The 144,179-nt window shown below is 39.0% G+C and overlaps 1 protein-coding gene across 3 annotated transcripts; it reads right to left on the bottom strand.

Annotated features, from left to right (window-relative positions):
* Positions 1 to 27,642: 27,642 nt before the first annotated feature.
* Positions 27,643 to 92,126, bottom strand: DDHD1 (DDHD domain containing 1). 3 transcript variants are annotated; one of them, XM_068965469.1, is made up of 13 exons: positions 91,277 to 92,126; positions 76,217 to 76,390; positions 75,548 to 75,568; positions 66,603 to 66,731; positions 65,409 to 65,556; positions 59,463 to 59,569; positions 57,172 to 57,278; positions 47,209 to 47,471; positions 45,519 to 45,594; positions 40,598 to 40,747; positions 37,374 to 37,626; positions 36,174 to 36,365; positions 27,643 to 28,518 (listed from the first exon to the last, which is right to left on the bottom strand). In XM_068965469.1, exons 1-13 carry the CDS (start codon positions 92,124 to 92,126, stop codon positions 28,337 to 28,339), a joined length of 2,652 nt encoding a protein of 883 aa, XP_068821570.1. In that variant the 3' UTR covers positions 27,643 to 28,336. The 3 variants fall into 3 exon arrangements, with proteins under 3 accessions (XP_068821570.1, XP_068821567.1, XP_068821568.1); XM_068965466.1 differs by lacking the exon at positions 75,548 to 75,568 and adding an exon at positions 33,520 to 33,603; XM_068965467.1 differs by lacking the exon at positions 75,548 to 75,568.
* Positions 92,127 to 144,179: the final 52,053 nt, after the last annotated feature.

Raw genomic sequence — 144,179 nt, 5'->3', positions numbered from 1 at the left:
CTGATATGAAACAGTTTTCTAAGGTTATTAAAAACAAAGAACGGGGGAGGGTGGTGGTGAGGGGTTCAGGATAGGGAACACATGTACAACTGTGGCTGATTCATGTCAATGTATGGCAAAAACCACTACAATATTGTAAAGTAATTAGCCTCCAGTTAAAATAAATAAGTTTAAAAAAAACAAAACAAAGAACAGAATGTTGTGTGATGTATGCTATTTGTACAAAAATATACATATACCAGACATGCTTGTACATGCAAAAAACACTTCAGGAAAAATTACCCAAGGAACAAATAACAATGTTAACTTCCAGGATGTGGAACTAGGAGGCTGGGGTGGGCAGAAGTGGGGCTCTTACTTCTTATTTTATAGTTTTTCAGATATTTTGGATGAATATTATGAACATTTTCTCTATTCATAGTGACGAATAAAAACATTGAAAAGAGGGTAATATTTTGACACCAAATGCTCTTTCCAGGACTTAAAAGGGAGGAGTGTCTTCAGGCAGGAAGAGCCAGTGAATGCCCCCTCTGTTGGTGTAAAAGGAAAGAACGCCCACTGCATTTTTAAAGAGTGTCTTAAAATAGTGTACTGACTGCAAAGCTCAGTGGGCTCAGCTCCTTCTGGTTGTTGGTTACAGGACTGTCAGGATCATTTCCTCCAGCTAACTTGCAGCCCTCTACAGTCCAGGTTGCTTTTCCCCTGGGAAAATGTATGGGGCTTAGAGGATGAGGTTAGAAGAGCCGGCAGCTCCATCCATGCGGAGCAGGTGATGTTTCAGAGGAGTGGTCCCTGTACAGATCTTTCCTGGTGGTTTTCTTTCCTCCTTTCAGCCAGTGTTGCCACTCCTCTTTCCTGGTCCAGCCCTTGACACAAGCTCTGCAGCTGCCATCCCGACCCCTCCTCCCTCGTTCCCTCTCTCAGTCTGGAACAGCCCTCGCTGGCACCTCTGCAGCTGTGACTCATTGCAAATGCTTTGCATTCCGGGATGTTCTGCAGGGTTTTGGGTCTCCCCTGTGGCTCGAAGCATAAGGCAAGTTGAAAGAGAGGAGAAAAAGAGGCCCTGCAGCTGCCAAAACATTGCAAGGATGAAGGAAAAAATTGTTAGGGAAACTGAAAACGTTTTGTGCGGGCAGAACCCCAGCCAGCCGCTCCCTGGTGTGGGCCTGCTGGTAATTTGAGCAGGGCTGGGGGATGCAGTGGAGGTTGAGTGGGGGGGGGGCGGGATGTGGAGGGGGTTGTCCAAGCCCCAGTGAGGCCCAGTCATGTATCCAGAAGCACCACAGGCCATCTGGAGACCATCTCCATCTGTCCAGGAAGGACCTGGGCTGAAGCCACGCTGGAAAGCAGGAATGCGTGTCTCATCCAGAAATGTTTGCTTCAAATATGTTTACTTTTAATTCACTAGAATTACTTTGTTAGCTCATTTCTCTTACCCACCACGTACAGTCATACACAATTTTTTTTTATATTCAGGTCAACTGATATCTATTAATACTTTTAAAACAGTAGTGTCTTTTTTTCCCCTTCCTTAAAGCTATGGAATCCTGTGTTGAAGTATGTGTAAAAGAAATAAATGCCAAACTGCCCAGGTTAATTAAATAGATATGGGTGGGAACTGGAGGAGAAGAAAGCCCTGTCCACTGACATTTCATCCCTGATGCTCTAGATAGGCTCCAATGGGACATAATCGAAACAAATCACTTAAATACACCTTCTTAACTAAATTTATACACAATAAAATATACCCATTTTAAGTGTACAATTTAATTTAGAGTTTTGGCAAATTGTGTATAGCCATGAAAGGTATAATTTGAAATCACTAACTTTGTTGATATGAACACAATGAAATAAATGTACATTTTTATGAGTAATCTTAAACATTTGTTTAATTTTATTTTTTATTTATGGCTGTGCTGGGTCTTCCTTGCTATGTGAGGGCTTTTTCTAGCTGCAGCGAGTGGGGGACTGCTCTTTGTCGCAGTGCATGGGCTTCTCATTGCTGTGGCTTCTCTTGTGGAGCACAGGCTTTAGTAGTTGTGCCTCTTGGGTTCAGTAGTTGTGGCTCGCTGGCTCAGTGGTTGTGAAGCATGGGTTTAACTGTCCCTCTGCATGTGGTATCCTCCTGGATCAGGGGTCAAACCCATATTCCCTGCACTGGCAGGTGGACTCTTAAACCACCGAACCATTAGGGAAACCCAAAATGTACATTTTTTAAAGGGGGGAATCAATAGTATTTAACATTCTCCTGTATTGCCCTAATCCCAGGGATGTAACATCGTATTAAGGCTCCTTTACAATCAACAAAAATAATAGCAGTTGATTTAATTTCACTTGAATTTCAAAAAAAATTGAAGTGGGAAGAATTGCTAAAACTCCAATAACTTTTTCTTCTTTCAAGAAATACTAGTCCCTAAACAATCTCTTTAAGATTGAGAAGAAAGGGTGGGATGAATTGGGACTGACATACATACATTCAGTTCAGTTCAGTTCAGTTCAGTTGCTCAGTTGTGTCTGACTCTTTGCGACCCCATGAACCGCAGCACACCAGGCCTCCCTGTCCATCACCAACTCCTGGAGTTCACTCAAACTCATGTCCATTGAGTTGGTGATGCCATCCAGGCATCTCATCCTCTGTCATCCCCTTCTCCTCCTGCCCCCAATCCCTTCCAGCATCAGAGTCTTCTCCAATGAGTCAACTCTTCGCATGAGGTGACCAAAGTACTGGAGTTTCAGCTTTAGCATCAGTCCTTCCAATGAACACCCAGGACTGATCTCCTTTAGAATGGACTGGTTGGATGTCCTTGCAGTCCAAGGGACTCTCAAGAGTCTTTTCCAACACCACAGTTCAAAAGCATCAATTCTTCGGCACTCAGCCTTCTTCACAGTCCAACTCTCACATCCATACATGACCACTGGAAAAACCATAGCCTTGACTAGACGGACCTTTGTTGGCAAACTAATATATCTGCTTTTTAATATGCTATCTAGGAAGCAACAGAACTGGACATGGAACAACAGACTGGTTCCAAATAGGAAAAGGAGTACGTCAAGGCTGTATATTGTCACCCTGCTTATTTAACTTATATGTAGACTACATCATGAGAAATGCTGAGCTGGAAGAAGCACAAGCTGGAATCAAGATTGCCAGGAGAAATATCAATAACCTCAGATATGGAGATGACACCACCCTTATGGCAGAAAGTGAAGAGGAACTAAAAAGCCTCTTGATGAAAGTGAAAGAGGAGAGTGAAAAAGTTGACTTAAAGCTCAACATTGAGAAAACTAAGATCACGGCATCTGGTCCCGTCACTTCATGGGAAATAGATGAGTAAACAGTGGAAACAGTGGCTCAGTTTATTTTTTGGGGCTCCAAAATCAGTGCAGATGGTGACTGCAGCCATGAAATTAAAAGACGCTTACTTCTTGGAAGGAAAGTTATGACATATATACACGACTATGTATAAACTAGGTAACTAATGAGAACCTACTGTATAGCATGAGGAACTCTGCTCAGTGCTCTGTGGTGACCTAAATGAGGAGGAAATCTAAGAAAGAGGGGATATATCTACACATATGACTGATTCACTTTGCTGGAGAGCAAGAAACTAACATAACATTGTAAAGCCACTATACTCCAATAAAAGTTAAAGACAAAAAAAGATCAAGAAGAGATTTTGGAAGTCACTAAGCGTGTTTAGTCGTTTCAATTTCATACATGGATTGACCCCTTCTGTGAAAGGGGGATGAATTGCATACATGGTCTCCCACCTCACATCCTCTCTTCCTGGCTTTTATAGTACTCTTTATATTTGTTAACAATCTCTTCAGGAACATTAACATTCTCTTCAGTGACAGTCCAGCAGTTTTTACTGGTCTGCGTTTATGTGGATTTGGGGTTCACTGAAAGTCCTCTATATGCTTCTTTGTTCCTTTTTTCCCCTTAAATTTGTCCATTAAATGCCAGGATATCACCAAGTAGTTTTTTGAGAGACGCTCATGGGCATTATGTTTCCTGATTTTTTTGTATGTTTAGAAAAGTCCATTTTGCCTATGTACAGGACTGACAACTTATTTGGGTAAGCCACTCTTTGGTTGCGTTACTTTAGTCATTGTTCCTATTTTTTGTCATTGAATTCTTAGTCAGTTTGTCTCCTGCAAATAATTTGATATTGTTTGCCTGAATGTTTGAAGAAGTCTTACTTTTGAATTTCAATAGGTTAAGTTTAAGTCATGATCTATCTCAGTACTTAATGTTTACATGGTGAGGTTTTCTGAAACAGTGCGTTTTTTAATTGTGCAAATTCCTTCTCCTTTGTGTCAGGGGTATTCTGTTGAATATTTTTTGTTTAATTGGATGGGTTTACTATTTCTGGGACATCGTTTATGATTATATTATGCTTCAAACCTTTGCTCTGTTAGTAATTCAAAATTTTTTTTAGCAATCTCTACTCTGTTCCTTGCTGCTTTTACTTTTATTAATTTTGTAATTATGTTGTTTGGTCCTCCTTTCAGCTCATTCTGCTTTTTTTCTTTTATCACAGTGTATTTGAGCTCTTGTTTTATTTAACTCATGTTCTTAAAATGACTTGAGGTCAAAAGCATTAGTACTCAACTCCCTTGTTTCTAGGATTCTCCTAAATTAGGACCTTTATCATGTTTATGCTATTTTCCTTTCTTTGAATGTTGGAAAAGCAAGTGTTTGTTAAATCACTTTGCAATTTTTTTTTCATCCTGCTCACATTTTATCTAGAGTGTCTACATTCTATTTGCTTTGAATCAAGATTCTTTTTCCTCTATAAACTTCAGAACCCAGTTAGTTCTACTTGGTTTTCCTCTCCATATCATGGTTTGAGGGCTGGAAATTTTGTGTCTGCACACTTTTCTGTCTGTGACTTGAAGTTGATGATAGTGGGTAGAGAAGATAGACATCAACTGAAGCAATTCTCAGCCTTAGAATGCTTGAGTTCTGCTTTTCTGAAATACCAGCTTTCTTTCACCCAGTTGGAGGTTGTATTCTCTTCTTGGGGGTGTTAGGAGGAACACATTTCCTGAAGATTAATATGTGGTCTTCAAGTCAGAGGGATGCCTGATCACGATGTTTACTTTTGAGGCTTTCCTGTGCAGTCCTTTGACTGAGTCTGGAGAAACACAAAGAAAGTGTGTAGAAAGTGTGTAGTAGCATAAACCTGGGAATGAAAGCTAATTGAATAACAGCATCATTACTTGAAAGATACTAGTACCAAGCATTGAACCCAAATTCACAAAATGAAAATTTACATATAGTATTTATAATCTGGGTTGCCCACTGTTGAAAAGCTTTTCCTATTTGGGAGAAGCCCTAAGATCAGTTCCCATGGTGCAGTGGTAAAGAATTTGTGTGCAATGCAGGAGACATGGTTCAACCTCTGGGTTGGGAAGATCTCTTGGAGAAGGAAATGGCAACCCACTCCAGTATTCTTGCCTGGAGAATCCCATGGAGAGAGGAGCCTGGAGGGCTATAGTCCATGGGGTTTCAGAGCCAGACACAACGGAGTACACACACACACATACACAGTAAGATCATAATAGGGAAAACAACCCCTCCACTCTGGAGGCCCAAAAGGCAATTATCCCCCCAACGAACAAAGACAAGATCAAGCACAGCCAATCAAATGCTGCCACGTGGACTGTATATCTTGAGAGGAAGACAACACAGCTTGGGTCAGTTAGGAATGCCTCCTGGTGGCTGTGCAGGGAGGAGAGTCTGGAAGGGCAAAGTGCATGTCCAGTGACAATGGAACCCAGCACAAGGATGGTAGGTACCCAGTGGTGCAGGTGCCAGTCTTGGGGCACCAAATTCCCTGTCAGTAAGTGGCATGTCCTGAGCAGCCTGGTGCTATGGTGAGTATCTGGTCCATTTCTGCTTTTTTTGTTTGTTTGTTTCTACGTGTCACCAGATACCCAGTCAATTCCATTTCCACTTAAGGAATTGAAGTCAGTTTTTGTTATTTATAATCAGAACCTTGACAAGTATGAAATATTTTGGGTTCAGGATTCAAAAATCAAGTGAGAAGAACTGGGTACTTGGCAATCCATGTGAAAAAGACCTAGGAATTTTTTTTAAAAGACTTAAAAAAATATTTAATTTTATTTGATTTTTGGCTGAGCTGGGTCTTCATTGGTGCACACCGGCTTTCGATAGTGAGCGAGGTCTACTCTTTGTTGCAATTTGTAGGTTTCTCATTGAGGTGGCTTCTCTTGTTGCAGAGCACAGGCTCTAGGCAAACAGGCTTCAGTATTTGCGGCTCTTGGGCTCCAGGGGTGGGCTCAGTAGTTGTGGCACACGGGATTTAGTTGCTCTGGAGCATGTGGAATCTTCCTGGACCATGCATTGAACCTGCGTCCGCTGCATTGGCAGGTGGATTCTTAACAACTGGAACACCAGGGATGTCCAAAACTCACGCATTATCGTGCACCATGATATAACGAGTTTTAATAATAGAGTGGTGTGCCTGCCAGAGGCTACAGTGGGCAGGACAAACAAGGTCAGAGGCGTGCTTCCTCATCCTTCTGCTCTTGTTAGCTACAACTAGTGTATTTTCCTGTTTTAAGCATTTTATTTTAATGCAGATAGGGACAAATTAAAATATGCCCAGTAGGAGAGTGATTAGGAAGGTGATAAGTCTTTATATGAAGAAATGGAGAAAATTTTTTAGAAAAGCCACAAGGAAGACAGTCTATGATTCTGTTAAATTATGTTACCACTGAGATAACTGTATAAAAATGTAATGGTACAAAGACAGATGAAATATGTCTTTGAAAATAAAACAACATCCCCTCCACACAGATATTGATCTGAGGAGATATTACAAAACGTGAGAGAAAATGGGAGATGAAACTTTTCAGATGAGGCTATGAGATGAGACAACATGAGGAATGTGTGTTGTTTGAACAACTAACTTCTATCACTAGCAGAGTGAGCCTGGAGGAACCATTTCCTGGGTTCCAAACAGTTTTCTTTTGGGGCCCTTGTTCATGGAATGCAAATATCTTCCTCCCAGGAAATGTTCCTAAATAACTAAATAGCTGGAGTCCAGAGGCTCCGAATAATTCACCTTTACCGTCATAAAAGAAATACAAGATCTAAATTTACTGAAATTATACTGAAAAAGGTATACGACTATATACTATCATATTCTCATGTTGCCTTCTGGTTTCTAGCATGTTCAAGTGAGTAATAAGCCCCAAATCTTGTTCTTTCCTTGTAACTTCATAATAAATCTAAGGCCACTTCCATCATCAGAGTGTCCCTGAGGAAAATGTTGATTATTGTTATTACTTTTAAACTTGTGTTGCTCTAAGCCACTAAATTTGTTTTAATTTTTTTTTCCCCACTGTGAGGCATGTGGGATCTTAGTTCCCTGACCAGAAACTAAACCATGCCCCATGCAATGGAAGCACGGAGTCTTAAAGACTGGACTGCCGGAGAAGACCTAATGTTGATTATTTTGAATTAACTGTTTTAAATAAGAAATGATAAATGTACCTTAGATATACATGTATTACTTGCATATTTCTTCTTTTATGTGAAATGTAAGAATTGAGTTAATTGAAGTTAGTTTACACTTGCAAGAAATAAAAATCTCTGAAGGTAATTAAACTCTTTGGCTAGCTCATATATGAACTGGTTCTACCACTCTCAGGATCCTGAGTAGATCAAGAATGGAGAAAAGCTGTGGGGAAACGAAGGCCTCCTCACCTTCACTCTCCTTGGCAAAGCATAGAGGACCAAGGCTTTTCCAGGGAAAACACAGTCTAGGGATTCAATACCCTCAGAATTTAGAGAGTCAAACAAGAGCTTCATTCAGGCTTGTGAGGGCTGCTACAAGCAATTTGCTGTGAGGATCCTTCTGACTACTGAGCATGCATATTAACCAGCTTAACTTTTGTTTCTTGCTTTTACAGTTATGGAAATGATCTGAGTTAAGCGATCTCCTCTTCTCCTTGTCCTGTCTTGTGACGGGTATTTTGGCAAAGTCTGATTAAGGCTTAAAGAACAATCTGTACCAACAGAACAGATGGGGAAGCGTGGCGAGATGGTGGCTTGGCTTAGTTTTCTCTCTCCTGCACCTGAGGACAGTGGCAAGCAGGTGGTAAAGGATGATTAGACTGAATTGAGCTAAAAGAAGTGAAACTAACTGACCCATAATATCAAAACCACAGACAAACAAGGGATACTTGGTAGGTAGCCAAACAATTAAATTAATAGATAAAGCAATGTTTTGGCAGGGAGAGAAGCTGGAAGTATATTTTTTCTTGATCTTCATATTATAGTTTGACCCATCGTATAATAATTTATTAAGACACAAGGGAACAGAAGAAGGACACTTTAAAGAAAGCCGAAAAGAACAGCATATTTTTTACTCCTATTGTCGTATTAGGTTTGTTGCTTAGGAGAAATTGTCAACAATTCCAAAATAAAAAAAATCACAGGACAGTTAAATTTACATTTACCTGAAACAAAGGAAAAAATTAAGGACTTTATTCCATTTCTCCTCACTAAAATTTAATTCTCTCTCTTTAAAAAAATTCTCATATGGAGGGCAATAGAAATGACATACTATTTTTTATTTGTTTAAACAATTTCCAAAATGCTGTTAGACATGAACTGCCGTTATTACATCTAGTATAGCAAAAGGAAAGAATGCAAAAAGATAAAAGTAGACATTAAAGAATTAGAAAACAGAAAAATGGCAATACTTGTAAATAAATCCAAAACCCAACAAAACTGATAATTAATTACATTAAAAAATTATTTATTTATTTGGCTGTGCTGGGTTGCTGGGTCTTAGTTGCGGCATGAGGGATCTAATTCCCTGACCAGGGATCAAACCTTGGCCCTGAGTCTTAGTCACTGGACCACTAGGGAAGTCCCTTTTTAACTATATTTTTTAAATGGAGAAAGTATACATACTAAAAATAGAAACTGAAAGTTAGTTAAAAACCACAGACAGACATAAGGGATGAAAAGCCTTCTAAAAGCTGGTTTTGCTCAGCTGTATGAAAATACATTTTTTAAATGAAGAAAATAGATTATTTCCTAGTAAAATATTAATTGCCAAGTTGTCCTCAGAAGAGATAACAATCAAAACATAGCAATTACTATGAAAGAAATGTGAAAAGTTGTCAAATTTCCTACTCAAAATAAACAAATAAATAATACCCTACTCACAAGTGATTTTACTAGTAAATTCTACCAACTTTTAAATAACAAATAACATCAAACATCCTTGAGTATGTAGAAAAGACGAAAATCTTCCAGATTCTCATCATGAAGCCAAACTAAAACTGATACCAAAACCTGACAAAGGTAACATGAAATAAAAATCACAGACTAAAAGCACTCATGAGTATCAATTCTAAGACTCCAAAGAATGTATTAGCAAATGGATTCAACAACACATTAAGAAGAATAGCTTAACTTAGCAAAGCATGATTCATATAAGACATGCAAAGATGCTTCCATCCGAAAAAATATGTATCTACATAATTCACCCTATTAGCATTAAAAAGAGAAAAATCATATGGCCATCTTCATAAATTATTTTAGAAAGCATTTTTAAAATTTCAACAATTCTTGATTAAAATACTTAGTAAAATAGGAATAATCATGTTATATCATTCATATATATATCCCAACCAGAAAGACTATGCTGTATAGGGATATACTAGAATGTCTACCCTCACCATTATAACTATCATCAGTCTGGAGGTAATAGCCTGCATAATTAGACAACAAAAATAAATAAGAGGAACAAAAATTGAATCACAAAGATAGAATTAAGATTAATCCCTATTAATAGATAATATGATTACATGTCTGAAAAACTCAAGAAAGAAAATCACTTGAAATTAGGAACAAAGTAATGGACATGAATTTGAGCAATCTCCAGGAGATAGTGATGGACAGGGATACCGAAGTCCACGAGGTTGCAAAATCAGATGCGACTTAGCGAATGAACACAATATTATTAGCCTTCCTATTAGGAAATCTATATGAAATTGCCAATATTAACTTTTTTAGACTCATAAATGTGACAATACCACATGGCCTAACCTAATACACACAAATAGCAACCACTGAGAAAACATAATGGATAAGAAGCCATTTACAATGATCACACAAAAAAATACTTTGGTACAGCATAAAATAAAGAAATGTTCACAATCCAAACAAAGAAAACTTAAAAATTTCTTTAAAGAACACAAAATCAAACTTGAGTGGAAAAACACATCCTTTTCTAAGATAGGAGGCTTCAGTGTTAATAAGATGTCTGCTTCATCCAGATTAATTTAGAATATTAACACAATCTCAATGAAAAAACCAAAAGAAAAAAATTTTAAGTAGAAAAACTGATTTTAAAGTTCTTACTGGAAAAAAAAAAAGCCAAGGATCTTACATTAAAAAAGAATAATGAAAGAAGGCCATCCTAACAAGATAGCATAACATTATAAAACTGCAGTAATCTAAACAGTGTGTGCTTTGTGAATGAAGTCAATGGAATAGATTCCAGAATACAGAAGTAGACTTATATGTGAAGACTTTTGGCATGATGAGTAATATTTTAATTAAATAGGGAAAGGATTGATTTTGCAATTAAAAACTCTTAGACTCTCTTGCAGAAGAAACCACTAGAACTATTTTCTTATCTTTCCAAGTACTTCATACTCCCAAACCCCCTTCACCATAGATTACATTCTATATATACAGGTCTGCATTTTGGTTTTCACTTAACCGTGTAGGCTGAGGATTGTTTTATACCTGTACATCCAGGACTGCCTTATCTTATCATTTTTTAAATCTTTAAGCTACACACCATTCCAATTTATGGAGGTACCATCATTTATTTAACCAATCCCAATCAATGAACATTTACACTGATGCTAATCTTTTGCTGTCACTAGCATTTCTGCAGTGAATTACTTCATATGTAGCTCATTTTGCACATATGAGGACATTTGAAGGATGCATTTGTAGAAGCAGAATTGCTGAGTAAAAGGAGATGGGCATTTTAATTTTGATGTGTGTGTGTGCTCACTCATGTATAACTCTTTGTGACCCCATGATCTGTAGGCTGTCAGGTTCCAGTTAAGGATATTGGAGTGGGTTGCCATTTCCTACTCCAGGGGATCTTACCAATGCATGGATTAAACCCACATCTCTTGCTTGGCAGATGGATTTTTCACCACTGCACCACCTGGGAAGCAGTCATCACCAAATTGCCCACCAAAGAGGTTGTCCCTATTCATGTTAACACTGGCAAATATTTGAGAATATCTGTTTCCTAGGACGGAGGAGCCTGGTAGGCTGCAGTCCATGGGGCCGCTAGGAGTCAGACATGACTGAGTGACTTCACTTTCACTTTTCACTTTCCTGCATTGGAGAGGTGCCGGGGTCCAGCCCCGGTGGATCCAGGGAATTCGAAGGGTGGATGGCGTTGGCGTGGAAAGACTTGTTTATTTATTAATATAAGATTAGATTAAGAAACTATAGTGTAGTAGGAAGATTAAGTGGAGGAAGAGGGCTGAATAGCTTGGTTTACGCGGAAGACCAATAAAATTCCAGACAAGGAATTTGCACCATCTACGTTGGGCCACCGGCGCCCGCTTGAATATCTAAGGGTGCCTCGCCTTAGGCTCCCTTTCACGCGGGTCTTAATAACCAGGGCAAATAAGTAGACCTGGCGAGCCTCCGCGCCCCAGATGGAAATTCAGCCTGAAATTAAAGTAAAGAGCAGAGAGAGGGAAAGGGAGAGAAAATGAGAGAGAGAGAGACACGGGGGGAGCCAGATTCCCAAGAAACCAGGCCGAGACTAGTCCGAGAAACTGGTCCGAGAATCTGGTCCCAACCTTTATTGTTCAGAAGGCCTTTTATACTTTTGATAAAACATGGAGATCAATGGGTAACACAAAGTTATGCAGCGTTAGCAGTCCAGACTCTTATCAAAACCAGGCTTTTTTCTCTGCATACCTAATTGTATACACAAGTCTTAGGTAATTTACATCATCTTCCAGCCAAAAGGGCCAATTAACATTTTACAGCCTTTTTTCTGATAAGGGTTTGTCAACCACAAGACTTATTTGTGTTGATCTTCCCAAGGTCTGGTGCCACTCTCAGAAAGCACTAAATAAAGTTACATTCTTACACAGCAAGGATACAGCAACTTATAACAAGTAGAGGGAGTACAGTGATTTACAGCAAAAGAGAAGCAATTAACTCAAAAGTCTAGTGTTGCTAACATCAAAAACTACTATGTATCTTTTTCTACATCCTGCTTACATTAACATCCTTCCAGGTGCCTAAAAGATAAAGAATATGGAGGCCTGGCAGCAATCCTTGAGTCAACAGTGAAAACCCTCTACCAATATAATTTTTAACTCTTTAGAAAAGGCTCTGTATCTTTAAGATGCTTTTAAGCTTTGTGCCTCCCGCGGTTGGGGGGCTGTAAGCAATTCACAAGCTGCAAGAGGTCTGGGGAACCTGTTAGGCAGGCTAGAGAGCTATCAGGGGGGTTTAACTGAAACATCCCTTTCAAATGCAGAAGACTAAAACCCTGAATTGACTTTTTTCCAGAGAATATCAGAAAAGTGGAAAAGCAGAGCACAAAAGCCGGCAGATTTTTGTTGGGGTACATGCTTAGGAATTTCCAGAGGGGTCCCTGAAGTCTGAGCACGCCTTGCGTATGTCAGCTTCCTTCCTCGTGACCTTGTCACAGGCGGGATTCCTCACACTGGCTCCCGGCAGAGAGGGAAATGGCAACCCACTCCAGTGTTCTTGCCTGGAGAATCCCAGGGACGGGGGAGCCTGGTGGGCTGCCGTCTATGGGGTTGCAGAGTCGGACACGACTGAAGCAATTTACCAGCAGCAGCAGCAGCAGACCTAAGCAAGAGAGCATGCTATCAAGCTTTTTGAACGTTGTCAACCTTACAGGAGAAAAGTAGGATCTCATACTTTTAATTTAGATTCTTCTCACTGGGTGATTTAAAATGTCAACTTTATCACAGACTAAATTTATCTATTTGATGCCTTTCTGGGCTTTTTAGTTTATTCTGTTGGTCTCCCTTGTCTTTTCATACACTATAGAGTTCTCATCATAGTGGTTTTATACTATGTTTTACTCTACAGTAGGTCTAATTATCCTTCTTTCCTCTAAGAAATTACTGGTTATTCTTGTTTATTTTTCCAATATAAGTTTGAAAAATAGTTTGTCAAATAAAATCCTGCTGCATTTTTACTGAGGTTGCAATCAAATCAATAGATTACTTAGGGATATCACTACTCACTTGTTAAAGCTTACATTGAATGCTTACTATTTCTTGTCCATATCTTTTGAGTAACATCTTCCTTGTGCTTATAACAATGTTTTAAATAAAATATTTTCTTGTTCATTCTTCACAGCATCTTTGGAAACAGGCCAGGAAGATAGAAGATATGGGATTAGTCTAAGATATATGATAGAAAATCTTAGCCCAGTTTTGTATCTACTCTTTGGTAATGCCTCCCAGTAGATTTTAAGAAAATTCAAAAACCAAACAAACTTTTGTACCCACAATTAAATGTTCCTATTGCAAAAACTGAACATTATGAAAGCACAATTCTACAGGGTGTCTCTTGTGTGGTGATCTGTGGCCAAGCACTGTGGAATGCATTCCCATCATGGAGTAACAATCTCAAAAGAATTTTGAAACCAGAGTTGGCTTGAATGCTATACAAATGACACCCAGGGTCTTGGCTTACTTCCCAGATTTTCCCTTTTTGGTTTTCTAGCAAGTTTGGTCATGCCTGGGAATTTGCTGAATCTGGTGCTTGGATCAGGGACTTCCTGAATGCTACCTTGGGATCAGTGACATGTGTTTGCCCAAGGGGGTTTGGAGTAAAATTTTTAGATAAACCGCTGTTGTTAAGTAAGTTCTTTACTGAGCTTGTTCTCAGAAAACCCTGGCATGAGGGTGTGAACAGGAAGGGCAGCTTGTGAATTGTTAATGGAAGGCAAAGATCTTGTGAGAGAGTATTGTACTGTGAAGAGTATTAAGTTGCATACTGAGCACACTGGTGTTCCAGCTGGAGGGTCGTCAAGTTTTTAAATAAATATCTAATGTATTTCAGAGCTCTCTTTAATGCTATCCTTGACAAATGCCACTTGCTAAAGGTCAGCCAAGACTTGATAAACAGGTGCTTATCTGTGGTAAACTGGGCAATGCCTACCATCATCCTAGTTCAGGTAACATGGAAAGAGCTGAGAAAGCACCTACATTAGTTACTGAATTACTTAGGACACAAATATGTGTTGACATATAGCTGAGTATATTTCTGGATTACATTTTCAAAATAAGTACGGTTTTCATAATTTTGTTTTAGTCAACACTTTTCTCCTCAATGTTAGGTATAATTAAGAGCTGACTCAGGTAAAATATTTTTAAAAAGTACAGCAGTGTAATACACTTACCTAGGTAACCTCTGAGGCTTTTTACCACCACTCGCATAAATAAGAACATTCTTTAGCTGGTCCCTCTGCAACAAAAAGCTACTGTGTTCTAAACTAGAATGTTATGTGAGAATCTGAATAGCGTACAGTTTACTGAATGCTCAGCCTGTTTAGTGACATACCAAAAAGTAGGACAAAGGCTTAAAGCAAAAACGTGGGGCAAGTTTTCAGCAATGACGTTAAAGGCATATGGATGGTGAAATGTTTAATTATCAATGCAGAGACCAGGTTGCAAAATATAGCTAAAATAAAAGTATAAAGATGGGCTGTGAATGGGATAGCTGCTTGATTCAGTGATCTCATAGTTTGCTGAGCATTAAGAGTGTTGCCAGAATTGTGAAATTAGACCACTCTGAACAGAGAATGGTGATGGTGAGATGGTGGCTTATATCACTTGTCTTTTATTCCCACTGTGATGGTAATTCCTTAGATTATAAATATTAACTATTTATACATGAGAAATTAATGGAAGGTGAGGCAAAATGGGCTTCAAAAGTAAATTGTTACAGTAAATTAGGTAAAGGTCATATAAAGTTAGGAGAGCATTTTCAAATCTAAGAAAACAGCATAACACAAATATCATGATTCTCTTTATACTAACAGAGCTCGTGTCAAACAAGTCCTATGAGGAAAACATTTTACAAACATGACTGTGCTCCCAAGTCTTGAAATTTGCCTTAAGTATTCCTAAATTCTGTGGTTATAGGACTAAAGAAATCTCATATAAGTGGAAATCTGGGTCTGACAAACCTTTTAGAGAAATGTAAAATGTGAATTAAACTAAAGGGAATTCTAGTTTCTTTTGATGACATTTTTTCATTTAGGATTTATGGATTCCTGAGGGACCTCTGTACAGCTGAGAACCTGATTGCCTTTATGTAGATGTGGCATGCTAGAGAATTGTCTGAAAGATTTCAGAATGTGAATTCTGCAATAGACTTCACACCATTAAAAATGTGGTTCCAGGATAATCATGACAGATGACAAAATGGAATATTTTTCAGCCTTTCAAAACCTAGGGGAATGTGAATTAACACATTCTTGAGATTATTTTATTCCTGGGTGATAATATTTAGGTTCTTTATGTACTCAGAGGAGTATAGGTAAGATTATATCCATTGGTCAAGACATCAGCCATTCTGCTCCTAACTCTGAAGGAGACAAGGCAGGATGTGATCACCTTGATTTGTGCTTTTCATGAAATAGCCTTATTTCTATCCTGCTTGCGAGCACCGTGGTTACTTTTACCAGCAATCGAGAACGCAAGCAGGGGAGTGAGCTAAGAGTTGTGACTGAGTTACCGTCCTCAGACTTTTGCCTACGGTTAGGGAGGTGGAGTCTGGCCTGAAGCCCCACGTGGACTGCTTCCCTCACTTGCACTGGGAGAGGCTGCACGGCACAGGTTTGAGCATCATATGCTGCAGCTCCACCGTCACGTTGTAGCTGTGTGGTGGTTACCTCAATCTTTCTATGTCCTGGTTTCCTTGTAGAAAAATAAGGCCTGACAACAGTGTTTGCCTCAGGAGGGCACTGCAAACATGAGGCGAGGGATTCATCTAGAGCATCTAGAACAGTGCCAGTAAATGTTAACAGTGATTTCTATAAAAGTCACATGATTGAGGATTTAATATATCTGGCAAGCTAGTAAGCTCCCCCTCCCCATCCATGCACAGAGACATATCCTTGAATGTGAACAACGAGGAGAGAATCTCTCAGACAGGTAGTGGCAGCAAATCTTCACAACCACAGATCTAGTTGAGATTAATTTCCCAGCTTCCAGGGTCCAGCCCCAGTGGATTCAGGGAATTCGAAGTGGGGATGGAGTCGGCGAGGAAAGACTTATTTACTCAGAGATATAAAGAGAGATTAGGAAAGAATAGTGTAGTAGGAAAATTAGTGGAGAAAAGAGGCTGAATAACTTGGTTTACGTGGAGAACCAATAAACCTCTGAGACAAGGAGTTTGCACTGTCTATGTAGGCCACCGGCGCCTGCTTGAATAGTGGAGGGTGCCACGCCTTGGGCTCCCTCTCGCGAGGGTCTTAGAAGCCAGGGCAAATAAGTAGACATGGTGAGCCTCCATGCTTCAGATGGGAATTCAGCCAGAAAAGGGAGAAAAGAACGACATGGGGGAGCCAAGCATCAGTGCCAGACCCACAATTTTATTTTCAAAAGCAGCTTATATACCCCAAGTTGTACATTAAGAAATAATGGAATATGCAGAGTTATTCAGGGGCAGCAGTCCTGACCCTTTTTGAGACCAGGCTTCCCTCTTGCATACCTTCCCATATACAAAAGGTCTTAGGTGGTTTTACATCATCTTCTGGCCAGGGTGCCTGTTAACATTTTTATGGCTCTTTTCCTAGATAAATGTCTATCAACCAGAAAACTCATTTTACCTTGAAGTGTTTTTTCTTAATCTGCATCACCCTCAAAGTACTAAATAAAGTTACATTCCTGTAGAACAAAGGGCAGTGGGTTATAACAAAGAAAATACTTAACTCAAAGATCTAATGTTGCTAATACCAGGGCTACTACCTGGTTTTTCTACATACCAACTATATCTACAAATAAAAGATATGAAAACTTGGCAGCAAGTATTGGCTCAACAAATGAAACCCTTAATCAGTCCTATTCTAATGATTTTGACTCCTCAGAAGCCCCTACATTCCTAGGATGTTTTAATCTTCCTGTGCCTCTTGTGGTTGGGAGGCCGCAAACAATCACATGTGCAGCTGTAAGAGTCTGGCAGGCAGGCTAGAAAGCCATCAGAGGGGTTTTTGGATTGAAACACTCTTATTATGCCCAGGAGATTTATTATCTAAAAGCTCTAAATTAACTTTTACCAGAAAAAGGTGGTGGGGGGACAGCCCCCTGCTAATGTCAGAAGAGTAGGTGGAAAGCATAACACAGTAAAGCAGGCAGACTCTGGTTTTGGGGCAGATGCATGAGCAGATCCAGTGAGGCTCCCTTAAGGCCCGACTTGCCTTTGCCTGTCGGGCCCCTTAACCTCATGACCTTTGCCACGGTTGGACTCCTCGTGCTGGCTCCCGGCACCCAGCTTTGATGAGTCAAACTGAGTGTCCTTCAACTTGGGGTTATGACAAGGAGCCAGTTAGACAGCCTCACTGGCTGGGTCACTTTCCACTGTCACTGATTGTGGGAGCAGTCCTTCCCCTGCCTCATGCTATGGCATCCTTTCCCCACACAGGTCATCTTTAGTACTGCACACGGTCAGTCAACCATCAGAGGCAAAAGTTTTGTGTAACAACTGACACAAAACTTTGTGCGTTTATGTCCATGTACAAACTGGGGTCCTTACCCTCCAAAAATATTGTGATCCTAAAGCTGACAGCTGTTCACATGAAACTTGGAATATATTCACTTCTTTATAAACAAAACACAACAGAACATTATAATGTCTTCCACAAATGCAAATTAATTGACTAACTACAATTTCCCACGAACCCCACCTTTTCCTCCTTTGCTTGTTTTCTCTTTCTTTATGTTTCAGTTGCAGAGAGGGTAAATCATTAATTACTGCCTGGTATAGAGAGAAACTATTCGGCATCTGGAAGGAATTGGGAAAGCACTGGGAATTTTTTTTTCTAATCATGAATGCAGTGATTGCCAACTTCAAAATAAGGTTTTCAGTACATGGGAAAGAAGCAGAACACACTCTAGGGTGAGAGGACAGTGAGTGCAAAGGTAGAGAGAAGTGAACATGCACTGTTGTGTTTAGGGAACAGTATACAGCAAGAAAGAAATCTCTTTGATCCCTGTAGGAAACACCACTGAGTTACTATGGAGCACAAGTTGGGGAGTAACTGTGAACACCTAGTTAGACATTTTTGTTCTGCACAGGTAAATACAATGGTCTTTTAATAGAATAGAAAACAAAATCCAAGTTCTATTTTCAAGTTCACCCTGACATGTACTTCCTACTTATTTTTTGCTACATCCCAGAAGCTACTAATTTTGCTTTCTTTGGTTGTGGAAAAAGCAAGATCCCTTCTTCCCGAGCCTCTTGTTTCCAGGTAGGGTTTGCCTCTTCTCAAGGCTTCTTCCAGTTTAGCAATTCCCATGAATTTTGGTCAAATAATTTTCCTACTAGAAAATATACTCCATGAAAGCATGGATTTTCATATTTTTAAATTCATGGTTATTCCTAGTACTTAACACACTACCAGTCTAGATATAATTCAATAAATTTAAGACCCTACAATGTAGTGCCCTATGGAGAGTCCACTGATGCTCCCTAAAATGTGGACCATTTTAAAAGTCTTTATTGAATTTGTTACAATAATGCTTCTGCTTTATATCTTGGTTTTTTGGCTGTGAGGTTTGTGGGGTCTTAGCTCCCTGGTCAAGGATCATATCTACACCCATGGCATTGGAAGGCAAAGTCTTAACAACTGGACACCAGGGAAGTCCCTCCCTACCTTTAAGAAGCCTGTCAACAAGTGAAAAAGAGACTGGTGATCAAACCCCAAATCAAGGCAAAATGAAACCAGTGCAACAAACATATTGTTAATAGGGGATGCTAAGGACTGAATGTCTCCCCTAGTCATGTGTTGAGACCTAATCCCCAGTGTTAAAGTGTTTCAAGGTGGGTCTTTGAGAGGTGATTAGGCCATGTGGGTAGAGACTTTATGAATGGGATTAGTGAGCCCAGAGAAATCCCTTGTCCCTCTGTCATGCAAGATTGCAGTAAGATGGCAATCAATGAGGAAGTGGTCTCTCACCAGACATTGAGTCTGTGGTGCTGTGATCTTGGATTGCCCAGTCTCCAGAGTGGAGAGGAGTGTTTATTGTTTACAAGCCACCCAGTTTATGGTATTTTTTGCTATGTAGCCAAAATGGACTGTGACAGGGACTCACAAGTAGTTATTAATTTCGGAGAATTGAGGGAGGTCTTCAGAAGACAGAATTTCTATTAGGGAGGAGGAGCTTATTTTTGGTTAAATTATTATTAATTTGAACTCTTCTGGACCCAAGGAAAATAGCTTAAGTAAATTCAAGTGGAATCAGGAAAACCAGGGGTAGCATTTGCTTCAGTTCTCCACTTGCTTCTCTCCCATAGCATATGGACATAACCCATGTTGTAGGAGGGAGACGTGGAGTCTGACTACAGGTGGCTCCATGTTCACATCATGCCATGCCCACCAGACTACTGAATTGCCACAGAAGGCCTGCAATACAGGCCAGCAATTCGATATGATAGAAAGCCTCTTTTCAGTCATTTGGGGGTATGTGCCTAACTCTGGGATAATCAGCATGGCTTATGAGATGGGAAGTACAGTCTTACCTGAGACATATACCGATCACCTGGCATGGTTACGGTCAGTGCTTTGATTAAGCTGTTTTAATAATAGGGATTCAGGCGAAACAGAAAATAATTTTAACCAAGGGTGGGAAAGGTTGCAATACTTTACTAGGATTAGCCACTTAGAACCACAGAGTGTGCTGGCTTAGGGCAGTAATTCATAGAGAGATGGGGAAGAGAGGACCTTGTCGACTTACAAAAATGTATAACATGAGAGTTGCAAGTCGTTTTATTTGGGGTAAAATGAGGACTGCAGCCCAGGAGATAGCTCTAAGAAACTGCTTCAAAGAGGGAGGGGAGAAGGCCAGTATATATGTGATTTTGGTGAAGGGAGCATACATACACTCAAACATGTATTTTTCCAGAAGGTTTCTGCTAGTTTTGTGAAGCATTTGCTAGTCACAAGGAATAGGTATCACCATGAAGGATTTTAGTGTTTTCTAGATCTAAGAAGATACGAGAATTGGGCTCATAAAATTACCTCCTGAAAATATCTTTCTAAAGATCTGTCCTGCCAGTTTTTCCTGGAGCACAGAATGCTTCGTTTCTGCTCTCCACCCTGAACTCTTTCAGGGGGTGCTGAAAACCAGCAGCTGTAGCAGCACGTGATTTAATCCTTGTAGAGATAGACGACAAGTGCCCACCCCAAAGGAGGAGAAATAGGATGTTGGGTAGATCAAAACACCAAGTAACCACTACAATAACTAAAACACATGCATTCTTAGGTGAATGCTATATAGTTGCTGTGACAGAAATGCTGCTAAAGATAGAACTCAGGAAGGAGATGCAGCTTGAGCTAGGTCACAGGGAGCCTCCAAAGATAAATGGAGCCAGCAAAGGTCTTCAGTTCAAGAAATGTTGTGATCAGATCCATGCCACTGTATCATGCACCTTTCTCAGAAAATGAAATGTCTAAGCTGTCAAGACTATTTTGACCAGGCATCAAGTAGCTTTCTTTCCCCACATTTGCTTTTTCTTCAGTTTGAACACTGTCCCATCTCGATTCTATTAATATACGTAGTCCATTCATCTTGGCCCTTTTATTTCCCAATCTAAGGTTAATACCACTCGAGGGAATTACTTCTGTCTAGCACGGAAATTCCTGGATTCTTATACCTCAAACCCTATTTTTCAATCAGTCTGGCATGAACTAAAGTGTGAGGAAATGGGAAGTTAACTGGAAATGTTGTAGTGGTTGATCCCAATCTGCATGGCTTCTTGGCATTAATCTTCTATCAGTTATCACATATTCAGGTCAGCCCAAAAGCTTGAGAACTATGGTCATCTTTTGACCCTGGATTGAGAAGCTGTGAACAGATTTTACAGGATCAAAACAAACCAACTTTTCCCTCTCATGTTTGAGGGAGCCAGTGTGCCATAGTGGCTATTAACCCTCCTAGTAAGAGGTGGGGTGGTGGCCATTGTTCACCAACAGATTTTTTTTTTTTACTATATATTCCCTGACATTGTTTGTCATAAATCATTTCATGAGTAGGTAGATTTTAATATTTGCACTCTTTATGAACTTTCTGGATTACCATAAACAAAGATGAGGAAGACCATGTTCCCAAGAATGCTTAGAACAGCCTACTCTTTGAGGTTGTCTAATAGAGGGCACAATGACTTGTGCTTGGTGAATGAGATAATGAATACATCAATTCATCTAGAGAAAAAGTATAATCCAGGGGAGAGTTCTACTACTTACCTCTCACTTCCTTGAAATTATCAAAGGTGAATGCACAAGTTCCAAATGAGAAAAATCTAGACTGGAAAAATTCTAAAATGAAAGTTATGTACTTTTTGCCATCCGAACTGGCACTGCTCAGATCAAACAAGAAAAATGCTTCAGTAAAACTGAACACTGAGAAAACTAACCTGCCTTGACTACTGAAAATGAGAGGCAATGAAGAAAAGAAAATGAAAAAGCCCACCTTCTGTGAGTTGTTACTGCAGTCACTGACAGCACTGAGGGAGGGTGAACACAAGAAGAGTCACAGAAGCTGAAAGGCAACAACCTAAGAGTTCCAAGGGTCATAGTGTTACCTCCCATTGAGAAATGTGAAAGTCGCTCAGTCGGGTGTGACTCTTTGTAACTCCATGGACTATACATTCCATTGAATTCTCCAGGCCAGGATACTGGAGTGGGTAGCCATTCCCTTCTCTAGGAGATCTTCCCAATCCAGAGATCAAACCCAGGTCTCCCACATTGCAGGCAGATTCTTTACCAGCTGAGCCACCAGGGAATGCCTAGTGGCAAAAGTAAAAAAAAAAAACAAAAAAAACCAAACCCAGATTCTTGTTGGCAGAGTTTGGATTTATTATGATAGCCTTAGACCCCCAAAATGGTTATATTTTTGTTTATCACAAAGCTCACAGGGAATCAAATATTTTTGGAGATCAGAGACAGTAGTGTGGGGTGTTGTCAAGGGAAGATGAATGATGCATATAGATATTTGATGTCTTCTAGGAGAAAGGATTAAAGGTCAGGTATTAACATACTTGTTTTTTATCTTACTCCAGCAGAAGACCAGATGTAATCTCCCTAAAGAATAGCTTCCCAACATAGCCTGACAACGGTAGGATGGGAAGGAAGCAAGTTGCCCCCTGTGACACATAAATGAAAAACCATAAGGCAATGGACAATACTAAGTGCACTTCCACTTGTAATCCAACACAAAGGCCAAGGAAAAGTACATGCTAACTACCTGCCAAGAAGACTATTTTGGGGGAAAAGACACACATACCAGAAACTCATCTCCTAGTCTCCCAAAATATAATACTTGAATTTAAAAATTTCTATTAGTTAACCTACGATGGGGCAGTTTTAGAAGGGCTCTACTTGATATATCGACTTGATAAAAGGTCAATATATGCAGTTTGAAAAAGACACAAAAGCAATATTAAATATTATTTAACAGTGTGCAACTTGTTTCCCTACCAAGTTGGCATTTATCACCAGAATGTAAAAAACTATGTTTCCTGGGCATTTTTTTCCCTTAATTTTTTCATTATTTTGCTTTTTATTTTTTTCCTGGGTATTTTGAATCTGACACATGAAAGGAAGTATATCCAGCCCAGGTAAGGCACTCTTTCACAAGAGCCTGGGAACAAAGGAGACCAACTGGTGAACTCAAGCCTATAGTCCTCCATAGAGAGCTTGCAGTTCCTAAAGTATCAGCATCAGGTTACAGCTGGAGCTGGGGGAGGGGATGAGGAAGAGGCATCCTCCCCCCCCCCCCCACCTCCGCTCAGCCCAGGGGGTTGGGTAGGTGGGAGGATTCTGCCCTTTAGGGGCTCCTGATGAATTATGGGAAGGAAACAGGTGCTGACTCTTATCACTGGCTGGCCATCTGATCTTAGAGTCTCCCTTGTCAAACAAAAGGATACATCTCTGTAGGAATTAAGTGTGACAGCATTTTCCTAAGTATATTCATATAAATGCTGTGCTGAATATTAAGTTGCTTCAGTCATGTCTGACTCTGTGTGACCCTGTGGACTGTAGCCTGCCAGGCTCCTCTGTCCATGGAATTCTCCAGGCAAGAATACTGGAATGGGTTGCCATTAACTATGGTTAAGTAAGTTTGGAAAAACTTCCCTTCTCCACCCCTCAGCACCAGATTCATATTGCATTTAGTACACTGAAGCTTCTGAAGTCCTGCTGTAAAAGTTTTCTAAACCTGGCATTTCCCAAACTTATTTTCTGAACCAACATCTATTAAAGTCTGCATAACATATTTTGGAAAATGATGGTTTCTACACCCCTTCTGGCTTCAGAATTCCACTATGGTCAATGACATTTTTCTGTAGAGAGACCATAACCTCCCTCCTCTACTGCCAAGTATTTAGTCTTTCAATGTCTTTGGGCTGAACCTAGCATGCTGTCCCTCACCTTTATTTTTCAAGACCTTTATGCTATTTAAATGCTCACATCAAACTAAAACATGATTGGATAAGATGACCTCTAAAACCTGTATAAACACTGAAATTTTAAGATCCTCTGAAAATTACTGCAAATATCCAATGACGACTAAAACAGGATGCATATAATCAAGGCTGTTATCACGTCAGTACTAACATTTACTAAATGAGAGCTTCGAGATGAAATTTTATATCCTGCCATCCTGTACACTGCTCCAAGCTCAGTACTACAAATATTTCCTTGGCAACTTTCTTTCCCCTTGACTAATGAAAATGGAGACAGCGTGGGTTGCAAGGTTCTTAGACCCATCCTAGAATTAACAGAAGGAAATGGCAACCCACTCCAGTGTTCTTGCCTGGAGAATCCCAGGGACGGGGGAGCCTGGTGGGCTGCCTTCTAAGGGGTCGCACAGAGTCGGACACGACTGAAGGGACTTAGCAGAAGCAGCAGAATTAACAGAGTTAAGAGTTCAGTGGGGGTGTTTCCTGCCAAATCTGCTGTAGATACAGCAAAAGGTTTTCTATGTAGTAAGTTATTATAAAATGTCAGGAAACAGTATGTATTGCCCATACCTAGCCAACGAAGGTCTGTCTAGTCAAGGCTATGGTTTTTCCAGTGGTCATGTATGGATGTGAGAGTTGGACTGTGAAGAAGGGTGAGCGCCAAAGAATTGATGCTTTTGAAGTGTGGTGTTGGAGAAGACTCTTGAGAGTCCCTTGGACTGCAAGGAGATCCAACCAGTCCATTCTGAAGGAGATCAGCCCTGGGATTTCTTTGGAGGGAATGATGCTAAAGCTGAAACTCCAGTATTTTGGCCACCTCATTCTAAGAGTTGACTCATTGGAAAAGGCTCTGATGCTGGGAGGGATTGGAGGCAGGAGGAGAAGGGGACGACAGAGGATGAGATGGCTGGATGGCATCACTGATTTGATGGACGTGAGTCTGAGTGAACTCTGGGAGTTGGTGATGGACAGGGAGGCCTGGAGTGCTGCGATTCATGGGGTCGCAAAGAGTCAGACACGACTGAGCGACTGAACTGAACTGAGCCATAAAAATACTTAATGCTTTTTTTTTTTTGGTGGCAATCTTAATCAAACCCACACCACTGCATTGGAAGCATGGAGCCTTAACCACTGGACTGCCAGGGAAGTCCCTGCATGTGTTTCAAATTCAGAGGACCAGCAGATTGCTGGCAGAGGCCTGAGGCAGAAGTATTCAAGCAGGATGACAAGCAGAATCTGGATAAAAGAAACCTGAGAATAACCACAGAAGTCAACTATCCAACACTCAGACTTGTCTGGTCAAGTTCTAGTTCTTTCTCCAGTGAAGGACTGCTATATCCTCTTTATAGCTCTGCCTTGATCCTTCTTTAATATCATATATCTTCCTTAGCCTCATTTCCAAGCTAACAAAAGATTATTCAAACAGTTCTAAGACATGCACTCAAATTAGTTTTCTCAATTGTCCAAATGCCCTACTCACTGTGGCTGAGAAGACAGAAATATTAACCACCTAGTTAGTCAGAAAGCAACGCTATTATTTTTTCTCTACTGTAGGCGTTACAGCAAACTCTCTAGGTTTGGTCTAGTTCTACCTTAAGGGGCTCAAAATGTCATCACTGGAAGGAGTCGTGGAATTGGCTGTGACATTCCACTGATGGTTTCTTTTCCTGTTTAGTCTTTATGGGAAGGCAAAGCCAGAATAAGATCAGAATACTTCAGCCCCAATGAGGAAACAGAGAAAATGAGATGAAAGTTTACATGTCACCATCTTGAGACCTTCTAAAGAACATGTTCAGTGTGAGAATTCCCAATGGCTGACAGATGCTATCTAACAGAAGTAAAATAAAAGATTCCTAAGGCTTACTTCCGGAGTATAAATTAGTTACCAGGAAACCGAGAATATTTTGTAATAAGTGCTAATATACTGTAACACTGGATTATAACACAAGTATAATTACTGTCAAAAATAAAGTTATGAACTAACAAAACATCCTCCTTATTCTAAGTGTAAATAATTCTTGGGGGTCTAACTGGATTAACATTGTTTGAATGGTCTGACCAGTACTCAGAAGAATCATCATAGCAGGTACACAAAGTAGAGAATAAAATTTTAATGTATCAAAAACAGAACTTTTTGGCCAATTTAGTACTTGCAGGAATAAAGTTGCAAAATGTTACTCAGTAACTGACTTAGCTTCTAAATCAAGCTAGAATTACACATACTCTGTATATTACTTGAGTATATACAAGTACATTCCATGATAACATGCAGAGACATGGAAACAAGAAGAGTACTGTGAAATAAAAATTGCCATGTTTATGAAATAATGAATTGAAAACAAAACACCTGTCCAATAATCCAGAATATCTCATTTCGAAAAGGTGGTTTTGAATATTGCTCTTTTCAAGAATTCAAATAATTTCCATGTGGCTAAATTGGATTTTTTTCCCTAACATGAAAAAATGGAAGCTGATATATTCCTATAGCTATGGGAGTATACTTTTCCTTTTACTGAATATCAAATTTAAAGGTTTGATAGGTTTTCACTCCCCGCAGGTGAAAGGGGCTCTTAACATTCTAGTGGTTAAGAATGAATCCCTTAAAGCTCTGAGGCATTTGAATGTCTTAAGACCCAAAGGCTCATGTACCGTTAATGAAACAGTATATGAGATGGAAGTTAATTCTCCTGAAAACTAAATAGAACTATGAAATAAACAGGGTACGAGAATGACCTGAGTTCACAGGAATCTCTAAATTTGAAAGACATTGCTTCAGCTTTGCTAAGAGAGCATCAAAAGCCTTTTATAGCAAGAGTTTCTTAGTGAGTCACATATTTGGCCATGGAGCCTTAGGATCTTTTTAAGCACTAAGAAGTGCTTTATGCTGTGCAAATTCAATGAAAGGCCAACCAAGTAAAGCCTACAAGTAAGCCAAAGATTCTATATCCTCTAAAGAAAGAAGGTGAGATGTATAACTGACCAACTTTGCTCCTAGTTTGACAATGATTTCTGTGAAGCTAAGATAAGCAAAGACAGCACCTTAAGGAGAACCCAGTGGAAGCCTCTCAAAAGTGAGGGTTGGCTGTGGCAGAAATGGCTACTGATTCCTTCTAAGTAACTCCTCCTTTGTCCGTGAGAACCCAAAAATGTATACAACCAGTAGGGTGAAGGACTGGTTTCAGTCATTTCTCCACATTATGAATTGCAACTTCTGTTATTATTTGCAAAATAAGAGGTCATGTGTGAATTATTAGTCAATGAACAGCACATAAAAGAATATGGCCTGTCTTCAATCTGAGCTCTCCTGGTTTGCTCTGTCATCTAATTCAAGGCACTTTATATATTTTGGTGCCTTAGTGTGTTAACATGTAACATGAGAATAACACTCATTCACTTACCTCAAGGAGCTTCTACATAGACTATTGAATCGCAAAGCACTTTGAGCTCCTCAGATGAAAAGCACTGTGGAAAAAATGACAGCCAAGGGAACTCTTTCAACGCCTCAGAATCCTGAACTATTGTGTCTATGTTGCAACTACAATTCCTCAAAACACCTAAAAAAATTTGTTAGGGCACTCTGTCTCCTTTTTATATGTTAATTGTTTGGCACACAGATGCTTATATACTTAATTAAAATAGTTATACTCCCTACTCCAAAGAAGTTGACTAATTTTCCAATAAAGTTTACTAAACGTACCTATTCTGGAGTATTCTGTGTCAAGTAGAAAACAGTTTTCTACTTTGCATGTGACATAATAAAAAGTTCACTTTCTTTTTCAAAATAATTGAACTAGTGTTATTTGTGTGAAACTACAAGTTTTTAATGGAAAAAATACTGAAATTATGCCACAGTGTCTATATATTCATCTGAAGAGTACAAAGATGGAGTTCTGAGAAAAAAGGGTCTTAACACTATAGAAAATAAATGTGGTTCTTAAATTGTTCAAAGAAATTTTTAAAAAATGTAATGTTTCATACATTGACATAAAGCAATTAGTCAGAGGTAATAAACTATAAATACAGTAGTTCAAATGTTTCTCTCAGCATTAGGTTTTCTAAACAAGTTAAATTCAAAACATTTTAAACTTGTTATACTCATGTTTCAAAGAAATTGTGGAAATGGAAGTTTTCATACAAATCTAAAACAATGATACCACCTTGTGATCTTTACATAGAGTATCCTGGACCTTAATCATTTTAGATTTATAACATACTTTGGTTAATACATTAGATTCAACCCATTAATATGCCTTTATATTTGGGAGAAATTAGATTGTGATTTATAAACTTGCAGGTTACCCTAATCTTCCTCAATCCCAGGTCTTCCTTGATTCTCTGCAGGGGGTTCTGTCAGATTCATAATTAAAATGATGAGAATTATATAAACTTCTTTCGAACTGAACATTTGTTTTGCTTTTTTAAATAAAATAAAGTGCTTTCAAATTCAAATATTTCTTGCCCTAAACAAAACTGAAACATACTTAAACCTGAAACTTTCATATCTTGACACACATATTTAACAAGAAAAAAATCAGTTTTGGGCCATTAATGTCCTTCAAGGGTTCAGACTGGATCTAAACTTGGTTTCACATTATTATCGTGCTCATGTTTGTACATGAAGGTTAACAGGAAGAGGGCAACATCCAAGGATGACCAATAGGCAGTATGCGACGTGACAGCTGACCAATAGCGGCTCTCCACAAGGCCTTCTCTGAGTTCAAAGTCAATTCTGTGATCCAGTTCCACTAAAAAGAAGTCAAACAAATCAGTAAGTTTAACAGTAAGATTGTTTCTACACAGACTTACTAGATTTGGAGAATAAAAATTTACCAAACAGAAGTGACTCTCCTAATTATTATTACTATTTTTTAAAAAGTGATTTTCCGCTCTCATCTTATGGGAAGAAGACACTCAAGAGCCTCAGTAGCTCACAATTCTGTCTGGTGAACCCTCTCCTTTGTATGCTCAGGTCAGTATGGAATAATAAAGTAAGAAAACAAAAATCTCACTTGGTACCATACAGTATATTTGGAATAAAGAAACTGGCCTCAAATCCTGGCTTTCCTATTTATAACCTGTGCCTAACCTGAAAGATACAGCAAATAGTCTTCTTGCAGAATGATGGGTCAGCCTTACATGCAATAATGTCAGCAGGAGTGCAACAGTGCACTCAAAGGCTCCTTCACAGGGGAGGCTCTTTACATCAACTGGCTCAGAGAACATGTTGGAAGATAACATCTACTACAGTCCTACAGTGTTTTCTTCCCCACTATGCTGAATTCCTCAAAGGGCCACAACTTACTCTAGTATCTATCCTGTCAGCTGGGCCAAACATGCACCTAGGACATACCCGTGCTCAAGAATCCACTGGCTGGGAAAGTGAAATTGGGAGGAACAGTGGTAACCCTTGAGAGGAAGGACTTCATTTACAACAGTGCTGTCCTCAAATAGTTCAGTAAATTCAATTAAGTTTTTTTCTAAAACACACAGAAAGTCCTTGTAACATGTGAGAAAAATCACCTTATCAAATCCAAGGCTATAAGACTGTAATTGGTTTATCTAACAAATCCTTAGGAGATAAAACACTTAGACAAATGATAATTTCATCTTCAGGAATTTCTCAAAAGCTGTCAATAAGCCATACAGTATTTTGAAGGGTCTGTCTTAAAACTAAAAATCACTACCATTCAGACTCAAAATCTGCTCTTTTGTTCAGCGTGCTAGCAGGTATAAAAAGTAAAAACTGGCAAAAATTAGGGAGGTTGGAGAAAAAGTGGGGTTTTGCTTTACCCAGGAAGTTTGGAAATCACATAGAGGAAATCACATCATTTTAGAGCATGATTTCATATACCCGTTTAGCTAATGTTTAAACAATACCATTTGGTGATTCAAAAATGCATTTATAGTTATTTTTCTCAATTGTGCTTTTCTGACAAAGAATGTCCATGGATCTTATCTAAAAATTTTTATATAAGGTTTATTTACACTTAAACAGTATAAATACCCAATCAGGTTATAAAGCACTATGAAATATATTGACATAGACCTTCCACAAAACTGCTATTTTTCTCACTTAAATTATAAGCTAGTCCATAAGAAGTCAGAAATAGTTGAAATCCACATGTTGAACTGCGGGATAGGAATGTTAATCTTTTATCTTTCATATTCCATGGGACATCTGTGTTAAAATTCGTAGGTACATTCTGGCACAACAGACAAGAAGATGAAAAGAAGAAATGAATTCTCAAACACAATGAAGAGGAGTCAAGGTGAAGTCAGTTATGAAAAGGAGAAGTAAGAGGAAAAATGAAGAGATGGGAAACATACATTAAAACTGGTGAAGCCCATACCATGTTATTTCTAAGAATTCCTTTTAAAGGCCACTGTAGAATGCCTTCCTAGTCCAACAGTCTTAAACAACTGTTATTCTAAAGTTAAAGGGAGATTTTTCCTGTTACAACGAGTGTTACTCGGCTCCACTTTGATTTCATGTCCCTGAAATGTACTCTTAATGTGCTATCACTGTGCAACACCGCCTTTCATATACTACAAACTCAATGATGAATTTATTGCCCCATTATGTGTCCCTGTCCTTATCACCTAGGGGATTTTTAATAAGTGTCATTAACTAGATTGGCTTACCCTATCCCCTCCCTTTCTATTTATCTGTAGGTTGTCACCATCAAAATGGAAATTAGGTAACCAGCTTGTACTTGATGAACCTATTTTACAGTCTCATCTTCCTTAAAAGGTTTACCCCAGGCAGTCTGGTTTGCAGCTGACACCATATTTGTGTTGGTTTTACAGGTGGGTGGATGGATGGATGTAGGTGGGCCAATGCCTCATCTTTTTTCTTTATGTAGATCACAGAATTCCCAACGGTGTGAGGTCACTACATGGTAGTACTATTCTACATGTGCTGTGAGATGTGCTCTTGGCCAAAGTTGGCCCAAATCTACACGGAGCTGCCTTGGACCTGCCTTCTCACTATTATTGTATCAAGAAGGGGTGGCACTAGACAGGTTAGTATTTTCCTAGTTTCTTTCACTGAATTAGGTCAAGAAAAAGGAGAACATAAAAACACTTAATCCTTTTCTCTGGAGTGAATATTTAATATTCCTGTATCTACAAAAAGACAATTTAAGATTTCTGCAAGTTGAGGAGAGGTAAAAATGAAAAAAAAATTTGTTGGCTTTTAACAATCATCAATAATTTGCTTTCACTGTTTTAAAACATGGGTTGAAGGAAATGGCAACCCACTCCAGTATTCTTGACTGGAAAATCCCATGGACAGAGGAACCTGGTAGGCTACAGTCCATGGGGTCACAAAGAGTGGGACACGCCCGAGCGACTTCACTTTCACCTTTTACTTTCTTTTTGGGGGAGTCATGCATATGGGCACACTTCCTTCCTTATTCTCCAAGCAAATGCCTGCCATGCACCCAGGGTGAAGGCAGAGTCTCCCCAGCACTCTGCTTTCAGTAGAGTGTTCTTTTGTGCGCAGGGCTTGTCACCTGGATATGGTGTTAAAAAGTAAAGTACATGAATAGAAAGTAACCATTTTAGTATTATAATGTGTACCAACTGGACAGGTTTCTTCTATTTAAAGGGACTGTCTTAACATCCTGGAGAGAAATTTTCAAAAACTTGATGAATCTTAAAAAATTATCTTATTTATAAATAGCAATTACGATTTATAATTGCATGATTTTAGGCTTTAAGTAGATACCAAGAAAATCACTTAAAGTACTAGTAAAGGAAACTGGGTTTCCAAATGACTGATGAAAGAGTCATTTGCAACATATGCTCAGAGTTCTTGATAAATTATATCTTATTTTTCCTCTGCCTCAGAGCAACCATATATTTTATGTAGTTAGATGTTTGATAGCCAAGGAATATTTACATTTTGTGACTTATCATAGCTCCAAATATATTTAAAAACACTCTCTAAACATCCCTTATTTTAAAAAAATAGCAAAAACTCCGTAATGAGCTTTATCATTGCCATTTTCTGATCCCCAAATTTCCCAACACTAATCTACTCTGAAAGACATTCAGACACCTAACATTTGACAACAGACGGGCTATTTGGGGAAGCACAGGCTCCTAAGAATACAAAGGAACTTCTGGGGATGGCCAAATCCACTGGATCCTCTACCACCTGGTTGGAGAAACATTCCTCAGCGTATTCGGAACTACTCCCTTCTACTCATCCTTGGTCTTCTCAGAACTCACTTCTAGATCTCTACATAACCTGTGCTTCCCATCTCTGTTTTCGCTTGTGCTGTGCTGTTTCTTTTCTCTGCAATGTCTCTTCATCTCTACTTATTTAAGTACTACTTCCACAAAACCTTTTTTTTTCATTTCTCCAGGTGAAAACATTTTCTCTCTCCTTAGAATCTCTGTCATGAGGTTCATCACATTCTAACATATATTATATTATTTCTGTAGTTATCCACCTTCCCTACAAGAATATATGCCCTCTAAAATATACTTAAGTTTCCACCTAAGCATTTAACATCTTTATGGGCAGCACTGAAACTGGTTCATCTTGATGTCTCTTTTCTAGTGACTATCTACTTGCCTCATGGTAAAATTGTTGAATGAATAAAAACAGGAGAAGAAAGAATAGAAACCATATACATATTACCATCTGAAGCAAGGTGTAGTTGTGACGAGTGGTCTTAACTGCTTAGGTGGCTGGGATGGCTTTAAGGAAGTGGATAAAAGGACTACTTGAATGTAGGACAAATAGATTAATGGATTAATTATCCTTTCTCTAAATATTCAAAGTGACTATAACATGAGCAGGGACTAGAGACAGCAGTTATAAAAATCATTTCTTGAGAGGAGTTCACTGAATTAGATCATCACAAACTACTGTCACGGAGCCAAAAACCCAAATCAGCTTGTTATGCTGACACCCTGTTTTGGAAGCTATACCTAGTTAAAATATTTTTTTTGAAAGAAGAAAAAATGCATGAAAATTAGCAATTATTAACATGGAAATTACAAAATTAGATACAGTTTGAAAATACAAGGAGAAACCTGTAACTTACTTTTTTGGTTAAAGACAAAATCCATTATTTTTAAAAAAGGAAAGAGAAAGGAGATACAGAAAAAAAGGAATGAGAAGTTAAGATAAAAATAATTTTAAACTGCTAAGATAAATTTTTACTAGTACATTTTGAATCTGCTGAAAATCAGGAGACTGAAAATATCTCTTGTAGCCAATAATTTTTTTCAAAGCAAGCCTATACCTCTAAAGACCATTAAATATTTGTGTTGAAACCAGGTGTCATTTGTGGCATACTAACAGCCCTAGGGATAGTGTTATTAATATCTGAAATAACTAGGAATGATTGAACTCTTTATACTATGAAATCCTTTTATATTTAAATATATTACATGAAAAGAACACTGAAGCTCTCTGAAGGCTGGAGGGCAACAGAAAAGAAAGAAAATGGCCTAATGCTTTTCTTCTCTCTAAACAGTTCCTTCTTTGGAGAAGCATATAGGAATATGATATATTTTAGCACACTAAGTAACTAATGAATACTCGAGTTTCAGGACCACTACCATTTAAGATTAGGAAATACAGGAAGAGAATACATTTAAAATAGTCTGTTAATGGTAACATTCAAGCTGCTCTCATAGAAAAATTGATCAAGTTTTCAGTGAGCAAAAGAAATCTAAGTAGACCGTTTTCACAGCATTCTGAATGCTATTCCTGACATATACCATACCGAGGGTATTATCTTTATTCTGTATTACATTTTCCGGAAAAAGAAGTTGTGGGAGATTAAAGAACGATTCTTGAAGTCTGAAATCTGTGGGGAAAAAAAAAAACACAAGATGCTGTAAAGTGTTGGCTGATGGTTACAAATGGCCTTCAGTGATGCAGTGGCCAAAAGTTAGAACAATACTCCCAAATAAGCTGATTAAACCTAGCAAACAAAAAGAAGTACACAATTAGGTTTCTGTGAAGAGCTCTGTCATGGAAAATGTAAGCATAATTAACTTCGAAATACAATGTCATAATCTGTTAAAACTTAAACATCCCCCAAATTTATAGTTCATTTAAGTTCTAACCTAGAGGCAAAACAGTGCTAAAAGAAACAAATTCTTTTCATGATATGTTACAAACACTAGGGAATACACGAAAAGAAACAGTAAAACCACCAGAAATAAGCCTATACTTTTCAAAAGAAATGAAGAGCAGCTATATAAGATGCTTCAACTCAATGTCAGCAAAGTAGTTTCAATTGACAACACTAACTCTTCAAAGACAGAAACCCTGATTGATCACGAATTCAGTCTGTGTCCATCTTACCCTCAAAAAGCAGGAGAATCAAAGTCGGTAGCCTTAGAATGAAGGTTATCCAGAAGAACTGAGGCAATCAACGTGAGCAAGAAAAAGGAAGCCAGAATCACCTAATCACAGTGATCAAATTCCAGAAAGATTTAAGGAAGAAAGGTTTTATGATTTGCAAGATACAGCCAAAATAGCACTTATGATTTAAGAAATTTATCTAAATCAGGATTACAGAGAAGAGTATATTACTGAAGCAAGTCAAAGGTAAATCTAGAGGATTTGATTTAAAAGGCATAATTCTTCTACAGAAGTTGTCCAATGTTAAAAGTTGGACTTTTAAAATCTATATCTAGAGATGAAAACACGAAACTAAGAAATCACGTTAGCTCAGTTAGCTGAGTTTATAGTTGGTAAGTAATTTACCGTTAGAACCAACAAAGAATTTATATGCAAGAATGACAGAAAACGTATTTTGTTAAAATATTATAATGCTAATAAAACTAAGCATTTCTACCTTCACATGTCCTGGAAGAAGAAATAAGTTTCTTATTTATTATCATTATCACTTCGAAATTTCTATGTTAAATAGCAAAAACACTAAAAGACAGTTTTTTCCCTCAGATCCTATAGAATTCTGTGTCTTCCTTACCCCTTTTCTCTGGGGCTCAAATTCGACCCTGCTCTTCTTGTTCCCTTATTCACCCTAATGCTTACTAGCATCATTGCTGTGCGTTAACATTACAAGGAATTGTGGCTTTTTACCTGCGATCTTACAAAATAAAGTTAATTTTTCTTCAGAAGTTTATAGTTTTCTTTTGACCTGCATGTTACGACAAAATTTTATATTTTTACAATCTCATTTCTGTTATTAAGCAATAAATCGTAGAGCAACTCATTAAAAATATGAGTTTTGTACAAACATCAAAATTTAAAATGAATTTTCTAGGCAGTGTTCAAAAGGCTTGAAATTATAAAATTTCTAGTATTCAGAGTCAGGCATAGGATTAAGTTTAAAAAATGGAATTGGCCCAAATAGGAATGTCCAACTTAGCAATGGCTAGGATAATTCATTGTGGAGTGGGGCTGACTATGGAGAAAGATCCAGCCTCTAGGACCGTCACATCTCAACTTCCTTTTTAATTTTTTATGAATGGCAATGAATGCTGGTCATTTTAAAATTTAGAGCAGCAGATATGGTAAGAAAACAAAGCTAAGCATCTGAAATGAACTGTTTAAACATTTTTAGAGAAAGAAAATAAAATTTTCTTCTTGCTATAGTTACGGAAAGGAAGTAACCACTTTCAGAATCTACATTTCCTTATGTAAGTCAATGGAAACTAGGACTTACTAGTTTTATTTCACTGGACATTTATAAATAAACTTTAAGTTTAGACCCTCAGAAGTAAATATACACTAAGTGTTTTAGTGTTTCACAACTATTTAAGATTTTAGACCTTATAAATCCACTGGAAAAAATTAAATAAAGCATCATTCTATTGCTAAGTCCAGTATAATTATCCATTCTTTCATTCATTTCTTGAGTATCTATTTTACACAAGGTAGTAGGGACAGGATGGGAAGCCATAGAGTGGATCCAATACAATTAAAGTTTTGAAGGCTTTATAATTAAGTTGATGAAGGGAGCTATGGGATTAGTACCAGGATGGTTTTGGCAGAGCATTTTAAAAACGGTATCAAGAGTAGATACAGCATAGATCTGTAGCAACTAAATGAATTTTTAAACCTGAGAAGACCATGTTTAAAAACAAAAACCAAAAAACTACTTTATAAAAATCAGGGAGTGCTTACCACAAAGAGATTTGTTTTATGCTTGATGTGCAAGATCTCTGTGTGACAAGGCACTTATTAATGTTCTTAACTTAATTCACCCGTGCAGAGAGTAAAACTGCATTTACCTGCAAATTATTCCTGAAAATGTAAGTAGAGGAAAAGCATTTTTTTCTTTAAAAGCTAGGGCATACTTTAGATTAGAGTGGACTGCTAGTGTTAGTATCTTAATGCTTTGTCTTCCTCCAGTTTTAAAAAGGACACAGTATAAACCTGCAAAGAAGAGTATGAACTAACATGCAGAGTCAAGAAAGCCAGAAGTGCTGTGTGGGAGGGTCTGCGTTGCTACGGTGGTCATGGGTGGCGAGGCAACTGGCTTCTTCTCGTCTTCTATGGAGTCCCTTGATGTCTCAGATGGCTGTGATGCAGATGAACGTCCAAATCTTGAGAACAACATTCCTCCAAGTCCCTTTCCAATGCTTGCAGCCCCTGCATTTCACAAAACAGGCCAGTCATTCTGCTGAATTACACCACATACCAGGCTAAAGAGCACCACCCGTAATTACAGTCAGTTGGCAGAGAGACTAAGCCCTAGTCATGTTTTTCCAGGGTGGGAACACAAAAAAACTGCAATTTATATTGTAGGTTTCTAAATAAAAATGGTGTTGAACAGAAGGAGAGTTGTACAAACTGCAGGAATACAGCTTACAAAGAAAAAAAGATTCTATTTTATTCAAGTGATCTTTGTTTTTTAAAGTATTTTATAACATTAAAAATGTTAATAAAAAGAACCACGCCATTCACATGGGCATATATTTACTATTGGTATGCCTACTCCTGAAGTGAAGTGGATCTGTTATAAAAAGCTGTGAATAAACAATCCCTATGATGAATATCAATGAATCCAGCAGATAGAGCCTGTTTACAGTGCCATCTTGTGGCATTTTATATTAAGGCAACTTGTAACCAAAAGCAAAGGACAAATTAAGTGGCACACAACTGAGCTCCAGCGCCACACCAAACACCGTGGGTGGAACTGGAGACCATGCAAAGAGAAATTCAATATCCTTGTTGCTCTCAAGAAGGACACGATTTGAGAGACTTTTAGGACACAGATCAGAGAACGGATTGGCAAGGACACCCTTAGTACTCAAGCACCCCCTCATTTCACAAATGAGGGAGATGAAAATTAAAAACTATGTGACTTCTCCAGATTTCACAGCAAGTGATGGGGCCAAGGTTAAAATGAGGGACTTGATGTCTCCACCTTTTTTTTGTGTGTGTGCATCAAGCTATCTTATATTCTCTAACTACAGAATCTGATCTAACTAGAGAATTTAGGGCTTTTGCCTTCAAATATAAGAAGTGAGAGTAGTTAACTCTAAACATTAACTCTCAGATGTTTTGTAATACATAGAGTATTTCCAGGTACCTAAAATTTAATGACTATATAAAATTGCTTAAGTTCATTGATGAGGAATACCAAAGAGAAATTACCTAATATGCTTGCTTTGCCTATATTTGTTATAGATTCCCCATAGTGTCGGCGAGACAAGACTGGCGAAGTCACAGGGCTTGGCATTGTTGAGATGCCTTCATTCTCTGAAATTGAGGTAGGATCTTTTGCTGGGTGGAGAAAGCTTGGCTTCATATACTCATAAGGTAGAGGATTGGATGTATTATACCAGTGGATCTGCACAGGTGAAATGTTGCTGTAGTGTTTCAGTATTAACGGTTCTAATCTATAAGCCTTGATGTAAAAAAATTCAAAGAAACAAAACATTAAGGCACAATGCTTAGGTTTTAGTAAACTGTTCATTCTGATTCTACTGTGTGCTCAGAGGACCTTAGGAAATGATTAAAAACCTGACATTCCTAACATGTATTCCTATTTCTTCACTGTTAATAATATGTAGTTTGTCTAATTATATATCCTTAATGATGAGACTACAAAAAAAATTCGAGTTAAGTCTAGGCTAATAGTACCCTTTAATTAGTTTTTCAGTAATATTAGTTGCTCAGTCGTGTCTTGACTCTTTGCGACCCCACGGGCTGTAGCCTGCAAGTCTCCTCTCTCCATGGGATTCTCCAAGCAAGAATACTGGGAGTGGGTTGTCACTCCCTTCTCCAGAGGATCTTCCCAGGGATTGAACCCCAGTCTCCTGCCTGAGGGCAGGAGCTACAAGGGAAGACCTTGTAGCTACAGGGAAGTTTGAACTATAGGGAAGACCTTGTTTTTCAGAGGAATATTCATTTTTATATAACATCTAGCAATTAGATTAATATTAAGTCTCAAAAACAAAACTAAAGCAGTAAAGAGTAACTTGGAGCGCAGTAAATAAGCTCAATTTTTAACATCTAAGCTCTCAGTTGACTCTATTTTCAAGCAGATTAATGTAGTACATGAGATGATGATATAAGACCATTTGTCTAAGGTGAAATAGGGACGATATAGCAGAAAAGGCAATGGACTTGGCATACAATTCCCTGCATTCATATTCTGGCCTCTGTCACTTATTAACTATACGACACTCACCAAGTCACAAAGTCTCAGAGCCTCAGTTTCCTAAGCTGTAGAAAAGAAATAATACTTCCTAATTTCTACTACCTCAGAAGGATGTTGGGAAGAATAGATAAGTTTAGAAAAACTGCCTAACCCAGTTCTGACATAACTATTTTAAAAAAATCACAGAAAAACTATAAAATGAATAATAAAATATAATTTGTAATGAATTTGTAATCCTCCATAATACAGCTGACCCCTAAACAATACAGGAGTGAACTGCATGGGTCCACTTATACATGTGTGTTTTTTTTCCATAAATAGATATTAAAGCACAACATGGTCTGCAATTGGTTGAATCTGTGGATACGAAACTGTAGATATGGAGAGCTGACTATAAGATTACACCCCAATTGTTGACTGAGCACAAGGTTGGTACCCCAACCCCAGAGCTGTTCAAGGGTCAACTGTATAACAAAGTTTAAGATTATATAAAACATAGCTCACAGTTCACCTACAATCTTAAGTTCACTTTCAAGTTATAGGAAAATCAGTAAAATGAATGGATATAACAATATACTTGAGGTCTAACTAGCTGTTTTGCACATGTTTTACTTAATCCTAACAACCTTGAGGTAAATATTATCATCTACATCATATAGATAAAAAATAGATAGTTTCAGAGTGACCTGGCCAAGATTGTACAATCAGTATTTGAATTTAATACTAGATTCCATTTCAGTGAAATTTATTTCTTAAATATAGCAGTTTTGATTTTTTTAACATATGGAAAATTTTCTAAAATTCTAGTGTTTAGTTAATGTTATATTTATTTGGTACTAGCCAAAGATCTTTTAAAAGACTTTACAGAGTCATATAAAGCTGTTTTTCAGAAAATAAATGTTATTTAAAACAGTTTGTCTTAAATTTAGTTATATTTAATACTTGTCCCCAATACGATTTAATGAAGAATTTTTCTCATCCAAAAATCTTACTTCGCATTACACTGTTCACCTGGATGTAAGATCCTTATTTACATTAGAAAAATTTATTTTTATTTACAAAAAGTTAAATTTATTTACATTAGAAAAATTTAATTAAAAAATTTAATAGACTTTTAAGTATAGTGGAAACAACTTTTATATGCATTGGGAAACCAAAACAATTGTGTGATTCACTTTATTGTGGTGATCTGGAATCAAGCGTGCAGTATCTCCGAGGTATGCTTTATCTATTACACTTGATAAGTTCATATTTTTAAAATATTTTTCTTTGGTTAGTTTAGGGATTAGGAAGTAAAATACCTTAAATATGTTCTGTTTATATTGTATTTGTAGAATGAAAGCATAATGTAAAAATACTATCCAGTTAATGGATCCAGTTAATCCATTTTTGCATTCTCTCTGATATGAGAATGCAAAAATCCAAAATGTTGTAATTCTACCAGTCTAAAATAAATTCTTCCACTTTTCCATGTTTAATACACAGTATTTAAATATTCTCAATTTTAAGAGGATCTACCACACACATTTCAATGTTGCAACATGCTTTAGAGAACAAAGTATTTAAAGTGGGATTTTAAAATTTTATGGCTACTACATTATTGGAATTACAACTGGTTAAGGTTTGAAAGTTCAGAAGACTCCTGTCCTTTGGATTAACTGGATCCATTAGCTGGATAGTATTTTTACATTATGCTTTCATTCTATAAATACAACATAAACAGGACATCTTTAAGGTATTTTACTTCCTAATCCCTAAACTAACCAAAGAAAAATATTTTAAAAATATGAACTTATCAAGTGTAATAGATAAAGCATACCTTGGAGATACTGCATGCTTGCTTCCCGATCACTGCAATAAAGTGAATGATACAATTTTTTGGTTTCCCAATGCATATAAAAGTTAAGTTTCCACTATACTTAAAAGTCTATTAAATATGCCACAACATTATGTCTAAATAGCAAAATATATACCTTAATTAAAAATTAATGCTGTTGGAAAAATGGTATCGATAGACTTACTCAATGCAGGGTTGCCACAAAACTTGTTTATAAAAAATAAAAAAACAAAACTGCATTATCTGTGAAGTGCAATAAAATAAGAGATGTCTGTAAATGAATACTTTCTCAATTCAGCAGTACCTTGCAAGGTTTCTTACAGATTCTCTTAGGAAAAATTTAATACTGAGACACAGATATCCATATTTACAACTCACCACTGGATCTGTTGGATGAAAAATGTTGAGTAATCGGTTACAAATCTCTCTGGGCAAAATATGGTCTTGACTTCCAGTGTTTCCTGGGCGGATGCCACGCAATGCCAAAAAAACTGCTAGTGGGGATCCCATACAGAAGAAATTTTCAACCTACAATGATAAAGTCACCCTAAATTTAAAAAATGGTGAACTGTTTTTCAAAGAATTTGGACATAATGTAATGGGTAAAGTACAAATAATAAAATTATCTCCAAATATATATCATTTTAAATGAGTTGTATCTAGATTGTATTTGCATTACTTGTTAAATATATAACAACCATTAATTATTTTAAACTATCCAGGAGCAGCTTCAGTACCTTTAAATCTAATAGAAAATGAAGAATGAAAATAAGGAGAAGGAAGACTTATTAAGCTACTATTTTGTGTAAAGTAATATTAGGTATTCTGAAACATATATAGACCAATAAGGCTGAGCTTCTACACCCAAGAGTTTATAATCCTGCGGAGGAGACAGAGTAAAATCGTGCATAATGGAGGGAAAGTGTGCTACAGGTGAGTAGATGAAGGATGTGCACTGGCCGTAAGAGATGAAGAGGATTTCCGGGGTTGGGATACACTGGGGCTGGAAAGATAATCCATACTGACAGAACCACATGAACTAAAGCAGAGGCAGGAAAGAACCTGGCATAGTTTAGAGGAGAGAAACAATCTGATAAGGTTGAAGACTGGCTATGGGGAAAGTGTAACTGGAATGAGAAATGTACAGAACCTTGACTGTTTGACTAAGAAAACAGGGCATAATTTATTTTACATGTAGTGAAAGAGAACAGGATTTGGCTGTTTTAGGTGGTGAGTAAATCTAGTAGTAGCTTGTGAATGAACTGGAAAATTAACAGGCTTTGAAGACAAGTTAGGAAACTACTGAAAGAGGTTAGGCAAAAGATAATCTGAACCTAGGAGGACAAGTTGTTCCATTCAAAAATGGAAATTTGAGAGATTAAGATAGAATCAACATGAATATTTGAGTGGAGATAGGGATAAAGAAGGAGTCAGAGGCAATTTGTAAGATTTGGGTCTGATTGACTGGGAAGATATTAGTTAACCTATTAACTGTAACAGGAAACTCTAAGTAAACCATGTTTTTGTTCATAATTAGTTTGAGGTATCTGTAACATACCTAACAGGTAACTGAGAATTTAGGACAGGAGATACAGAATTGAATATGTCATCATCTAAGTCTATGTGTCACCATCATAGAAGTGATGTATAACACTGAGAATGGATAAAACTGCTTAGGAATCACATAGAATAAAATGGCTTTAGACAGAATTACAAGGAACGTCTGCATCTGATGAGAAGGTAAAACTATAGAAGAGAGGGTTAAAGAAGAAACCGAAACAGGATAATGCAGCAGCATGGAAGTCAAGGGAGGAGAGGGCTTCAAGAAAAAGAAGGTAGTCATTAGTACTGGATTACATGGAGAAGGCGATGGCACCCCACTCCAGTACTCTTGCCTGGAAAATCCCATGGATGGAGGAGCCTGGTGGGCCGCAGTCCATGGGGTTGCCAAGAGTCGGACATGACTGAGTGACTTCCCTTTCACTTTTCACTTTCATGCACTGGGGAAGGAAATGGCAACCCACTCCAGTGTTTTTGCCTGGAGAATCCCAGGGACGGGGGAGCCTGGTGGGCTGCTGTCTATGGGGTCACACAGAGTCGGACACGACTGAAGTGACTTAGCAGCAGCAGCACAAACAGAACATGACAGCTTTCCCTCCTAAACCCACTTTACCTCTCTCAATGTTCCATATCTTGATTCAAGATATCACAAATTCATTTCTCCCTCTTATCTTCAACATCTAAGAAGTCATTTCAATAGATTCTAACATTTCACTTCATCACTTCTCCTCTGGACTATACTGTAACAGTCTCCCTGCCTCCAATCTTACACACATTTAATGTCTTCCCATGCCCTTGGAGATTTTTTTTCCAAGTAAAAAAAATTTATGAATGAATATATATTTTGAAATGGTAGCTTTAAGCTAAATAAAGTTGAAGAAATTTTTGTTTTTAAAGAATGGAGTAACTTAAAGATGTTTGAAGGCTGAAGAACTGCATTAAGAAAAATTAAAAATATAAGAAAAAGCATCTGGAATGATAGTGACAGGGATGAAGGCACCAATTCTGAAAGGATTACTCTCATTACTTCTTCTATAAAATGAGAAAAGAATAAAAGATAAAGATACAAAAATAGTTAAGATAGAAGAGAAAGCTCTGTAAATCCCTTCTGCTTGATATACACAGCATGTGTGCACACACACACGCACCCCAGCAAAATGGTTTATACATTGGTCAGGCACTTCATAAACGTCGGTTAACTTGCTAAACCCATGGATTAAACAACTTTGCTTAGTTTATGATTGATGCAGTTTGGTTGACAAACACAAAGGAATTACTTATCTCTCCAGTAAGAGTAATGACTGCTTTAGTGTTATCTACAGCTGTCCAAAGAATTTTGTGGGTCAAGAAATGCTTTAGACATTTAGTCTAAGTACTCTGTCTAGAGATCAATGAACAGAGGAATTCAGAGATGTTAAGTAATCTGGCTAATATTACATAACTAGTTAGTGGCAAAGCCTCATGATCACAACTGAAGTCTTCTACTCTCCAGACCAATGTTTGTTGATACTTCTTTTGCTCTTTTTAAAGTTCAGTGGTCACATGTGACAAATCTAATATTTTATTCTGAAAGCAAAGCCATCTGCCAGTTAACAGGCATATAAGACTTCTGTTTCTTTTAGAACTCTGTAATTCTAAATAAATTTGCCAATTATTACATATTCCTTTTTGTGCGTGCATGCTAAGTCATTTGTGTCTGACTCTTTGCAATCCCATGGACTGTAGCCTGCCAGGCTCTCCTGTCCATGGGATTCTCCAGGCATGAATACTGGAGTGGGTGGCCATTTCGTTCTCCAGGGGGTTTTCCTGACCCAGAGACCAAACCATCATCTCTTACATCTCCTGCATTGGCAGATGGGTTCTTTACCACTAGTGCCACCTGGGAATTTTAAATTTCAGTTATCTATATATTTTTCTCTATAAGTAATTATATAATTAAAAATTCCTATTATTAGACTACATAACCATGTATTAGAAAGATATACCAACTATAGGGTGTCGACTTAAAAAAACATGCAACAGGAAAGTTGTGAGTTAAGTTTCATTTGGGGCAATATGAGGACTGCATCCTGGGAGACAGCACCTCAGGTAGCTCTGAGAAACTGTTCCAAAGATGCAGGGGGGAAGGTCAGTATATGTGTGATTTTGATAAAGGAGGAATACATGCAATCAAGCATATATTTTTCCAGAAGGTTTCTGCTAGTCATGAGGAACAGTCATCACTATGAATGATTTTAGTGTTTTTAAAGACATGAGGAGATACAAGAATTGTGCTCATAAAATTGGCTCTGGAAAATACCTAGCTATCTGAAGACCTGTCCTGCCAGTCTTCCAAACCCCCCTCCCCTGAACTGCCCCCCGCTCTCCACCCCAAACTCCTTTCAGGGGGCTGCTGAAGGTTAGCAGCTGCAGCAGCACATGATTTAATCCTTATGGAGGTAGATGGCAAGTGCCAATTTGTGGTTGACAAGGGCATAAATTCTAGTAAGGTGATAATTAAATCTTGAGATTCTAATATACATAGTGGATCATAGTCAACAAAACCCAGGACATGAAATAGAAGAGTTTATTTTTTCTATCAGAGCAATTCTACATATTTAACACTGATTATATATAATAATGGTGGTAGATATGGAATTCAAATTCCAGGTGGGGGTGACTCCAAAGACCATGCTTTTATGGGTTTTGATGTATCTTATAACTTTATTATACGGCTTGTAAAAGTTAAAAAAAAAAAAACTTTAGAAGTCAGAGAAATAGATTGAATAAGTATGTCTGCATCACTCTAGCATGTAACACGTATGTTAAGTTCCTATGATAAAAGAAACAGGTATCAAGAAGAGATAACACAGTACACTAGACATGTGCATATATTCAACTGGAAATGAGTATTAGGAGACTTTTGTCATGCTCCATTTAACAGTGCAAATAAGCTGTTATTCAGCTATAAAGCTGTGTCCTTTCCAATAGGCCAATGTCAATGTCTCTGCTACTTTTTATTCTTTAAACCACTGCTAAGACAGATCTATTCTGATGCTCAAAAACCCTGAAAAGCTTTCCACTCTCCCATCAAATCTAAGTTCTCTTCCTCCTTTCCCACAGCCCTCATGCCCCGCATCTTGTATATTCCAGCTGAACTGGTTTGCTCACCTTGCTCCAAACTAACAGCATCACATGCACATCTTGTGCTTCGGTCACGCCCTTCAGCTGACACGCCAGCTTTCCATCCGTGGAATCATCACTGATATACTTCCAGGTATTTTTCTTACCATATACAACTAGTTGGTCACAAACATTTAATTTTAAATACTAGATATTTCCCAGATCTGTCTCTATTTTTGGATGTTGGGTTATATCCCTTCACAACTTTGTTTACGCTGCTTCTTTTAAGAACAGAGCATTTCTTCTTTCCTTTACTTGGCAATATCCAATTTACAGACATTAAGTACAAATGTCATTCATTTATAAACCTTTATAGGCAAAATTAAACCTCCTTCTTGTGCCTATATATTATTCTGTGTAATAGCCCCAGTAATGCCGTGTTATGTATTTTGAGTCTTGTCCATTCTTTTCTTAGTAGAATCTAAAAACCAGCAGGGTCCAACACACTGTAAGGGTTCAGAAAAAGACTCACTTCAAAGAATAATTAGGATTTCATTTGATCCCTAACGTCTTGCTTCAAATGATGCTTGAAAAAAAATTGAGATAAACAATGAAAATCTGATCTGTCTTTCCTTACCTTAAATTTTAAGGCAGGTGTTTGTGTCATAGATGATGCTTTCAATCCATGTAGCCGTTCTTCAATTTCTCGCAGCCTAGGGAGGAGTAAGAGATTACATACACGTTCATATTCATAATTTCATAAGTATTAGATGCTCACTAGTTCACTAAGCATAAAGAAATCATCCAATTCCTCAAATTAATCCTTGATAGTATTTAATAAATGAACTTGCTGTAGTACAGAAAGTCTATAAAAGTTTATGAAATAATTAGTAAAAGTACCCTATTCTTCCAATACATGCTGTTAATATGTTTTTTTGGGGGGGATCTTTAGTAAAATGTGAAGCACATACAAGCATATACACACTTTAAAAAAACCACACCAAATGTTCATACCACACCCTTTTCTATGGCTTTCCTTTTTCTACAGTTAATAGTGAATTTTAGCAATCTTTTCACTTCATTGCCTCCTAACCTACCTGCAGTCTTTATAACAACTGTTTAATTGCCCAGCATATAGATAAACCCAGTTTAGCCTTTCTCTGTTGATGAACACGGGTTATTTCAACTTTTTCCTAATGCAATGTTCTGTATGTACTTACATTTAATAAACAATGGAACAAACTTAAGAAGGTTCAGTTCATTTTCTAAACCTTTTAAAAACATTTTACTTGAATTTGTCTAAAATATAGCATTACAAAAACAAAAAACAAACAAAAAATACAGTGCTAAAGTTTGCAACATGACATTTTCTTTAAAAACTATTAGCTATTTTGATATTATAAAAGTTATGTATTTTCCCTATGGTACTTGTTAATAAAATTCTAATGAAATCCTTAGACAATTTCTGTACGATGAAAATAAATTCAATGCTTCCTGAGTAAAAGTTTAAGTTAACTAAATTGGCTGTTTTATATAATGCTATCAAAATGAGTGACTTTTCACAGATTTATTAGAGTCAACTGAATGATCATCAAGAGAACAAGAGCATGTAATTAGAGATGAAGATAGGAATGTAGCAAAGAATTAAAAGACAGTATCAGGCATATTCTAGGATTAAGAGAATCAGGGGCTTATTAACTTAATGGATACTTATAATCTCGAGTGTGTCTGATACAATAGTATATATATTTACTATTTTTTTAAGAAAATATTCTAACACATTAACAGTTCTCACATGAGATTATGCATGATTTTTATACTCTTCTTTCTACCTGATTTACGTTTTATATTTTGTTCAGTTAACCTACCTACCAGTTGTATCAGAAGAAAAAAATAATGCATCCAACTAAAAAAGATAGTATTAGAAAGGATGTAAATGATTAAATAATTATAAAATCTGTCTAAAATATATTTGCCAAGAAAAAAGGGCTTTAAAATTATTTTCACAATACTAACAAAGGTGGAGGCCCATCAGATTCTACACAGTGACTCAGCATGGAGTAAGTTTTAGATTTCATTTCTAATTAACTGAGAAGAAAAAAAGAAGCAAAAAGAGGAAGAGGGTAATTTTATGCTATAGGAAAACACATGTAATTAGTATCAAAATTAATAGTCTCTTGCTTGATTAGGCATATTATTCAATAATCTTTGAATATTCTATTCTGTACCCTAAACAATGTATTTTTTCTTTATTATGAAAAATCTGAAGTTTTCTACTAAGAAGTCCAGTGATTCCATGTTTAATTTCTTTTTAAGATATTTTTTACCGTCGTTTTGTTATATAGAGTTCATCAAGAAGATGGCGTTCTTCGTAGCTCATCCATCGTTCATCAGGCAACTCTTCTTCCTTCTGCAGCAACTGTTCATAGAGTCGAACTGGATTCCAGCCAGTCATTATGTCATAAGTGATCACACATCCCAAGGAATGTGACACTATTGAGACTTTACCCCCTTTTTCCTCAAAGTTTGGATTCCGGGAACAGAAAAGGGAATATAATCGATTGAGCTCTTGCTGAAGGCCTTTAACTAGCTGTTTGAAATAAGAAAACATCAAATTAGAATAATCACTTCTATAAAGGTTTCTAAACTCAAATAGGCTAAGGAAGAAAAATATATTACTAGCCAAATATATCTAGGTTATTAAAATTAACTCAGCTGCTTCAGGACCACGTCCGACTCTTTGGGATCCCATGGACTATACAGTCATGGAATTCTCCAGGCCAGAATACTGGAGTGGGTAGCCTTTCCCTTTTCCAGAGGATCTTCCCAATGTAAAGATATACATAATATTATAATCCATAGCAACACTAAAGAACAAAGACAGATGTTACCCACACAGATTCTTTCAGTCCTTAAACCCACTATTTAAGCCAACAGTTTCATGCATTAAAAAAAAAAGTTCCATGCAGATTCTAGTAAGATTTCCAAAAAGCCTCTGGATATCTTTTCTTCATTGTAATCGACTTATATGCTATTCTAAAGTCTTGTACCTTGTACTTTTTAAGCCACAGTAAGTTTAGGAAAAGAATATCTGAGTTTATGATAACAGGGTTACTAACATATTGTATATGCAACATATTATATACATTATTACTTTCTGCATTTAGATAAGAGTAATGTAATGAAAGGCCACTGTATGACTAAGGAAAATGGTTATGTTGATGTACTTGATATTCCAAAATTCCCATTATATTGGTAATATAAAGTATTTTAAAATACTTTTAAAAAGTTCTATTTTAAAAAAGTAGGAATTTTTTAAGGTTTAGAAGTTAATAATGTGGGAAGTATCTTAGCCATTTTTCTTTATAAAACTGCTTTCTTTAGAAATTTAGCTTTAATAAATATTACTGAAGTATTCTACGAAGTGAGAAGAACAAGGTTCTTTTGTTACTCAAATTCATTCATACAGGGCCCTGACCTGATTTTTAAGGTAGTGCTCTCCTCTTCCTATCACTGCTTACTACTATTTGGTTATAAACATCCTGATTCTCAATTTCTCATTTTAGTTCTTTTTAATAAGTCAGATGTTATTCAGACACACAAACATTAATTATTAATTACTTCCATATATTGTTATTTTGTTTCAAGAGACAAGTTGCCTCCATTTGGTTCACTGAATATTCTTTGGCAGAATCAAACTGGAAATTATTTGAGCATTCATGCTTGGCTGGGTTGGCAGTCACATGAATGAAGGTGCAATGTTCTTGTTGCTAACCTCACAGACCTCTACTGTACAATACTGAGGTCCTTGTTAAAGCTACTGAAACCATGTACGTGGTCTGGAGGGCTTGTTAAATAGATTGCTAGGCTCCATCCTAGAGTTTCAGATTCAGCAGTTCTGGGGACCACACATTAGTGGTAAATGCATATAAAAATATCCCAAGACATGGGCTGTAGGTAATTCTAGTCAACAGAATTTGAAAAATAGGCAGTATGATGTGAAAGTACATGCTTTGTTCAAAGGGAGCTATAATGTAATGCTTTGGACTTGGCTTTGATAAGAATATGAACCAACTCTTAAAACTTTGTAATTTTCTTAATTTATAATCTACATGAAGGGAGGTATTGAAAAAGGTAATTTTCCAATAAAATACATTTCTTTAAAAGCAACATTTGTTGATAGTGTTTACTTTTGAAGGGCTCGATTTTAAAACTCCTACCGTGAAGTCTAGAAACACTAAAAGATAAATACCTAGGTACTTTGGCAAAAGATAACCCAATCTTTTTGTTTTTTTAAAATACCACCCCCATTAAAATTAAATAGTAAAAAATGGAAAAGATCTACTAGTTCCTCTACCCGTGATTAAGCTATTTCATATTTTAAAAATTTAAAGTATCACTCATTATACCAATAACTTCCTTAATCTAGCAATCATAAAAATTAAATATCCAACAAAGAGAAAGTCTTATTCAACACTAACGTATTTCACCATGGACTGAAACAGAGAATGAATAGTTTCTGAAGAGCTGATGTTTTCATCTGTTTTGATAATCTTCTATGTGACTAGAAATAATCTTTGTGTTTCCTTATTAGAATGTGTCTAGATATAGTAGAACTTCAAATCTCTGTCTGCAGCTTACACATATAGGAACATTTGTGGTCAATATATTACGATTTTGAAAGACAACTTTTAGTGCAAAACAGCCATGCACTACCTCTAAAGGTCTTTATAAATCATCCACTCAGCAGCAAAAGAAGAAATTCACCTTGATGTTTTATCTAAAAAGTCTACTCTAATTAGGGTTTGTTTTTCCCCTTCTCCTTTCTGATTCATTTGTATTTCTCCAGCTAGGATTCCTTTGTGACCAACTATATTCATTTGGGATATCTGAACCAAGATTAATGATATACCCTATTATCTTAATTTTATTAACTCTACAATATTATCTAATCAATTTAGCTAACCTCTCACACAGAGAAAGCATTAGATGGCTCTTCAAAAGTTTAAAACAGTTTCTAATTTTCATAACCATTGCTAAAAAATTAAAATTTATCAAGAAAGTCAACCAAAAAGGAAAAAAATCCAGCAGTTTCAAGAGAGATTCTGAACACCTAAAATATGGCTGTAGAACATAGTCATTTGTCCTTCTCTCTCCTTCAGGAAATTTTAATGAGAAAAAGTAATTTAGAGTTTTAGTCATATACATCTATCAAACAATTTTCAAATAGCAATGGCAAGATAGGACCATGACAATTCTCTTTTTAGCTCTTCATTTTTAAAAAGCTGTTGAAAAGAGAGTTCTGTTGCACAAAAGAGTTAACAGTTCTCTCTGGAGTTTCCATGTTACTTTATTTAGGGTTGAAGAATATAGCTAAAAGCTCTCGAATGATGTCTTGATAGACTGGAGTCAGTTCCTTTAAAAAAAGAAACCAAAAACCAAAAACTGGTCCTCAGAAAGTATGACCTGAGAAGTACTGTTCAGTATATAAAAATTTTCCCGGAAGCACAACTTTTTAGTGCACAATCACTAATTAGGGTCCTCCCATGAGCGCTGAAGAAATCTGAGTGAAAAGTGGCCTCAGAGATGATTTAATTCAAACTCCTGTGAAGATAAAAGTCCCTTCAATAACACCCGTGTAAAGGGATAAAGAGCTCAGCATCCACCTCAGTGAGTACCTTTATCCAGAGCCAGTCACTTCTACTAAAAAAGAAAAATTTTCCCCCCAGTTTTATCAAGATATAATTGAGATATACATTTTGTGAGTTTCAGGTGTACAATGTAAATGATTTGATATATACTATGAAATGATTACACAGTAAGTTTAGTTAAAATCTATCAGCTTACATTATCTACAATTTTTTTCCTTATAACACTTCTGTATTTTTAAGGCAGCTTTAGTTATTATACAGTTCTTCATTGAATAATCAAACATGTTCCTTTCCATATTTTCAATTCACAGATCCTTATTTTACTTTCTAGAATTAACAGAGTAAATCTATTCCTTTTTTTAAATGGTAGCCCTTGAAATACATAAAGACAGATATATACTTAATTACAACTTGAAAATCTAAGCGCAAAGAATTGTACTGGAAACTATATCATAATATCTTTGATCCTCATGACAATCTTTGTGTACTAAGTCACTTCAGTTGTGTCTGACTCTTTGTGACCCTATGGACCGTAGCCCACCAGGCTCCCCTGTCCATGGGATGCTCCAGGCAAGAATACTGGAGTGGGTTGTCATGCCCTCCTCCAGGGGATCTTCCTGACCCAGGGATCTAACCCATTTCTCCTGCACTGCAGATGAATTATTTACTGCTGAGCCATGGGGGAAGCCCCATGACAATCTTTATCAATTGTGTAGTTTATGTCCATTTTAAGTAAGGAAGCTGAGAAATTGAGAAATTTTATTTAAGCTAGTTAAGTGGCAGATTTTAAAACCGCATCTATTGACTACAAAGGCTGAGAGGAAGAGGAAAAAGGCTCTTATGCCTATCAAATAAACCTAACAAGGCTCATTCACCAGACAGGCCTTAATCCTACAGAATCGCTGCTGGCTGTTATTTGTCATTACTTCCCTTAGGAAACATATACTATTGAAAAATAATTTAGTCTAGATATTACCTAACACCGAGGAGTGAAAGTTGCTCAGTCGTGTCCGACTCTTTGCGACCCCATGGACCAAACAGTTCCTGGAATTCTCCAGGCCAGAATGCTGGAGTGGGTAGCCTTTCCCTTCTCCAGGAGATCTTCCCAAACCAGGGATTGAACCCAGGTCTCCTGCATTGCAGGTGGATTCTTTACCAGCTGAGCTATCAGGGAAGCTCTGCCTAACACCAACCTTGTGCTAAATGAACTCTGATTTGCAGAATCAGCTTTCCTTTTTAAAGAACAAGAACAATTTTTGCCCACTTTTCACTAAGTCTTTTTTTTCTTTCATTCTTCACAATGACTTAAGCAATGTTTGTCAAACTTTTCTGATGGTATCACCTGCGGAACTGTCAACAACACAAATTCCCAGGCTCTATCTCAGACCCACTGAGTCAGGATCTCCAGAAAAGGAACCAGCGAAAGTATTTTTTTAGTTTCTTTTTCATAACTTTTCATTTGGGAGTAATTTCAAACTTATAAAATGCTGCAAAATAAAAAAAGTACAAAGATCCTTCACAGGCTTTATCAAAGATTCACCTAATGTGAACATTTTTCTATCTGCCTTATCATTTCTTCTGTTTCTATTAACACATACAGAACTTTTTTGTGACCCATTAAGGACATGTTATTGGAGAAGGAAATGGCAACCCATTCCAGTGTTCTTGCCTGGAGAATTCCAGGGACAGGGGAGCCTGGTGGGCTGCCATCTATTGGGTCACACAGAGTCGGACGCGACTGAAGCGACTTAGCAGCAGCAGCAAGGACATGTTACGTATTTCATGGTCTTTTACCCCTAAATACTCCAGTGTATATTTCCTAAGACTTCCATAAGCACATTGCTATTATCAACTTTATAATTCACATTCATACATTTCATCAATCTAGTCCCATTCAGATTTTGTCAGTTGATCTAATAATATCCTTTGTAGTGTTTCCTCTGATCCAGTACAGTATATAGTTTAGTATGAGAAGTTAACTATCATGTCTCTCTAATCTTCTCTATCTGAAACATTTTCCACAGCCATTCTTTTCCTTATCGTATTAACATTTTAAAATAATACAGTCTCAATTCCGACTTTTCAATTAAAACTTCCTCATTTTACATTTATCTGATGTTTCCTTCTAATTGGAATGCTATATAAATTATGCTGTGTCCTCTGGACGTCCCTTAGAAACAACCCATAAAGGTGTTGCTTGATTTTTCTACTGTATAGCTTTATTTTTTAAAAAACCATTCCATTTTTTTCTTTAATTATGGTTTTATTCTAATGAAAGTCAACCAAGATTTTAACCCAGGGAGTGATTTAGTTAGTGCTATTTAAAGATCTTTTTCCCCCTTGGTTGTGCAGCATGTGAGATCTTAAGTTCCCCAACCAGGGATTAAATCCATGTCCCTTACAGAGGAAACATGGAGTCTTAACCACAAAACTGCCAGGGAAGTCCTTCATTATTTTTAAACTAAAAGCAGTCGAGAGAATACACTTTAAGACTATGCAAATACTCTGTTTTGCATCAAACAACTACCCTCATTTTAGCATTCACTGATGACTCCTGCCCAGTCCTCTCCTGCCTGATCCTACCATGATGGCTGCAAAATGAGACCTTTCCAACTCCAGCTTTCCTTCCACACTTATTAGTAAGCACTGGGCATTCTACTGTAAGCAAAGACCGCTCTTCTTCCCAATTTGTTTATCTATTTATAAGCGAGATAAGGACTTACAAATTTTTCAATGATTTAAAATTCTTAAGTACATTATCCTTATTATAATTCTATAAAATATACTAATAATTCCTTACAATAAGTAATAGCTGTTTAGTTGCTAAGTCGTGTCTGACTCTTTGTGACCCCATGGACTGTAGAGCCCACCAGGCTCCTCTGTCCATGGGTTTCTCCAGGCAAGAAGACTGGAGAGGTTGCTATTCCCTTCTCCAGGGAATCTTCCCAATCCAGGGATTGAACCCAAGTCACCAGCATTGCGGGTGGATTCTTTATCACTGAACCACCTGGGAAGCCTACAATAAGTAATAATATTTACTTAATTATTTTGGTGTTCAAACTCTTCCAGATTTGGTCAGTGGGATCTGCTTCTTTAAGTCATTCTGTGTCCACGCATCTTGCCTCATCATTCTTTTGAGCAGTTTTCCACCTTCTGTCAAAACAAGTTCTTCCAGCCCTGACTTGAACCTATCCTGCCCTAGTCCTGGAAGCCATTTTCCCAAGAAACTCTACTTTTTCTTAGTGGGGAGTAACAGTACTAGGCAAAGATTTGGGTGCTAGGTGTGTTCATTAAGTTGGGGTGTCTGCTTCTTAGTCTTTTCAGTGGACAGAGGTAGGAAATACATGCACATATATATATGCATAAACATATATATGTTTAAACATGTATGCTTTATAGATGTCATCCACATACACCCACTTCTTTTCAAAGTCATAAATTCACATTAATATCCTTAACTCCAATGCCCCCCATGGGGGTATTTTTAACAGGCACCAGAAGTGACTGTTCTAACTAGATATGTTTCGGAAACACTGCTGAAGATTGCTGATGAATCTCAGACACAAGTTCTCAGTGCTTTTCCATTAAATTCAACTGGATCAAAAAACCAACTAATTTAAAGCCCTGGGTGTTCTCCTTCCATTTCACTTACATTAGCTTACATCAGTTCCCTTCTACCAAATATCTGTTTTACTCAATTCCATTCTGAGAATATATTTGAAGATACAAGAGAAAAATAAAAAGTGATCACTTTCTCAGTTATCATTCACCAATGGCCAGAGGTTTGAATGTGACAGTTTTCCCTTTCTAGTTTTTCTGGATATTAATGCCAACTTTTAAAAAAGCACATACTACTTTTGGAGGGCATGACTCAGAATATGTTAGTCTTGAAGACTCAGGATACCTTCTTCGGGATACTACCAACCGTGTGCGTGTGTGTGTGTACAGTAATATGCTTTCAGCCCTTCTCTTTCCCTTTTCCTTCCCTCATTGGTTTACTTGCAATACTATAGTTCAATACCCACTGTACACTATAAAGGCCTCAGTCAGTTCAGTCACGTCCGACTCTTTGCAACCTCATGAATCGCAGCACGCCAGGCCTCCCTGTCCATCATCAACTCCTGGAGTTCACTCAGACTCATGTCCAATCGAGTCAGTGATGTCATCCAGCCATCTCATCCTCTGTCATCCCCTTCTCCTGCCCCCAATCCCTCCCAGCATCAGAGTCTTTTCCAGTGAGTCAACTCTTCGCATGAGGTGGCCAAAGTAAAGTACTGGAGTTTCAGCTTTAGCATTATTCCTTCCAAAGAAATCCCAGGGATCTCCTTAGAATGGACTGATTGATCTCCTTGCAGTCCAAGGGACTCTCAAGAGTCTTCTCCAACACCACAGTTCAAAAGCATCAATTCTTCGGCGATCAGCTTTCTTCACAGTCCAACTCTCACATCCATACATGACCACAGGAAAAACCATAGCCTTGACCTTTGCTGGCAAAGTAATGTCTCTGCTTTTCAATATGCTGTCTAGATTGGTCTTAACTTTTCTTCCAAGGAGTAAGCGTCTTTTAATTTCACGGCTGCAGTCACCATCTGCACTGATTTTGGAGCTCAAAAAAATAGTCTGACACTGTTTCTACTGTTTCCCCGTCTACTTCCCATGAAGTGATGGGACCAGATGCCATGATCTTCGTTTTCTGAATGTTGAGTTTTAAGCCAACTTTTTCACTCTCCTCTTTCACTTTCATCAAGAGGATTTTTAGTTCCTCTTCACTTTCTGCCATAAGGGTGGTGTCATCTGCATATCTGAGGTTTTTGATATTTCTCCCGGCAATCTTGATTCCAGCTTGTGCTTCTTCCAGCCCAGCATTTCTCATGATGTACTCTGCGTATAAGTTAAATAAGCAGGGTGACAATATACAGCCTTGATGTACTCCTTTTCCTATTTGGAACCAGTCTGTTGTTCCATGTCCAGTTTTAACTGTTGCTTCCTGACCTGCATACAGATTTCTCAAGAGGCAGGTCAGATGGTCTGATATTCCCATCTCTTTCGGAATTTTCCACAGTTTATTGTGATCCACACAGTCAAAGTCTTTGGCATAGTCAATAAAGCAGAAATAGATGTTTTTCTGGAACTCTCTTGCTTTTTCGATCATCCAGCAGATGTTGGCAATTTGATCTCTGGTTCCTCTGCCTTTTCTAAAACCAGCTTGAACATCTGGAAGTTCACGGTTCACATATTGCTAAAGCCTGGCTTGGAGAATTTTGAGCATTACTTTACTAGCATGTGAGATGAGTGCAATTGTGCGGTAGTTTGAGCCTATAAACATGGAAATTATTAGAATTCTACTTCACTGACTAGGCCTACCTTTTTGATCAGAGTTAAGTCCAGAGGATGAGATGGTTGGATGGCATCATCGACTGAAAGGACATGAGTTTGAGCAAGCTCAGGGAGACAGTGAAGGACAGAGAAGCCTGGAGTGTTGGAGTCTGTGAGGTTGCAGAGTCAGACGTGACTGAACAACAAAGTCCAGAAGAGCAGTTCCGCTTACAGCTCTTGTGTGTGTGTGTGTGCTCAGTCGCTCAGTAATGTCCAACTCTTTGCAATCCCATGGACTGTAGCCTGCCAGGCTCCTCTGACCATGGAATTTTTCAGACAAGAATACTGGAGCTGGTTGCCATTTCCTATTCCAGGGGATTTTCCTGATCCAGGGATCAAACCTGAATATCTTGCATTGGCAGGTGGATTCTTTATCACTGCACCACCTGAGAAGCCCGTATCTGCTTTTACTGTTTTCAAATAGATCAAGGCAAACCTTGCCCAATACTGGCATATGGCAATGGGGGATATAGAAAGAGAAATAAAGAAAAATCCTAAGGGAATGGTAGTTGGAAGAGAAGGAACCATGGCAACTAAGCAAACATGTTTCTATAGATATATAAAAGACATCTTGGACAAAGTTAGGGAACGAATAAAATCCACAGTGGACTGGCTTGAAGCAGCATAGCTGCTCTACTAGTCATTACTCCTTATACTAGTTTCTTCATCCTTCAGATGAAGATACTAATCAGACTGACTTCACAGGTAAGAATTAAACAAGTTAATACATGTTAAGTAATTAATACTGCTATTTCCATAAAACAGAATTCTTTTTCTCTTACCAATGAAGTGACAAATTGCATTCATAGAAATCCTCTCATTCTTCTGATTAAACTTTCACTCCCTCATGCACTTTAGGGTTACTTTTGTGATGTATGAGCACTATTACCATTTGAGATCTATACAAATCCACTATAGAAATGACACAATAAAAGTAAGCCTATTATATACAAAACTCTTGAGTGTCTAAAACTTTTGTGAGGACAACATTCAAAGATATTAATCAGATTTATGAAAACTGACATATTTTCACAAAGCTATTTTCTAACCAAACTCTCACTTCCAAGATTATCATGTTACAATATTGTTTTCATGTTACAACGTTAAGGGTCCCAATGGGCAGCTTAAGACTATCAAATGCACTATGAATAGAGGCTATAATTTCTCATTTGCTTATAAAACAAAAGAGAACATAAAATTCAGAACACATAAGCTATCACTCTAAAAAATACCCAATAGCAACAAGATAATCATGATACTTACTTCATCTCTATACAGTGGGCTAGTATAATACATTATGTCCATTGCACTGCTGTTTAACATATCCCTTAAACCTCGCACTTTGTCTGGAGTAATGGAATCAACAGTGTCTACAAGTTAAAAAAAAAATGAACTAAGAGAAGATAATTTTAGGGAAAAAACAGTGAAAAAAAATATCCCCGAAATGTTTTACATTAAAATTTAAATATTCAAGACTACCTTTGAATCTGATGAAACTTACCTTCTTGAAATTTTACTATTTGTTAATTGAAAAATGATGAAGGGTATTTAACTACCACAAACATCAATGTATTTATTGGTGCTGAAAGACTGAAAATATTTCCTTTAAATCAGGAACAAGCTAAGGATCTTTCTTTTTAAATTAAAAAAATTTATTGATGTTCAGTTGATGTACAATAAGCTTCAGATGAACACAGTAATTCAAAATTTTTAAATGGTTATACTCCATTTAGTTACTGTAAAATACTGGCTATCGTCCTCATTTTATACAATATGCCCTTGCAGCTTATTTATTTTATATGCAGTAGTTTGTACTTCTCAATCCCCTTTCTTGTCCCTCTCTTCCTGGTAACCCACCTGTTTGTTCTGTTTCTTTTTGTTATATTCACAAGTTTGCTTTTTTTTTTTAAAAGATTCCATATATAAGTGATAAGGAGAAGGCAATGGCAACCCACTCCAATACTCTTGCCTGGAAAATCCCATGGACGGAGGAGCCTGGTAGGCTGCAGTCCATGGGGTCGCCAAGAGTCGGACACGACTGAGCGACTTCACTTTCACTTTTCACTTTCATGCACTGGAGAAGGAAATGGCAACCCACTCCAGTGTTCTTGCCTGGAGAATCCCAGGGATTGGGGAGCCTGCTGGGCTGCCATCTGTGGGGTTGCACAGAGTCAGACACGACTGAAGCGACTTAGCATATAAGTGATATCATACAGTATTTGTCTCTGTCTTATTTCATTTAGCATAATATCCTGCAAGTCCATTTATGTCCGTGCAAATGGCAAAATTTCAGTTTTTTATGATGTATATATACATCTTTATCCATTTACCTGTTGATGGACAGTGAGGTTACTTCCATACCTTTGCTATTATAAATAATGCTGCTATCAACATTGGGGCGCATGTTACTTTCTGAATTAGTATTTTCATTTTTTTTCCCCAATATATACTCAGGAGTGGAATTGCTAGATCATATGGTAGCTCTATTTTTAGTACTTTGAGAAGCCTCCATTGTTGTGTTCTTATTGATGATAGTTATTCTGACAGGTGTGAATTTCTCTAATGATTAACGATGTTAACATCTTTGCAAATGCCTTTTGGCCATTTGTATATATTCTTCAGGTCTTCTGCTCATTTTTTAAATGAGTTGTTTGTTTTTCTTGATGTCAAGTTATATAAGCTGTGGGATATTAATCCCTTATTGGTCATATCATTTGCAAATAGCTTCTCTTATTCTGTTGACAGTTGCTCAGTCATGTCCGACTATTTGCAACCTCCTGGACTGTAGCATGCCAGGCTTCCTTGTCCTTCACTATCTCCCAGAGTGTGCGCAAACTCATGTCATGCCATCCAACCATTGCATCCTCAGTCATCCCCTTCTCCTTGGGCCCTTAATCTTTCCCAGCATTAGGGTCTTTTCCAATGAGTCGGCTCCTTGCATCAGGTGGCCAAAGTACTGGAGCTTCAGCTTTAGCATCAGTCCTTTCAATGAATATTCAGGACTCATTTCCTTTAAGATTGACTGGTTTGATCTCCTTGTTGTCCAAGGGACTCTCAAAAGTCTTCTCCAGCACCACAGTTCAAAAGCATCAACCTAAACATTCTATTTTAACGGTTTTAATATTCAAAGGGCAAAACTTATTGTAAAGAAAGTGCATATTTTATGTAATTTCTCTGTGTTAGAGTAAAATTCATCAGCCCAAGGAATGCAGGAATGACAATAAAACAAAAAACCTAAGATTTCATCTTCCAAATACAAGTGAGGAAAATTATCAGGAAGAAACTGTAAGCTCCTATGAAATTGCAGACAACAAATGCTTTAAAAGTACTGACAAGTCATTTTTCTATCAAAAACTTTAGGGCATTCATGAAAACTGTACTATTAGAGAAATCTATATGGTGGTCCAAAATGACGTTAAGTCAATATAATTATTTATTTAAAAAAAATGGATTTTATTTTCCTAAATAATCTAGAACAAAGAGTATACCTCAAGACAAATTAAAAACATTTCATTCCCATTGACTAAATCATTTAGTTTTGAAACAAAATGTACCTCCATCCAGAGTAAGTTTTGACCGCCACTCAACAGGCAGAAATTCAACATGTGTTGCATGGTTGGAAAAATGCCTTTCTTCTATTTTTCTTGCAGCCTCTCTCATCCTTAAAAAAAACCAAACCAAAACAAAAAAAACTCTATTAGAGCAACTTCACATATGCATTCACATGATATAAAATGCCTTCAATCATAACACTTCCAAATTGCTTATAACTCTGTCCAATTATGTTTAAATTACTGCTACATTATGCAATAGTCTGTAATACTAGGACACCTTCATTTCAAAACTGTTTTCTTAAATTTGTCATCTCTGATTGCAAATATTTCAAGATTTGATACTATATTCTACATAATTATAACTCTTTACTAGAGAGAATAACATATAATAAAATACCCTGTGTGTGTGTGTTAAGTAGCTTCAGTCATGTCCAATTCTGTGACCCTATATGCTGTAGCTGGCCAGGCTCCTCTGTCCATGGTATTCTCCTGGTAAGAATACTGGAGTGGACTGCTATGTCCTCCTAATAAAATACCCTACCTCTAAATCATTAGCACATTGTGGCTTGTCTTACTTCATCTATTTCTCTACTTGTTCTCCACACTATATAGGTTTTTAAATTCTACTTTGAAAATTAAGGTACAGCAAAATACTTTTTTAAACTTCTGAAGTGAAGTGAAGTCGTGCTGAAGAATTGATGCTTTTCAGCTGTGGTGTCGGAGAAGACTCTTAAGAGTCCCTTGGACTGCAAGGACATCCAACCAGTCCATTGTAAGGAGATCAGTCCTGGGTGTTCTTTGGAAGGAATGATGCTAAAGCTGAAACTCCAGTACTTTGGCCACCTCATGCGAAGAGTTGACTCATTGGAAAAGACCCTGATGCTGGGAGGGAGTGGGGGCAGGAGGAGAAGGGGACGACAGAGGATGAGATGGCTAGATGTCATCACCGACTCGATGGACGTGAGTTTGAGTGAACTCCGGGAGCTGGTGATGGACAGGGAGGCCTGGCGTGCTGCAATTCATGCATTCGCAAAGAGTTGGACATGACTGAGCGACTGAACTAAAACTGCTAGATGTCTCTTAAGCGTCTTTTAATCTATAGATCCCTCTCTCTTTTTTTGGCTTTGTAATTCTTTTTATGTCCTGCAGTTTCTCAGTCTAATTTTTAATGACTGCAACCCCATAGAGTTCCTTAATGTGCTTCTTGTTGCCTGTTTGGTGGTGAGATACAGGGACCTGATCAGATTCAAGTTCTACTGTTTTGGCTAGACTACTACTCCATGCTGCTGCTGCTGCTAAGTCGCTTCAATCGTGTCTGACTCCGTGTGACCCCATAGACAGCAGCCCACCAGGCTCCGCCGTCCCAGGGATTCTCCAGGCAAGAACACTGGAGTGGGTTGCCATTTCCTTCTCCAATGCATGAAAGTGAAAAGTGAAAGTGAACTCACTGAGTCGTGTCCAACTTTCAGCGACCCCATGGATTGCAGCCCACCAGGGTCCTCCATCCATGGGATTTTCCAGGCAAGAGTACTGGAGTGGGGTGCCATTGCCTTCTCCGACTCCATAGATTTATATATATACCTGGTTTTCTCTTTTTCTGGTGATACTAGCAAATGCTGTGATCACTGCTTAGCTGCACTAATTTACTATGGTTGCAAAAAAGTGCTTTTTAAATCTCACCACTCTTTACACTTCAGGAAAGAGAAATTTCCCCACATCAAATACTTGCTGCATTGTGATACAATCAAATAGTTCCTGTATGAACTGGGAAAAGGCAGGATAAATGGTTAATTCTTCTCTTTTATTTAACAATTAAATACTGAGTTGTTAAGAGGTTTTATATTTTTTTATATTATTCAGTTCAGTTCAGTTCAGTCGCTCAGTCATGTCCGACTCTTTGCGACCCCATGAATCGCAGCACACCAGGCCTCCCTGTCCATCACCAACTCCCGGAGTTCACTCAGATTCACGTCCATCGAGTCAGTGATGCCATCCAGCCATCTCATCCTCTGTCGCCCCCTTTTCCTCCTGCCCCCAATCCCTCCCTACTAACTCATAGATTTAAAACATATTTGAACTGTTCTAACCCATTGTAGTTATTATCCTTACTGATCCCTAAATTGTTTCCTTTCTGGTCAGTGAGTCTCTTCAACTTTACTTCTGTGTCTTTTAGACATGACCTCGGTAGCTTTTACTTTTTTTTTAAAAACAATTCAGTGGCTTTTAGTATCATTGAATTGTATAACCAACACCACTCTAAGTTCAGAATACTTTCATTATTCCCATAAGAAACACTCTACCTAGAGTAGTCAAATCCCATAATTCTTCCCACTAGGCCCTGACACCATTAATCTACTTTGTCTCCATGAACTTGCCTATTCTGGATTTTTCAGATAAATAACATCTATAATTTATGGCCTTTTGTGTCTGGCTTCTTTCACTTAGCATAATGTTTCAAGGTTCATCCATGTTGTATCATGAATTAATTTTTCTTTGCTTTTTAAGGCTGAATGACATTCTACTGCATAAATATATCACTTCTGTTTATCCATTTACCAGTAGATGGACATTTAGTTTTTTTTGGGGGGGCAATTATAAATAATGCTGCAGTGAATATTAAGAAGCTTTTCTGCAGATACCTGTTTTCAATTCTCTTGGGTATACACCTAGAAGTAGCATTGCTGGCTCACATGTTAACTCCACATGTAACTTTTCTGAGGAAAGTGCCAAACTGTTTTTCCAAAGCAGCTGTACTATTTTACAATCCCATCAACAACATATGAGGGTCCTTATTTTTTTAAGAAATCCAGTGACCGGATTTCCCTGGTGGCTCAGATGGTAAAGTGTCTGCCTACAATGTGGGAGACCCGGGTTTGATCCCTGGGCCGGGAAGATCCCCTGGAGAAGGAAATTGCAACCCACTCCAGTACTCTTGCCTGGAGAATCCCACAGATGGAGGAGCCTGGCAGGCTACAGTCCATGGGGTCGCAAAGAGCCGGACACGACTGAGCGACTTTATTTTCTATTTTTTTTTTTTACATCCTTGCTAATATTTGCTGTTTTCTATCTTTTTGATAAGAGTCATTGTAGTCAATAGGAAGTGACATCTCCCTGTGGTTTTGAATTGCAATTGCTTAATGACTAACAATACTGAGCATCTTTTCATGTGTTTAGGGACCATCTGTATATTTTATTTGGACAAATGTTCATTTATTCACCCACTTAAAAATTTGGGGTATTTATTTTTTAAATTATTGAATTGTAGATATTCTTTATATATGTTAAATGCTAGACCCTTATCAGATATGATTTGCAAATATTTCTACCATTTGATGGGCTGTCGTTAACTTCCTTGATAGTGTTATTTGAAAATCAAAGAGTTTTAAATTTTGACAAAGCCCAACTTATCTTTTTGTTCCTTGCTGCTGCTGCTGCTGCTAAGTCACTTCAGTTGTGTCCGACTCTGTGTGACCCCATAGACGGCAGCCTACCAGGCTCCCCCGTCCCTGGGATTCTCCAGGCAAGAACACTGGAGTGGGCTGCCATTTCCTTCTCCAATGCATGAAAGTGAAAAGTGAAAGTGAAGTCGTTCAGTTGTGTCCGACTCTTGGCGACCACATGGACTGCAGCCTACCAGGCTCCTCCATTCATGGGATTTTCCAGGCAAGAGGACTGGAGTGGGGTGCCATTATGGCTTTTTATTTTCTGTTCAGTTCAGTTCCTCAGTCGTGTCCGACTCTTTGCGACCCCATGAGTTGCAGCATGCCAGGCCTCCCTGTCCATCACCAACTCCTGGAGTCTATCCAAACTCATGTCCATCGAGTCGGTGATGCCATCCAGCTATCTTATCCTCTGTCGTCCCCTTCTCCTCCTGCCCCCAATCCCTCCCAGCATCAGAGTCTTTTCCAATGAGTCAACTCTTTGCATGAGGTGGCCAAAGTATTGGAGTTTCAGCTTCAGCATCAGTCCTTCCAATGAACACCCAGGAATGATCTCCTTTAGGATGGACTGGTTGGATGTCCTTGCAGTCCAAGGGACTCTCAGGAGTCTTCTCCAACACCACAGTTCAAAAGCATCAATTCTTTGGCGGTCAGCTTTCTTCACAGTCCAACTCTCACATACATACATGACCACTGGAAAAACCATAGCCTTGACTAGATGGACCTTTGTTGGCAAAGTAATGTCTCTGCTTTTTAATATGCTGTCTAGGTTGGTCATAACTTTCCTTCCAAGGAGTAAGCGTCTTTTAATTTCATGGCTGCAATCACCATCTGCAGTGATTTTGGAGCCCAAAAAAATAAAGTCTGGCACTGTTTCCACTGTTTCCCTATCTATTTCCCATGAAGTGATGGGATCGGATGCCATGATCTTCATTTTCTGAAAGTTGAGCTTTAAGCCAACTTTTTCAGTCTCCTCTTTCACCTTCATCAAGAGGCTCTTTAGTTCTTCTTTACTTTTTGCCATTAAGGGTGGTGTCATGAAAGATGACAAGTCCGGCAGATCAGATCATGGCTGTGTACAGATTCAGGCAGTTGCAGGTGATACTACCAGTCATTAAAATGCATAGACTAGCAAGGACTTCCGGAAAAAAAGACTAATTTTTTTCTTCCTGAACTCGAATACACGATGATATAAACCATATCTAGAACCACAGGAGATGTCTGAAAATAGCTAAAAAATAAAGGCTTGTGGAGTGGATAGAAACCAGATTCTGATGACTTTTTGGCAAATCTTAGACTTCTCAGTTTTATGGATTACTAAACCCTCCTTCTGAGTTAAGTTTTCCCTCACTTGTACCCAAAGAAATCAAGCTGGTACCTTTCCAAATATGAACAGCTCCAGAGAGAACATGTTATTAAACCTACTTCTCAGATTCCTTAGGTAACCAAGGAGAAGATTAGCATCTTGCCACAAGAATGTAAATATTGTGGGAAGTACAAATCATCAGAAAAGAAAATCAGAATCAGAGGGAAGAGATCTCTGTCATACAAGTTACAGAGAATGACAAGGATCAGAATGACCTGGCAGTATCTGACAAAGATTTTTTGTTTTTTTCAGATTGAACTGTACTTTTATTTTAACCCATCAGCTGGCATTAAAAGGTGTTACAATAAAAAGTAAAATAGAACTCAACATTGTATTATTATAGAGATATTGCTGAGGACATAGTTCCTGGTATCATACAGGATTTGCTTTACCAGGACTCAAGAAACACATTGACTTGAAATTTCAGAACCTGATAAACTGTATTCTCAACAATTGGTTTGTTCTCCTCACATTATAAATCTGATCATATTTTTCTTTATACTGGCTGCAAGTTGAGAGCCAAGTTTGTGGCAGAATCCATAACTCTAAAATTTCCTTTTCACACTGTCCTAAACATTTTTGAAACTCATATATGAACATTCCTTCTCCCAACATCATCTTAACAAGCTTTTAGAATAAAGCTGTATATAAATAACTGAGGTAAATAACTCGCCTAGCATGTTGGCAAAACACCCAGTGTTTGTTCTCTGTAAAAATTAGGGTTCTGTTTCCTCTGGTTATAATTAACTAGACAAGTTAAGCTGCTAGCTGGCAACTTACACAATTCTTAGCTTTTTCAGAATTAGACAGTATTCTCAGTTTCTGCAATTCAGAGATTAACACAGAAACTTAAAACTAGACTTTTTTCTTGCTTTCAACTTCACTTTAATGTAAACTAATAATACATTAAGTAAAAAGGCTTTCTTATCCTTTTACTTCTCCATGTTAAGAGGGAAAAAAAATCAAATAAATATCATCATCATCACCTAGATATAATCATTCTCAAAATTTGGTCCAAAAGCTTCATCTACAACTGAAACACAATAGCTGGCACCAGAGAAACATGTGGCATAATGATTATACCCTGGACAAAAGTTTGGACTCTGACTAGATGGAGAATAGAGTCATCAAAACACTCACATGGCAGTATTTTTGATAATTCTTCCTTGGTCCATTTTCTGTCCAATGCCATGCACAACAAATACGATATGGGTAGTCTGAGATGGCTTGTCTTCTAATGTTGCTTCTTCTACATAACCTCTATGAAGTCTGGTCCCACTACTTGATGCTGTGGGAAAATCATGGTTCTAAGCTTATTACTTATTACAGAAATAGCATTTTTACTACACTGAAAAAAATAGGGGGGATAAAATTTGTAAGATATAGAATGACCAGCTCTAACAAAAAGTACTGAACTAGACATGAGAGTGAAGCCAGAAACAATGAGGCAAAAAGAAAAAAAGATGAACTGAACACATAAAAATTAAAAATATTTCTGTAAGAAAAATATTATGAAGCAAAGATAAAAGATGAATGACAAATGGAAAACATCTTGCAAAACATGACACACAGTAAGTTAATTAAAGAACTTATTAATCAAAAAGTGAAATGAATCATCCAAACACCAAAATACAACTAATGAACAAATAAATGTGTAAGCACATCTATTATCAAAGAATTTAAAAAGATAGTAAAAAATTATAGTAAAGTAAAAAAAGATAAAAAATTTTTGAAAAAATATTTTGTGATAATGCACTCACATCTTTTCCAGGTATCAGTCCCTCTTTTCTTCCTTTTAGTCAAGTTTGTTTTGTTTAAAGATTTGTCTATTCTCAACGCCTCCATTTCTTCAAGTTCTACTTAAACTTCAACTCATACCCATCTGCCTGTCCCAGAAGTTCATCTAAGTCACCAATGATCTACATTTCACTAAATCCAAAGAAAAATTTCCAGTCTTCACTTTTCCTGACACTGTTTCAATTGCTTGTCAATTGTCATTTCAACTGACACAATTTCAATTGCTATGTTTTGTTTCACATCACTGCCTCAGGTCTGACTGCTTTTGTGCTTTGAGAAGTAAAAAAACATATTTAATAATCTTGCCCCAAAAAAAAAATCTTGCCAGATCATTCCTAATACATAATTATTTATTAATGAATACATGTCAACTCAGTCACTTTAATAAAAGTTAGTTTAACAGGGTAGAAACTGTCATTAAACTTAATACATATTTAAAATATACTGAAGATAAAATCTGAACTGTCTATTTTAAATATAAGAGAAAAAGTCAGAGTCCCAACATTTTGACTAACTCTAATAATATTTAACAAATACCTTTAGAAAATCCCAGTTTTTGAGTAACTGTTCTTGCAATTTTAGATGTTGTTGCATCACTATAAAGATACACTTCATCCACACTGTGCCAGTCCACGTGGTTTCGACTCAATTTGAAACTATGAATAGCTGTTGCAAAAAGGAAAAATTTGAAGGTCTCCAAGACAAACTTCATTTAAGTGAAAATTATAATACACAGATTTTTTTTGAATGAATATTTTAACTCAGTTCAACAAAAAACTGTTTTATTGAAACATATATTGATGTGAAACAAGTCACGGACAGGGACTTTATTTTATAAATTATTAAACATGCTATAGGAAAAGGCAACTCGTTAGAACAACATGGAATAAAACTGGCTCAACTACCATAATTTTAACCTCTTTAGGAAATATACTTTGATTATTAAAGAACTGCTTTCCCAGGTTATGTGATCATTCCTTAGGTCTAAGGGATATACACCTTCATGAAAGTCCTCAGTACCTTTGACATAGAAACTTAAGCTCCATTGCTTTTGTTGACTTTACTTTTTGTTCTGTGGAAACTATTCAGCATAAGATAAAACAAGACTCAGGTGAAAAAAAAATTATCTTTAAACTGGGAAGATAATAACCTAATTTATTAGAATATAAGGTATTTTGGGAATGGATATTAAAGCCAATTATCACTGGATACTGCTCACCATAACAGAACTCCAAAGTTGAAAGAGTTTTTAAAAAGAAATCAGTTTTTTCCTACTATTATGTTCAAATTAGTATGGTTATTTCATTTCTGTAATGAGGTATGCTTGGTGAAAATGAGCTCTAAAGAAAAAAAACAGCCAAACCTATATTCTCTGGGAATAAAAAACTCTGTGAGGCAGGGACTATACCTTAATCACTTTGTATCACTACCACCAAACACAGTCCTAGCATACTGTTTGACATGTGTCACAAATTTAGTAATGTTTGTGGAAGTAACAGATTAAGGTAATTCTCAAAACATGTCCACCAATTCATCTTTTGATAATTCTTATAGTCTGAAGGACTTAAAACTTTTCTCTTTATCTCTTATGTAGAGGTAAGAAAAATTCACATACCTTTATAAAACCAGTCACCTTCAAATCATTGTGCCAATTTCCTTAAAATACTCTTAGAGCAAAATATTATGTCCCATTATATATAAACACATAGAGGTATAAAGAAAGGGATTAAGTGACTTGCCACAAAACTAGCTAGTGACAGAGTCGGACTCTTCTGTTGAAGGATAAGGAAGAGTCCTGGTCAAAATCTAAGACCATAAGACACATTTTATGAAAAGGTATTTCTTACTAGAACACAAAGAAAAGCAAATCCTTGTCAAGAAAATGTACTTCAGAGTTATAGTTAAAAATGCCATTTCAAAAATTTATGAAAAACCAATTTATACCTTCCTGACCTACCAGGACACATAACTACTAACATTGAACACAAGACCAAGATGCAATTAACATAACAAACCTGAATAATACCTTCTCTGGCAAACAAAACAAACACAAACCCAGTGTAAAAACTCAGTCTTTTAACTAAAAGAACTTTCCATAAATTAAAAAATCTTTCGCAAGAGTTTAAGTTATTTACTTTCCTAAATCTATGTCTGATCCTTAAGTCAGTACTTCAAGCCTTTTAATCCAATGTTTCAAAACTGCATTTTTGTTAAAACAGTTCTGAGCAACACATTCTTAAAACATTAAAACTGTAAGACCAAGATATTAACAGTGTTAAGTCAACAAAATTTTCTCTCTAAACCATTCACATTGTCTTAAAGCATGTTAATATTGGCAAATATCCCATTGCTGAACTATATACATGGTTTGCAAATGTTTATACCACTTATAATTAATACTAACCAAAACAACACACTGGATACATTTCTATAAAACTAATAATTTCTATGTTCTAAATACAACTGAATGCTATAGACGCAACTGAAAGCTACAAGCCAGGAATATATCTACAAGGAGAAATAAAACTACAATTACTGTACCTTGGGAACGCTTTCGTTTAAGACCTGCTGCCTCTGTACTCTCCTTATATCCTCTCCATTTGAACAGAGAAGGGAGGGAGAAGGGAGGGAGGTGGTAGACAACTAAGAAAGCAAAAACACTGAGCTTCAAAGTAAATTTTAAATGAGGTTTACCATTTTGCCTTTTTGTTGTATTAACTTTAAAAAATTAGTTGTATTTGACAAACATTATTCTAGATGTTTTATATAAATTCCAATGAAAAAATCAGTGCAGCAAAATATTAGTTTAATAATGTTTATCAAATATATGCTTCTACTTTTACTGAAAGTAAAAAGGCAAATGATATTTAAATATATCAGTTAAAGACACCTACATGATCACCATTTTTAACATCTTTGTACAGATAGAATAAAAAACAAAGCGGCATTTTTCTATGCATAAGAGATTAATAAAACCCCATCTTTACAATACTAAGGTTATTTACTCTCACCAAATTTGTGATTATGACACAGCCAACATCTGATGTACAAATTGAAAATGCAATAAACAATATTAAACATCTAATGCAGCTTTCCTGAGAAGATACCATAGTACACATTCTACTAGATGCTTTCCTTTGCTGAATAGAGCCTTCCTGTAGAAATATTCTTTTCACAACTCTATTCAACAAAGTTGTTAAAATATTTTCAAAAATGAAAAATGAAACTTTTCAAAAAAATTAAACTGAAAGCTCTACTTTGAACTGATTTTTAGTGATAAAATAATGAAAGATTTATTAGTGACAGAATTACTAGAAAAAATTATTAAAAAATATGCTGTGACATCTTGCAAGTATAAAACAGATAACCGAGTAAAGCCAGACACAGACTTGATATTTGGCAAATCAGTAAATAACCTTAAAGTCAACACTTTCCCTGTCAAATATTGCTAGTTATATATCAACAAATTTCTTCACAAATTTAAAATAAGCAATTATTAAAAAAATCCACTAAGAATTAAGTCTTACAATCAATTTCTCTACAGTCCAGTTAATGAATCACAGAATCTTTATGATTTAGTTCCAATTTGATTCCCTGGTAGCTCAGCTGGTAAAGAATCCACCTGCAATGCAGGCGACTCTGGTTCGATTCCTGGGTTGGGAAGATCTGCTGGAGAAGGGACAGGTTACCCACTCCAGTATTCTTGGGTTTTCCTGGTGATTCAGCTGGTTAAGAATCCACCTGCAATGCAGGAGACCTGGGTTTGATCCCTGGGTTGGGAAGATCCCCTGGAGAAGGGAACAGCTACTCACTCCAATATTCTGGCCTGGAGAATTCCATGGACTGTGTATAGTCCATGGAGTAGCAAAGAGTCAGACACAACTGAGCAATTTACATACTTCACACATTTGATTTTCATCCTCACTCTCTCCTACATTAATTAATGTGACATTCAAAGATTAAATACTGCTCAAATACAAAAATACTTAATTCCAACTGTATAGTACTAGAAATTTAAAAAAATCTTATATATAAAGTAAATTTAAAGATACATGTGATAAAGGTAATTGAGAAATGCCTACAAGGCATTTCATAACTTTATATGTAATTAGGTGATTATAAAAAAAAGTATAGATAATAATTACAAGCTGAATTAAAACATCAGGATTATAAAAATATTTTGCTGTCACAGAAGGGTGGAAAATGACAACCAAAACAATTTTCTTCACTGAACATATTTCTTCTTTCATGTGCTTTCTCGTCACTTACTAAGGGGTAGATATACCACTTGCAGGAAGAAAAATCATTAGGAAAAAGCTAACATATCCAAGTAGATCAAATCTGACATACACTTGAGACTTTACTGCTCGAACAAACCCTAGACTTACAAGTTTACTAGCAAAACTAATGATGCCCTCTCTAAGAAATAACTAGAGGGAAACATATGGACCATCCGATCACACTTTAAAATTATGTAAACACTTTCTAAAAGCTAGTCAATATATAAAAATGAGAGCTTTTACCTAAAGGAATACTAATATAAGTATTAACAACAAGACAAATATCCCAATATACTAAAATCAGAGGAACATATTCAAAACATTTTCACAAAATTTAAAACATGCTTATTAACCTTCTTCTCATATTTAATTCTTATTTTCACTTGAAAAGCATTTGCTTTGTTACAACATCCTGTAGCATGGAGAGTTTCATTTTTTCAACCCAACGCAAAGAATTAAGTACCACCGCAAGCAGACACAAAAAGGTGATCCTTTTTGTCCTTTGATCCTTCCAACAAGGATCACTAAAATAAAGTTTTAGTTAAGAATTCTTACATTGTGTTTGTTAGCAAAAGTATGCACAAACTCAAAATATGTATTTTCATTTATGTATTAAAGTCTTACACAGCAATGAAAAAGATTTTAAGTACTAAGATACGTCTTCAATAAATTTCCTTACTATAATTCATGTCTTACAGAAATGTCCTTCATTATATAATTCTGAAAGCAGAGTATCAAAAAGGAGGTTGCTGAAGATATACTACTCCCTAAAATAGAATAACTTTATATAACTTTTCCCTTTGCAAAAGCTGGCAACCTGGATAATCTCAACTTCAGGGGAAGGAGGTTTACACATCTCAAATCTGCCAACTAGAATGAGAAAACGCCTGTCAATCTTCTTGGATCTCACAGAACTAAATACATACATTTATAAAAATTGATTAATAATTAAAAGCTAGAAGATAGGAATCCTGTTAGCTCAGTTGGTAAAGAATCTGCCTGCAATGCAGAAGACCCCGGTTCCATTTCCCATTCCTGGGTTGGGAAGATCTGCTGGAAAAAGAATAGGCTACCCACTCCGGTATTCTTGGACTTCCCTTGTGGCTCAGCTGGTAAAGAATCTGCCTGCAAAGAGGACACCTGGGTTTGATCCCTGCATTGGGAAGATTCCCTGGAGGAGGGAACGGCTACCCACTCCAGTATTCTGGCTTGGAGAATTCCATGGACTCTATAGTTCATGGGGTCCCAAAGAGTAGGACACAACTGAGCGACTTTCACTTTCTTTCACTTCATGACTCTTGTAGACACATATAGTTGGACTGTGCATTCCAAACAAATCTGTCAGTCTCTGCCTTTCAACTGGAGTGTTACTTCACTTATATTTACTATAGTTTTTGATATGGGTGAATTTAGGTCTATCATTTCCCATTCATTTTCTTTGTTTTATCTGTATTTCTTGTTTCTCCTTTAGTTGTTTCTTTTGTTTATATATATATATATATATATTACTATTTTAATTTCTCTACTGGTCTGAAGAAAAACAAATAACATCTTTTTATTGTGGAATAATTTCAACCTACAGAAAAGCTGCAAAAATATTACAGAGAGTTATCACTATCATATATATCCTTCATCCAGCTTCTCCTAATGTTAGCATAATTATATAGTACAATGATCAAAACTAAGAAATTAAGGTTGGTATAATACTATCAGCTAAAATACTGACTTTATTCAGAATTTTCCAGCTTTTCTACTAAAGTCCTTTTCTGTCTTTGGATCCAATCCAAGGTACCATGTTGCATTTTGATGCTATGTTTCCTTAGTTTCCTCTAAATTATGATGAATTCTTTAATCTTTCCTTGTCTTCCATGGCTTTGACACTTAAAAAAAATTTTTTTTCAGCTTTACTAACGTACAACTGACAAAATTATAAGAAATTTAAAGTTTACATTATGGTGATTTGATAAACACTATTAAAAGGATCCTGACTCCATCTGGTTAATTATGACCTTGACATTTCCAAATAATACTGGTGAGTTATTTTATAAAATGTCCCTCAATTTGGGTTTGTCTGATGTTTTCTTGTAATTGGATTGAGGTTATACAGTTTTTGACCAGAGCAGTTGTAGGACTAATTCATTTAGTTCAACCATTTTTTACTGATTACTGCTTGGATAGATAAATTATAAAATGAGTGAGATACTGCTCTAGGACTCTTAAGTATTTACAAAGTAACTTATTCAAAGCCCTGCCTTTATTTTATGACTCAAGTGCTTCCCTGGTGGCTCAGATGGTAAACAATCTGCCTGCAAGGCAGGAGACCAGGGTTCAATCCCTGGGTTGGGAAGATCCCCAGAAGGAAATGGTAATCCATTCCAGTATTCTTGCCTGGCAATTCCACAGACAGAGGAGCCTGGTGGGCTACAGTCCATGGGGTTGCAAAGAGATGGACATAACTGAGTGACTAACACTAGCTCTACAATAACTTTAATCCCCAGTGAACTTCTAGCTTTCATTTGTTAGGCTGCCAGATAAATGTATCCTAGCCTAGGAAGGTGAGGTTGGAAGAGAATCATTTTTTAACTCAGAGAAAATGAAATTTAAATCACAAAATACAATTATACTTTGGGGGGTTTGAAAGATAAATAAGTTATGCTAAACTTCAATTTAATTCAGTGTTTACTCTGAGATTAGGATAATTAATAAGAAAATAATAAATATATTCAGTGTATTTGTGTCAATAACTGCACTAACCAAGATACAGATAAGGACAGAAGGAAAAGGAATTAGGATTTTATTTTAATGTCCTTCAAGGCAAGAGGGACTTTCCTTGTGGCTCAGCTGTTAAAGAATCTGCTTTATGCGGAGAGACCTGGGTTCGATCCCAGGGTTGGAAAGATCCCCTGGAGAAGGGAAAGGCTACTCACTCCAGTATTCTGGTCTGGAGAATTCCATCGACTGTATAGTCCATGGGGTCGAAAAGAGCTGGACACGACTGAGCGACTTTCACTTCAAGGCAAGAACTCTGTTAAGTTTCTTAGGAATTCCCCAGAGAACTTAAAAAGAGTTCCTGAATAAGTTTTTTTTTAATTTTAAAATTATTAAATATGACAATTTCTCAGAAAGCCTCATTTGAGTAACTCCACTGCACTGTGATTGCCAATTCTATTTTATATCTCTTTTTCAAGTATGTATAATATGCACTGTCTACTTTGTTATCTTGTATTTATTCTCTGTAACTTCTCATCTGCAGGCTTTGTCATCCCCAATGGTTTAAAACTCCTTGAAGGACAAAAACTTGTGTTTCTTTCACGAAAGTAATGAGCACAGTACTATTTGCACAAAGAATACTCAAAATCTTCTAGCAATATGAACAGTCAAGGCTTTACCTAGGTACAATAAGAAAATTTAAGCAGAAAAACTATTTTTCCTCTAAAATTAATAAAACAGGAATTTCAGAAGCTTAAAGGTAAGAAGCTAAATAATCAAAAGATAATACTTTTTTATTTTTGTATTGCAAATTTGAGTTATTTTTCCAACAACCTAGCTTTTTGGACAGCAAATGTTCTTTCTTCAAGACCAGTGATAATTTGCAAATGTACTACAGAATTTCCCATAATCTTCAAAGTCAAAAATCACATTTTAATACATAAACGTATGTTCTGTGTAATACTGAATAACAAAATGGCTGGAAATTCATGACAACAGTACATACACTGAATTGAACTTTGCTGATAATAAAACATCCTGATGTTTTATGTCACAATATATTTAAAACATCAATTTTTCTTCTAATGAACCTCAAAAGATCATCAATTTGAAAGATTACAATACAAAAGTGTTCTATACTTTAACAATTTTCTATTATTACTAATTAGAATTTTACCACCCAATCTGTATCTTCAAAGGTATCAAAAAATACAGTAATATCCTAGATTGACAAGCTCAAAGACATGCTGAAAAATTTTCTCATACAAATAAACCATGTTCTTTTATCAGGCTTATTTAAATGACTGGCTCATAAAATTAGAGCACTTTGAAGAAAATTTGAGTATGCTGCTCCATTTACCATTTCAGATTCCAAGCAGATGGGATCTAGAGATGAAACAGAGCTAATGACTAACTTCTACAGGGCGAATTAGCAAGTGGAAAAGAAATGCTTTGAATATAGTATGAGAAAGGGGGACAATATACTCATTTTTATTTTTCATACTCATCCTTTTCCCCCTTGAAGCTCTTGAGTTTTTCCCATGCATTAACAGTAAAGAATCTGGGAGTATAAACTGGGTTTGTTAAGGTGAATTGCCATTTTTGAGAGAAGACTTAAGGAGAATTAATAGAAAGGAAAAAATCTAGAATTCAGTCTTTTCCAATAGAGATGAAATTATGAAAAAAGTTCAGCCTTTCAAATACTATGAAGTAGGTTTTTGTGATTATTTACAATGGTGACGAGAAGTTCCAAAACATGTCAGTCACCAATAAAAGATCAGACATATACAAAATTTGATATTTGTGCTTTAATCAAAGAATTGTTTTTATGGCAGTCTTTAGGAATGTAGACACAGCTCTGCCTTATAGACACTGAGGTGTTCTTATATATTGATATTTAAGAACCTTGAGCTTGAATTTTACAGTGAAATAAGAACATATTTGACTCTAGGGATTAGGAAAATGAGATACTTAAAATTCCTAGAGTATGGTATCTGGCATATAATAGACATTTCTTAGATTTCATTACCGATTTACTTAGAAGCCTCCATTTTCCTCAGTTATGTAGAGTTTTAAAGATATAAAAAACACCCGATTTTAAGCTTATTGTTAATGGACATGAGTTTGAGCAAGCTCTGGGAGATGGTGAAAGACAGGGAAGCTTGGCGTGCTGCAGTCCATGGGGTTGCAAAGAGTTGGACATGACTGAGTGACTGAACTGAACTGATGTAATATAAACAATTACTTCCAACTACATAATTCATTTCTTCCAAGCTGGACTTTTGAATTTCTTGATCAATAATTGAATTTTTCTGCTTTATAGATGTTTTACAAGGGGAGGGAGAAAAATCACTAATTTATATTCTAATTCACTCGCTTAAGTAGGTCTTGCCAAGAAACTTCCCATACGAAGGCAAACATGGATGAAGAAACACTTTTAGGAAAAAAAAGAGAAATCTACAAATTCTAATCTACCTATACTGTTATACTCACCAGAATAGTTGATCCCACTGCCTGCAGTAAATGAACAATAGAAGTATTTTTAACTTGACCACACATTTCGAATTTTACTCAAGATCAGACACATAATGAAACACGATCATCTTGACTAGTATGTAAATATTTTAAACTATTGCCAAAAAAAAAAAAGAAAAGAAAATCCAAATGCTGAATAAGGAAATATAAGTAGACTGTCTCAAATTAAAAATTGATATGGTTATCAATATCAAGATAGCTAGACAGGACTTACACAAAGGAAATTAAAGCTTTTTTAAACTTTAGAATCAACATTAAAATATTAGCAAAACTACTCTTTCAACAGAATAACAAGGGATTTTTAATAAGTTCAATTTCCTTTGATAACTAAAAAGCTACTCAAAACGACTAATTCATAAAGCATATTACAACAATTTGTACATTTATGGTAAATCATGTTAGTGTTATATCAGTGAAAGTACATGTTAAGTAAAATAAAAATGGAAATAGTTCAGAAATTTATAGCAGTTTTTAAGTTCTAAAACAATAATCAAATGTTTGAAATAATCAGAAATCATATAAATTTTTAACACTTCTGAATTACTATTTCAAACTTAGGAGCCACTCTAAGTTTTATCAATAACTTACTTGTTTATAAAACATATTAAATGTATTAATTGGTCTTACCATCTTTTCCATCTATGGGTTTCGACACTTCAATATCAAAACTTTCCTGCATCTGCTGACCTCTAAAACGGCTAAGATGTTCTTGCTCAATTAAATTACTTTCTTCTTCTTCTAGTGGCTGCCAGGTACCATCTATAAACCACTGTCCACGCATTACTGGTATTTTATCAGACTCTGAAAAGAGAAACCACAGAATTATGTTTTATGATCCAACCTCCCAAGAAGTGACATACTAACTACAAGTTTATATTTTGCTACTGCTATGGCAAAAACAGACTTTTGTGACCCAAAAGAATCATTTAAAGTTTTACATTTCAGATTTCAAGCCATAGTATATAATTTTTTACAACATATAATTTTACTTGCATTAAATATTACACATAAAAGTTACCTGAGGTTAGAAAGGGAGAGGAGCAGTTATCTATATAACTGAGGCCCCAAGTAACCAAATCAGCAGGCTAAGTGGTTGAAAAACTTCATGCAAGACTCTATTGACAATTTGAATGTCTTAGAAAATACTGAGATAAATTCCCACAAATAGTTTAGAAATAGTATATTGTAGTAGTGTGGTACATTCTTTAGGGCTGCTTTAGAGATCAAGGGCTCCCAGTGAGCATACAGAAACAAATGAAACCTTTAATTACAGTAAATTACTCACCCATTTCAGGAAAAAATTAAGAAATTTTTTTTTGAGAAAACTGAATGCTTTTTTGATTAAACACTATCTCCAAAACTTAATACTTTTAGTTGTTATTTATAAACCACGACTGTCATCTAAGTTATCCTGAATTCTTTAAAATAAAAAAAAAAACCCCATAAAGCAAAGCAAAACAACAAAAGCCTAAAAATAAACAGAGTTGGTGGTTTAGCTACACATAGAGAAATTACTTCAAGTTTGGATTCAAAAGACAGTAATTTGTATATATATACTAGGATATACCCTATGGACAGAAGGAACTGCAAATACATCTTAACCTTTTGCAGTAGCTATACTAATCGCTAATGACTGTAATAATATTGGTATTGTTAATTTCAAAGTACAAGTACTAAGATGAATAATTAATTTTGTTAATATCATTAGAAACTAAGATTTTAGTTTTTAGCACAAGTAAAAAGAGATACAAATATAAAAGTCAAAGAAATAAACCTGTATTTTAAATTTCAACTAAAAATGTCAGCATGAAATAATGATGTATATTTTCTCTTTAAAAAAAATATATCCTAAGCTTTGTGTCCTGAAAAGACCTAGAAAGAAAGACCAACCCTGTGTAAGTGAGCAATCATGATATAAAGATTGTGATCTCTAAATATCATTTCCCATTCCCATTAAAAGAAACCAATGGCCAATTCTTACTTTGAAACAGAAAATTTATTAGATGATCATGAATCACTTATACCAGACTTGTACTGATGTATTTAAAATCTATTATGTGTTTCTATTTTTTCTTGCATTATCCTTTATTCTCCTGTAGCAATTCTGCGATAGGTGTTTGCTGTATTTGGTGGAAATTCAAAAATATAAATTCATTGAGAATTACGGGGTTTTAACATAAAGCACACTGCTGTTTGGTTTTTTTTTTTTTTTACTAGATTCTACTTTGTCTATCAAGATTACAACAACTGGTTTCTTATTGTTTCCATATTCCTGTGATGTTTTTGCACATCTCTTTATTTTTAACCTTTTTCACTATTTTAGATGTGTTTTTCTTTTGACACATGAGTTAAACCCACTCATGTTACTGATATAACTGGTATGTTTGAAATATTATTCTATAATCACCGTTTTTATTATTCCTACTCTTTCTCCAGTTGATGATTTTGCTTTTCAAAAAAGTCTTCCTTTGGTATTTAGGAATATTTGCATTTTTGGTTCTAGCGGTGACTTTTACACATTCATGTATGTATTTATATTTTAAAGCGTCCTAAATCTCTTTTTTGTTTACTTAAACTTTTACTATGCGGTATCATTTTAAATGGTACCCAAAATTCCCACTTACTATTTACAATAGGGAATGATCTTATTCTATTTTTCCTTTGTCTCCTGACTCACATATAACAATTGTACCCATATCCCCACCACTGTTTTAGTCTTGGATCTATAATCTATTAAATTCTCATTGTTTTTCTATAGCCTTGATACTTGAAGGACAGGCTGGCAAGCTTGAACTGTGCTTCCTTGAGTTTTAAAAAATGCTGTTTCACTGCAGCTTTCCTTTGTATATCATTTCTAGAGAAGTCAGATGCAAATTTAATTTTTTAATTAGTAATATGAGTTTTTTTTTTTCCCCCACCAAGGGTCCAGAAAAAAATTTACCTTCAAAATCTAAAACAGTTTTTCTAGTCTCTAAACGCTAACAGTCTATGTCTCAGAGTTCATTTTTTTGGATCTATCTGCCAAGGTGGGTCCTTTTAATTTGTAGACTTCAGTTTTCCTCTTATTTCTTAAAAGTTTCCTTGGACTATGGTTTAACATTTAGTTCTGTTTCACTGATTTCTCCTGCAGTCAATCCAGTTATAAATACATTGGGGCTTCCTTTGTTTATATTGTATTTTAAGCACTTTCTCTCTGAAGCTTTTCACTTCTTTAATCTCATTTTCATTCTTTTGGTTGTTTTCCTTTCTTTTATCAGTGCCCCTTACATCAACATTACTTTCATCAATGTCCCTATTAGTACGCCCATAAATTTCAGAATACTTGGTTGTTGTGTTACATGTACAGTTTGTCTTGTTTTGTGTTTGCTTTTTGGGGAAGAACTATAATCAGTGGAAATGTACTGATGCACACTTTCTGCATTCCTCTTGCAGTAGCTTTGTATGGCATTTATTTCTGTTCATGAGTATTTTAGGGACAGACTTCTTAGTTTCAGAGTGTCTGCTGCTGCACATTATTAAGAGCAGCTCCTGTAGTGGTGGTAGGGGTGGCAGTGGTTAAGTGAAGACTGGGCTGGTGCTCCTTGTTTTTCTTTCATTTCTTCAGGACCCTTATTTTCTCCTTACTTCTTTCCTCTTACTGTCACCGCTCCAAAGAGCAGTATCCTTTTCTCCTCTCCCACCAGCAATGTTTCTCTGATGCTGCTATTTCTGTCCCTCTCACTTTCACACACCCTCCCTACAGTTCAGTTCACAGTTCAGTTCCGTTGCTCAGTCGTGTCCAACTCTTTGCGACCCCATGAATCGCAGCACGCTTCTTCCTGGTTTTAACAGTGGCCAGTTGGCCTATGGATTTGAATTGGGACATCTCTGCAGATTCTAGACTTGCCAACTTCCCTAATTACATGAACTGATTCCTTATAATCTCTTTTATTCTCAGGAGAATCCTTATATATTCAGCAAAAAAAAAAAAAAAAAAAAGATCACATATTTTGGAAGAAACTGCTAGATGCCTATCCTATATTTATTCTCTCTCTCTTTCTTATAGCAGAACACCAATTTATCCAGGGCAGTAGTATGCTCAATAGAAAGACCATTTCTAGTCTTCTTGGGCAACTAGGTTTGGTCATGTGATTGAATCTGGGTGATAGGATACAGCAGAGTTTACTGGTGGTATAGCTCTTTGACCCTCCCCTCTTACCTTTTCTGCTTCCTATGTCTTGAGCTCTTGAAGCTCTTAGATCAAGTCACAAATGAAAAGCTGAATAGTAGAAGGGACCTCCATTCCCGATTGCAGTGGAGCTGCCACATAGCTCCGAACTCGAGATATCTATACTTCTTTTAGCTAAAGCCTCTGTTTTAGAGAAACGGGCCCTTTTGTGTTTAAAGTCACTGTTATTCTGGCTTTTAAAAATTATAAGCAGTAGAACCTCATGCTGATAGGAACTTGCATAGATATATACTTAAAATGTCACTTCACTTTGTAGTTAATGGAATAGAAAGACCTAGATACATGCCAGGGGCCAGAGACAAATTTTTCAAAGGGTTAATGGATTAATAGGCTATTAACAAAGGTATTATGTTTCATTTATAACAACACTTATCAAGAGTCAATTTAAACTAAATATAAAGACTAGTACTTATCATGACTACTTGCCTGGAAGAAAACAACCAGGTAATTATAACTCTTAAGTAAATCATGATAAAAGGCAGGTCTTTACTGGACCCAAAAGAAAAAATGTGGGTCTTCCTTGACAAGAAAACAATTGCAAGGTGCATTTTCCACTATGAACACTTTATTAAGCAAGCCTGAGTGGCTCTCTTATGTGTGGGTAGAGGAATTCTGGCAATAAACATTTTATGTATTAAAAAGCTACACTTATACCAGAAGGCAGAGGGAACAATTATAAGATTCCTAAAGGACTATTTTCAAGAACTATTTCAACCCGTATGGTATGATATGCACAGAGAGAAAGTCTTGGCACTTTTCCTCCAGCTTAGCTATGTCCTTACAGGTTCACCCACTTAGGGTCCAAAGCATGCCTATAATTCACGACTCTAGAAACTTCCAGGGAAAATTTGACCACACAGAACTTAAAGAGGAAAGAGGTCACAGAGTAAGGGAAAACAGGAATGGCAGAGTGCTGCTATTCAGTGGAAGAAGAGATAAGCAAGGATGAGAGGCATAAGAAAAGCAGAAGACACAAGGAAAAGTGGAGGAGATATGAGAGACGAGGCTAGAACACGAAGAGGTGGAAGATTAAGAAAAATACGTTGTCATTTAGTACAGCTTGTTGTAAAGCTACTACCCAGTACTATACACTCTGAATATACTTTTCATAGAATTAATGCTGTAAATGATGGCTAGGGTCCCAGATCAACCCCACAGAGGCCCACTTAAACCATTATGTGGCTAACATATTGATGAACTACTTCTACCAAACTGTCCTTTGTAACAGAAGAAGAAGGGGTTTCTCTCTGGTTCCAGTGTGCTCACCTTTTGAATTCTTGCAGTGTGTGAATTGTAGTTTTTAGCAGTGCCCAGGTGCTAACAGCAGTGGCACCTTCCCATGGTCAGCTTCAGCCAGGACCACAACTCTCCAGGTAGTTTCACAGTGGAATATCCCCTGCCAGGCACCTCCCCTTGAACTACTTCTCCTACACCCCTACAGGCAGCCTGTGGTGAGTTCCAAAGGAAGCCTTCCCCCAGCACTGGTGATTTCCAGCAGTCCCAGAGGGGCAGCACCTGACACCGCTGCCACACTCTCTGGGTCAGAATCTCAGCACTGAGAGGTAACAGCCTTTTCCTTGGGTGCTCTATCTCAGTCCTAGGGATGGTGGCTGCTACCTGCATCTGCTATTTCTGATGTTTCATAGAGAATAAACCACAAATTTGGGAGAGGGGTTATTTTTGAACTGAAGAAAGGGAATGGGAGATGTCACAGAGGAGATTTTGATTACATCTTTAGTGTTTAATAAGCTAAGCAAGGGAGAATACTGATTGTTGGTTATGTAATCTAGACTTTCGTGCATATATGAGATAATTCACATTAAAATCAATATTAAAGTTAACAAACTTTCTCAAAATACGAGTGACAGAGTAAAAACATTATGTATGAAACTAATTATTTTAACTGGTAAACAGAATGAAAGGTAGTAAATTAAGAAGTAGATAACAAACACTGCCTTCCATTCTAATACCTGAACACTCACTCATTTACTAGACAGGAACTATGTTCTAGAGGGATACTGTAGGACAAAGGTACCTAAATAGTCACTGTCCTAATCATCATTTAGCTTGGCTACAAATGTTACAACTCCAAAATTTCATTAGTTGTGAGCACTCATAAAAAATTCTACCTTATGAAAGAAATACCTATACCTCAAAACACATTGGGGAATCCCACCTGAAAGTAACAATTACATTAAAAACACTAACTTGATTTAGGCAAAAGCTACTGTTAATATTTATGACTCACTGAGTTTAAATCCATTTCATAGAGGTAAGAAACTCTGGACAATATAATTATACCTTAAATACTATTCACTTCTTTTAAGAAACAAGGCCATAGGGGTTTTAAAGAATATATTTCTTTAAATATAAGACATTTCTTCTGTCTTAATTAGTATAACTGTAAAGTTGAATAGTTCAGTTCAGTTGCTCAGTTGTGTCTGACTCTTTGCAGCCCCATGGACTGCAGCATGCCAGGCCTCCCGGTCCATCGCCAACTCCCAGAGTTCAGCTGAATAAATGGTTTGTGTGTGTTAGTTGCTCAGTCGTGTCCGACTCTTTTCAACACTATGGACTGTAGCCCACCAGGCTCCTCTGTCCATGGGATTCTCCAGGCAAGAATACTGGAGTGGGTTGCCATTCCTCTTTTCCAGGGGATCTTCCCAACATAGGGATTGAACCAGGGATCTCCCGCATTGTAGGCAGATTCTTTACCATCTGAGCCACCAGGGGGTACTTAACATTAAAATGCGTTAGTTGTTAAAATGCAAACTTTCCTGACAATCTATCCTAGGTGAATCAGGTAGAAATGAGATACACCTGAGGGGCCTGCCTATTAGCAATTCTATAGAATAAGAAAATAATGTACTCGTGTCTAAAATATTAACTGAAGGTTGATCATCTGTAGTAAGTAGTAAAATACAATGCGAGATTGCATTTATCTATGTATATCAAGGCTCAGAAGTAATTTCGACTCTGTTCCTTGTACTTCACCTAAAGTTATTTTTGCAGCTCCTTCTATGACATGTGATTTAGAATTTTATGTTTTAGCACAGTTCATCCAGTTCTTTGTCCTGTATCATGTTTCCCAAGGACTATCTGCATCGATGTTCAGAATGATGGTTCTCTAAGAAGTAGCCAAAGAGAGAAGAGTAATATTAGAGTTTTCCATTCACACAGTTAAAATTATACAGAAATAAAAGCTTAACTCTCAATAGATGGCTATTATATTTCTTAAAGAGTCCAGATATCTGAGGTCCTATTTAATGCATTGGAGAAGGAAATGGCAACCCACTCCAGTGTTCTTGCCTGGAGAATCCCAGGGATGCCAGAGCCTGGTGGGCTGCCGTCTGTGGGGTTGCACAGAATCAGACACGACTGAAGCGACTTAGCAGCAGCAGCAGCAGCAGCAGCAGCAGGGTACAGAACTACTACTAACATTATAATTTCCAAAGGTTGGCCTTGCCTCCAATAGTCAGTCAAGAGAGTTATTTGACTATATAAGTGTAATGAATATAAAGATTACCTAGATATAACTAAATGTAACAGGCACTTAGAACAAATATTAATGATTGTATAGTTTATTCTGATGTATGGTAATCTGGCAAAAATTAGAAAGCAATACAGAATATAGAATAAAGCAATACAGAATTTTATATGCCTATATCAATATTTCTACCAATTTCCCTTAGTTCTCTGGCACAAGCAATTTCTACTTTTCACCACTTTGAATTTCACCTGTCCCCTAAATCAGGGATATCAAAAAGTATCTGCATTATGCTTTTCATCCTATTAATCCACTCTTCTGTCAGTGATTCAGCATCTTTTTTTAAGCACAATCTCCCTTTACCAAGGCAAACTCCAAAAAGTAGAATTGTAGGTTATATACAGTGGCTATAAAAATGTTTTCCCCTGCTTTACTTTTTAACTGAGCTTTTAGGAATATATTGTGGCAAAAAAAGAAGAAACTGTACTACACCTTTTGTCAGTGTTGAAGTTCTTCTTGATAACATGCACAGTTTAAATTTCATCAGACTCATGAAAAGATAAAGGTCTTGGGTCAGATTCCCCAACAACCAGGGATTCAAGAACTGCCTACCCTCCACATCTCTTCTGCCAGTAATCTTCATCTTAGGCTTCCTGTGAACACATGCTGCATTTTCCTCTCTCCTTTTAATCCCCCTACTCTTCTCACCCAGTGACCGTACTTCTCAGAGGATTTCATGATCACCACAGCATATCCAGCTTTTCCTTGTTCTCTACAGAGAAGAATCAGCCCTAGGGTTTCAGACATCAAAGATCTTAGCAAAACAGAAATTAGAGGGTGTGATGTGAGGATAAAAGACCCAGGAAATACAATTTGAAGAGATTTGTGACCCCACGGATTGTAGCCCACCAGGCTCTTCTGTCCATGGGATTCTCCAGGCAAGAATACTGGAGAGGGCTGCCATGTCCTTCTCCAGGGGATCTTCCTGACCCAGGGACTGAACTTGCATCTCCTGCATCACAGGCAGAGTCTTTACTGTTTGAGCCACTAGGGAAGATATAATTTGGGAGAACGAAGAGTACAAAAAGTCTTTTTAAAGGCAAAGTAGTAAAGGAAGAAAGAAGAGAAGATGGTGATGACAGATGGAAGAAAGAAAAACATACTAATCACTCTGAACATTTATATAAAGTAACTTGCACAACATGCAATATCACATTTGAGCTGTACACAAACAAGGTGGATCAATAACCGATATCAGTTTTTAAACTAATGGCACAATGCAAAGGGAAAGAAAAGTCCTGAATGCCTCCACTGGGTAGTGCCAACTCCTGCCCTCCGTACAAGTCACCCGCTATTCATTCATTATCTTTGTGCTGTTTCAGTAGGTCACTGAAAAATAGTCTAAAGCAGGCTTAATCTGGAATGGAGCTCTCAGAACACTTTTGCCAGGGTTCTAAAAACCTGAACAAATAGAATTCCAATGATACCCAAGGCTGCTTTCCAGGCTGAACGAGTGGGAGATAATGCAATTCTCCAACAGTTTTTCAGAGTCAGGCTGCTGGGCGCCAGCGTGAGGAATCCTGCCGGTGGCAAAGGTCATGAGGAAGGAGGCCTGACATTACGGCAAAGCAGGATCAAGCCTCAGGGGTCCCCCTGGACATTCTTGAGCATCTACCCCCAAAACCAGAGCCTGCCTACCTTACTGCATTATGCTTTCACCTACACTGCTGACATTATGGGGGGCTGTCCCCCACCACCTCTCTCTGAAGAGGAGTTAACTTAGAGCTCCAATTAATAAATCTCCTGGGTGTGACAAGAGTGTTTCAGTCCACAAGCTCCTCTGATGGCTCTCTAGCCTACCTGACAGGTTTGTCTAGCCACATGTGATTGTTCACAGCCTCCCAACCGTGAGAGGCACGAGATGCTCTAAACTTTCTAAAACAGAGTCTTTTGAGAAGTTAGAAAATTATTAGCAGAGTATTAGCGAGTTAGTTAGAAATTATACCGGTGGAGGGTTTTCATTGTTGAGCCAATATTTGCTGCTAAGTCTCCATATCCCTTGCCCCTTATACACAGGAATATAACTAGCATATAGGAGAAATAAGTATTAACCTTGATATTAATCATGTTAGACCTTAGGCTAAGGAAATTCTTCTCTTTATTATAGCCCACTGCACCTTTACCCTGTAGAAATGCAACTTTATCTGGTGCCTCAGGAGGGTGGTGCCTAACTTAAGAAAAATCACCTTTGGAGAAAATAAGTTTTCTGGTTGACTAATAATCATCAGTTCAGTTCAGTTCAGTTCAGTCGCTCAGTCGTGTCCAACTCTTTGAGACCCCATGAATAGCAGCACACCAGGCCTCCCTGTCCATCACCAACTCCCGGAGTTCACTCAGACTCATGTTCATCGAGTCAGTGATGCCATCCAGCCATCTCATCCTCTATCCTCCCCTTCTCCTCCTGCCCCCAATTCCTCCCAGCATCAGAGTCTTCTCCAATGAGTCAACTCTTCGCATGAGGTGGCCAAAGTATTGGAGTTTCAGCTTTAGCATCACTCCTTCCAAAGAAATCCCAGGGTTGATCTCCTTCGGAATGGACTGGTTGGATGTCCTTGCAGTCCAAGGGACTCTCGAGTCTTCTCCAACACCACAGTTCAAAAGAATCAATTCTTCGGTTCTCAGCCTTCTTACAGTCCAACTCTCACATCCATACATAACTACTGTAAAAACCATAGCCTTGACTAGACGGACCTTTGTTGGCAAAGTAATGTCTCTGCTTTTAAATATGCTATCTAGGTTGGTCATAACTTTTCTTCCAAGGAGTAAGCATCAGAAAGGGTCATAAAATGTTAGCAGGCCTCTTGGCCAGAAGATGATGTAAATAACCTGAGAACTTTGTATATCGGAAGGAATGCAGAAAGAAAGCGTGGTTTCAACAAGGGTCAGGACTGCTGACCCCGCGTGACTTTGTATTTTCCATTTATCTCTATGTATAACTAAAAGTATAAAAGCGGCCCTGGAAAATAAAGAAACGGGACCAGTTCCTGGAAAGACTGGTTTCCCCCGTGTGGTCTTTTCTCATTCTCTTCTTTTCTGGCTGAATTCCCATCTGGAGCACGGAGGCTCGCCAAGCCTACTAATTTTGCCTGGGGCTTCTAAGATCTGAACGGAGGGGCACTTTGTGTTTCCACTCCTTCGGGAGACTGGGAAGACGCCTGTGGCCTACGTAGGTGGTGCAAACCCCTTGTCTCGAGGTTTTATTGGTTCTCCACGTAAACAAAGTTATTAAGCCTCTTTTCTCCACTAATTTTCCTACTACACTATTCTTTTCTAATCTCTTTCCGTATCTTTAATTAAACAATTTTCCTCTAGACGCCGACTCCGTCCCTGCTTCGAATTCCCTGGATCCACCGGGGCTGGACCCCAGCATCAGGTGTCTCTAGTCTGTATAGTTCTGCTTTACTGGAGGCAGAAACTGATCAAGAAAGATTACCTTCTAACAGCTTGAACTCTATTAATTTCCCATGATACCCTGTGATTCATAAAGGATTATTACTTATCAAGGTTGCTGCTGCTGCTGCTAAGTAGCTTCAGTCGTGTCTGACTGTGCGACCCTAGAGACGGCAGCCCACCAGGCTCCCCTGTCCCTGGGATTCTCCAGGCAAGAACACTGGAGTGGGTTGCCATTTCCTTCTCCAATGCATGAAAGTGAAAAGTGAAAGGGAAGTCGCTCAGTTGTGTCCAACTTAGCGACCCCATGACCTGCAGCCTACCAAGCTCCTCTGTCCATGGGATTTTCCAGGCAAGAGTACTGGAGTGGGGTGCCACTGCCTTCTCTGCTTATCAAGGTTATTAACCATTAAATAAAAAAGACCTAAGAGACGTTACAGCTGTGCCAAATTAATAAACATCATATAATTTGGGTACCTGCAGAAAGAGCCCTAATTTTTCTACCTTTTTATTGGGATAATATTTTCTCTTCAATGTATCATAAAGACTGATTAATTTCTGAAGTATCTGAAATTCCAAATGGTTTAGGATAATAACGCATGTAGGTCTTATAAGTACAGAAAAAGAGGGGAGGGTGGGGTAAGGGAAGCTGTGGCTTATAATTAATAACTGCTTCTGCAAACTACACAGTCATATAAACATTTGGCCAATTAAAATAACTTTATTTAGTGAATGGAAATTAGTAATATATATTCCCTAGTGCATGCTGCACACATCACTGCTACCAGAATTGCTTTAAAACTATTCTTAACTCATCAAAAATCTCTATGATGTTCTAAATGCCTTCCCAAAAATACTACTAAATGCTTTGGCTACTTTCTTGCTATTATTCCTGACAAACATTTATAGGATATACATATACATATATATACAGCTGACTCACTTTGCTGTGTAGTAGAAACTAACACAACATGCTAAAGCAGTTATACTCCAATAAAAATTAAAAAATAATCAGAATTTAATTGGGATGCCAGGTTCATAGCAACTTACATCTTTCTTTTTCCAGATAATCTGAAGAGTAGCATTCACATGATTTTTTTCTTTAAACTTTTTATTTTATATTGTGGTAGCTGATTAACAATAAATGATTTTTAAATGAGAAAAAATTTTTACCTGTGATGAGGTAAAGACCAGTGAAAACAAACCTAACAATTTGAATACCTAGTCTTAGTAACCTTCATGTGAGTTTCTACAAGTAAGGTATATTGCTTTCTGAGATCCACACAGATATAGTTAACACCTAGTGCTTGTGCCACCATTATTCCAAGCATGTTATAATGCTAATAATTCTCAAAACAAGCCTATAAAGAAAGAGGCTACAAAGAGCTTAGTTGAAACATGGGGAGTGAGGGAGTTTACTCAGCCATTACTCAGCAATGATCAATTTTTATCTAAAAGGCCCACATGCAGTCAGAAAAACATCTAAATAGTCAATAAAACAAAAATAAGCTTCCTATAATTAATACTTCTTTTCATATGTAATAATATTGGCTTCTAAGCTATGGTAGACAAAACTTCTGTTCCCCTTCCAATTCATGTACTCCAAATTGGTTCAAATTTTACCTATTAGAAAGAAAGAGTAAAAATAAATTAACAGCTTTCTTTATAGCTAACTTATTGGCTTCAATACCCAGATAAAGTGGACTCAATTAGGTCACAAAAGTCACTGGAATCCTATCACCATGGTATGTAGGAACTTACTGGGCTTTTTCAAAACTTTTATCTGTAGTCAGAAAATTTCCAGAAAGATTTAAAAAGTAAAATAAGAGAAAGGTCAGAAGCTGCAAAATTTATAAATTTTTCCATTTGAAAAGGCTGAAGAAACCATACTGGGATTGAACTCTCCTTAGGCAGTGTGAAAACTTATATAATAATACACTGAGACCTGAAAAACCAATTAGAAGGGAGTTACATGGGATTTTGTGAGAAGCAGTAAATCATGGACAAAAAGCACTATTGCATTTTCATCGTAACTAATATTAAGCCTTGGGATACAATCCACATACTGGATTGTATCTTGCAGAAAGCTATCTAGAAAATGCAAAAATGGAGTCAAAATAGGTGTTGCTGTTAATGCAAACAAAACAAAAGTTAGCTATAACTAGTCTACTGGTGGTCTGATTTAGGAAAGATGATTTGAGAGGACTAAGACCACTTTTCCTTCCAGGTTAATTTTTGTAGGCCCTTACTGTTGCTTGATTCATGACACTAGCATTCTAATGATCTTCTCTACCTGTCCAATTCAGCCTTTGTGTTGTCCCTAGTCACTTAAGTAATAGACAGCCTTCAAGCGTTTGGTTCCCTGACGCTCAGCAGGGTAAAGTCCAAATTCCCTAGCACTGCATACCCGCCCTCCTCCTTTTCTAGCTACTCTCCTAAGCGTAGCACTCACAAGGCAGGGGCTTCCTTCACAATCTCTTGTCTCTGATCAAACACCTCTATCTCTGTGGTGGTCAAACTCCAAAGCTTAGCTCTGTGTTTTGACCCCTGCAGGTACAGCCCTAGTTTCTTCAAAATGCCATGCAGTTTCATGCTTCTGTATCATTGCATATGCCTTTCTGTTTTACCACTTTCCAGCTGGGTGACCTTGGGCAAGTTCATTAACTTCACTGAACGCTGCTTCTTCATATAAAGAACATTAGCACTCATTTGCTATCACTATGAAATAATGAATGCGAAAAGTCGCTTTGTAGACAGTCAAGCACTATGCAAGCATTAACAATCTTATCATAAATCAAAAGAGCACACAGTATTCTTGGTAACTATACTTTAGTTGACCTAAAAGGGTAAGATTCATCTCTTGGTTTCCAGCCCCCTCTCCAAGAATGCCCTGCATTTTATCCCACTTTCTGACTCCAATAAGTCCTTGTCCTTCTGTCTTCAAAAGATAAAAATCTATCATGATGATGTCTAGGTCATCTGAAGAAAAAGACTCAGTGGGAAGCTCCTCAAAGGTAAGGACTGTCCTTTCCTCCACCTTTCCTACTGCCTTCACAAGAGTACTCTGTGATACACAAATACTGGCAAAAAGGAAAAAGATGAATGAATGAGTGAATGCAAGCATATCTTGTCCTTTGTGAGCTTATAATCAAAAGAAGTGAGTGACATGGTGGGTCCTAGATGAATCTGGCTTTATGAAAGTGGTAACAAATGCCTTCAATGTCATCTTAAAGGGAAGTAAGAAACTGAATTTCCTGCTATGCTTGTTTTATTCGGTGATTTGATACGTGTTGTAATTGCTGTCTTAGTGACTCATGCTTAACATGTGAATGTTTCAACATTATTAGAATCACATATACAATTCAATACCTGTTTTTAAAAAATTTTCTGCACTAGGCCCAATGAAAACATGAAGATAAAGATGATAGATTTTCCCATTAGATGCTAAACATATAGAAAGGAAGCTAAGTCATCAATACATGTAATTAATACAAGGCAGAATGTTATAAGGTGTATGGAAGACCTAAAGCTAGTGACAATAAAGGAAGACATCTGAGCTAGGGCACTGGGCCCATAAAAATTACAGCTATATATTACAAATTACTGGGCGCCAAAAGCTTATGTACCATCGAATATTTATTTTACATATAAAACATCTGTTACATGCAATGGCAGATATTTCTGACAGCCTTCCTCCTTAATCTAATTACAAACCTAACTACATTGTTATCTACGAATAAGGACTTACATGTGTGCCAAACACAGCTCCCAGGCCCTTAAGCATATTACCTCATTTAATTTCCGTAACAACCCTACGACATAGGTACAATTATCCCTGTTTTACAGATGAGAAAACCAAGGCCTGGGCCTTGAAACTTTTCAACGTTAAGAGGCAAAAATGAAAATATGTAAGCAAGGACCTGAGAGAGAAATATGAGCATTCCACATAGTGTGAGCGGACCCACTTGTCACAACTGCTTCGAGAAGTGCTTTTCCACCTCTCCTGAACGCACCGGTGAGAACAACCTCTATCCCTTCCCTTCCCGCCAGGGATTAATTTTCTTCCCCCAAATCCATAACGGAACCGTTATTCAGATTCTCTCAAACATTTCCAGTCCAGAAGCCAAACCGGTATTTAAATCATAAGCAGTGCAGGGTAAACGAGACCGAATCAGATCCCTGGATGGACAAAGCTCAGGTAGGAATCACGAAATTAAACCTTTCGGGTTGGCCATCCATTCCTGGATCACCTCCAGGGGGTGGCTGCAGCACCCGGCTTACCCAGGAGGCGCTACCTCGGCAGTATCCTCTCCTCCTGACCCCAGGCGACTGAGCTTTTGCCATCTGCTCGCTTTACCCTTCACCTGCCGGAGCTTGCCTGCACGGTCTCCATCCTGCTCGGACCAATCGCCAGGCCTCACGCGCCTCGCTCTCCCCGCAGTTAAGTTCCAAACCCACCCGGGTGCGTGTCGGCCCCTGCAGAGGCAGCCCGTCCCGCTCCCTCCCCCGGCCGGCTACTCACGGTTCCAGTACACCGGGTAGCATTCTCCTTGGGTCACATCCACCTCGTAGAGGCCGCCCCGCACACACACCCGCTCGATGTTCACCAGCTCCTCCATCTCGCGCCCGTGCCCCGCAATGCGCCGGCAGAAGCCGCAGACGCGGTCCTCGTCTTCGTCCTCCACGGAGCTGGAGGCCGGACCCACGGGGGAGGCCGGGCCGCACACATGGTCGCTGTCCGGGTCTTGGGCCCGGGCTCGGGCCCCCGTGGCCTGCAGCAGTGTTCGGAAGGCGAGCTCGATGCGGAGCGAGTCGTAGCCGATGAAGGGTTTCCAGGTCTTCTTGTCCTCCTTGTAGAACCAGCGCACCTCCTCCGGGCCCAGCTCCGTCACCACCTCGTATCTGTGCCGGGCGGCCGCGCCGCCGGGCCGGGTGCGCTTCCTCTCCCCGGGGCCTCCTCCAGCCGCCCCGCCGCCCCCCGAGTTCGACGGGACCAGCGGCGGCTGCTGAGGCGGGTGCAGCGACGAGGAGCTGCCGCCGCCTCCACTCTCGCCCTCGCTGTAGTAGCGCAGCGAGGAGCCCGACTCGGCCGAGCTGAAGTCATAGTTATCGTCACTGAGGCAGGGGTCCAGCGCCAGGTGATGGTTGTGATCCTCCGCTCCCGGCGCCAAGTGCAGCCCCGGCTCCCCGCGCAGCAGGGCCAGGGGCACCTCGTCATCGCCAGGGTCCCCGGCGGGCAGGTGGTCGAAGCGGCAGACGCTGCCCCCGAAAGCCGGTTCCGTGTCCGAGCCCAGCTCCCAGGCGGCGCCATCACCGCCCCGGCCGCCGTTACGCTCGGAGCTCCGCGAAGACCCGTGGCCCGGGTAATTCATGCTGTGGAGACGCCGCCGGCCGCCCGGCTCGGCGCTGAGCCGTGGTCCCCAGCGCTTCCGCCACACATTCAACGTCGCGGCCCTCCCCACCTGGAGTTTTTAATCTTTCAAATCCCGAAGGGGGCTGCGGCGGTAGCGGCAGCGGCGGCTCCGCCCCCCTTGAGGCCCCCAGCCGCCGCAGCCGCGTGCCGCCGCCCGCCCCATTGTCACGCAGCCCGACGTGGGCGGTGCTTGCCCCTGGGCCCCGCCCCGCCGGCCGCGCGCGCCGTCCCGGAAACCCCTTCTCAACCCGCGTAGCGCGGGCGTGGCGCCCGTTGCTTCTCCCGCCGCGACATCCCGGTCAGCCCAGGATTTTTCAGTTCTCCTCGCCTCCGCTCCCATTTCCCTGCGGCGCTGCTGCCTCGGCCCCCGCCCTACTGAGGGTCAGAGCCTAGGTGTGGAGAAGCTTTACCGGATTCATCCTTGCAATCTGGGTCACGAGCCAAGGCTTAAGCTACCCTTCGAGAAGGCCCCGGGAAATTGGATTCTCCTGACACTGCTTCTGTGACCTTAGGCCTGCCTGCAGCCCTGGGTGGACCTTATCAGCCACCTGGCTCCAGTCCTTTTAGAATTGGCCCACCCGAGGACACTCCACTCCTTGCCCACTGATTCCTAATGTGGCGTCTCCACTCCCACTCAAACCCAGGTCTAGATCTGCGTTCATATGCCGTCTGGTATTATTGTTTGTCTTTCAATACTTATTTCCTGTTTTCTCAACGTCGTGAGGCCCCTGTTGGAGACCGAGTCTGTATGTCTCAATCTCTCCCACAGTGGATGCACAGTCAATGTTGATTATGATAACGTCAAGTCCAGCCAGTTATGATAGATTACTAAATCGAAAACCAGAAAATCAGGTTCTAGAATTAGTTTTGATAACTAGCTACGGCTAGTTACTTAACCTCCATCTTTCTGGTTTCCTCATCTGTAAAATTAATTACTGAATAGGTGATCTCTTGAAAAAAGTCTCATAGCAATGTGATTCTGTAACCTTCAAGTTTTCTTCCTGTTCTGTATGCATCTCTGGTTCTGTGGCTCCTTTTCTGGAACAGGCTGAATGCTGAAGCTCTCCTATGTGATTCTTTGACACTAAAGAAAAAAATGACACTAAAAAAAAAAAAAAAAGCTTATAAATCCAATTACCCTATGTTGAGAATCCAGAGAAAAACAATCTCTAACATCAGTATTCTCAAGATCAGACAATATTCAGCTTTTTGTTTTAAGATTTTTTGATGTGCACCATTGATGGAATTAGTTACTCATTACTCCTATTTTATGTTTTGGTTTTTTGGCCCTGAGGCATGTGGGATCTTAGTTCCCTGACCAGGAATTGAACCTGCACACCGTGCATTGGAAGGTGAAGTCCTAACCACTGGATTGCCAGGGAAGTCCCAATATTCAGTTTCTTCCCCCACCCCCCCCCACCCCCATCTGTGGTGGAATCAGACTGAGAGAGAATTTTTCCTTGCTCTCAAGATCTAACCTGTCATTATTTAAAGGACATTTTAATTATTTAAAAGATAATTTAAATTCTCTTTTAAAATGGCATTGTTTCCCATGGGCAGATACAAAGTACTATTGGGGTTCATGGCTTGGTAAGTAGAATTTAGGTATGGTATCTGCTCCAATTTGTGCCCTTGGCTGGATAATCTTGCACAATGAAAAACCAGCTGGACATTGCAGCCCTGACTCAGAGCATGTAAGATCAGAGCACTTGTTTCTGTTTATGTTGCTTTCTGAGTACCCTTGTGTGTCAATTTCTTCCCCAGTCTTTTCTATGGACAATTTTCAGAATCTGAAATAAGGTCCTACCTTTGATCTGTTATCCATTATAGCATTAATTCTACAGTGTTTTGATGTCACCCATGCAGCAGAATCTAAATGTGCTAGATTCTAATTCAAAGAGAATGGGAGAGACTCAGTTCCTTCAAGGATCTTACTGCCCAGTGGGGGATACATACAAGTAAACATATATGGTATAGTACAGGGTGCAAAGTACTGTGTGTGTGTGTGTGTGTGTGTGTGTGTGTGCGCTAAGTTGCTTCAGTTGTGTCTGACTTTTTGCCACCCAATGGACTGCAGCCCGCCAAGCTCCTCTGTCCAAGGGATTCTCCAGGCAAGAGTACTGGAGTGGGTTGCCATGCCCTCCTCCAGGGGATCTTCCTGATCCAGGGATTGAATCCAAGTCTGTTACATCTCCTGCACTGGCAGGTGGGTTCTTTACTGCTAGTGCCACCTGGGAAGCCTGTGCAAAGTACTATAAGTTCAGTTCAGTCACTCAGTTGTGTCCGACTCTTTGTGACCCATTGGACTGAAGCACGCCAGGCCTCCCTGTCCATCACCAACTTCCAGAGCTTACTCAAACTCATGTCAATTGAGTCAGTGATGGCATCCAACCATCTCATCCTCTGTTGTCCCATTCTCCTCCCGCCTTCAGTCTTTCCCAGCATTAGGATCTTTTCCAGTGAGTCACTTCTTCACATCAGGTGGCCAAAGTATTGGAGTTTCAGCTTCAACATCAGTCCTTCCAATGAATATTCAGGACTGATTTTCTTCAGGATGGACTGGTTTGATCTCCTTGTAATCCAAGGGACTCTAAAGAGTCTCTTCCAATACCACAGTTCAAAGGATCAATTCTTTGCACAGCTTTCTTTACAGTCCAACCCTCACATCCATACAGGACTACTGGCAAAACCATAGTTTTGACTAGGTGGACCTTTGTTGGCAAAGTAATGTCTCTGCTTTTTAATATGCTTCCTAGGTTGGTCGTAACTTTTCTTCCAAGGAGCAAGTGTCTTTTAATTTAATGGCTGCAGTCACCATCTGCAGTGATTTTGGAGAAAAATAAAGTCACTCACTGTTTCCATTGTTTTCCCATCTATTTGCCATGAAGTGATGGGACCAGGTGCTTTGATCTTAGTTTTCTGGATGTTGAGTTTTTTAAAAAATGTAAATGTATTTATTTTAATTGGAGGTTAATTACTTTACAATATTGTATTGGTTTTGCCATACATAAACATGAATCCACCACAGGTATACACGTGTTCCCCATCCTGAAGCCCCCTCCCTCCTCCCTCCCCGTACCATCCCTCTGGGTCATCTCAGTGCACCAGCCCCAAGCATCCAGTGTCATGCATCAAACCTGGACTGGCGATTCATTTCATATATGATATTATACATGTTTCAGTGCCATTCTCCCAAATCATCCCACCCTCTCTCTCTCCCACAGAGTTCAAAAGACTACTCTATACATCTGTGTCTCTTTTGCTGTCTCGCATACAGGGTTATCGTTACCATCTTTCTAAATTCCATATATATGTGTTAGTATACTGTATTGGTGTTTTTCTTTCTGGCTTACTTCACTCTGTATAATAGGCTCCAGTTTCATCCACCTCATTAGAACTGATTTGGATGTTGAGTTTTAAGCCAACTTTTTCACTCTGCTCTTCACTTTCATCAAGAGGCTCTTTAGTTCCTCTTCACTTTCTGCTATAAGAGTGGTGTCATCTGCATATCTGAGGTTATTGATATTTCTCCCGGCAATCTTGATTCCAGCTTGTACTTTATCCAGTCCAGCATTTCTCATGATGTACTCTGCATATAAGTTAAATAAGCAAGGTGACAATATACACTCCTTTTCCTATATAGAACCAGTCTGTTTTTCCATGTCCAGTTCTAACTGCTGCTTCCTGACCTGCATACAGATTTCTCAGGAGGCAGGTCAGGTGATCTGGTATATCCATCTCTTTCAGAATTTTCCACAGTTTTTTATGATCCACACAGTCAAAGGCTTTGGCATAGTCAATAAAGCAGAAATAGACATTTTTCTGGAACTCTCTTGATTTTTCGATGATCCAGTGGGTGTTGGCAATTTGATCTCTGGTTCCTCTGCCTTTTCTAAATCCAGCTTGAACATCTGGATGTTCATGGTTCACGTACTATTGAAGCCTGGCTTGGAGAATTTTGAGAATTACTTTGCTAGCGTGTGATATGAGTGCAATTGTGCAGTAGTTTGAGCATTCTTTGGTATTGCTTTTTTAGGGATTGGATGAAAACTGACCTTTTCCAGTACTGTGGTCATTGCTGAGTTTTCCAAAGTTTCTGGTATATTGAGTGGAGCACTTTCACAATGTCATCTTTTAGGATTTGAAATAGCTCAGCTGGAATTCCATCATCTCCACTACCTTTGCTTGTAGTGATGCTTCCTAAGGCCCACTTGACTTCGAATTCCAGGATATCTGGCTCTAGGTGAGTGATCACATCATTGTGGTTTATCTGGCTCATGAAGGTCTTTTTTGCATAATTCTTCTGTGTATTGTTGCCACCTCATCTTAATATCTTCTGCTTCTGTTAGGTGCATACCATTTCTGTCCTTTATTGAGCCCATCTTTGCATGAAATATTCCTTTGATATCTCTAATTTTCTTGAAGAGATCTCTACTCTTTCCCATTCTATTGCTTTTCTCTATTTCTTTGCATTGATTGCAGGGGAAGGCTTTCTTATCTCTCCTTGCTATTCTTTGGAACTCTGCATTCAAATGGGTATATCTTTCCTTTTCTCCTTTGCCTTTCACTTCTCTTCTTTTCTCAGCTATTTGTAAGGCCTCCTCAGACAACCATTTTGCCTTTTTGCGTTTCTTTTTCTTGGGGATGGTCTTGATCCCTGTCTCTTGTACAATGTTATGAACCTCTGTCCACAGTTCTTCAGGCATTCTGTCTATTAGATCTAATTCCTTGAATCTATTTGTCTCTTCTACTAATTGTATTATTATAAGGGATTTGATTTAGGTCATACCTGAATGGTCTAGAGGTTTTCCCTAGTTTCTTCAAGTCTGAATTTGGCAATAAGGAGTTCATGATCTGAGCCACAGTCAGCTCCCAGTCTTGTTTTTGCTGACTGTATAGAGCTTCTCCATCTTTGGCTGCAAAGAATATAATCAATCTAATTTTGGTATTGACCATCTGGTGATGTCTATGTGTAGCGTCTTCTCTTGTGTTATTGAAAGAGGGTGTTTGCTATGACCAGTGCATTCTCTTGGCAAAACTCTATTAGCCTTTGCCCTGCTTCATTCTGTACTCCAAAGCCAAATTTGTCTGTTGCTCCAGGTATTTCTTGACTTCCTACTCTTGTATTCCAGTCCCCTATAATGAAAAGGACATCTTTCTTGTGTGTTAGTTCTAGAAGGTCATAGAACTGTTCAACTTCAGCTTCTTCAGCATTACTGGTTTGGGCATAGACTTGCATTACTGTGATATTGAATGGTTTGCCTTGGAAATGAACAGAGATCATTCTGTGGTTTTTGAGATTGCATCCAAGTACTGCATTTTTGACTCTTGTTGACTATGATGGCTACTCCATTTCTTCAAAGGGATTCTTGCCCACAGTAGTAGCTATAATGGTCATCTGAGTTAAATTCACTCATTCCAGTCCATTTTAGTTCGCTGATTCCTAAAATATTGACGTTCATTCTTGCCATCTGCTGTTTGACCACTTCCAATTTGCCTTGATCATGGACCTAACATTCCAGGTTCCTATGCAATATTGCTCTTTACAGCATTGGACTTTCATTCCACCACTAGTTACATCCACACCTGCATGTTGTTTCTGCTTTGGCTCTGTCTCTTCATTCTTTCTGGCATTATTTCTCCACTGATCTCCTACCAACCTGAGGAGTTCATCTTTCAGTGTCATATCTTTTTGCCTTTCATACTGTTATGGGGTTCTCAAGGCACCTACCAACCTGAGGAGTTCATCTTTCAGTGTCATATCTTTTTGCCTTTCATACTGTTATGGGATTCTCAAGGCAAGGATACTGAAGTGGTTTGCCATTCCCTTCTCCAGTGGACCACATTTTGTTAGAACTTTGACCTGTCCATGACTTGTCTGTCTTGGATGGCCCTACATGGCAAGGCTTCATGGCTTTAATGGTTGTATTGAGTTAGACAAGGCTGTGGTCCATGTGATATTGGTTAGTTTTCTGTGATTGTGGTTTTCATTCTGTCTGCCCTCTGATGGAAAAGGATAAGAGGCTTATGGAAGCTTCCTGATCAGAGAGACTGAGGGGGAAACTGGGTCTTATTCTGATGGGCGGGGGCATGCTCAGTAAATCTTTAGTCCAGTTTTCTGTTCTCGGGCAGGGCTGTGTTCTCAGTGCCCCCAACCCTGCAGCAGGCCACCGCCGACCCATGCCTCTGCTACAGACTCCTGTACACTCACGAGCAAGTCTGGGTTAGTCTCTTGTGGGGTCACTGCTCCTTTCTCCTGGGTCCCGGTGCACACAAAGTTTTGTTTGTGCCCTCCAAGAGTCTGTTTCCCCAGTCCTGTGTAAGTTCTGGTGGTTCTGTGGTGGGGTTAATGGCAACCCTCTCCATGAGGGCTTATGCCATCCTCAGGTCTATTGCACCCAGAGCCCCTGCCCCTGCAGCAGTCCACTGCTGACCTGTACCTCTGCAGGAGACGTTCAAACACAGTTCTGTCTCAGTCTCTGTGGGGTCTCTGAGTCCTGGTGTGGACAAGGTTTGTTTGAGCAAAGTACTATAAAGGTCATTTATTATAAGGCATATCACAACATTTAAAATATCCCTATCCTCTTAGATTTCCTTTCTTTTTTAAAAAACCACTTACGTATGTTTTTATTTATTTAATGTTGGTTGCTCTGGTTCTTTGTTGCTGTGCACGGGCTTTCTCTAGTTGCAGTGAGTGAGAGCTACTGTGCACAGGCTTCTCTTGGATTCTTTTGTGGAGCATGAACTCTAGGCATTTAGGCTTCAGTAGCTGTGGCATACAGGCTTAGTTGACATGCACCATTGGGATCGTCCCACAGCAGGGATCAAATCTATGTTCCCTGCATTGGCAGGTGGATTCTTAACCAATGGACCACCAGAAGCCCAGCCCCCATCTTTAGGTTTCTTGATGGACTACCTGTACGGCACTCTGATCAGAGTATCCAAGTCTAACTCTTGAGGACAGCACAGTTCCCACTAGTGTATTATCCTCTGGGAAAAGAAAGAAAGAAAATTGCCAGGAGCCACCACGGGAGATCTCACCCATGACAAGGTCATGTGGAAGAGAACTGTTAAGCAAGGCTTCAGGACTCAAGGTGCTCCCTAGGCTTTCTCGAGCATCTACCCCAAAACCAGAATCTGTCTGTTTTACTATTTCGTGACTTTCACCAACTCCTCTGACATTATCAGAGAGCTATCCCCGACCACCTTTCTCTGGAGAAAATCAACTTAGGGCTATAGTTAATAAGTCTCCTGGACATGAGAGGAATATTTCAAATCAAATCCCCTCTGTTAGCATTCTAGCTTGCTTGGCAGGTCTATCCAGACTCTTGCACCTATGCATATGATTAGCCTCCCAACTGTGAGAGGCATGGAAAGCCTAAAACATAGAGCCTTTCAAAGAGTTAAAAGTTATTAGAGTAGTGCTGGTGTAGGATTTCATTACTGGGCCAATGCTTGTTGCTAAGTTCCCATATCTCTTATCCACTGTGCACCTGGGAGTGCATTAGTTAACATAGTTGGAATGTAAGAAAAACAAGTGTAGCCTTGAAATTAACCACATCAGACTTTTGAGCTAATTGGTTCTTTCTTGTAACTCACTGCACCTTTGCTCTGTGAAAAATGTAACTCTGTTTAGCATTTTCTGAGGCTGACATAGATTAGAAATATAAAGAAAAAACACTTTGAGGGAAAGTAAGTTTTCTGGTTGAGCAGCCTTTATCCAAAGAGGGTCATAAAATGTTCACAGGCCTCCAAGGCCAGAAGATACTGTACACAACATCATTTGTGGGAAAGGTATGCAGAAAAAATCCTGGTTTCGATAAGGGCAAAACTGCTGGAATGTTTGGGCTGACTCTGTATGACCTTGCATCTTTCATTTCCCTCTATGTACAAGTAAAGGTATAAAAGACCCTTTTGAATTAAAGTAAAGGAGCCTCGCTCACCGAAGCAGCTTGGTCTCCCTGTGTCAATCATTCTCTCTCTCTCCCTCTCCCTCTCTTTTTCAGGCTGATCCCTTGGAGCATAGAGGCTCCCTGTGTTCACTTATCTGCCTGGGTTTCTAAGACCTGAACGGGAAGATGTTCTGCGTCTTCACTCCCTTGGGAGTCCGGGAGGGCACCTGTGGCCTCCGTGAACAGGGCAAAGTCCTTGTCTCGGAGATTTATTGGCTTTCTATGTAAACCAAGGAATATCAGCCTCTTTCTCTCCTCTATTTTCTTATCGTCAACATTCTTTCCTTATCTCTCTCTCAATCAATCGCCGACGCCATTTCTCCTTCAGGTTTCCCTGGATCCTGCGGGGGCTGGACCCCGGCAGAAAAATATTCCCTCCTCTGTATTAAATGAATGTTTCTATTGTTTCAGTGTTGTGCTTTTTAGGTTATATTGATAGTATATTGATAGTATAGGTTATACTATCCTGTTGGGGTTCATTGCATAAGGCCACACTCCTTTAGGGTGCATGATATTTCTTAAAGATGTTGATCCTCGAGATGATGAAAAAAATCACAATCCAGTTGGCAGGAACAGGGAACCTCAGGTTATCTCCTGACCTCACTATTTTGATTTCGACTTTGGTGAAGGCACTTGTCAACCAGTATTTGTGGGAGTTGAGATTGCCTCTGCCCTTTGGAAATGAGCTGGTTCTAGGAAAGAACCATGTAGTCAACTTCAGGCTGACAGTGAGTAAAAGATATTTGAAAGTGTAATATCTAATTTCACATAACTGTATGTGTTTATTTCATTGTTATTCCTTAGCCATATTGAGGCCAAAGCCACAAAGATGCTCTATTCAACGTTTTCTGCTTTAAGAAGTCATCTTCTATCTGATTCTACCTGCTACCACTATCCTACCTTCGCTTTCTAGACTATCTTTTCAGATCATATAATCTTGAGGGGGAAGTGTTCCTCTATTCCAGTCCCCACCTGTTGAAACAGGTGTCAGGTGACTCCTTACTATTCTACCTTATTAGTGTATGTGATCCGCACAACAGTATCTGAACTTCCATTGTTGTATGTAAAGCATTCTATTTTATTTTAATAATTACCCAAGACCACAGCTTCTTCACATAAGCCAAATAAGTACGATTGATTCAGACTTTCGGCATTTGTGGACCCATGGTGCCACAGTAACTGGGCAGATGTGGAGCCAAGTCTGGAAAGTTCTTTTGGTAGGGGAAAGAAAAAGAGGAAGAGCCAGCTGGTTTGTAGTATAAGAGACTGAAGCATCTTCTCTGCACATCCTGCCATCCTCCCTTCACTGTTGGGCACAGGGCAGGGGCTATCTTGCAATAACAGCCATCTGCCCCTCGCCACTTCTCAATAGTTACATGTGCAATTTCGTGGCCATGTTCCTTTTCTTCTCTCTTAAAGGTTGTCCCTATTGTCCATTTTAATTCATTTTCATCTGTGTAAAATTATTAGAGTTAGACTTATACCATATAATTTATTGAGTCAACAACCCACACTTTCACTTGAAATAACTTTGTCCAAAGTATATGACAGAATATTTAGAGTGAAGAAAGTGATATAACCGTACCCTTCAACTTCTGTATTTCCTATTTGATAAGCCATCTGCTACATTAAAATTTATATTTTATTTTTTATTTTTAGGATTAGAATTCATTTAATTCCTTACAATGTGAGTGTCTTCGTCCCATCAGGGTGCCATGACAAAATATAATAAACTAGTGGCTTATAAATAACATTTATTTCTTATAGATCAGGAGGCTGGTAAATTCAAGATCATGATGCTGACAGATACTGTGTCTGGTGAGAGTTTCCTCGTTCATAGATGGTTGTCTTTTCACCAGGTTTTCACTCTTGGAAGAGGCTGAGGAGCTCTGTGAGGCTTCTTTATAAAGGTTTTCATGACCTAGTCACCTTTCAAAGATCCCACATCCTAACATCATCACCTTGGGGATTAGGATTTTAACACATAAATTTTGGAGAGACACAAACATTAAGACCATAGCAGAGAGTTTCTTTGGTCACAGACTAAATGCAATGATAACTAGCCTGAAGCAGGAAATACTCATTGAACCTGTAAGATGTCTATAGAGTTTCAGGCACTGTGTTAGACCCTACAGTGAAGAAGTCAACATCTATAAAGTGTTAGTTGCTCAGTCATGTCTGACTCTACAACCCCATGGACTTCAGCCCGCCAGGTTTCTCTCTGTCCATGGGATTCTCCAGGCAAGGATACTGGAGTGGATTGCCATTCACTTCTCCAGGGGATCTTCCCAACCCAGGGATTGAACCTGGGTCTCCCACATTGCAGGCAGATTCAGACTGCAGCCACATTGCAACATATAGAGGTATCTTTAGATAAACCCAGAATGCCAACTCTTTAGTTCCTGTGAGGAAAATTACTGTAATTCCAGAATGACCACAAGAGTCACTATTTCCTTAAAGGCAAATCAATATAGGAAGCTGAGTTACAATCAAAAGGCAGCTAGGCAAACAGAAATAACAAAAATACATAATGAATAAAGTCATTCATCCTTTTGTTTATTCATTCAATAAATATTTATCTAGAGCTATTTTACTGATGGTTTGTTGTTTTTATGTTTAATTGAAGTCACACTTAAGATGTAGAATTACTAAATCCATTTACTTAAAGATTTGTAAGAGGTCTTCCCGCAAAACTATACTTATCAAAACCTCATACATTTAAAAAATATTTCTTCTGGACATAAAGGTCAATGGTATTGAAGGTATATATTAAAATGAAAAAGTTTATATTGAAGGTATGTATCCAAATGAAAGAAAAGGTAGATCAATACAGTAGATCAATACAGTATTGCATACTTAATGGTGGCAGCCACAAAAATCATCATCAACTTATTTATATCAGAAAGAGGAGATTGGCTATCTCCCCGATCTTTCATTATATAAAAGTGAGTTGGACTATAACCATAGGCTGCTGTGAGTTCCACATTATGTATCCATTATAGATGCATTTGATGACTTTGGTGCTTTAGGATTCTTTCCTAGCTCACCCTGAGGCTAAACTGAAAGGACTTAGTTATTTATTCACAAAGTATATAGTATATAACTCATGTGGGTATTCAATGCAAAATAATTAATAGGCATACTATTAGGTTGAGAAAGAATCAGCCTAATCTTAAAGCAGAATCTTGTATGCGTCCAGTTTATTCTGGTTTTCATAGGACAAGAGAAAAAGGAGAGAAGAAAGAAACTATGTTTCAATAGAGATTTCCATTAGAGTAACTCTGGGTGATTTGCTGAGTTTTTAAAGGACTGAATGGCAGAATCAATTCACTGTTTTTGCCACTGCTGCTTAAGAAAGTATATTTATCAGCATTTAACATATAAGGTTTCAGTTTGAACAATATATAATTCTAGACTCAAGCTCTTTCACAGCTTTCCTATTGGCTTTTTGAAACATGCTAAACAGTTGCTAGTGTGAGGTCATTAATAAAATAGGATGGTAAAAAAGCAAATTTCTTCAGAAATATAAACTTCAAGATTAACAACCTCTATTTTAAATACAAGAAATGAGTATAGGACTTCTCTCACGGTGCAGTGGATAAGAATCTGTCTGCCAATGCAGGGGACACAGATTTGATCCCTGGTCCAGGAAGATCCCATATGCTGTGGAGCAACTAAGCTCCTGTACCATAGCGTCTGAGCCCTGTGCTGTAGAGCCTGCAAGCCACAACTACAGAGCCTGTCTGCTGCAGTTACCGAAGCCTGTGTGTTCTAGAGCCCAGGAACTTCAACTACTGAGCCTGTGTGCTGCAACTACAGAAACCTGCACCCTAGATAGAGCCTGTGCTCTGCAGTAAGAGAAGCCCACAAGCCACAAGGAAGAGGAGCCCCCGCTTGAGGCAGCTAGAGGAAGCCCGTGCACAGCAACAAAGACTTAGTGCAATGAGATAATTAAAAAAAAAAAAAAAGAAATGCATGACAATGGCCTTGTCATTATATTCTTTCTTTCTTCACTTCTTACGTTTGGCACTTCGGATTCAACCTAGTACTTAATTAGCAGTGATGGTGAACAAAAAGTTCTTCATCAGGTTATTTGTATCACCACACTTCTCAAATTGGAAATTGTAAACCTTGGCACTCATATTACTGTATTTCCAGGTTAGAAACTATAATCCACAGGTGCTCTTGAGATAATTTTAATGAAGGTATAGAAGGATTGTGTATTCATTTCCTCAAGTGTTGTGTTAGTCACTCAGTTGTGTCTGACTCTTTGAGACCCCATGGACTGTAGCCTGCCAGGCTCCTCTGTCCATGGAATTCTCCAGGCAAGAGTTCTGGAGTTGGGTGCCATTCCCTTCTCCAATTCATTTCCTAGGGCTTCTGTAATTAATTTCACAAACTGTGTGGCTTGAAACAATAGAAACTTATTCTCTCCTAATTTCGAATTCTAGAAGTTCAAAGTCAGGGTCTCATCAGGGCAGCTTCCTTCTGGAAGCTCTAAGGAAGAAACTGTTCCATGCCTCTCCTAGCTCCCACCGGTTGCTGGCAGTCTTTGGGTTTATAGCTGCATCAATTCAATCACTCCATCTTCATGTGGGCCTCTCCCTTGTGTGTGTCTGTTGCTGTTTGTCCTCTCCTCTTTTTATAAGGACACTAGTCTTTGGATTTAGGTCCCACTCTAATCCAGTATGACCTCATCTTAAATCATTGTATCTGCAAAGACTCTATTTCCAAGAAAGGTCACATTCTAATGTTCCAGGTGGACAAGAATTTTAGAGGAGACACTATTCAACCCACTACAGACAGTGAGTATGCAATCAAGTGTTTAAACAACTTTGTTGAACATATATATATAAACAATGTCTAGATTAATTTTTACTTGGACAACTCTTGTATATTTAAATGAAAATGGTAAATGTAAAATCATAAATACAGATTCAGGAGTTCAACATTCCAAATACTGAAAAGCATATGGTACCAAGGAGACTTTGCAAAATGTTTACTACAGTAAGGGCAGTTATTTGTTAGAAAACAAAAATGATATCTGCAGAGGCAGCTCAAAAAAGTGGTTTTTGACTCATTCAACTGTTTCCATTCTCCACCCTTCCAATAATCTGTTCATCCTCTCACCTATTCAAAAAGAATTTAAAGTGATTTCTAAAAGTGCATTCAAAACAATGAGTATAAGTGAAAAAATTAGATAAAGGGGAAAAGTGAGTTTAGAAAAATAAGAAGTCAGGAACTAAAACTAGATTAAATCTGATATATTTGTGAAACAGAGACGAACCACAATTTGGCTCTGAACTTTCCAGTAGATTAGTTACATGGTCCATGGTCTTGGTAAAATGAACAGTTATTGATGTTTCTTTATATGTAAACAAGGAAATAGAACATTATTTAGCAAAGGGAATTACTTATTTTCATCTTTAGAATTTTAGATGATAAATATATTTCTGTAATACTTGGATAGTCTTTTCTGAAACTTCTCAGAGAAGTCACAGGTTTTCTACAGAACTTTTTGGGGGGATGGGAGAGATGGGAGAGAGATTACCTTTTCTAAACGCTTACAAACAGAGACATAGTATATATATTTTTTAATTTTTATTTTTACTTTATTTTACTTTACAATACTGAGAGACATAGTATATTATCTCTGTTTTGAAAACAACACAGTAAGAGCAAAAAAACAAAAAAGCAACCCGGAATAGGAAGTATTTTGGTATTGAAATAAAAGTAGAAGAATGGTTAAATAATCTATTGTACACCTGTGAAACTATAGAATATTAAGCAAACAGCAATTAAAAAGAAGGTACTGGCGCAGAAAGATCTCTAAGTCATATTACTAAGTGAAAATAATGAGTTACAGAAGAATGACCTATGGTTTGATTGCATTTTTACATTAAACACACAAATAAACCCACACTCTATATATGTGTATATAGATACATGTTTGTATATATTCACCTTTGTTGTTGTTTTATTGCAAAGTTTTGTCTGATACCTTTGCAACCCCATGCACTGTAGCCCACCAGGCTTCTCTGTCCATAGGATTTCCGAGGCAAGAATATTGGAGTGGGTTGCCATTTCCTCCTCCAGGGGATCTTCCCAACCCAGGGATCAAACTCTTGTCTCCTGAATTGGCAGGCAGATTCTTTACCACTGGGTCACCTGGGAACCCATATATTCACCTACATATGTGTAAATAATTGGAAAAGTTTAAAAGGATAAGCTGTAAATTACCCATATTGTTACTTCTGTGTGGTGGAGAGAAAATGAAGTTGGACCTTAAGTTCTATATTAATTGAACTTTATATAAGCATACATTTGTATGTTACCTGCATAATTTAAAAATACTCTACAGATTTTATCATCTTTTTCATAATGTCCCACCAGGGGCTTATCCTCTTTGTTCAATTTTGATGGGAAGGACATTGCAAAGCTCAAACTGATTCAAAATATTTCTTCAATGGCCTGCTGTGGTGGGTTCTCCTTTCCTATCTTGTCTGATACATGCCCATAATTTGAAGCACTTTCTTGAGTTATATAATAAAGGTAGGAGTATTATTCTTGTATATGTATCCTTAAAATGTATACAACTGGTATGGTCAGGCTTTTGACTAAGCATAAATGAGGTCATATTAAGTTTTTAATGCCCAAATTATAACTTGAGCTCCTACTGACTTAACCTTTAGTCAGTCATTTCTCCTGCATTTCCCGTTACCCCCAGAAGGATAGCTTACATCTGCTTACAATTTGTTCTGTCCACTGCAATAATCATCCTCGCCCACCACGTTCCATTTCTACCACTCTGGTAACACTGTGTCTACCCACATGCCCTTACTGACCTCCAAGAATCTTGAAGGGACCTTATTGTCACCTTGCTAATGTTCTGTCCCTTCCTGATGATTGGTGGTAGCTTTACCAAGTCATTGTCTTTGGACTCTTCCAGAGCCTCCACCATTCAGGTCTGAGAACAGCGCCAGGCTGAATTAGGGGGAGGAGATATCAGCCCTATCCTGGGCTCTGAGCTACATCATCCACCTGCAACTTAAAGACTCTGCCTAGAGTCACAAAGCTTCCCCTTCATCCTCTCCCTTCAATTTCCAGTCCCCAAGGACAACTGTCAGCTCCTCTCTTCTCCGTGTCTTTCCCCTTCCCAACATAAAAGAGGAAGATAAAGCTTGGAATCCACTAGCATAGAACAGTATGTGATCAGAACATCTAGCATCTGTAATCAAGTTAATATACGAAAAAGGTCAAGTATCTTAATGGTTTCTCCCAAGAACAAAGGAATAGTCTTCTACAAAGGCAAAGAAAGAAGCCTCACTTCTGGGTACAAGAGAAACTGCAACTCTTAAATGACAACTTTCTCACCACATAGGAAAGCCCTCAACTTGCCTCTTCCTCTTCTGTAGGGAAAAACCCAGTTCTTCCCTACTGCCTTTCTCCCCACTGTGTCCCCTTTATCTTCACACATAAACTTCACTTCAGGCACTTCTGGCCCCTGAATGTATGGAGGTTTCCCCCACACCAAGAAATTCTCCATGACATCAGTTGGGTGACACTTTAACTCAGTTCTGACACTCTCTACCTGGAGATGGTGTCAGATCCTGTAAGTTAAGAGCTCCATCCCGCAAGCTATCCCAATCCCCACATTTCAGATGTGGACTGCAAGAAGCAGGTCTCCAGGGCATTCACCACTTCTGACTAATTTGGCTTCAAATCTGAGATTCTTACAATGTTTTTTAAAATATTTATTTATTTATTTATTTTGGCCTTGTTGAGTCTTAGTTGCAGCACATGGGATCTTCCTTGCGTTATGCAGGATTTTTCCTTGCGGTGCACAGACTCTCTAGTTGTGGCATGGGATCTGGAGCTTGCAGACTCAGTAGTCACGATGCATGGGCTTAGTTGCTCTGCAGCATGTGAGATCTTGGTCCCCTGACCAAGGAATGATCCTGAGTCTTCTGCACTGCAAGGTGAATTCTTAACTACTGGACCACCAGGGAAGTTCCCCCTAGATTTTGATTGATTTGCTTGAATGGCTCATAGATCTCAAGGAAATGTTTACCAGTTTATTAAAGGATATGACAAAGGATACAAGTGAACAGTCAGATGAAGAGATATGAAGGGCAAGGGATGTGGCAAGGGGCCTGGAGCTCCCAGGTCCTCTCCCAGCATCTCCATGTTTTCACCAACTGGGAAGCTCTCTTAATCCTGCACATTTGGGATTTTATGGAGACCTCATCACAGAGGCAAGATCAATCACTAACTCCATTTTCATTCCTTCTCCCTTCCCAAGAGAATGAAGGGGTAGGGGCAGGTCTGAAAACACTAAGCTTCTAATTAAGGCTCAGTTTTTAGGGCAGCCAGCCCTCATCCAGAAGACACCCAGAAGCGGAATCAGAATCTCTTTATTAAAGCAAAAGGCACTCCTATCACCCAGGAGATTACAAGTGTTTCAGGAGCTCAGTGCCAGGAACTGAGGCTGGGAGCAAGGGGGAGAGTGGGCAGAGACCATATTTTCTACTATATCACACTAATCCAGGGTTGAAAAATAGTAGGACCCAGGCTCAGCTAGGGCATTGTGGGCACAGAGGAAAAGCTCTACCATCCAGAAGGAAAAAAAGATGACCTTTCCCCCATTAACTCTATAAATTTACAATAGTTTATCAAATTGGTAAAGGCACAAAGAGTTGAAACTCATAAGACCAATCAATGTCAGTGTATGAAAGGTCTGGAGCCAAAAAATGCTCCATAATAGTTCCATATGAATCTGGTAGAAAACAGGAAGGACAGAAGGTGAGAGAGGAAGCTTCCCAAAAGAGATTCTAGACATGAGTTGTGTGGAAGACAAACTCTGGCCCTATCAATTAAGCAGTAAATGCTTTGACTCTCTAAATTCACCCATAAGTTAATATCAACAAACTGGAAAAGTTGTCATAAAGATGACTGACATGAATTATAAATCATATAGATAAAGAGTTCCTATTTGTAGATTGGAAAAGCTATTAAGCTCCCATCAAAAACACTGGGCAAAATCTACGAACAGAAAATTAGCTGAAGAGGGAATGAAAGCTTAAAAATGATTAAAAGAATTGGATAAAAGTTTCATTTGGCACATTAACAAAACCAAATATAAGGTAAAATAATAACTACTTTCCACTTGTGCCAAGCAAAGTTTGTTTGTGCTAGATCATAGAGGCTCTCAAGTACTGTCCTCGTGCAGCTAGAATTTATTCTGTAATACTAGGAACACACTGATAGAACATTTTTTTTTAGCAGTAACATCATCTCAGCCCTCTCCCTCTTTTTAAAAGGGAGATTAATTAGTCAATGGGGAAAAGGATGGATTAAAGAAGATGAGATTGTCTACAACAATTGTAAAGACAAGGGAACAGTTCCAAAGATGGTCTGTGCAGGCATGTTGTTGGAAATCTAACTTTGGAAAAACCCATGAGGAAGGACTGAATTATGTACTGCCTGCTTCCATCCATTATACCATCTCTCAGTAGACCACGCTGCTTGATAAGTGATGCTAATGTATCATGAGGATCTGTGTAAGTGGATATCACACAAGACCAGCCCTGAACACATTTCTCAAATTGAGCAGAGGTGTCCTTCTACAGAAATGTTGTCTTTCCACAAAAGCTAGGAGGCACCAGCATCAAGAATTAGGGCATTTCCATTTTCAGAAAGTGCTTTGCTTTAATTTTTTCTCAATGTTTATGACCCATGAGGAACAATTTTTCTCAGCCTCCTTAAAATGTCAATGCTATCCATTTTTAATGGTCCTGCTTCGTTGCAAAGATAGCCTACCTTAATGAGAGTTCCTGAAGTTTGGCTTTACTCCAAGAACAAAGAGTTTTCAGATACATATTTTTAAAGATATTGCAACCTCTTAGATGACTTTCCCCAAATGAATGTAAATATTGTTCTTTCTTTCACAGAAATAACTGAAAAGCAATTCAATTTGATTGGCAATAATATTGAGCAAAGCCCCATTTTCCTGCTCAGATTTCTTCTGTTTACTTCCTATGCTTTAACCATGTTCTCTACAGCGTACCATGGACGTGGTTATGCAATGATGGCTTACCCTTTACCCTGCTGTTGTCTGGCCCGTCAGCTGTACTCAGATGACTAGAGAGCTAATTGGCTGTTTTATTATTATTGTTTATTACTCTTATATGGAAGTATTTTACAGAACTTTTCCAGGCAGAGCGCTAGGTGTGCAAAAGTAGTATTTGGGCTACAGAAACTTCCTCTTTCTTTTTGTAGGTGGGTGCAGTCGGCCTTAGGAGAAGGTGGTGGCACCCCACTCCAGTACTCTTGCCTGGAAAATCCCATGGACGGAGGAGCCTGGTGGGCTGCAGTCCATGGGGTTGCTGAGGGTTGGACACAACTGAGCGACTTCACTTTCACTTTTCACTTTCATGCTTTGGAGAAGGAAATGGCAACCCACTCCAGTACTCTTGCCTGGAGAGTCCCAGGGATGGGTGAGCCTGGTGGGCTGCCATCTATGGGGTCGCGCAGAGTCGGACATGACTGAAGTGACTTAGCTGCAGCAGCAGTCGGCCTTGTGGATCCCAGCAGTCCTTAGCAGGGTCCTTCACAGAAATGGAAGGATAAAAGTTGCTACAACTGCCAGAGATCAGGGAAAGCACGTGTATTCCAAGATGTGGAGTGAATGGTAGCATGTGGGACTGACAGAGTGGAATAAGTATGGGACAAGAAATTAGAAAACTGGGATTTTAGACTCAGATCTGCCACTAACTAGACTCGTGACCTCTGGCAACCCTTTCAGCCTCACAGGGTCTGACTTTTCTCATCTGCAATAGGAGGAAAATGAGCTAAGGTTGTGTCTAGCTCTGATCCTCTGTGATTAATTTACCTATTCCCAAATTTGATATCTGTGACTATGTAAGATTTTTGACTCTTGCCAAATGGAGGGCATCTGGCATGCCATTGTTAGCACTAACCACGATGTAAGCAATTAAACTGATTTGTTATGTTAACCCAGAGGGAACTAAAGCTATTGAAACAGAGTGTCCTGAGGGTTAGGGAGACATTGGATATGGCTTAGTGCCTGCTTGCATGATCTTAATTGTTATCTCTATGCTTCTCTCATTTTTTCCTTCTTCTCTTATCTTACTGTGTTTTATATTCCCCTTCCAGCTGCTCTGACTCTTTTCTTTCCTTTCCAGTGTTCAGGCTTTAGTGTTCTTGAAAAGGAATTTTCAGAATTTAAGAGTCTGAAAGAAATGTCATATTGTAGCTCTTGCTAAATGAAATACAATCCTGGCCAACTTCATGCCTCAATTCACATTGGCAAAGCCTCTGGAGGATAAGGGTAGGGAGCGCTGCCCCAGCAGAAGTTCCTGGTACTGGGGTCCCAAAAGACGGTTCTTCCACATGGCATCCAAGCCCATGTGACTTATGTGTCATAAGGCAGAGGCTCTCAATTTTTGCTTCTATCCTTCTGAAACTTTGCCCTATTTTCTTGTTTCTTTCTTTGAAAAGTAATTAATTAATTAATTTGGCTGTGTCAAGTCTTAGTTGAGACATGAGGGAACTCAGTTGCATCATGTGGGATCTCTCACTGGGGCTCGCAGACTCTCTAGTTGCAGCTCTTGGGCTTGGTTCCTCTGAGGCCTGTGGAGTCTTAGTTCCCTGATCAAGGTTTGAAACTGCATCTTGTGCACTGCATTGGACCACGAGGGAAGTCCCTCTTGGGCCTCTTTTATAAGGGCACTAATCCCACTCACAAGGGCTCTACCTTCATGACCTAATCACTCACCACCATCTCCTAATATGATCACGTCAGGGGTCAGGATCTCAACATATGAATTTTAGGGGGACATAAACATTCAGTCCAGAACACAGTCTTACCTCTAAGATCTTCCATCATAGTTAGATCCTTCTATTCAAGCTTTGGCCCAGTTTTTTGGGTCAGGGTCAGTACCCAGGGAATGTTCTCAGCACACACCTAGAATGTTCTCAGGCTCCCATTGTTTTGCCTGATCTGCCTACACCTGATTAGTGTCTCCTTATGAGACTTAGCTTGTCCCAATGCCTCTGCATTGGCGTAGTCAACCCTCAGCCGATTGGCTATTATTCTGAACTTTGGCACCAATCTCTGAGATCAGCTTTCCTGATCTCATGTCTTTACCTTTGGTCAGATTCTGGATGCATTTGCTGAGCCCTAGGACCTCCCTTTGATATATTGTTTTCCAGACACAAGGACCTTGACTGAGTTTGTTAAAGTGATGGAGGTCAGCTTTGAGGGTAGAAACCAAATAAAGAAATTTAAGCTAATTGAATTTCCTCTACTTGTCTTTATTTATTGAAAAAAATGCTATATTTGGGGTGCTAATTGTAATTCTATAAAAACCTCTTTTCAATAGTTTATTTGTAGTCCTGTCATTACTGATGGTTGGGCTTCCCAGGTGGTGCTGTGGTAAAGAATCTGCCTGCCAATGCAGGAAATGCAGGAGACACACATTAAATCCCTGGGCCAGGAAGATCCCTTGGAGTAGAAAATGGCAACCCACTCCAGTATTCTTGCCTGGGAAGTCTCATGGACAGAGGAGCCTGGCAGGCTCCAGTCCATGGGGTCGCAAAGATTAGGACATGACTGAGCACACACATATCACTGATGCTGAGTTCATTGAAATAAAACAATTTTTTTCGCCTCCATTTTTCTAGGTGACTGTCAGAAGAACACACATTTAGAATCAGGTGCTTCTTAAGAATTATTAGCAAAAACGTTATTGACTGAAAACTGACAAAACTTGCTTGGAAGGCTCTCCCAAGTAAGTCACTCTGTCACTCACTTTTGTGAGAGTTAAGATGAATCAACTTCAAAGAGGAAATGGAAATAAAAACACATCATTGCAAGCTTTAGATTTTGGAAAAATGACAGGAAGAAACAAGCTGGCCAAATGCTTAAGAATGGTGTCGTCCTTTCTGAGAAACATTTCAGAAAAGAGGTTAATTAGAAAGGTTCACAAACATGGTCCAGGTCCAGTCTTGCAGAGAGCAACCTTACTTTACCCAGACTTGCTAAGACAGCAAGCAGTCCATTAGCTCAGCGGCCAGAGCCTGAGGCTTGGAGCCAGAAACCCCTGAGTTGAAGCTTTGAGCCCTCTGTTTACCAGCTGTGTGCTCTTATGCAAGATGACCCAATCTTCCTCAGCTGGTTTCCTTCAGACAGAAAACAGGGGTAGCAATACTCATCTGAGAGGTACTTGTAACAGTTAAAGACAATGCATATAAATCGTTTGGTCAATAAATGATAGCTTTTATTTTAGTGAAGTGTTAGTCACTCAGTCATGTTCAGCTCTTTGCGACCCCATGGACTGTAGCCTACCAGGCTCTGTCCATGGGATTCTCCAGTTCAAAATACTGGAGTGAGTAGCCTTTCCCTTCTCCAGGGGATCTTCCCCACCCAGGGATTGAACCCGGGTCTCCCACATTACAGGCAAATTCTTTACTGACTGAGCCAGCACGGAAGTCCTTATTTCAGGGAAGGAAGGTTCAAATTCCAGTAGCTCATAAGGCTTGTTATCTGTCTATGAGAGATGAAATGCTTACATTCCTGGATTCAAAGGCACAGCTCAGAATGGTCTATGATTGCCAGCATGTTTCGCAGAAGCCTGCATTTAGACTTCCCTTATTTTGCCAAGTAGCAGTAAATGCTGATAGAAACTGTCACTTGTCACATTCTCAGAAGTCAGGCATCTCCCTTATCTCTCCATTCCTCTCCAAGAAGGCTGTCTGGGGAGGCAGATCAAGAGTTCCGTTAAGAGGCTGCTGCTTTGGCATCATCCTCTGCCCACTGGTGAAGATGTGCCAGATGCCCAGAGTTCGCTGGAGGAAACCAGCTTATTTTCATACAAATGCAAACTTTCACACATTGGTTTTGAGGAAAGGCTTCTATGTTTGTAGTAAACATTACCGCTTAAGTGTAGTTATGGCTAGGATCAATCACAGTTTTAATCTGCATTGCTGCAGTGTAAGCAAATAGGGGGTGTTGGGAAAGTGTCCTGAACTTTGCAAATTTATTTCAAGAGAATTTCTAGAACTTCTGGGTGTTATTGCTGACATGGATTTTCACTTCCATACTAAATAGGTTCTCATTCCCTTATTTAATTACCAACTTATTTCAAAATAGGAGTTTAGTCTCTATGAACTTGACTACCTCTATTGTGGAATCATGGGCTTCCAAGTGGCAGCAGTGGTAAAGAACACACCTGCCAATGCAGGAGAAGTAAGAGACACGGGTTTGATCCTTAGGTTGGGAAGATCCCCTGGAGGAGGACATGGCAACCCTCTCCAGTATTCTTGCCCAGAGAATCCCATGGACAGATGAGCTTGGCAGGCTACAGTCCATAGGGTCGCAAAGAGCTGGGCACAACTGAAGCAATTTAGCATGCATGCATGCACATTGTGGAATCATACAATATTTGTCTTTTTGTGTCATCTAAATTTTTGATGGGGTTTTCCCTAAAGCTATGGTTTTTCTAGTAGTCATATATGATGTGAGAGTTGGACCATAAAGAAGGCTGAGTCCCAAAGAATTGATGCTTTTGAATTGTGGTGCTGGAGAAGACTCTTGAGAGTCACTTGGACAGCAAGGAGATCAAGCAAGCCAAGCCTAAAGGAAATCAATGCTGAATACTCATTGAATGTACTGATGCTGAAGCTCTAATACTTTGGCCACCTGATGTGAAGAGCCAACTCACTGGAAAAGACCCTGATGCTGGGAAGGACTGAGGGCAGGAGGAGAAGGGGGATAGAGGTTGAGATGGTTGGATGGCATCACCAAGTCAATGGACATGAGTTTGAGTAAACTGCAAGAGATAATGAAGGACAGAGAACCCTGGCATGCTGTAGTCTATGGGGTTGCAAGTAATCAGACACAACTTAGTGACTGAACAACAACAATCCCTTAGAAGAGAAAAAGAATGCATCAGAGGCAAAATTTCAGAGATAATGGCTAAGATATTTCAGAATTATTGAGAGATACTAATTTATAGATTCAATAATTTCACTGACTCCCAATAAGATAAGAAATTCTGTAATATCCATGATAAATATAAACACAACTGTGTGTTACATATGACCATTGTTAAGAGTGTGAACCCTGAGTTCTCATCCCAAAAGAAAAAACCTTTTTTCTATTTCTTTAATTTTATACCTATATGAGATGATAGATGTTCATTAACCTTACAGAGATCAAATTGCCAACATCTGCTGGATCATTGAAAAAGCAAGAGAGTTCCAGAAAAACATTTATTTCTGCTTTATTGACTATGCCAAAGCCTTTGACTGTATGGATCACAATAAACTGTGGAAAATTCTGAAAGAGATGAGAATACCAGACCACCTGACCTGCCTCTTGAGAAACCTGTATGCAGGTCAGGAAGAAACAGTTAGAACTGGACATGGAACAACAGACTGGTTCCAAATAGGAAAAGGAGTATGTCAAGGCTGTATATTGTCACCCTGCTTATTTAACTTCTATGCAGAGTACATCATGAGAAATGCTGGGCTGGAGGAAGTACAAGCTGGAATCAAGATTGCCAGGAGAAATATCAATAACCTCACATATGAAGATGACACCACCCTTATGACAGAAAGTGAAGAGGAACTAAAGAGCCTCTTGATGAGAGTGAAAAAGGAGAGTGAAAAGTTGGCTTAAAGCTCAACATTCAGAAAACGAAGATCATGGAATCTGGTCCCATCACTTCATGGGAAATAGATGGGGAAACAGTGGAAACAGTGCCAGGCTTTGTTTTTTGGGGCTCCAAAATCAGTGCAGATGGTGACTGCAGCCATGAAATTAAAAGACGCTTGCTCCTTGGCAGGAAAGCTATGACCAACCTAGATAGCATATTGAAAGGCAGAGACATTATTTTGCCAACAAAGGTCCGTCTAGTCAAGGGTATGGTTTTTCCTGTGGTCATGTATGGATGTGAGAGTTGGACTGTGAAGAAAGCTGAGTGCCGAAGAATTGATGCTTTTGAACTGTCATGTTGCAGAAGACTCCTGAGAGTCCCTTGGACTGCAAAGACATCCAACCGGTCCATTCTAAAGGAGATCAGGCCTGGGTGTTCTTTGGAAGGAATGCTGCTAAAGCTGAAACTCCAATACTTTGGCCACCTCATGCGAAGAGTTGACTCATTGGAAAAGACTCTGATGCTGGGAGGGATTGGGGGCAGGAGGAGAAGGGGACGACCGAGGATGAGATGGCTGGATGGCATCACCGACTTGATGGACGTAAGTTTGGGTGAACTCCGGGAGTTGGTGATGGACAGGAAGGCCTGGAGTGCTGCAGTTCATGGGGTCACAAAGAGTCGGACATGACTGAGCAACTAAACTGAACTGAACTGCTGCTGCTGCTGCTGCTGCTGCTGCTGTTGCTGAACTGAATTGAACCTTACTGGGATAATCACTTCTTGATGTATGTAAATCAAATCATTATGCTGTACCTCTTAAACTTATACAGTGTTGTATGTCAATTATATCTCAATAATACTGGAGGAAAAACAAACAAACAAAAAAAGAGTTTACCTCCCACTAGTGAGCATTACAGTGATGGCAATTTCATGAAGTCAGGCCTGGAGAGAAATGAGGTTTGTTTTCACCTGGTATCTTCTGCTGTCTTTCAGTCAATTTGTGTATGAGTAGTTTGTTCATTCAGTGCCTCCACTGCCTCAAATTGGGTGACAGAAAACTTGAGAATCACTGTTTCCACAGACATCATCAACACTGAGTAGTGTTTATCATAAATTCACCTCTGTGTGTTGCCAAGCAAGACAGATAGGCAAAATAATTGTCTATGAGTTAAGCCTGTTAAACACACAGACAATTTCACAGACCTTTGGGTAATACCCAAATGGGTCTTTGGTAATTTGCAACAAAGATAAGTTATGTAGATAAAGGGGCAGGAGAGTTGGTAATATTCTGTTATTTAATTTAAAAATATATTTCTCTGTCCTTTTACCTTAAAGGTCTTCAAAAAAAGAAAGTGGAGTCAGGGTACTATAGTTTAGCGATTTCTAGATTTTTTTTCATGAGTCAGTTAAATTTAAAAACAAGATTGGAAGGACTAATATAAGATTGCCAACTTTTTTTGCATATTTGTCAAGTAAGGAAATTGAAAAAGAGATTTTCTACAAACCATTGCTATCATTTCATGAATAAAGACATTTGAATACCAAAATAAAAGAGTAGATATAATTTCAGAATAAAGACTGATCTTTCAAAATGAATAACAGTCAATGAAGCTATTGAACATATTATATGCAAGGTACTGTTTTAAGCCATTTGACTGTACTATTTTGTTCATACAACCTTGTGAGATAGATACGATTATTATCCCCATTTTATGGATGAGGATATTGAGGTACAAAGAGGTAATATATCCAAAGTAACACAGTAAGGGTACAGTTTGAATTCATTTCTTCAGAGTCCATGATTTTCAAAACTTTGTGATAAGTCTTGATAAGGTCTCACAAGCATTTAATTTTAGTAGAAAACCAGTTATATAACTTATTTTTCTTATTTTGATATTAACAGGTGAAAACCTTGTCAGAGACCTGCATTCATCTGAAAATCAGGTTCTCTCTCAAAGAAGGGGCAAGAGTAAGGACTCAGCATCGGCTTGGGCCTGAACTTCATGAAAGTCCTCAACTTTAGACTTTTGATGCTGTCTTCAAATACTGTTATATCTATAGATATAACCAGTCATTCACCAAACTTCTTTTTACATGCCTCCTGTAGTGCGCTAGGAACTGACTTTTTTCAAAGTAAAGTTTCCAATTATTTTGTGGAAAATGTCATTCAACTGGCACTCAGGACCTCCCTGGTGGTTCAGTGGTTTAAGACTTTGTGCTGCTAATGCAGGAGGCATAGGTTCAATCCCTGGTCAAGGAACTGTAGCCTCCATGCTGCAACTAAGAGTTTTCACACCGCAAGTGAAAAAAAAAATGCCTGGGAGGGGTTTGGGGGAATGGATACATGTGTATGTATGGCTGAGTCCCTTCACTGTTCACCTAAAACTACCACGACATTGTTAATTGGCTATAACCCAATACAAAATAAAACATTTAAAGTTACCAAAGGAAAAAAAAAATTCTTCACACCACAACTAAGACCTAGAACAGCCAAATAAATAAGTAAATAAAAATAAATATTTATTTTTAAAAAGAGCTTTAAAAAATTCTATGTTGTGAAAGAGACAGTATTTATTTCCCATTCCTCATGTTTCCACTCAGGGATGGTTGGTCCATTTCCTTGTCAGGAGGAATAGGCACATCAGGACTCCTTTTATCTTTGTCCCCCATCCTCCCCTCTCCCAGGGAGATTGGATAGCTTAACCTGATTGGTGACTGGGCTTGGCTCTGGCCCTTTGGGGTTTTATCTTTCTGGGCCAGTCTGTCTCTGGGACACCGATATCTTCTGCTCTTCTCTGTGGTCTGCTCACTGAGGCAGCTCTGCACCTAAGATGAGGTCTGCTATTTCAGAGTTGGCATGAATGGATTTTGGGAAGGGTCTTATAAACTCCTTTGGCTTCACAGCTAAAATCACCTTGTCCCATCTGCTTTGCCTGTTATAAAGTTAACAGGCGTTTATTTTTCTGTCTCATGTTTTCTTTCTTATTTGGTTGCAGATTTTGGAAAGGAGGAAAAGAGCTCTTGTTTATTTAGTCCCTAAATGCCAATGGGGCTTCCCAGGTGGCGCTAGTGGTAAAGAATCCACCTGCCAATGCGGGAGACATAAGAGACGTGGGTTCTATCCCTGGGTCAGGAAGATCCCCTGAAGTAGGGAATGGCAACCCACTCCAGTATTCTTACCTGGAGAATCCCATAGAGGAGCCTGGTGGGCTACAGTCCAGAGTCCAACAGAGATGGACATGACTGAATCAACTTAGCACAGCACAGCACAAACTCCAAAACCATGTGCTATCATACAATTGTAAGAGGAGATTCGGAAGGAACCCTAAGAGGTCATGTGGAACCATATCTAAGCTAAAAAGTGTGAAGTCACTCAGTTGTGTCTGACTCTTTGCGATCCCATGGACTGTAGTCTGCCAGACTCCTGCCCACCAGGCTCCTCTCTCCATGGAATTCTCCAGGCAAGAATACTAAAGTGGGTAGCCATTCCCTTTCCAGGGGATCTTCCCAACCCAGGGATCGAACCTTGGTCTCCCTCATTGCACGCAGATTCTTTACCATCTGAGCAACCAGGGAAGCCCCACATCTTCCCCACAAAATAAACATACTTAACAATTTTCTTATCATTTATTATGTGATTGGCATCAAATCACTAGCCTCTGCATGAACGACCTCATTTAATTCCTACACAGTCCTATGACATGGGCGCTATTGATATGAACACTTCACTAATTAGAAACTTGAAGCTTGGCAAGGTTAAATAATATGCCAAGGGTTACAGAATGATTTGACCACAGAGCCCCCGAAGGGTGAGCCAGACAGATTCCATCCCACCCCTGCAGAGAGAAGACAGAAATTGAACAATTAACCAAATAAATAATTGATGATAGCCTTAAGAGTGTCATCCTATGTGCTAAGAACATAGCCCCTAGTCTGAAGGTCAAAGAAAACATTCTCCCCTGACCAAGGAACATTTAATCGTGGGCCTCAACACTGCATATGAGTTATTGAGGCAAATGGATGAGCAAATGGCTTGGCTGGGAGTCAGGATGAGGAGTGGGCAGTATTCAAGGAAGAAGGTACAACAGCTGGGACGGTCTGAAGTGAGGAGAGGCATGGCAGTTGAGAGCTGAAAGAAGGCTGCTCTAGAGAAGGTGAGGGAGCACCTGTTGAGGTGAGAAAGCCAGGGTGGGGTCCTGGTAGGGATTTGCAAGACAGTATAAGAATTTTGAATCTTACTTCAGGATCAACGTGAGCCATTGAGAGGTGTGCATAAAGGCGTGACCGTGATGCCCATTTCTCTTTGTGTTAGTCACTCAGTTGTGTCTGACACTTTGCGACCTCATGGACTATAGCCCGCCATGCTCCTCTGTCCATGGAATTCTCCAGGCAAGAATACTGGAGTGGGTTGCCATCCCTTCTCCAGGGATCTTCTTGACCCAAGGATCAAACCCAGGTCTCCTGCAATCCTGGCAGATTCTTTACCATCTGGGCCACAAGAGAAGCCCATTTCTCTCTGTAGCAACCCCTATTTCTACACTTTGAATTCTGACTCCATCAAAGGGAAATATCCTAAAAGGAAGCTAGGAAAAATCCTAGCCACCTCATGGCTTCTGATGAACAACTCATCTCCCTCTTAATAAGTGTGTGAAGTCTGTCCCATAGGTGCTTGGCTGCACCTGCTGATCAACTGTCAAAATTTTAGACATTCTGATGTGAGGTGGCTCTCAAGACCAGTTCAATTAGAACCTGATTTAATTGGGACCCAAACATGTGTATTTTTTAGATATAGCAGCCTCTGCAATGAACCCTACTGATCCTCAATCCAGGTGCTCTGTGAGATACCAAGTATACAAAGCTGAGTAAGTGTGAACAGCAGTTAGCAGCAGTGAACTGTTTGGAGGCTGTCACCACTGCAGTTGCTATAAAACTAAGCACGTTTACCACAGAGCACCAGGCTGAGCTCCCTGTTCTATATAGCAAGTTCCCACTAGCTATCTGTTTTACACATGGCAGTATTCTTGCCTGGAGAATCCCAGGGATGGGGGAGCCTGGTGGCTGCCGTCTATGGGGTCGCACAGAGTCGGACACGACTGAAGCGACTTAGCAGCAGCAGCAGTGTGTATATGTCAACCCCAATCTCCCCATTCATTTCCCTTTCCCCACCCTTGTGTCCACACCCTGGTCTCTACATCCATGTTTCTATTCCTGCTTTGCAAATAGGTTCATCAGCACCATTTTTCTAGATTTCATATATATAGCACATATGCATTAATATATGATTAATTGTTTCTCTGACTTACTTCACTCCATATGATGGATTCTAGGTCCATCCATGTCTCTACAAATGACTCAATTTTCATTCTTTTTTTATGGCTGAGTATAGCAGAAACTAACACAACATTGTAAAGTAACCCCTAGAATTATTTTTTTAAATCTCATAATAATAAATAAACATCAGTATCTAAAAAAAAAAACAAAATAAGCAAGGTTGGGGCAGCCTCAGAAATCAGGAGGCAATTAATTAAAGAATTAAAAGACAAAGTCAATGAAAATAATCAATCATGTGGTTGTGTAGCCACAGCATCTCTCAGGCTCTTCTCACCGCATCACTCCTAGGAAGGAAACTTCAGAAATGAGAAACTTAGATCCAGGAAAGATGGCTGCTCACTCTCCCAGTGCCCTGTGTGAAGATTCAGAGTAGCTGAGGCAACCTGCCACCTCAGTTGCTTTTTCTGCCTTTGCCTTGGAGAATTGTCCAGAGGAAGGGGTTAACACACCCATTTATTCACGTGTCCAGCATTTATTGGGCATCTACTTTGTGCTTGGCAGGGTGCTAGGCATTGAAGCTACAATGATTATCCACATTTCCTGGACTCAAGGTGCTTCAGAAGACAAAGGATCCAATCTGTTTTTTAGTTTGTTTATTGAATCAGAATAAAAATGCATTCTGAGTATGTGGGAAAAAAGACGCAAGTATTTTAGAAAATAAGAAGTACATGATGGATCAAGAGAATATTCTATACCTCAAGTCATGAAACCATAAACCTTAACAGTTTGCTTTTAATGCTACTGATTTTGGAATGTATTTTCAGAGAGCAGCAATGATTTCTTTTTAACTTGCTTTATGTATCTTCTAGCATTGTATCAGACACAAAAGGTACTTAAACAAATGTTCTGATTATAATTAAATAACTCTAAGCTAGAAAGGATATTTCTTTTTTCCATTTTTCCTAACAAAGTTAAGAAAAAAAAGAGGGAGAGAGGACTTTCCAGTATGAAAATAAGCCAAATGTTGAGGTCAATAAAGTTTGGGCAGTTTTAGAACAATATAGAATCCAGTCTTATTTTTAAAGCTTTGCGGGTAGCTACATTTATAATGGTTTCTGGGAGCTTGAAATTCTAAGGTTTCAATCAAAATAAGTCCAGTCCAGTCATCTTTTAAAAATATTAATAAATATCGAAACTTTTATTAAGGGGCTTTAAGTGTTTCTCTTACTTGGCTTCCCTTAGAAATAAAGTGATTAAAAAATAAAGATATATTTCATAGCCTTGGAGGATCTTTAGAAGAGGGAGGATCCAGAAGACCATCCCGAATGACCTTGAAAGCTTTTTCAGAACATACCTGCTGGGCTTTGGCTGGGGTGGTCTGGAGTATAAGAGCTTAGGTATGGGGGTTGGGCTTGGATGCTTTTGAGAAGCTCCCAGGTGATTCTAGTTCAGAGCTACTTATCAAGTCCAGTCACTCTATTTCATAGATGAAGAGACTAAAACCCAGAGATTTGAAGTAAGCTTGCTATTCAAAGTCTTTAGCTAGTTAATGCCAGAACTTACTATTGTGCTTTCTATTATATCACACATATTTCAGTTAATGTTACTATAGCCTCAGCTCCATTGACACTGCTCTATAAGTAATTTCAAAATATTTTTTCTTAGATCTTGTATAAGAGGGAAGCTTAGCTCTGAATGGAACAGTATGCCTAATCAACAGCAGCAGTTAAGAGGTAAGATCATAAATGCCTCAAAAAATCATTTAGATAAATGGTTAGGGGTACGTTGGTGCAGTCTCTCAGGATTTAGAATTAAAACGAAACTGAAAGATCATGCACTTGGTTTAAAAAATAAAATAGAGAATTCTCTGACAGTCCAGGCATTAGGACTTGGCACTTCCACTTCTGGGACCTGGGTTCAATCCCTAATCTAGGAAAAAAGATCCCACCAGCTGCAGGCGTGGCTGGGAAAAAAAAAAAAAAGAACTAACAGTATTTATCACAGTCTCTTTTGCTCTGACTTTTGAAAAGAAATATACTTAGAATAGATCTTTTTTAGAAAAAAAATCATAGCATTGTGTATTGAGTGGAGAAGGAAATGGCAACCCACTCCAGCATTCTTGCCTGGAAACTCTCCTGGACAGAGGAACCTGGTGGGCTACAGTTCATGGGGTCACAAAGAATTGGACATGACTGAGCATACATGCACATGTATTGAGAGTACATTTACATTTTTCTTTATTATTATAATAATTTGGATATAGGTACATTTTTTCCCCCACTTGCTGCTAAAAATTTAAGATACTTTTCATGAAGTAAGTCAGAAAAAGAAAGGCAGATCCCATATGATCTTACTTTTATGTGGAATCTGAAGAAACAAAAAAACCCCAACTAACTCTTAGATTATAGAGGACAGATCGATGGTTTCTGGAGGTAGGAGTTGGGGATGGGCAAAAGAGGTGAAGAGGGTCAAAGGTATAAAATTCCAGTTACAAAATAAGTAAATGCTGGGGATGTAATGTATAGCATGGTGACTATAGTTAATAATGCTGTATTGTATATTTGAAAGTAGCTAAGAAAGTCTTTAAAGTTCTCAACACAAGAAAAAAGATGTGCAATGATGTGTATTAACTAGACTTACTGCCATGATCATTTTGCAATATATACCTACATTGAATCATTATTTGGATACCCGAAACTAAGATAATTTTATGTCAGTTATATCTTAATTTTAAAGGATTAAGATATCTCCCAACTCAGTTTTAAGTATGAGCAGAAACTTGTATCTAACCTAACTAAATATATATTGAGTAGAAAGTTATGTCACAGTTTGGATTTCACACACATTCTCATTTATATCTGTTTTGAAATACTCTAGAGATTGGTATGCATAAAGTTGTTTAAGTTCAGTTAAGCTCAGTCACTCAGTTGTGTCCGACTCTTCACAACCCCATGAACTGCAGCATGTCAGCCCTCCCTGTCCATCACCAACTCCCGGAGTTCACCCAAACCCATGTCCATTGAGTTGGTGATGCCATCCAATCATCTCATCCTCTGTCATCCCCTTCTCCTCCTGTCCTCAATCTTTCCCAGCATCAGGGTCTTTTCAAATGAGTCAGCTCTTTGCATCAGGTGGCCAAATACTGCAGTTTCAGCTTCAACATCAGTCCTTCCAATGAACACCCAGGACTGATTTCCTTTAGGATAGACTGATTGGATCTCCTTGTAGTCCAAGGGACTCTCAAGAGTCTTCTCCAACACCACAGTTCAAAAGCATCAATTCTTTGGTATTCAGCTTCCTTTATAGTCCAACTCTCACATCTATACATGACCACTGGAAAAACCATAGTGTTGACTAGATGGACCTTTGTTGACGAAGTGATGTCTCTGCTATTTAATATGCTGTTTAGGTTGGTCATAACTTTCCTTTCAAGGAGTAAGCATCTTTTAATTTCATGGCTGCAGTCACCATCTGCAGTGATTTTGGAGCCCAGAAAAAGTCAGCCACTGTTTCCACTGTTTCCCCATCTATTTGCGTGAAGCGATGGGGCCAGATGCCATGATCTTGGTTTTCTGAATGTTGAGTTTTCAGCCAACTTTTCACTCTCCTTTTTCACTCTCATCAAGAGGCTCTTTAGTTCCTCTTCACCTTCTGCCATAAGGGTGGTGTCATCTTCATATCTGAGGTTATTGATATTTCTCCCAGCAATCTTGATTCCAGCTTGTGCTTTTATCCAGTCCAGCATTTCTCATGACGTACACTGCATAGAAGTTAAATAAGCAGAGTGACAATATACAGCCTTGAAGTACTCCTTTTCCTATTTGGAACCAGTCTGTTGTTCCATGTCCAGTTCTAACTGTTGCTTCCTGTCCTGCATACAGGTTTCTCAAAAGGGAGGTCAGGTGGTCTGGTATTCCCATCTCTTTCAGAATTTTCCATAGTTTATTGTGATCCACATATGTCAGCAAATTTGGAAAACTCAGCAGTGGCCACAGGACTGGAAAAGGTCAGTTTTCATTCCAATCCCAAAGAAAGGCAATGCCAAAGAATGCTCAAACTACTGCACAATTGCACTCATCTCACACACTAGCCAGAGAAGGCAATGGCACCCCACTCCAGTACTTTTGCTTGGAAAATCCCATGGACAGAGGGGCCTGGTGGGCTGCTGTCTATGGGGTCGAACAGAGTCAGACACAACTGAAGCTACTTAGCAGCAGCAGCAGCAGTAGCAGCACATGCTAACAAAGCAATGATCAAAATTCTTCAAGCCAGGCTTCAGCAATACGTGAACCATGAACTTCCAGATATTCAAGCTGCGTTTAGAAAAGGCAGAGGAACCAGAGATCAAATTGCCAACATCTGCTGGATCATCAAAAAAGCAAGAGAGTTCCAGAAAAACATCTATTTCTGCTTTATTGACTATGCCAAAGCCTTTGACTGTGTGGATCACAATAAACTGTGGAAAATTCTGAAAGAGATTGGAATACCAGACCACCTAATTCTAAGACTAAAAATAAATGCAGATCCCAGTGGAATTGCAAGTTGTTCCAACAGCTGCAAACGATAAGGTGAGCGAGCTATTTTCGTGCTCTTTTTCTCTGTCCTTTCTAAAACTGCAAATTGTCCAGCTTGGTTAGTCCATGGATAGGCTGAAAAGGGACAGTGTGGTTTGAGGTGTGTGAGAGAGAGATGGAAGAAGAAGAGACAAGGTTAGGGAAGGGAGTTCTACTGAATCGCTAAGGGTGGCCAGTCACCTTACTGTCACTTCCTGGTTCTTATTCCATAAGTGGCCCTTTGTTTTCTTTGGTCCTATGCTGCTAACTCTCTTTATATTTTTTAGAGAGACAATGTTATACCACTAAATGTTAGAGTAGTCATTCACAGTACCATGTACGTGTGTGCTCAGTTGCTTCAGTCGGGTCCAACTCTTTGCGACATTATGACTGTAGACCACCAGGCTCCTCTGTCCATGGGATTCTCCAGGCAAGAATACTGCATTGCCATGCCCTCCTCCAGGGGATCTTCCAAACCCAGGGATTGAATTCATATCTCCTACATTGCAGGTGGATTCATCACCCACTGAGCCACCTGGGAAGCCCTCATAGTAGCATAAAAGCACTAGACATAAAAGCACTGAAGTGACAGAGTGCCAGATTTCCAGAAGTGCACAACCTTAAGCCAAAACTAGTTGAGATCACTTCTAGACCTTGACAGAATTTTGCCCAGGCCCTCCTAATGCCACAAGCCATCTTCTACTTTATACCCTGAGTTCTACAGCGCCATGATAAGGACATTGTGGCCAGTACATGTAGGCATGCATTCATAGCCCTTAATCTGGTACCTTTTGTATATCGGGCACTCATCAAAGAGTATCAGAAAATTGCATCTCTTAAGATTAACCTAAAGGGATGGGAGTCACCCTTGATAAAAGATACAGCATAAAATATTCATGTAAGGCTTGAATGTACCAGTTTCATTAAGCAACTATTCTCACATTACGTATCAATCAGGCAGATGCTTCAGGAATGTCATTTCATGGGACTTTGAAAGGAGATATACCAAATGCTTTAGAAAGCTCTTAAGAGAAGCTCCCTATCTCTCTAGGAAAGCTAAGAATAGGAAAGATGAAGTGAAGTGAAAGTTGCTTAGTTGTGTCTGACTCCTTGCAACTCCATGGACTATACAGACCATGAATTCTCTAGGCCAGAATACTGGAGTGGTTAGCCTTTCCCTTCTCCAGGGTATCTTCCCAACCCAGGGATTGAACCCAGGTCTCCCACACTGGGGGCAGATTCTTTCCAGCTGAGCCACAAGGAAAGCTAAAAACAGGAAAGATGAAGGTAAAGTGAAAACCAACATGGAGGCTCTGAGATGTCTGTTACAACAATTCCCCAAACTGACAACCTCTCAGGGGCAAAAACACCTGACTCCAAACATTGACTCTTTGAGAATTTCTTCCTCCATGGTTCTCAGTTTGTTTCTGAACTAACAACCTAGAGTCCATGTTGCTTGGGAACCAGCTAGAAATGTAAAATTTCTGACCCTTCTGGGACCTGCTGAATCAGAGACTCTGGGGTGGAGCCTAGCAATCTGCTTTTTAACAAGCTCTCCAGGGTATTCTGCTACAGGCTAAACTCTGAGAGCTGCGAGGAAGGCAATGCGAAAGAATGCTGAAACTACTGCACAATTGCACTCATCTCACATGCTAGCAAAGTAATGCTCAAAATTCTCCAAGCCAGGCTTCAGCAATACGTGAACCGTGACTTCCAGATATTCAAGCTGTATGTAGAAAAAGCAGAGGAACCACAGATCAAATTACCAACATCTGCTGGATGATCGAAAAAGCAAGAGAGTTCCAGAAAAACATCTATTTCTGCTTTATTGACTATGCCAAAGCCTTTAACTGTGTGGATCACAATAAACTGTGGAAAGTTCTTCAAGAGATGAGAATACCAGACTATCTGACCTGCTTCTTGAGAAACCTGTATGTAGGACAGGAAGCAACAGTTAGAACTGGACATGGAACAACAGACTGGTTCCAAATAGGAAAAAGAGTACATCAAGGCTGTATATTGTCACCCTGCTTATTTAACTTCTATGCAGAGTACATCATGAGACATGCTGGGCTGGAGGAAGCACAAGCTGGAATCAAGATTGCTGGGAGAAATATCAATAACCTCAGATATACAGATGACACCACCCTTATGGCAGAAAGTAAAGAACTAAAGAGCCTCTTGATGAAAGTGAAAAAGGAGAGTGAAAAAGTTGGCTTAAAGCTCAACATTCAGAAAACTAAGATCACGGCATCCAGTCCCGTCACTTCATGGCAAATAGATGGGGAAACAGTGAAAACAGCAACAGACTTAATTTTGGGGGGCTCCAAAATCACTGCAGATGGTGACTGCAGCCATGAAATTAAAAGATGCTTGCTCCTTGGCAGGAAAGCTATGACTAACCTAGACAGCATATTAAAAAGCAGAGACATTACTTTGTCAACAAAGGTCCATCTAGTCAAGGCTATGGTTTTTCCAGTGGTCATGTATGGATGTGAGAGTTGGACTATAAAGAAAGCTGAGTGCCGAAGAGTTGATGCTTTGAACTGTGGTGTTGGAGAAGACTGTTGAGAGTCATTTAGACTACAAGGAGATCCAACCAGTTCATCCTAAAGGAAATCAGTCCTGGGTGTTCATTGGAAGGATTGATGTTGAAGCTGAAACTCCAATACTTTGGCCACCTGATGCCAAGAGCTGACTTATTTGAAAAGATCCTGATGCTGGGAAAGATTGAGGGTAGGAGAAAAAGGGAACAACAGAGGATGAGATGGTTGGATGGCATCACTGACTCAATGGACATGAGTTTGGGTAGACTCTGGGAGTTGGTGATGGACAGGGAGGCCTGGCGTGCTGCAGTCCATGGGGTCACACAGAGTTGGACATGACTGAGTGACTGAACTGAACTGAAAGTCTGAGAACCACTGCTCCACCCAGACCCTCCCAGGTTGCTGTATACCAATGGCTCAAATCACTCAGGAAATCTCATTTGGGCTCTTGGACAATGAAGAGTTTGAATATTTGTGAGGAGAGAGGGAAAAAGAGGCTTACAATCCCTTTCTTGTATTATCAAGATTAAAATGCCCCAAGGTCTCTCTGCAAAAATAGCACTTAAATTATCAATTATAATCTTTTATAGGGATTCGCTAACTCAGCTGAGACTGGAATAGAGCTTGTTTGGACACTGTAACTTGATCTGGAGACACTGAGCTGAGTCAGCCTGAGTTGACCTTTATCTTCTATGATGGCCATTAAGGAGGGTTTAGTAAGATAATCTATAGTGTATGAACTATTTTAAGAAGTATGTTTAATTTATATAACAAAAAATATCAGAGCTGCAAGAGGCCTTAAGGACTGATTGTTTTTCTGATCTCCTCCTTTTACAGACATCTCACTGCGATAGAGTCAGGACCACAAATCAAGTTGTTACTTCTCCTGAAGAGAGCTTGTTCTAGGGATTCTAATACACTGCGGTGCCAGATATACCTTACAGCACTCAACATTTCTCATACAGGGAATGGATGGTAGGACTAGACTGAATAGACCAAACCAAGATGCCAGCTTGCTCTCAAGAAATTCAGTCTTATGGTTCACAGCCATCTCAATATTCATTCAAGTTCTAGTTGACCTAATTAAACTCACTCATCATTTGATCAAAAGATTCCATAAAAATTATTATTTATAAATAATATTATATTATATATATAAACTCTAATACTATATATAAACTCTAAAAAACTTTATATATATGCTATATAGACTCTTGAGAGTCCCTTGAACAGAAAGGAGATCAAACCAGTCAGTCCTAAAGGAAATCAACCCTGAATATTCATTGGAAGGACTGATGCTGAAGCAGAAGCTCCAATAATTTGGCCACCTAATGTGAAGAGTTGACTCATTGGAAAAGACCCTGTTGCTGGGAAAGATTGAGGGCAGGAGGAGAAGGGGGCAACAGAGGATGAGATGGTTGGATGGCATCACCAACTCAAAGGACATGAGCTTGAGCAAACTCCGGGAGAGTGAAGGACGGAAGCCTGGCATGCTGCAGTTCATGGGGTCACAGAGTTGGACACAACTTAGTGATTGAGCAAGAACAATAAACTATATATAAACTCTAAAAGAAGTTATTATATTAATTTGAATTATTTTGGTTGCAAGAAATAGAATCTACCTGAGCCAGCTTAAGGAAGAAGGGAGCATTGGTTACAGTGGGATCAAAGAAAGAACTGGGCAAGCAGGCCTCCAAAGGATAGAAATCAGGGTCTGGAGCACTGTAAAGATCCCAGAAAGTCCTCTTGCTGGGTTTCTTTTTTGTCTATTTCTCTCTGCTAGTCAATCTCATTCTTTTTTTTTTCATGGAATAGAATGGTATTTTTCTGTTTCACAGGATACATGGGAGAAAAAAAAAGCTATATATCATGAGTGCTATGTGTTATGTGTAGAATTGCCCACTGACATACTTGATATTTTTTTTAAGTAAAAAAATCAAGACAAAACAGCTTCAATGAGACATAATTTTAAAATTCACATATTATTGAAGCTGAGTAGGACCCTATTGGGCCCTCCCAGGTACAGTAAGTCCCCTACACGTGAAACCTCAAGTTGCAAACTTTCAAAGATATGAACATGCATTCCATCAGCATCAGGTATGAGTGAAATTGCAGTCTGTCTTTCATCTTCTATTGCTGACAATCCTTCAACTCTGCCATCTCCCAACTCCTCTCCCTCAGTCAGTCAGTAACTCTTCTTTCCTGTTCACTAGATGCTAACTCCTGTATACCAGCTGTTGTACTGTACTACTGTACTTTTCAAGGTATTGTACTGTGAGGTTAAAAATGTTTTCTTTATTTTTTGTATTTATTTTTTTATGTATTATATGTGTGAAAATATTATAAACCTATTACAGTACAGTACTATATAGCCAATTGTGTTGTACCTAGACTAACTTCGAAGGATTTACAAACAAATTGAACCTATGAATTCACTCTCGGAACGGAACTTATTTGTATGTAAGGGACTTACTGTACAAAAGCCTTTTCATATTCCCTGTTATTTGTTTGTAGGGAAAGGCTTCCACCTTCCTGAGTTCCAAAGGCAGATTCAAGAAGTTAGTAATTAGGGGAGTGAGGAAATGCAAAAACAAAGGAAAGGTAGTCAAGAAACAATTTCTTGTTGTTGTTCAGTGACTAAGTCATGTCTGACTCTTTGCAACTCCATGGACTGCAGCATGCCAGGCTTCCCTGTCCTTCCCTATCTCTTGGAGTCCACCCAAACCCATGTCCATTGAGTCAGTGATGCCATCCAACCATCTCATCTTCTCTCGTCCCCTTCTCCTCTCACCTTCAATCTTTCCCAGCATCAGGGTGTTTTCAAATGAATCAGCTCTTCGCATCAGGTGGCCAAAGTATTGGCATTTCAGCTTCAGCATCAATCAGTCCTTCCAATGAACACTTGGACTGATATAGGACGGACTGGTTGGATCTCCTTGCAGTCCAAGGGACTCTCAAGAGTCTTCTCCAGCACTGCAGTTTGAAAGCATCAGTTCTTTGGGGCTCAGTCTTCTTCATGGTCCAACTCTCACATCCATACACGACACAATAGTACAATGATGAGGCAGGGTCCTGAGTCTTCCTCAAGAAATGCACATAATAATCTGATATGTATCTTTGAGTTCTTCTATAGGAACTAAGGCCCCCACCCAGATTGAGGATTGTAACCTCAGGCTGAACAGAAGCAAGCTTTGGACCCCAGACTGCTAGGAACCAGAAGGCTGATGATAGAGATTCCTGGAATATGGCCCTGTTACCTCCTCATCAGCCAACCAATCAGAGAAAGATAACACATCCTGCAGACCTCCCCACAAGTTTTCCCTATAAAAACTCCCCTGAAAACCACTGGGGAGTTTGGGCTTTTTGAGCCTGACCTAGCCAGTCTTCTTGTTTGGCCCTGCAATAAAACTTTCTCTGCTCCAAACTCTGATGCTTTGGTTTATTTGGGTTTACCATGCTTCAGGCATGTAAACTTGGGTTCAACAATATTATAAAGTTCACTTTTAAAGTGTAAAACTCAGTGGTTTTTGACCTAGTTGCTCATTCGTGGGCCTGAGCAGAATGGTGAAAAATCTGAATTGCTGAACACACACTCTGATACTAGAAGCCAAGTACCCTTCCTGTAGTCTATTGAGGGCACATTTTTAACACTTTTGTGCTTTTTGTTAGTGATAATTGCTATTTAGAATGGCCTTCAACTATGGAGTGCTCAAAGTGCTGAAGTGCTGTCTAGTGTTTCTAAACACAGGAAGGCTGGGAGGGATATGACAGAGAAAACACATGTTAGATAATTGTTTTTCAGGCATGAGTTATAGTGCTCTTGGTTATGAGGTCAATGTTAATTAAACAACAATGCTGTACCTCCAGACAAAGAAAGAAGAAATCTGCCAAGTACTGATGGTACACTTATAGTGTGTGATGAGGTGATGGAAAAGCGGCTAAATTGGTAGATTCATGAGATGATAACCAACTTTAAAAAAAGCACAAACTATATTAGGTAGCATAGTTGTGACATGGAAAGCCAAAGAAATGGTCTGTCACATTATCCAGGGTGAAGAAAATGTTAAGCTCTTCCTGGCCAGTGTTTTAGTATAAAGTAATATTAAATAAAATTAATTATAAGAAATCTATATTAAGTAAGGTGTCTTTAAACAGGAACACACACAAAACAAGCTTTTGTAAGACTGATAGATGCAAATGTTATGATCAGAAACTTTGGGAACTCAATCGTAGTAGTCACTAATTCAGCGTGTGTGGCAACTTTACAGAATAGAACTACTACAAAAAAGGAGAATCTATTGTGTATTCACAAAATTATACCTCAATCACCAATATCTAATTGCAGAACATTCTCATAATTCCATAAAGAAACCCTATACCCATTAGTAGTCATTCCTCTTTACGCCCCGCTCCTTGCAACCACTAATATGTTTCTGTCTCTAAAATCTGCCTATTCTGGATGTTTCATATAAACAGAATCATATATGACCTTTTATGTCTTGGTTCTTCCAGTTAGTATCATGTTTTCGAGGTTCATCCATGTTTTCCTGAGTGGCTGCACCATTTTTCAATCCCACCAGCAATTTACAAGGGTTCCAATTTCTCCACATCCCTGCCAACTCTTATTATTTGTTGTCTTTTTTTATTACAGTCATACTAGTGGATGTGAAACAGCATTTCTTTGTGGTTTTGACTTGCATTTCCCTGATGGCTAATGATGTTTGATAGTTTTTCATGTGCTTATTGGCTATTTGAATAACTTCTTTGAAGAAATTTCTATTCAGATCTATTTCCCATGGGACATTTGTTGAGTATAAGAGCTCCTTATATATTTTGGCTACAAGCCCCTTATGTCGGATATATGATTTGCAAAATTTTCTCCCATTCTGGGATTGTCTTTTTGTTTCTTGACACCTGAATAGACTTTGACCTGGATGCCAGATCACTGGGTCACTGGGTCAGTTTACACAGGTGTCAATTTTTCAGATGATGGAGCAACATTGGCAGTTGCTCCCTATGTAACCATATGAAGTGGGAAAAAGAACAATTCCCAGAGAGGGGACTGGATAGGGCAGACAGATCAAATAGAGATTTACTACCATTGTATAGTTATTATGTTATTTCCTTTTATCATTGGGAGGTATACACAATTACTCTAGAGATCACAGACCTCTAATGATTAGAGAGGTAAATATATGTTACTTACTAGTAATGACTTTAAAAAGACAACCACACTTCTTGAATCAAAAAAATGTCTGATTTCTATGAAAGTGTATAAATTCTGGAAACAAAGATATTTTAAAATAATCTATTTTCTTTATTTTTTTAATAGAGAAAAAACTTTATGGCATTTACAAAAAGCATTCTCTTCCTCAAATAACAGTCTTTTCTTTCTAATTTCAGAAGCTGCTCAAATAATGCTCCTCAAAATTAGCATTTCCTGGGTACAGTGTACAGTTATAGGCAAAAAACATTGAAGAAATTTTCAGTTTGTTCCAAATATGTACTTTGAAATTGACTACCTTGAACAGATTTCAAAAGAGACCTGCATGATACCTTATATTCTTTGTCCAATTAAGCTTAGCTAAGGAAAGATCTTGCTTAATTTTATCCTTTGTCAATACAAATATTTTTCTTTTTAAATTTTACTAGTGTTAGGAGCGATGCCTTTCCCAAATTTATATGTTGAATCCCTAACCAGCAGTACCTCAGAATAGAATGTACCTGGAGATAGTCTTTAAAGTGGGTAATTAAGTTAAAATGAGAGTGGGCCCTAATCCAGTATGACTGGTATCCTTATAAGAGGAAATCTGAAACCACACATACATGAAGAAAGATCATGTGAAGACAGGGAGAAGACAGCCACCTACAAGCCAAGAAGAAAAGCCTCAAAAGAAACTAACCTGGATGACACCTTGATCTCAGACTTTGGCTTCCAGAATTGTAAGAAAAGTCATTGCTGTTTAAGCCACTCAATCTGTGGTGCATTGTTATGGCAGCCCTAGCAAACTAACACAATTTGTGTTGCTATAGAGATGATGTTTTTAAGGTATCAGCTTTCCCTCTATATCTGAAAAGGAATGTGATGAAGGGCTTTGACGCTGTTTTTGTTTCTATGCCAGTATCTACTAATTAAAGTATGTTATTAAGGCAGATCCAGAGGAACTGCTATCTAGACATTCTGTTAAATGAATTGCTGTTTACGGTTGTAAGAAACAAAACTCTTTTCGATTGTGTGAAAATGTAACTTTACCAACTGGCTTCTCCTAAATTAAAGTGAATTAAGGAAGGGTTAGGTTTGCTAATTTAACAACAAGAATTTTATATTTGTGTTCAAAATTTCTTTTTTTCTTCTTTCTTTTCCTCTAGAACTTTCTTCTTTCTTTTCATCTAGAACTTTCTTTCCCTTGAGAACTAACACTCCTATAGCACTGACAACCCTGATGCCAGGGAAGATGGAAGGCAAAAGGAGAATGGGGTGGCAGAGGATGAGATGGTTAGATAGCATTACCAACTCAGTGAAGATGAACATGAGCAAAGGGAGAGAGCGGCGGACAGAGGAGCCTGGCATGCTGCAGTCCACAGGGTCACAAAGAGTCGGACACGACTAGCATCGAACAACAAACAGCGTGAACGTTTGTGTTCCCTGCCGCCCCCTCACTTTATCTGTTGAAATGCCAAACCCCTAAAGTGATAGTATTAGGAGTTAGGGCATTTGGGAGGTGAGTATGTCCCGAAGGCAGAGCCCTTGTGAATGAAATTAATACCCACATAAAAAAGGCCTGAGAGAGCGCCCTTGTCCCTAAGGCCGTGTAGGACACAACTACAATTCTGTCATCAGAGGAAGGCCCTTACCGAAACATACTGGCACTCTGGTCTCGGGCTTCTAGCCCCCAGAACTGTGAACAATAAATTTCTGTTGTTTATAACCAACTTAGTCTGTGATATTTTGTTACAGCACCCTGGATGGACTTGGACAAGTCAAGTATTTTTTTTTTTTAAGTTCTTTACTTGTTCAACAGATATTTTTAAAGCACCTATGAAGATCATGGCACCTGGTCCCATCACTTCATGGGAAATAGATGGGGAAACAGTGGAAACAGTAGCTGACTTTATTTTTGGGGGCTCCAAAATCACTGCAGATGGTGATTGCAGGCATTAAATTAAAAGACGCTTACTCCTTGGAAGGAAAGTTATGACCAACCTAGACAGCATATTCAAAAGCAGAGATGTTACTTTGTCAAAAAAGGTCCATCTAGTCAAGGTTATGGTTTTTCCAGTAGTCATGTATGGATGTGAGAGATGGACTGTGAAGAAAGCTGAGCGCCAAAGAATTGATGCTTTTGAACTGTGGTGTTGGAGAAGACTCTTGAGAGTCCCTTGGACTGCAAGGAGATCCAACCAATCCATCCTAAAGGAGATCAGTCCTGGGTGTTCATTGGAAGGACTGATGCTGAGGCTGAAACTCCATTACTTTGGCCACCTCATGTGAAGAGTTGATTCACTGGAAAAGACCCTGATGCTGGGAGGGATTGGGGGCAGGAGGAGAAGGGAACGACAGAGGATGAGATGGCTGGATGGCATTACCGACTCGATGGACATGAGTTTGAGTGAACTCCGGGATTTGGTGATGGACAGGGAGGCCTGGCGTGCTGCGATTCACGGGGTTGCAAAGAGCTGGACACGACTGAGCAACTGAACTGAACTGAACTGATGTACCAGGTGTTTTGGATACATCAGGAAAAAAATAGTTTCCTGCTCTAGGGGAGTGAGCAGATGGACTGTTAATCATATTCCCCATAAAGAAGTAGATGACATAGTATGTTAGAAGGTGAAAACTGCCACAGAAAAGCTAGAGCAGGCTGAAGCACGTCAGGGGTTCAGGGGATGGGAGGACCTTGGTTTTAAACAGGATGATCAGGGTGGCCAAGAAAGTCTTCCCCGTTGGCTAAGAAGAAAAGAATTGCCTGCAGTGCAGGAGACAAAAGTGACGTGGGTTCAATCCCTGGGTTGGGAAGATCCCCTGGAGGAGGGTATGGCAACCCACTCCAGTATTATTGCCTGGAAAGCCCATGGACTGAGGAGGTTGGTGGGCTATATTCCATAGGATTGCAAAGAATCAGACACAACTGAAGTGACTGCTTGTATACTTGTCTGTGTCTTCAACTTTGACAATGCAGCAAGACTATTTAAGGGGAGACTGTCAGTTTTCCTCAGCCAACTAGGCAGCCCCGGCCCTTCTCGTACTTCAGCCTGGTCCTGGGTTTGGGCCTGCCCTTTGCAGCCTTAGCTATATGGTCTCCTCACCATGCAACACATGACCCATGGCAGGCTCACCTGCTCTCACTTCCAGCTGCCTGCTTGGAAATAATAACGTTCAGAAGTTTTTTCATAGCACTCTTGGGTGTAGGATGGGGGCTTCCAGGAAGTATTCTGTCAGATATTACTTTCTGCCTACTAATTTCTACTGTGTTGACTTCCTTGGTGATGAGAACTTTCTGAGGTGACCTTCCAACAGATTTCCAGAGAGAAGAAGAAAACAAGTATAATCTGTTCACTTTGCCCAGGCCAGGGCCACAGTGCCAACCTGGTCTTGGTTAATAGCATCCAAATGGCCACATCTATTGCTTCAGTTCAGTTCAGTTCAGTTCAGTCGCTCAGTTGTGTCCAACTCTTTGAGACCCCATGAATCGCAGCACGCCAGGCCTCCCTGTCCATCACCAAATCCCGGAGTTCACTCAAACTCACGTCCATTGAGTTGGTGATGCCATCCAGCCATCTCATCCTCTGTCGTCCCCTTTTCCTCCTGCCCCAATCCCTCCCAGCATCAGAGTCTTTTCCAGTGAGTCAACTCTTCACATCAGGTGGCCAAAGTATTGGAGTTTCAGCTTTAGCATCATTCCTTCCAAAGAAATCCTAGGGCTGATCTCCTTTAGAATGGACTGGTTGGATCTCCTTGCAGTCCAAGGGACTCTCTATTTGCTTAAGATCCCTATAACTTCTCGATAACACAGATGGATCTCATTAAAGATCTTCCAACTCACTGGTTTCCCCAAGTCCATCATCTCAGACCAGGATCTCTAATTTGTAGCCATGTTTTGGAGATCAGTTTCAAGTTTTCCCCAATACATGTCTACTGTTTTACCATAACTCCTCCAGTCCAGTTGCTGTAGAAAAATGGATTTAACCACATACCAGAGGAATGCCTGTGTACTCCTCCTTACTTCCTGGCCAATTGAATTCACCCACTATCTAACTGTGATTCTCTCTATACCTTAGAACAAATCCCTTTACTAAAACTATAGATTGCATTCCTATGCTTCTGGTCTCTTTTCTCAAGTGTCCAGCCACCGACCAGTACTGTGATGAGTTGCATATCTGCAAATACCTAAAGGCAGACTCAGGGAGCTATTCTCCTTAGCATGTAAACACAGTCTGCAGGAGGACAGCCAGGTCAGGGGGCAAGGTTTCAACATATTCATTGTGCTTGGCCTTGCTACAAGGCAAAAGAAAGAGTCCTGGGCTCATTACTAGTTGTTTCTTTTTTTAAAAAATTATTTATTTGGCTGAATCAGGTCTTATTTGCAGCATATGGGCTTGCTTAATTGCTCAGAGGCATGTGGGATCTTGCATCCCTGACCAGGGATTGGACCTGCATCCCCTGCATAGCGAGGTGGATTCTTAACCACTGGATCCTCAAGGAAGTGCCCTGGACCATTACTGGTTGGCCAACTTTGTGAACCTGTACCTCCAGCTCTCTCTATGCACACCTGGACTTCCTACATTAACCTGTTGTGATGTTATCCCAGACCTGCCAAAGTAAGGTCAGACTGCCTAGCATACAACCTCATGCCAGCAAGGTCAGCAGCAGCATTCTACATAGAAAGAGCACAGGCCATAGAGGTCCACCTGAAACTACAGCTCAGTTTCAACCCCAGCGTGTCATTGATCATGTGGCTAAATTCTAGGACAAATTTTACACAGCCTTATCTAATTCAATGATATCCCTTATAGGGATAACACCTGCAAGGATGCACATAAATAGTGAGTCTGTTGACTCCCTGGGAGACCCCTCCCAGTAATCCAGGGCAGCCTCTTTTTGGACTGATCTTCATAATCATCTGAAGGCTACATGATTAAGTGGGGACGTTTCCTTAAAAACCTGAAGGTGTCTTATGACCACCCCTCAGGAGCAAAGTCATCCTGATTTTGAGAGGCAAGTTAATGCCTGGCTCCTGCACAAGAATTGCAGTCCTGGAGGAAGGAAAATATTGCTTATCGTTGTTAGGTTTCTTCAAGTGAGACTTACATCAATCCAGGGCACAGGGTGACAGCACCTCCATGTAGAGTCCCTGTCACCTGACAAGCCTTCAGTTCAGTTCAGTCCCTCAGTCATGTCCGACTCTTTGCAACCCCATGAATCACAGCACACCAGGCCTCCCTGTCCATCACCAACTCCTGGAGTCCACCCAAACCCATGTCCATTGAGTCGGTGATGCCATCCAGCCATCTCATCCTCTGTCGTCCCCTTCTCCTCCTGCACTCAATTTTTCCCAGCATCAGGGTCTTTTCAAATGAGTCAGCTCTTGGCATCAGGTGGCCAAAGTATTGGAGTTTCAGCTTCAACATCAGTCCTTCCAATGAACACCCAGGATTGATCTCCTTTAGGATGAACTGGTTGGATCTCCTTGCAGTCCAAGGGACTCTCAAGAGTCTTCTCCAACACCACAGTTCAAAAACATCAATTCTTCTGCACTCAGCTGTCTTTATAGTCCAACTCTCACATCCATACATGACCACAGGAAAAACCATAGCCTTGACTAGACGGACCTTTGTTGACAAAGCAATGTCTCTGCTTTTTAATATGCTGTCTAAGTTGGTCATAACTTTCCTTCCAAGGAGTAAGCGTCTTTTAATTTCATGGCTGCAATCACCATCTGCACTGATTTTGGAGCCCAGAAAAATAAAGTCATCCACTGTTTCCACTGTCTCCCCATCCATTTGCCATGAAGTGATAGGACCAGATGCCATGATCTTAGTTTTCTGAATGTTGAGATTTAAGCCAACTTTTCACTCTCCTCCCTCACTTTCATCAAGAGGCTTTTTAGTTCCTCTTCACTTTCTGCCATAAGGGTGGTGTCATCTGCATATCTGCGGTTATTGATATTTCTCCTGGCAAACTTGATTCCAGCTTGTGCTTCCTCCAGCCCAGCATTTCTCATGATGTACTCTGCATAGAAGTTAAATAAGCAGGATGACAATATACAGCCTTGACGTACTTCTTTTCCTATTTGGAACCAGTCTGTCGACCCATGTCCAGTTCTAACTGTTGCTTCCTAACCTGCATACAGGTTTCTAAGGAGGCCTTACAAATAGCTGTGAAAAGAAGGGAAGCAAAAAGCAAATGAGAAAAGGAAAGATATACCCATTTGAATGCAGAGTTCCAAAGAATAGCAAGGAGAGATAAGAAAGCCTTCCTCAGCGATCAATGCAAAGAAATAGAGGAGAACAACAGAATGTGAAAGACTAGAGATCGCTTCAAGAAAATTAGAGATACCAAGGGAACATTTCATGCAAAGATGGGCTCAATAAAGGACAGAAATTGTAGGGACCTAACAGAAGCAGAAGATATTAAGAAGAGGTGGCAAGAATACACAGAAGAACTGTACCAAAAAGATCTTCATGACCCAGGGAATCACGATGGTGTGATCACTCACCTAGAGCCAGACATCCTGGAATGTGAAGTCAAGTGGGCCTTAGAAAGCATCACTACAAACAAAGCTAGTGGAGGTGATGGAATTCCAGTTGAGCTATTTCAAATCCTGAAAGATGATGCTGTGAAAGTGCTGCACTCAATATGCCAGCAAATTTGGAAAACTCAGCAGTGGCCATAGGACTGGAAAATGCCAGTTTTCGTTCCAATCCCAAAGAAAGGCAATGCCAAGGAATGCTCAACCTACTGCACTATTGCACTCATCTCACACGCTAGTAAAGTGATGCTCAAAATTCTCCAAGCCAGGCTTCAGCAATACATGAACCGTGACTTCCAGATGTTCAAGCTGGTTTTAAAAAAGGCAGAGGAACCAGAGATCAAATTCCCAACATCTGCTGGATCATGGAAAAAGGAAGAGAGTTCCAGAAAAACATCTATTTCTGCGTTATTGACTATGCCAAAGCCTTTGACTGTGTGGATCACAATAAACTGTGGAAAATTCTGAAAGAGATGGGAATACCAGACCACCTGACCAGCCCTAATTTCTCAGTTTAGTTTCAGTGATGGAATCTAATCCTTATCTTTCGAGGAACTATTTGAAGGTAATCAGTGCAACCTGTTCTGCTTGTCCAGCCATCAGCTAGGAGACATCTGTCTACCATACAAAATGACTGAATGGAAATGGGGAAGACACCAGAGGAAGTACTTTGTAATTTGAATGGGAGATGCAGGATCTGGGGTCATCCTCTGCTTTTTCTCACAAAGTTTTTGATAAGGTTAAGGGGAATGGCAATCAAATCATTGTCAGAGCCATCAGTTAAGGGAGGACAAAGCCTCCAGCAAGTTAAATTGAAGGTGCTTGTAACCGTTTCTAACATGGTATTTATTCCTGCTTATAAATGGGGCATTTTTCTTTTTGAAGAAGACCCCCTAGGGTGATTCTATTAATAAAACACAAAGATCATTAATGCTCCTCCTCCTCCTCCATAACTCTGGAGTCTGAGGTGGTCCCTCCTAAGGGCCAAGGTGCTATTCTCCCTCCACCAGCACAAAACCAGTGTGACCTATTCCAGTATCTATAACATCACTCCCATCTTCCCCAGTCGGCCTCCACTGCACACAAACATTTTGTCTGAAAGCCTCAGTCACAAGACAGACAAAGGATTTTTATAAAAATCACAGAAGGGCTTCCCTGGTAGTCCAGTGGTTAAGAATCTGCCTGCCAAAGCAGATGACAAAGGTTAGTTCCCTGGTCCGGGAAGATCCCACATGCTGTGGAGCAGCTAATCCCCAGAGCCACAACCACTGACCCTGGACTCTACAGCCCATTCTCCACAAGACTGCAAAGAGTAGCCCCCATTCTCCGCAACGAGAGAAAGCCTGAACATAGCAACGAAGCCCAAGCAGAGCTAAAAGTTAAAAAAAAAAAAAAAATCACAGATACATGTTATATCCCCTACTTTGACCCATCTGTGCTGCTATGGAAGAATTCAGTGAGCAGCGTATTCAACAAAATGATTATTATCCTAATGATGTATGATGATATTGATCCAACAAGAGAATCCAGGGGACTGAACCAGAAGTAGCTTGGATGCCCAGGCTCTTTTCTGGCTGGGCATTTTTCCTGGAAGATGTATACATCAGGCCAACCTGAGGTTGTCATGAGTGAAAGAAAGAAGCATGCCCAGGGATTAGTGTTGAATCCTGGATTATCAAAATGGGTTTGTATAAACTCACACCCTTTTATCCTGGCCATTACCCTGGAAGCTGCTGAGAAATGAAGATCCCTTTCTGGAGACAGCTGAATTCAGAGACTAGGAGGAGGTGAGGAAGATACAGTCTCTCTGAGCTGACTTTTAGGAAGGTTGTTTCAAGCTCAACAATACCAGATTCTTGTGCATGGTACAAAGTGTGGCAAGTCCAGCAAACACCTTTGTCAAGTGGCTTTGGTGGTAAAAGGCACACTGTGGCCCCAAAAGCCAAAAACATTCTATAGTTACTTGTTCTAAGGGTCACAATGGTGTGGCCAGAGTCAGCTGATCTAATTGCAACAACAGCTGACCATTTCCAGGCTCTTCTGGGTTTGTCTTAGTCTAAACTGAGGACCTGCTAACTTTTTCTGTAAAAGGTCAAGTTTCAGATATTACAGACTTGTGGGCCATGCACCCTCTCGTCTAATTACTCAACTCTGCCATTGTCCTTATTTGTACAGCCATAAATGGACAAGTTCCAATAAAACTTTATTTCTATAAATAACCAATGAGCTGCCCACTCTGGTCTAAATTAGAGTTCATACATTCTTTGAGCCAGATTCCTACTTTTTACATATGTTTGTGCTGTAGCATAATCTTGTATACTTATTTTTCTAAATGCACAATTTCACCAGTGATAATTTAGCATTATAGTAGCTACTTTGGGAACACTTTGATGTGGACAAAATTGTTCATTTGAGAGATACTTTAGAATAAAATACTTCCCTGGTGGTTCAGATGGTAAAGCATCTGCCTAACAATGCGGGAGACCCAGGTTTGATCCCTGGGTTGGGAAGATCCTCTGGAGAAGGAAATGGAAACCCACTCCAGTACTCTTGCCTGGAAAATCCCATGGACGGAGGAGTGTTGTAGGCTACAGTTCATGGGGTCGTGAAGAGTCAGACATGACAGAGTGACTTCACTTTCACTTTCACTTAGAATAAAAGAGAACAAAGTCTAAAACATCCAATGTTCTATTTATCCAATGTTCAGTTTTTGGCTTGGTATAAAGAAGTACCCAAAGAAATTCAGATCCCAAAATTACTTCCTGAAGGGTTTGCTTGACCACAGCATAAAACAAAATTGTGAAAAGCAGAAATGGACAGAGGAGCCTAGCAGGCTACAGTCCATGGTGTTGCAAAGCGCCAGATACGACTTAGCGACTAACCATACATAATTTCCACAAATCCCAATAGAACCTAATGGCCTTCATCCTACTCTTGCTGCTCCTCCATTTCCCTCTGTCCTGTGTCTCTTGTTGGCTCCCCTTCCCTCTTGGGAAACCCCACAAACACCATTTATCTCTTAACTGAAAATAGGAAAAATCATTTGTGGTTGATTTTATTCCCTAATCTCATTTTGACCTCAGATCTATTTTAAGACTTTTGTAAGTTTAGGTGAAACTGACAGATATCTGCAAAGAAATTTACATTATTGTTAAAATGCATCATAGGGCAATTTTGGAGGAAACCTCAGATACAAAATAACTGGATGGAAAAGGCAGACTAAAATGACACTGAGGTGGCTTAAAAGATGATTGTGCAAGAAATTAGAGGAATTTCTAAAAGCTATATAGAAGATGTGCCTGTTCTTTTGGAGACTATTCTGAAGTGTTCCCTGTGAAAATAGGCTGGACTGTTTCAGTCCTGTAAGCAGAGAAAGAATGAGTACAATTCGAGATGTCAAGGATCAGCTTTTTAATATCTTGTGTGTTAGTCGCTCAGTTGTCTCTGATTCTTTGTGACCCCATAGACTGTAGCCTGCTAGGCTCCTCTGTCCATGGAACTCTCCAGGCAAGAATACTGGAGTGGATAGCCATTCCCTTTTCCAGGGGATCTTTTTTACCTAGGGATTGAACCCAGGTCTCCAGCATTGTAGGTGGATTCCTTACCACCTGAGCCACAAGGGAAGCCCATCTTAGTAGATTCTTAAGTGGATATGACCCAGTTCTCTCCTACCTTTTTGGGCATGGCCTTAAGCCAATGACATGGGATTTAATTTAATATGACATGGGGTTTAATTTAAAACACTTTGCTGAGCATATTGAAAAGAGTCTTAGAATAAAAACAGAGTAAGAATCAGAACAAATTGATAGGCTTAAAGATCAAAAAAAAAAAAAAAAAGCTAGGTGCACTCACCCGTCATTAACCAATGGAAGAGGCAGAATCTTGTTAAAGACACTTGTAGTTTCTATAAAGGAAAAACAATTGTCTGTGTTAACTAAGGAAGTAGAGAGGAAAACAACGAAGTGAATAATCAGTGACGGTGCTCCAAGGCAGAATCAATTGTCCAATTTTTTATTTTATACTTAAGCCCACAGGGAGAAATTTCCCCAATATGGGCAGTACAGTATCAACCACAAATCCTGCTGTTGTCGCACAACTGCTTCCCCAGGGTCAACAAACTATGTAGTTAGTACTGTGCTGGGCTCAGTCACTTCAGTCATGTCAGATTCTTTGTGACCTATAGACTGTAGCCTGCCAGGCTCCTCTGTCCATGGGATTTTCCAGGTAAGAGTACTGTAGTGGGTTGCCATAGCCTCCTTC

The sequence above is a fragment of the Capricornis sumatraensis genome, chromosome 2 (genome assembly GCF_032405125.1).
Source record: "Capricornis sumatraensis isolate serow.1 chromosome 2, serow.2, whole genome shotgun sequence".
Lineage (NCBI taxonomy): Eukaryota > Metazoa > Chordata > Mammalia > Artiodactyla > Bovidae > Capricornis > Capricornis sumatraensis.
Note: the sequence above shows the minus strand (reverse complement) of the source record. Positions and strands in the feature narration are given on the sequence as shown.

What these genes read in the sequence shown, in the direction of transcription:
- DDHD1 (XM_068965466.1), bottom strand. Translation starts at nt 92,126, where the DNA reads ATGAATTACCCGGGCCACGGGTCTTCGCGGAGCTCCGAGCGTAACGGC. An exon ending in CTCTATATAACAAAACGACG is followed by an intron (nt 45,595 to 47,208) that starts GTAAAAAATATC and finishes ACTCCTCCCTAG; the next exon opens with GCTGCGAGAAATTGAAGAAC. An exon ending in GAATAAAGATAATACCCTCG is followed by an intron (nt 28,519 to 33,519) that starts GTATGGTATATG and finishes ACTTCTTTTTAG; the next exon opens with TGGAACTGGATCACAGAATT.